This window comes from Pongo pygmaeus, chromosome 21 (assembly GCF_028885625.2).
Source record: "Pongo pygmaeus isolate AG05252 chromosome 21, NHGRI_mPonPyg2-v2.0_pri, whole genome shotgun sequence".
Lineage (NCBI taxonomy): Eukaryota > Metazoa > Chordata > Mammalia > Primates > Hominidae > Pongo > Pongo pygmaeus.
Genome location: NC_072394.2, coordinates 31,147,260 through 31,291,438, shown reverse-complemented (window position 1 = coordinate 31,291,438; position 144,179 = coordinate 31,147,260). Strand labels below are relative to the sequence as shown.

Sequence of the window (144,179 nt, the reverse complement as noted above, 5' to 3'; positions counted from 1 at the left end):
AAAAAAAAAAAAAAAAAAAATTCCCTGTTTGTAGAGCTCATCACTGTGGACCCAGCACCAGGCTACGTACCTGATGAATAGGGAGACATTTATCCTGGTGGAAGCCCATTGCCCTAGCATGTTTATTAATGGCTTCTCCTTTCACTCTCAGAATTTCCTGGTTTAAATGATGCATTTTATCACTACCCTATGTATAATTACTACCTCATTTATTCCTCCTCAAAACCCTAGACAAAAGATACTGTTATTGCCTTTCCAGAGAAGGAAATCAGATCCTCAGATCCACGGCCACATAGCCAACAAGTAGATGACTCAGGACGGCATGAATTAGCAGAGCACAGGAATGGCAGCTAGGAGGTCTTGTGTAAATACTAATGATGATACCACTCACGTTTCCTGAGAACCTAGTATGTGCCTGGTACCAGTCTAAATACTCTATGTGAATTATTTCACTTAATCCTCCCAACATGAGGAGGCGGGTATGATCATCACCCTCATTATCACCAGAAGACTGAGTTTCAGAGCTCACTCACTTGCCACACAGCCAACAAGGGGCAAAGCCTGCGTGTGAGCTCAAGTGTGTGCGTCCGAAATCAGGATCCTAGTTGCTGTGCAGAGTGAAAGGAAGCACTGAGAAGACGATAAGAGGGAGAAGGGGAGGAGAGCAGTCAAGCTATGAGGCTTGGGGTAACAGGCAGGTGGAGGGAGCACTCTTACCACATCCTTTCCCTGTGCCTGGAATGTACAGCCTCAGCCCTGGGGTTGGTGAGCCTTTAGCCCTGGGCTGGGAGCTCATCCTGCATATCCCAAGGGTGAAGGCCCCCGGGGCTGAAAACAGGCTGCCCATTCTGTCCTCAGGGCCTTGGGTTCACTGTCAACTGGAGCAGTCTCCGAGCAGATGCTGCCTCTCCCATCCCCTCCATTGGGCAGTGGGTGAGCTACCTCTCAGAGGTGTGGCAAGCTGGGACCATAATTAAGTATTCACCAAGAATTCAGCCAAGGGAATTTGTGCCTGGGCAGGAAGTTGTGAGGGAGATGGTCTCTGAGATTCAAGGATAATGATGATAATGGCAGTTCTGACTCATCCCACCTCCTCTTGCCTGTCTGTGTTAAGGATGCAGATGCCTCAGAGGGTGATGGGAGCTGCTTTGGTCTGTGGCAGGGAAGAGGGAAAACCAGTGCGGGAAAACCATGTCCTAGAGGCTATGTGACAGTCTTCACATCAGCACACTCTTGGCCGGGGAGGGGGAAGGTGTTGAGGTGGGGGTTGTCTTGTAGGGAGGAGGGCTGAGAGGAGTCCTTGGAGGTAATCAGAGGCACTTGCTTCAGCAAACCACAGACTATCCAAACCATAAGAGTCCTTCTGGGTCATTTTACAGAGAAGAAAACAGACCCAGAGAGGCAGTGGGTGGGTGTGGGTGGTCAGTGGCCAGTCTGCCTGCCCATGTCAGAGGCCTCACACACCCTCCTCTTTCTCACTCTGTGGAAGGAAAGAAGTTAAGAAGGAAAGGCAGGCTTGGGAATGTGACAGCTTGAGAGAGGGATTATGGGGTGGGTGGGGTGTGGACCATTGGAGCGTGAGCAGCTGACAGGGTGTGGGTGCTGATCCTTGAGGGCGGGCCCAAGGACGCTGCAGAGCATCAGCTCCCCCTTCCATACCCCAGCCAAGGGATGGGGAAGGAGATTCATTCATTCATCCAACCAACATTCACTGAGCACCTAATATGCCCTGGGCCCTTAACCAGTTTCTAGCAACCCAGAGAGGAGGAGACTCAGCCTTCGCCTTCATGGAGCTCTCAGTCCAGTGAGGGAGAGACATATGTAAGCAAACAACTATAACACAGCATCCCTGATCACAGATAAGGGACAGAAGCCTCCGTCTTAACAGAATTTGAGCTGAGCACATGGAAGGGGTGATACTGGGTTTATTTTGACAAGGGGCCTGGAAACCATCCCAAGTGCACATCTGTCTCCTTGCCTTGGGCTGCCGTATACCTAGGAGCCTCTCCCCATGCCCGTCAGTCTCACTGTCCCCATGAGGACTAGGAAGGACACTGGCTAGGACAGAACTTATCTGTAATCACCAGTTCCTTCTGCAGAATCTTGGACCCCAGCCCTGGCCATTACCCCACAAATGGCAGGTCATGGAGGTGTGATGCTAGTGGGTGTGGTCAACTTAGATCACCAAAGCAGCAGCTCCAGGGACAGATTCCACAGGGATCAGAACAGTGACCTCCTGGGTTATGGGGCGAGTGTAGAGTTGGGCAGGGGAGGTGCCGGGGGCTGGCAGATTGGGATTTCTAGGTAGTTTCTGCAAAACCCCAACAAGGAGCAAAGGAAGAAGTGTGTTCTATGGGGGTAATGGGGAGCAAAATAGGGACAAATGGGAGAAGCTGCAAGAAGAAAGAGCTTGGCTCAGCAGAAGGAGGGGCTTTCTAACACTGGGCGGTGAGTGAGCTACCTCTCAGAGGTATGGCAAGCTGGGACCATGGTCAAGTATCCACCAAGAATTCGGCCAAGGGAATTTGCGCCTGGGCAGGAAGTTGTGAGAGAGATGGTCTCTGAGATTCCAGGACAGTGATGATAATGGCAGTTCTGACTCATCCCACCACCTCCTCTTGCCCGTCTGTGATAAGGATGCAGATGCCTCAGAGGGTGATGGGAGCTGCTTTGGGCTGTGGCAGGGAAGGGGGAAAACCAGTGCAGGATCGATGGGGCTTGAACCCATGACTCAGGGTCCAGCAGCCCTCATCCAATCCCAAACTCCCCTTGTATCCAGCCCTGGGGCATACCAGGGCTGAGATAATTACCATCCAGCAAACTCGTCGCCTGCTTCTGACTCATCCACTGAAAAAATAGCATCCTGTTCTGGCCTGTCCCTACACACATTGCTTGGGAAGTAGCAACATGAATTGTGGGCTACAAATCCATTGTGTCCTCAGGCAAGAAGTCCCTTTCTTCCCATTTCTGGGTCTCAGTTTATATGTCAGTAAATGGAGACCTGAACTCCTAATGGCTCTTCCGGCTCTGCTGATATTAGACTTGACAATTCTATGTACAAGGTACCTGGTTGGGGGAGAGGATCCTGCTTGTTTTTTCTGACTAAACCAAGGTCATCTGAGCTCAAAGTTTTGGAGTTTCAGAGGTTTGTGCCTGCCCTAGAATGACTGGGGCTAACTTGATGTGAAAGCTTTAGTTCTACTTTCTGTTGTGAGAATTGGCAAGGGTAATGGGACAGCCCCCTGGCACTGTTGTTCCAGCTCATGCCACATGGGGTCACTGTTGAACACTGGTCCTGCACAGTCTATGCTCACTCACCACAGCAGGGGCTGTAGGAGCTCCCTATCCTGGGACACATGTGTCAGCCATGTGAGTTCCTACCCACATGTTCAGTCATTATCCCCATATCATGATGCCAGCAGGGGTTTCTGGCCTAGGCTAAGCTAAAACTAGTCTTTTCCATGAATCTCAAGCCTGATTATTGAGACCACAGCACCAGCCCAGACAGCTCACAGGTGGAGAGCAGTTGGGAGGCTGTTGTGGTCTAGACAAGAATCTTGACTCCATGTTTCAGTTATCAATTCCTGTATAGCAAACTGCCCCAGAACTTAGGGGTTTCAGACAACAATCATTCTCCTGCTTAGGAACCTGCAATATGGGCAGAGCTCGGCAGGGACAGCTTGCGTCTGCATCAGCTGGAGCAGATTGCCTGGGGGCTGAAGGACCCACTTGCCAGATGGCTCAGTCCCATGGCTTCCAAATAGTTCTGTCTGTCAGCTGGGAGCTCAGTGGGCTGTGGGTTGGAAGCCTTGGTTCCTCTCCAGGTGAGCTTCTCCATGGGCCATTTGGGTTTCTTCATTGCATGGTGGCTGGGTTCTAAGAGCAAGCAACCTAAGGGAACCAGAAAGAAGCTGTATTAACTTTTATAATCTAGCCTTAGAAGTCACAATATGTCACTCTGTCTTAGCCACAAGTCTTCCAGGTCCAGAGCGTTCCAGAGGGTGGGAATATATGCTCTACTTCTCAATGAGAGGAGTATCAACATCATATTGAAAGAAGAGTATGTGGGATGGGAGATATTATTGCAACCACTTTTGGAAAATCAATCTGCCACATGCTGTTAACTAAAAGATTGTACAAAGATGCTGGAATCTTTAAAAAGTCAAACATTTTGACCAGCCCTGTCCAGACACTTGCCAACACAAGCCACTGATCTGATGCCTGTGGTGAAGCTCATGTTGAATTTTACAGTCTGGAACTTCTAGGCTGTGACTCCTATGGGGTCAAAGATAAAGGCACCATAGCCTGGGGATAGACAAGCCACCAACTCAGGAGGCAGATTCCCAGCTCCATCACTTAGAAGGCTGTGTAACTCTGGGTCATGTGCAGTGGCTCATGCCTGTAATCCCAGCATTTTGTGAGGCTGAGATGGGAGGATTGCTTGAGGCCAGGAGTTGGAGACCAGCCTGGTCAACATAGCAAGACCTTATCTCAAATTAAAAAAAAAACAAAAACAAAAAAAAACAGGCTGTGTAACTCTGTACCTCAGTTTTATCATCTGTGACATTGAGTTAACAATAGTACCTCCCTCATATGGTTTATTAACATTAAATGAGCTAATATTTATAAAATATTTGGAAAAGCACTTGGTTTATAGGAAGATTTGTTAAATAAAACCTATCCAGTGGTCTAGCCAACAATTACTGAACATTTCTTGTATGCTTGGCATCAAATAAGATACAGCCAAGAGTTGCATGACAAGTGTCCTTGGGTGGGGAGTACTTGGTGATATAACTTCAGTGGTTCTCAACTGTGGCAGATTATATTTCACAGGGTGGTCATATCAGTATACATCTCAGCTCAGTGTTCTTTTTACAATGGGACATGACATTGGTACATTTTCAGCAAGAGATGGGGCATGTTCCTTCTCTTTGAACCTACGTAGGCCTTTGTAACTGCCTTGATCCATAGGATAAGGTGGAGGTGACATTGTGTAACTTCTGAGGTTAGGTCATAAAAAGCATTGCATCTTCCACCATAGTCTCTCAGGTCACTTGCTCAGGGGAAACCAAGCACCATGCCAGGAGGACACTCAAGCATTCCCATGGAGAGATCCACATGGAAAGGAACCAAGGTGCTTCAACCTGTATTCAGCACCAATTTGCCAACCATGTAAGTTAGTCACCTTTAAAGTGGATCCTCCAGCCTCAGTCAAGCCTTCAGATGAGTATGGCCCCAGCTAATGTCTGATTGCAACCGCATAAGAAACTCCAATTAAGAGCTGGCCAGTGGAGCTCTGCCCAAATTCCTGACCCACAGAAACCATGAAAGATAACATATGATTATCATTTTTCCAAGCTAAACTCTGGGTTAAACAGATTGGTAAAGAAGCAATAGATGAGTAAAACATCAACTCTTTTGTCCCTAATACCCTCCCTCTCAATATAACAAATATTTAATAGTGTCCCTTCACCAACCTGAAATTGAATTTCAGGTTCCTTACCTACCTCTATACACCACTTTTTTAAAAATTGTATCCTAACTATAATATAAATAGTAAATAAGAGGAAATCAATTTTTCACTAAACATACTTAAGTATGTAAATGCTTATTGAAACTTTACCAGAAGACATGATGAAGTGATCAGATGCCATCCTGTGACTGTAGTGAATTAAGACAAAAACAAGACGACTCCGTAATCATGAGTGAACACAGACAAAAACATGAACATTGTCTAATCCATTCACTGGTCTCCATTTACTGGTCTCGATTTACTGACATATTAGCCCTATAGTTGGGCTAATATGAATAACAGCTGCTTCTTTACCACTTATGACACTAGCCTCGATTCATTCTTCCCACCTTCTACATAAGGACTATTAAGATACTCAGACATAGACTTGCCTCATTCCCAGAGCAGCCTCCTATCCTGAGCAAAGCCCTGCTTCTTTGAACTCTCCCCAAAACCACCCAACACAAGTCACAATCCTGTAAGTCCTCTCTAATATCCTCTTCCGGAGATGTTCCGTGGTTCTTTGTGGTGAGCATTCTTTCTCATTGCCATGAGCGATGAGCCCTTCCTGTTCATTGTACTGATGTGTTCCTGGTGGTCTTTGGCTAGAGAGCTTTGACAGAAAAAGAAAATAAATTTCAGTATTCATCGTTCATAATAAGGGGAAATAGTAATGAAACTTTTATTTCAGTTTTTATCTGTGCATGTATATATGTTTGCAGGCATATGGAGTATGGAACATTTAAAACTGTTTCTTATGTCAACCACAATAAAACTAGTATACCCACTGACCCAGTGGTCAACAGCTGGAAGCCAGATGCCCACAGACTCCACTCAAGCCCTTGCTTGTTTGTGTGCCCTTTGGCAAGTTATTTCACTTCTCTTGCCCTCAGTTTCTTCATTCATTCATTAATACATTTAAGAAATATTTGTTGAGCACCTTCCATGTATCAGGCACTGAAGAGTCATCAATGAACACAACAGACACAGCTCCTTGCCCTTATGGAGTTGATATTCTTGAAAGGGAAGGTAGGCAATTAAAATAAAGAAATGAAATATATTGTAAGATGTCAGTAAGTGCCATGGAGGAAAATAGTGGAGAAAGAGGGTAGGGGTGATTTGCAATTTATAAAGGAGTGGTCAGTGAAGATCCCACTGAAAATGGGGATTTTCAGTGAAAATAAGCATTTTCAGTGAAAAAAAAATTCACTGAATTTCACTGAAATTAACAAAGCATTTCAGTGAAGGTCCACTGAAAAGTCTTGAGTAAAGACTTGAAGAAGGAGGCAAGGGAGCAGGTTCTGCAGGAATCTGAAAGGACAGCGATCCACATAGAGGGAACAGCAGGTGCAAAGGCCCTGAAGAGGGAGCCTGTCTGCAGGTTCAAAGAGAAATAAGGAGATCAGTGTGGCTTAAAGGGATGAGAGAGAGGAAGAGAAACAGAAGGCCCAAAAAGATATCAAAGTGCTCAATCTTGAAGGGCTTGCGGGTCATTGTCAGGACTTCAACTCTGCTGAGAGAGACAGGAGCCAATGGAGAGCTTGAGAACAACAAAGTGATCTTAGATTTTAACAGGATCCTTCTGGCTTCCATGTTGAGAATGAGCCCTGAGGATATGTGGGGGTGGGGACACAAGGGAGGTGAAATAGGGTACCCAGTGAACACGACGGCATCTAGAAAACGAAAGGGGTCACAGTACCTCACTTAGGTGTATGTTAGGAGGCATAAGCACTTGAATACATACAAAGATTTTATTATTGTTGTTTGTATTATCCCAGATCTAATAGCTGATTGGACAAAGGAGAGATGAACTCTGGTGGCAGGGCCGAGGCAGGAACATCTCAGAGGATAATCACAGGCACCCCAACCAGGAGGGGCCTTAGGAAAAGCACAAGGCAGGAAAGAGATATGTGCGACGTCGGGGCAGGAGGTTGTAGAGGTAGAGTCTGATGCAGCCAGTGCAAAAAGTAACTGAGCTGTGAGGGGGTGGGGGGTGAGCTGAAGGAGTGGAAAGCAATGGGATCCTGCCTAGTTCCTTGTCCAAGATGAAGGAGCTTGGACAGATCATAACAGACAATGGGGCATCCAGTGGAGGTTTGGGAGCAGATGTTTGACAAGATGAAACAGCAGTTTCTTGGAACATCCCTTTGCTTACTAAAGCATCTCACCAGATATCTAATTAATCTTCTACATGGCACCAGAATGATCTTTCCAAGGTGCAAATCTGATTACATCACAGCTTTGCTTAAAACAATATTTGGCTGACTACGGTCCTTAGGATAAAAGGCAGACTCCTCATCCCACTCCAAGCATTGGTGGTCTGCCGACTATGGGCCCCTCCAACCTCATTGCCTTCCCCACACATCTGCTTTCTCTCAAATTTTAGAAGTCACCGTGCTCCCTCCTGTCTCTCTGCCTAGCACCATAGCTGCTGGCTAGAATTCAAGGCTGCACACATCCTGGAGTTTTAAGCTGTTGCTTATAGTACTCTGACGAATAGTTTTGTTAATCTAACTACTTGAGTTTAGGTGTTCTGTGCTCCTGGGACTCCCAATGCCTCTCCCTTAGGGTTCATCTCAAAGCTTGACCCTAAATGTTTGAGGTCTATCTGCTTAATGCCAGTCTTCTCCACTGGGCTATCAATTGCATGATGTCAGGGCCAGTGCGTATTTGATGGACTGTTGGGTCTGTAGCATCCAGCACAATGCCCAGCACTTGAATGAATGAACCCTGAATAGGGGAAGAGGATGCTTGGACTGAGACTAGATCCATCACTCAACTCTTTCCTGGAGACACTCATCCTATTTAAGACTCAGCCTTAATTCCACCTTCTTGAGGAAGCCTTGCTTGTGCCCCTTCAGACTAGGCCAAGCCCTCTGTTACTGTTCTTTCAGCTCCCATCCTTCTCCCTGATAGCATGTATCAAAGCAAGAATTAGTTATGTGGACTCACCTACTTAGGTGTCACCCCTGGAACATAATAAGTAACAATTATTGAGCTCTCATGTTACGAGGACTCTAAATGACAGAGGCCATTATCCTCACAATCACACCACAGGCATTATTCCCATTCTGCAGAGCGAGGAACTGAGATGCAAAGAGGTCAAGAAGGCGGGCTGGGAACAGTGGTCACGCCTGTAATCCCAGCACTTTGGGAGGCCAAGGCGGACAGATTGCTTGAGCTCAGGAGTTCGGGGCAACATGGCGAAACCTGGTCTCTACCAAAAATACAAAAAATTAGCTGAGTATGGTGGCATGTGCCTGCAGTCCCAGCTACTTGGGAGGCTGAGATGAGAAGATCACTTGAGCCTCGGAGGCGGAGATTGCAGTGAGCCGAGATCGCGCTACTGCACTCCAGCCTGGGTGACAGAGAGACACTCTGTTTCAAAAAAAGTAAGGTGGTTCAGCCAGTAGATGGCCAAGTCAGAATCTGAACCCATGTAAGCTGCCCCCAGAGGACCTCCTCATAACCATTGAGCCATACAGTCTCACCGCACCATGCATTGAGGGCAAACCCACATCTGTATCCTCAGCACCAGACACCAGCCTGGCATACAGATTATACAGTCAATCCTCAACACTTGTGGATTCTGTATAGGCACATTGCTAATATTTATTTTTAAATCCGAAATCTATACTCTGCACTTTCTTGGCCATTCACAGACATGCACAGAGTGCAGAAAAATTGTCACCTGACCTGACATGCATATTCCCAGCTGAAGCTGAACAGGCAATATTCTGCCTTCTTGTTTCAGCTGTCATACTATAAACAAAAAACCTTTCTCTGTTCATTTAAAACGAGGGTTTTTTTGCATTTTTGTGCTTTTTTTGTTGATGATTTCTCTGTTTAAAATGGCCGCTGAGCATAGGACTGAAGTGCTGTCTCATGTTACTAGGAGCAGGAAAGCTGCGATGTGCCTTACACGAAAAATATGTGTTAGGTGAACATTCAGGCATGAACTATAGCGCTGCTGGTCACAGGTTCAATATTAATGAATCAACAATATATATTAAATTATGTTTTTTTGTTTTGAGAGGGAGAGTCTCGCTCTGTGGCCCAGGCTAGAGTGCAGTGGTGCAATCTGAGCTCACTGCAACTTCCACCTCCCGGGTTCAGGCGATTCTCCTGCTTGAGTGGCTGGGATTACAGGCACCTGCCACCACGCCCGGCTCATTTTTTGTATTATAGTAGAGACAAGGTTTCACCATGTTGGCCCCAGGCTGGTCTCGAGCTCCTGAGCTCAGGCAATCCGCCCACCTCGGCCTCCCAAAGTGCTAGGATTACAGGCATGAGCCACCACGCCCATCCTCAATAATGTATCTTTAAACAGAAACGCACATATAATAAGGTTATATACTGATCAATTGATGAATAAGTTGGGACCAGAGGCTCACTGGAACTTAAACCTGTATTTATTTTCCCTAAGGGCAATGGGTCAGTTCCCATTAATTCAACCTTTGCAGTGATTTTACAGAACTTAATGACTAACAGGCTGGGCAAGGTGTCTCACACCTGTAATCCCAGCACTGTGGGAGGCCAAGGCAGGCAGATCACCTGAGGTCAGGAGTCCGAGACCAGCTTGACCAACATGGCAAAACCCCATCTCTCCAAAAATATACAAAGAAATTACCCAGGTGTGGTGATGTGCACCTGTAGTTCCAGCTACTCGGGAGGCTGAGGCACAAGAATTGCTTGAACCTAGGAGGCAGAGGTTGCAGTGAACAGAGATCACGCCACTGCACTCCAGCCTGTGTGATAGAGTGAGACCCTGTCTCAAAACAAACAAACAAACAAACAAACAGAGAATCGCCGGTATATGATAAATAGCAGCTGGATGAACAAATGACTGGCCGGGAGTGAATGGGAGGACAAGCTCAGAGTGGGTGAGAAACAGGAGGCCATGACCTCATCTCCCTGTCCTCTCCCCACCCAGGGATCAGAGTCACCAAGGTGGACTGGCAGCGGTCAAGGAATGGCACTGCCCACCACACCCAGGAGTACCCCTGCCCTGAGCTGGTGGTTCGCAGGGGCCAGTCGTTCAGCCTTACGCTGGAGCTGAGCAGAGCCCTGGACTGTGAGGAGACCCTCATCTTCACGGTGGAGACAGGTAACTGGGCTCGCCAGCGTCCCCTTCTCGTCTGCAGCTGGAGGGACCTGTCTTATGACCCAGTAACCTGAGACCTTGCAGTCAGCAGCTCAGGCTCTGGGGGAAGCAAGTCCCTGTAGGTAGACAGAGCCTTGAACCCTGGAGGCTTCTGGTGGCAGCTTTCTGGGGGTGATTGGGAGGTGCTGCCAGCAGACAGTGGGATGGATGGGATGACCTCTCTGGAACCCTGTGTGTACCAGACACCCAGGGCTCTGGAAAGGTACGAAAACCCATGAGGCACTTTGAAGCCCAAGCTTTCCTTTCCTTTCCTGGCCCGACATAGGCAGACTTTGGTTTCAAAGGATGCTGTCACTTTCTCCTTGGCCTAGAAGTGGCTGGGATGTCAGGGCAGCTGAGGTGGACCCTCACTCGGCCACTGGCCTTCTTGCTCTTGGTCAGGTCCTCCCAAAGCCTCCCAGCAGTTCAGGGGGTGAAGGTAGGGCTTCCAGGCCTGTAGCTTTTTTCACTTCTCTAAAGCTGGGTTTCCCAGGGGCAGGGTCTCCTGATTCCCTCTCCTCTCCTCCAGGACCCCAGGCTTCTGAGGCCCTCCACACCAAAGCTGTGTTCCAGACATCGGAGCTGGAGCAGGGTGAGGGCTGGACAGCAGCAAAGGAGGCTCAGATGGAGAACACTCTGACCGTCAGCCTCGCCAGCCCTCCCAATGCTGTCATTGGCCGCTACCTGCTGAGCATCAGGCTTTCCTCTCACCGCAAACACAGCAACCGGAGGCTGGGCGAGTTTGTTCTCCTTTTCAACCCATGGTGTGCAGGTAGGAGTGGCCAAGTCCAAGGTAGAGGTTTTCCAAAAGACATCCTCAGAGGAGAGCCTGCCCTTGGAGGGGGCCTGGGAGGTGGGTTAAAGGACAAGAAGCTGAAGGCCAAGAACTGGGCAAGAACTTAGCCTAGGCAGAGGTAGGCAATGGTCAGAGAAACCTGGTAGCAGGTGCTTCAAAGCCTGTAGAGGACCCAGTGGGCAGGAGAGGCCCAGGGGTGGGTAAGAGCCAGGACTTGGGAATCAGACTGCCTTGGTTTAGTCCCAGCTCTGCTGAGCTGCTCCCCTCTACCTGTCTCCATTTCCTCATCTGTAATATGGGAAAAATAACAGTGCCTACCTCTTAGGACTATGGTGAAAATCCATAGGGCTAATACTTGTAATGTATGAGATACATCATAAGACCTTTGTAAGGGGTGGCCAGGATGAGTATTATTATTAATATTTAAGAAATATGGCCGGGTGCAGTGGCTCACACCTGTAACTCCAGCACTTTGGGAGGCCGAGGCAGGTGGATTACCTGAGGTCGGGAGTTCAAGACCAGCCTGACCAACATGGAGAAACTCTGTCTCTACTAAAAATACAAAATTAGCCAGCTGTGGTGGCTCATGCCTGTAATCCCAGCTACTCAGGAGGCTGAGGTAGGAGAATCACTTGAACCCAGGAGGTGGAGGTTGCGCTGAGCTGAGATCGCGCCATTGCACTCCAGCCTGGGCAATAAGAGCAAAACTCTGTCAAAAAAAAAAAAGAAAGAAAGAAAAAAAGAAATATGAGAAATATGAAGCTACTACTGACATCAAGGAGGGCCACCCAAAGGTGTCAGATCCCATAAAACTCTTCAGTCTTGGGCTGTTTTGGGATTGGTCCCTGCTTGGATAAAGACTTGCCAGGAGGGATGGAGTTTGGCAGGGAGGCAGCACGGGAGCTCGCAAGCCCCCTCTTGACCTCTCCTGCCCCAGTCAGCCTCCGGGCGCTGTCCTGCTGCTGATCCCTGATGCAGCCCCTTCCCCAGGCCAGCAAGGCCAGAGCCCCAGTCCACACCAGGCCTGATGACTGCTTTTCAGAGGACGATGTGTTTCTGGCCTCAGAGGAGGAGAGACAGGAGTACGTGCTCAACGACAGCGGCATCATCTTCCGAGGCGTGGAGAAGCATATACGAGCCCAGGGCTGGAACTACGGGCAGGTCTCCAGGGGCACAGGCCAGACAGGGATGTGGGCTGGGGCATGGGGAGGTTGGTGGGACTGGAGTCCTTCTGTCTGCTCACTCTTCTCAGGAGGGACAAGGGGGGCTCACTCCTAGAGAAAACCCACTCGTTCATTCATTTGTCTACTATTCACTGGGCCAGGGCCTGCGCTGGGTCCTGGGGAAGGGGAGGTGCTTTGGACACGGTTTGGACACAGAACAGGTCAGTATGGTTGTGGAAAAGTGAATAGCTCTGATCAGTGGTTTTCAAACACGAGCATACATCAGAATCCCAGGAGGGATGGCGTGCTGGACCCCACCCCCAGAGCTGCCGACTGAGTAGGTCTTGGGCAGGGCCTGAGAATGTGCATTTCTAACCAGTTCCCAGGTGATGCTGATGCTGCTGGCCTGAGACCACACTTTGAGAGCCACTGGCTTAGATAAGTAGTTCCAATACCAGGTGCAATAGGGGAAGGAAAAAGTGAGAATGATAGGGATGGAAGCAAAGGGAGTCCAGAAAAGGGTGAAAGGAACCTCCACCTCGGCCATTGTGGAGGCTTACATGATATTGTGGTTGGGTCTCTACAGTGAGGCAGGATCTGCCCAGGCGGAGGGAAGAGCAGACAGAGCTGCATGGAGGTGGGAGGTAGGGAGTCCTGAGTCTGCTAGAGGAGTTCTGTCTGCCGGAGCTCTGGGTGCCCAGTGGAAGAAAGATTGGACTTGACTGTCAGGCTGAGGAGTCGCACACTGTCCTGCAGGCCAGGGGTTTAAAGCATTTGGGATTCGGGTGCTGGGCAGGGAAGACATAGTGAAGAGTTTAGGATCCACCTAAGGCGTAGCCACTACTCAGCACCCATTTTTTGTTGCCAGACCTTCCAAATTATCAGAGACCAGAAACCTAAATGTGTATGCAAAAATTCCGCAATTTTTAAATGTTGTTAACTAATTCAAATGTGTTTGAAAACATCATGTAGACCAAATGAGCATATCAGCGAGGTGGATGTGGCTCGAGAGCCACCAATTTTAGCTCAGACTTTACTGTGGGTAGTCAGGAGCCACGGGAGATTGTTGAGCAGGGGAGAGGCATGATTAAGGCTGAGGTTCTGATTCCCCAGGTGACTCTTTGAGGAAGGGTTTCCAAGACTAGGGGGTGCTCTGTGATGCCCCTGGTGGTTGGAGGGGGCAGCAAACTGCCCTGCACAGATGGGGTGACTGACCGGGTGAGGGCTGTGGGAGGGCCTGGAATATGAGTGACTGAGCACAGCCTCTAAGCACAGCCTCTCTGGGGAGCAGTTTGAGGAGGACATCTTGAACATCTGCCTCTCCATCCTGGATCAAAGCCCCGGTCACCAAAACAACCCAGCCACAGACGTGTCCTGCCGCCACGACCCCATCTATGTCACCAGGGTCATCAGTGCCATGGTGAGAAGCCCCTCCATCCCTGCACGTGTACTTCCTCAAGGATCCCCCAGCCAACCCCGGGGCCACACCCTGTGATTCTTCCCATCACCCCTTGTTTTAATTCGCTGTTGTTGCATAACCAACCACCCCAAAACCCAGTGGTGTAAAACAACCCTTTATTATGCTTACAGTTTTTTAGGCTAGGAATTTGGGCAGGGCACCATGAGAATGGTTTGTCTCTGCTCCAAGATGCTTCTTCTGGGGATATCTTAATGGCTGCATATGTCTGGGATGGTTTGACAGGACCTCTGTCTGGGGCTTTGGTTCTGGTGGTTGGCAGTTCCTAAGTTGCCGTCCATGTCATGTCTCCTGGAACTGGAATGTCCAGGATGGCTTCCCCACCCTCGTGTCAGGCCCTGGGCTGGGGTGGCTGGAGCAGCTGGGACCCACCAGTCATCACTCTTTCTACACAACCTTTCCATGTGGCTAGCTTGGGCTTCCCCACAATATGGCAGTTTCATGCATAGCAATAGCTCCCCCACCCCCACCTCCCTGCCCCAAGCAATTCTTCCAAGAAGGAGGAAGTGGAAGCTCCCAGTCTTATCAGGCCTAGGCCTGGAAACTGGCACAGCATCACTTCCACCATAGTCAGTGGTCAAAGTAGTCACAGGCCAGCCCAGACTCAAGAGGAAACCTCCTCTTGAGTGGGACATAGACCCACCTCTCCATGGGAGGCATGACAACTTTAACCTATCACAGGCCTCAGGCTATGGTGTTTCCTCCCAAAAGGTGTCTGCAGGGCCCACCAGCTCCCTCTACCACATGCAGGTATTAAGGTCAGTGGGTGGGTATCTGAGATTCCAAAATTGCACAAAGCTATATTTCTCCTATTTGATACTCTCACTTCCTCAAGACCTCAGAGAGCAGTTGGAGCACAGAGAATTAACATGAGTGACAATCCCAAACAGCAGAGCATCACAGCCCTGAGGACAGTGAAAGTCCTGAACTCAAGCCTCCCAAGTCCAAGTCCTAGACTCATGGATCACCACTCGGACTAACTTGCTGTGTGATTTGGGCAGGTCTCTGAATGCTTCTGAAGCTCAGTTTTTGCATCTGAAAAAAAAAAAAAAGGAGAATAATGAAACCTACATTGTAAACTTCAACAGCTTAATATAGTGTGCACAAAATTCTTGGCATAGTGGTGTCTGGCACACAATAAGCATTTAATAAATGTTAGCTGTCCCTATAATGATTATGCCAACAGTCCCCCAAAACAGATCATTTAACATAGGAAATGCTCTAAAGTTGTAATGATTTTTACAACACAGTATCCAAATGGAAGATAATTGAAAATGACAAGTGCTACCAGGAAGTAGGTATTTTAAGGCAACAGATGCCCCTAATTTTCAGACAGTTAAAAAGCAAGAGTGACCCCGATTGACCTGGTGGTCCAAAGTTGGAGAGGATTTTACCACGATGTGGTTCTTGAGGTAGGAAGCCCGGCCTGGTGGTGGAACCGTGCCCTCCTCTGCCCAGGTGAACAGCAACAATGACCGAGGTGTGGTGCAAGGACAGTGGCAGGGCAAGTACAGCGGTGGCACCAGCCCGCTGCACTGGCGAGGCAGCGTGGCCATTCTGCAGAAGTGGCTCAAGGGCAAGTACAAGCCAGTCAAGTACGGCCAGTGCTGGGTCTTCGCGGGAGTCATGTGCACAGGTACCCTGGGAGAGAAGGGCCCCTCCCCCAGCCTCCTCTATCTATATGTATTTACATATATTTGCATATGCTGCAACCCATCTTCATTGATGGATTCATTGATGGGGAGGACAAAGTCTGGCTAATGAAGAGAGAAGCCAGAAAATTTATTTCCTTCACATCTGATCTTTTATTTTGAAGGAGTCCTAGCTCCCTCTGTCTCTCATTCATTGAGTGCCTTGGGTGAGCCCTGTGGCTCCCCTGGCCTCCAGTCCCCTCAGGAAGATGAGGGCTCTATTAGATGGCTTCCAAGTTCCTGCCAGCCTCAAAGCCTGTCTATTCACATGAGGTGGCAACAGCATCTCCTGAAGTCCTTGAGAGAATGTGCAGGAGATGGTGGCATTTCTGAGAGTGGAGATGGGAGTCTCAGCCCCACAACCTGACGAAGTAGACACACAGAAAAAGATGGGGTGGCAGAGGGCTTTGGCCACAAATGAGCCAGGGCGCCTGCTGTGGAAGCCAGGCCCCTCTCTTAGGGGCCGGGGTCCCGCCTGCTCCGAGCCTCCCAGTCTCTGCTCTGCAGTCCTCAGGTGCTTGGGGATAGCCACACGGGTCGTGTCCAACTTCAACTCAGCCCACGACACAGACCAGAACCTGAGTGTGGACAAATACGTGGACTCCTTCGGGCGGACCCTGGAGGACCTGACAGAAGACAGCATGTGGTGGGTCCTGCCCCCAGCCTAGGCCCAAGGGCTCTGGAAGCCCAGCAGGTGGAGCAAGGCATCATCTTCCATAACACCACCGGGAGCGGCAGGCCCAGAGCCCAGCTCTCCTGAGTCTCAGCCGACTCTGGAGGGAGTGAGACGCGCCCTGCGGATAGAGTGGTACCTCTTCCAAGATGTAAGGTCTGAGGTCAAGAGATGTAGACTCAGAGTTCAGGAGGGGCCTCAAGATTTGATTGCCTTGAACACCTGGTTCTACTCTCTCTGGGAATCTGTGGCTTCCTGGGGTGGGGTGGGAACTCCATTCACACAGGTACCTCTGGATCAGGCCCCTGCTTCCATATCAGCTGCGGTTCTCCGTGCTGTGTGTCTCAGGTGGGAAAGACTCCTTCCTCAGTTAAAACAAAATTCGTCACATAAAGCTTTAAAAAATTCATTCTAGGCCGGGCACGGTGGCTCACACCTGTAATCCCAGCTACTCAGGAGGATAAAGCAGGAGAATTGCTTGAACCCAGGAGGCAGAGGTTGCAGTGAGCTGAGATCACACCATTGCACTCCACCCTGGTCAACATAGTGAAACCCCATCCCTACTAAAAACACAAAAATTAGCCAGGCGTCGTGGCAGGCGCCTGTCATCCCAGCTACTCTGGAGGCTGAGGCAGGAGAATCACTTGAACCTGGAAGGCAGAGGTTGCCTCTGTGAGCCAAGATCATGCCACTGCACTCCAGCCTGGGCAACAGAGTGAGACTCCATCTCAAAAAAAAAAAATTCATTCTAACTTACTTAATTTTCTGAAATAGGAAAAACATTCATGTGGTTTAATATCCAAAAGGTACAAAATGGGTTGCAGTGATGTCTCCCTCCCGCCCAGTTCCCCAGCCTCCCCATCCTCCTCCTGGAGGCAACACTATCACTGTCTCCTACATCTCCTGTCAGGGAGATGCTCTGTAGACACAAGCACATACGTACCTACAGTGCCTCCCCGCCTTTTCCCCGCTTAAACAGTATTGGCAGCTTTATGTGATACTGTTCTTGCTAGAACATTTAACAATTCCACATAAATACACAAAGAGTCTTCCTTATTTTCCATAATGTTTTAAGTAATAACGTAACACTCACCAAGCACCTAGTCTGTGCCAGGTCCAGTTCTAAGTGCTGTATATAGATTAACTCATGTATTTCTTCAAACAACCTGTGAATAAGTTAAGATCATTGATTCTATTTTGCAGATGAGGAAATTGAAGCAGAGAGGTTAAGTAACTCATCCAAGGCCACACAGCTAGTGAGTGGAAGCATAAGGGTGTGAACCCAGTCTGCCTCTCAATTGCATGAAAAAGCCATTGTTCATCTAACCATCCCATATGGATGGACATTTCAGTTGCCTCAGTTAAAAACAAGTTTGCCTTTACAAACAAGGCTTCAGTCAATAACCTTGTTCAAACGTCTGTTCACACATGTGCAAGTCTGCCACTCAAAGCCAACTTTCTAAAGATTAGGAGAGATGGCCGGGCGTGGTGGCTCGCACCTGTAATCCCAACACTTTGGGAGGCTGAGGCTGGCAAATCACTTGAGGTCAGGAGTTCGAGACCAGCCTGGCCAACATGGTGAAACTCCATCTCTACTAAAAATAAAAAAAAGTAAAAAAATTAGCCGGGTGTGGTGACACACACCTATAATCCCAGCTACTGGGGAGGCTGAGGCATGAGAATCACTTGAACCTGGGAAGCGGAGGTTGCAGTAAGCCAAGATTGCACCATTGCACTCCAGCCTAGGTGACAGAGCAAGACTGTATCTCAAAATAAATAAATAAATAAAAATTAAAAAATAAAGATTAGGAGAGACAGTGAAGAGAACACAACACAGAGACACAGAGAGCCTTGTATCCTTGTTCCCCAGGGGAGCGTGCCAGGAGCCCTTCCCGAGCTGGCCTCCAGCTCAGACCATCTCTTTGCTCCCCTTGGCCTCTCCTCTTTTTTGGTTCTCTTCATTCCCTTGCCCTGGAAGCACAAAATACTCGCGTTCTTCTCTTTCCTTCATGCAGAAAGCACAGACACTTCATTTTGATGTTGGGGACTCTGTCACCACCCAGGTTATCAGGGTCCCACCTTTAATCCCCAAATGCTAATCAAGATACTTTCCCCAACAAAGACAGTTGCCTGCCGAAGAGGAGTTCTGAGGCCGGCTGTAAAGATGCCAAGTCAGGCAAACCGGGAATCAGGTTTCTGTCTGCTCCTTTCTTTCTGCAAGACCTTGAGCAGGTGATGTCATGTTTCCTACTCATATTCTCATCTTTAACACAGGGAATTAAAAATAAGGCTGAAATTACCAGACTCTATAGTGCTCTGCATAATCGGAACCCTACCTACCCCCTCTGCTGGCCATATCCCAGAGATACTTAAATACTTTCTGCTCCCTGAACACACAAGGCCTTTTTTTGTCTCACTTAGGACCTTTGCACATGCTGTTCCTTCTGCCTGGAATATTGTTCCCTTCACTCTTCCTATAGCTTATTCTTTCTCACTTAAGTCTCACCTTCAATGTCATTTACCTAGAGTAGGTCTATGGGGGTTGTTCTCTAGCTTAAGCCCCTCTTTTTCTTCCTAACATTTATTGTCACTTGCATTTGTTTGATTTATCTGCTGACTTAGCTTTGTCTGTCTCCTTTGTTAGAATGTAAGCAGCATGAGAGTAAAGATCTTCTTTCTTAGTTGCAGTACCTTGAACAACAGGTTGTTGATAAATATACACGCATATCTATATACACACATACACATATGTATACAAACATAAATAAATGCTGTGTGCTCATTAGTATGGTTGAATGAGTGATTCACAACATGCAGCCACAGTTCTTGTGCAGAGTAGGGAGCCCAGGGCCTGCCTCTCAGTAGGATCTTCCCTTCCTATGCCCTCACTCTAGGCAGCTTCACCCATCCTCTCTCTGTGGCAGGAATTTCCATGTCTGGAATGAGAGCTGGTTTGCCCGGCAGGACCTAGGCCCCTCTTACAATGGCTGGCAGGTTCTGGATGCCACCCCCCAGGAGGAGAGTGAAGGTACGCTCAACTGGGTGGGGTAAGTTCCAGACCCCTGCTTTTCCTTACCCGTGCTGCTCATGCCCACCCCTCCTGCCCAGGTGTGTTCCGGTGCGGCCCAGCCTCAGTCACTGCCATCCGCGAGGGTGATGTGCACCTGGCCCACGATGGCCCCTTCGTGTTTGCGGAGGTCAACGCCGACTACATCACCTGGCTGTGGCACGAGGATGAGAGCCGGGAGCGTGTATACTCAAACACGAAGAAGATTGGGAGATGCATCAGCACCAAGGCAGTGGGCAGTGACTCCCGCGTGGACATCACCGACCTCTACAAGTATCCGGAAGGTAAGGGCCACATGGCGGCCTTTATTACCTTCCCCAGGATGGCCCATCAGCTGCAGAGGGCCCACTGCAGGTGGCCTGGAGCCAGGCCTCACCCCATGTATATGATGCTGACAGCAGCTTCCATTCACATTGTCTCTGTGCTCTGAGCCAAGTGCCTTTATTTAGGCTACATTAATAGCTTCCTCTGTTTGCTAAGCACCTCTTCTGCCTTAGAAGATTCCCCATTTGTAATAATAATAGCTACATTTCCTTGAACACTTGCCATATACCAGGCACTGCATTAGGTATGTTCACATACAATAATAATCACTGCTAGTAATAATAATGATGATAGTAGCAGGTATTATTTATTGAACACCTAGGACAAACGCATGGCACAGGCCCAATTCACACTAATAATAATAGCATCTCCTGTTTAGCATCTGCCAGGGCCTGTGCCGTGATACCAATTTGTGGCCACTGGTTCATTGAAGAGCCCCTACTTGTTAGGCTACAAAAGCAAAACAGTTGTATTTTTTCTTATAGCTGCTTCCAACTATATACTTTAAAAATCTCCCTTTCCCACTGTGTAACAGGTTCCTTAGCAATGTTGTGATCTGATTAACATATTTTCAACAATTTCCACTTGTTAAAATCATGTCACCAAGTAATTATGACTTCAAGCTCAAACGTGAATTAGACCCTTTCTCCTCCTGCCCCCGAGCACAAGCTAGAGCAGTGACCCTGAAAGGTTGCTAGAGAGGAGACACAGTCTGCTCTGAACATCTCCTCACCTCCCTTTTCTGCTCTCTAGCTTCATATTTTACAGCTCTGGTTGCACTTTTTTTTTCCTTTGAGACGGAGTCTCACTCTTGTTGCCCAGACTGGAGTGCAATGATGTGATCTTGGCTCACTGCAACCTCCGCCTCCTGGATTCAAGTGATTCTCCTGCCTCATCCTCCCAAGTGGCTGGGATTACAGGTGCCCGCCACCATGCCTGGCTAATTTTTGGATTTTTACTAGAGATGGGGTTTCACCATGTTGGCCAGGCTGCCCTTGAACTCCTGACCTCAGGTGATCCACCCACCTCAGCCTCCCAAAGTGCTGGGATTACAGGCGTGAGCCACTGCACCTGGCCCCTGGTTGCACATTTGAATTATCCAGGGAGCTGTTTCAGTTATATATCTTAAACAATAATTACTTATTTGGTCAATTCTGTGGGTCAGCAATTTGGGCTGTGCTCAGCTGGGATGGTTCATCTTCTCCAGGTGGTGTTGGCTGTCACATGGGACTGCTGAGATGGCTGGGTCTGTGTTCCCACTTGGCCTCTCATGTCCCAACAAGCCAGCCCGTGCTTTTCTGAATAGCAGCAACATTCCCAGAAGGTGAGAGATGAAGCTGTGAGGTTTCTAGAGGCCTGGCTCAGAATGTGCACCATGTCATTTCTGCCACATTCTATTGGTCAAAGCAATTCATGAGCCCAATCCAGATTCAAGGGGTGGGAAGTTGCAAGGCATTATGGCCCCACAGCAGGCCAGATTCCACCCCTGACTAACTGAATCATAGTCTCTACAGGATGTGGTTCTGGCACTGGGATTTTTAAAGCTCCCAGGTGGTCTGTAGTGTGCAACCAATGCTGAGAGCACTGTTAGGCTAAGGGGGTGGAAAAGAGGAGAGAAGAGAGCAGATGCCTTTATCTTAACTGGGTGAGGATTCAGTGCTGGCTAAGTGGGCGGGCGCTGCTGCCCTAGTTTCCTATCTATGCTTGCTGAGGACAGATGGTGGCTCCATCACAACCTGCTGCCATCCAGACTAATTCCTGTGCTGTTCCTCTAGACACTGCTGATTTCTTGTGTTATTTGGGCCCTTTCAACATGGCTTCTTTCTGATGCATGGTGATTTTTGTCCCCAAGTTCTGCAGAGGTTTTACGAGGCTGTGGCCCCCAACCCTAACCTCCACTGTGTCCCACTCCAAGGCTGGGAACTGAAACCTGACACTTGTGGGTAGGAGGAGCAGTCTTGACTGGCTGTCTCCCACCTGCTGTCTCCCTTCAGTTCTCTTCTCCCTGCTCAGGTAGTACAAGGCTTAGTAAGTAAGACAGGATAAACAGACCTCCCACAGGGAGGGGAATACCAACTTCCCTTTCTGTAGGCACCCCCAATCTTGATCAGCTAGTCATTTCTTGCTGAAGATACCCCCAAACCTTTACACTGATTCTTTTAAACACCTACACACACCCCCAACTCACACTTTAGCTCCTACCTCCAGGAACATGACACTTTCTTGACTGTCAAAGACATTTTCCACTTTAGCCGTCTTCTTACTGTCTTGGGGATGGGCTATGGATGAGGGGACTATATGGTAAGGCCTCTTCTGAGCTGCCACCTCTCTGATAAGACCTGCAGATTGATTGCTGGGTCCCTTCTGCTGGGAGCTTCTGGAACTTAGAACATGGGGTCTAGCTTGGGCAACATGGCAAAACCCCATCTCTACAAAAAATACAAAAGAATTAGCCAGGCATGGTGGCATATGCCTGTAGTCCTAGCTACTCAGGAGGCTCCAGTGGGAGGAACGCTTGATTCTGGAAAGCGGAGGTTGCAGTGAGACAAGATTGTGCCACTGCACTCCAGCCTGGGCAACACAGTGACACCCTGTCTCAAAAAAAAAAAAAGAACATGAGATCTGTGGGTCTTTTGTCCTAAGATTTAACCATGACTAGCAGGGCACGGTGGCTCACACCTGTAATCCCAGCACTCTGGGAGGCCGAGGCAGGCAGATCACCTGAGGTCAAGAGATCAAGACCAGCCTGGCCAACATGGCAAAACCCCATCTCTACTAAAAATACAAAATTAGCTGGGCATGGTGGCCCGTGCCTGTAATCCCAGCTACTTGGGAGGCTGAGGCAGGAGAATTGCTTGAACCTGGGAGGCGGAGGTTGCAGTGAGCCAGGATCGCACACTGCACTCCACCCTCAGCAATAAGAGCGAAACTCTTTCTCAAAAAAACAAAAACAAAAACAAGAAAACCATGGCCACGGGAGAAATTAACATCCTGTTACATGACGACAGTGATGGCAATCACTGTTACTGAGCGCCTGCTGTGGGCTGGCCATTTTCACATGTTATGTAGTTATTTTATTTAACAAATGTTTACAAAGCCCTTACCATGAGCTTTTAAGTGAGATGCTAGTACAACGTTTATTTTACAGAGGAGAAGACAGAGGTACAGAGAGGCAAGTTGACCCAGCCAGGGAACATAGCTAGTAAGGGAGAACTCTCCTGCAGAACCCAGAGCCTATGCTCCTCACTCTGCACTGCACTGCCACTATTTAATTATAATATTGTCTACTATTTATTGACTGCCTACTGTGGGCAATGTGATTTCACATCTAGGTTAACAAAAATAATAATATCAGTATCTAGAACTTGCTAAGCACAATGGTAAGCAATGTCCATGCATTATTTCATTTAATATTTATTTTAAAATCATTTGATGAGCCAGACATGGTGGCTCACACCTGCAATCCCAGCACTTTGGGAGGCCAAGGTGGGCAGATCATCTGAGGTCAGGAGTTCAAGACTAGCCTGGCCAACATGGCAAAACCCCATCTCTACTAAAAATACAAAAATTAGCAGGGCGTGGTGGCGGTTGCTTGTAGTCCCAGCTGTTCAGGAGGCTGAAGCAAGATAATTGCTTGATCTCAGGAGGCGGAGGTTGCAGTGAGCCGAGATTATGTCATCACACTCCAGCCTACAGAGCGAGACTCTGTCTCAAAATATAAAATCATTTTATGGATAATCAAACTGAGGCACAGGGGGGTTAAGTAACTTCTCCAAGTTTTCAAAGCCCAGAAGAGCTGGAATTCTAACGAGGCAGTCTACTCTCAGGGCCTCTGCCCTCCCTGTTGTGCTAGACTGCGCGTCTTCGCTGAGTGGCCTTGGTGTGCCATACACCATGCTAGGCTTTTTCATGTGCTCTCAAAGTAGAGACCCTCCTGAGTGCCAGGCATGATTCAGAGGCAAGGGGACAAAGAGAAGTCCCCAGAAAACTCACCACATGATGAGCTGACAGCACAGAACAATTCAGAGTGACTGGCGCTACACTGGGGCGTCCAGAGGCTAAAGGAACAGAATGGAGGAGTCTCTAACTCCGCCAGGGCAGAAGGTATCAGGAAAAGCAGCTTATGGGAGGGAATGCTGAAGGGAGTAAGATTTAGCCAGGAGATGAAAGGTTGAGAAGGCATTCCAAGAAGGCAGGGTCCAGTGGGATTCCAGACTTATGCTGGGCAATACTGCTCATGGAAGCCAAGACATCCTTGACTTGCTTGAGCAGTATTCTACAGATGAAATGACAGGGGCTTGTGCCTCTCTGAGTCATGAGCCCTTGCTCTGTCTGTGGAACCAGGACACATGCTAGAGCAAAAAGATTCAGAGCCCCTGGGTATGACGTGCTTTGCCCATACTCCTAAGACAGCCTGGAGACTAAGCAAACAGAGAATGAAGCTTCCAAACAAAGAAAATATAAAGCCAAGATCTTAGTTGGTGAGGCTGGTACCAGCAGCCAGCAGAGAAGCAAGGCTGGTGCACCTGTCCAGCCATCAGCTTCTGGGCCTGTGTATTAGTTTCCTGGGCCTGCCATAATAAATTACCACAAACTTGTTGGCTTAAAACATCAGAAATTTATTCTCTCACACACAGTCTGGAGGCCAGAAGTCCAAAATCAAGGTGCTGGCTGAGCCATGCTCCATCCAAAGGCTCTAGGGGAGATTCTTTCCTTGACTCTTCTAACTTCTGGTGGCTCAGGCATTCCTCGGCTTGTAGTCACATCATTCCAATCTCTGCCTCCATCTTCTCATGGCCTTCTTCCCTCCTATGTGTTTCAAATTCCTATCTCCTTTCTCTTACGAGGACGAAAGTCATTGGATTTAGAGCCTACTCTAAATCCAGGATGATCTTATCCCAAGATCTTGAACTATATCTTCAAAGATCCTATTCACAGGTTATATTCACAGGTACCAGGGGTTAGGACTTGGACATATTGTTGAGGGGGACTTTGTTCAACCCACTGCAGCCTGTGTGGGAAGACCAAGCACCTACTGCCCAGGGCCTGGCTGGCCAAGAAAACAGGAAACAGTGAGTGCAGTGGCTGTGGGGCTACAGCTGCTGAGAGGTTGATGCAGAGACCCTGTGACCAGCCCAGAACACTCTCCTTCCACACTCCCTCTCTCCCAGCCATTCTGCTCTCTGTCTTTCTACTGTACCTTTCTCTCTCCCTCCCTCCCTCTTGCATTTAGTGGGTACCCCCAAGTACCAGGTGGGAGAGTGGACAGGAAGCACAGGAGACAACCCCAATGCAGTGTGATGAGGTCAGGCTGCCAAGGTACAGAATGATCAGGGAACAGCAGCAGGGAGGGCAGTACTTTTTTAGATAACAGCAAGAGGGAAAGGTCATTAGCAGCTCTTTTATACCTAAAGGACTTGGCACAAGATGCTTTCTCTGCCTGGGAAGGACCTGCTGACTTCACCCCAAACTTTTGCCTGGCCAGGGGTCTCAGCACCCTGTTGACTTCCTTCTAAGCACATATCGCAACTTGATATTTGCTTGAATCTTTATTGTCTCCCTAGAATGCTCCTAGACTGAGAGTTCTAAGATGGCAGGGAGCCTGACTGTTTTGTTCACTGCCGTATCCCCAACTCCTACAGCAGCATCAACTGCATAGTAGGTGCTCAGTACAGATTCAAGGAATGAATGAATTGGGGCCAACAGCATATGAAGGGCTTTTAATGCCATAAGGAGTTTGAGCTGTATCAAGAAGGGCCTTGCTTTGTTGATTGCAGGACTGGCTTATGTGAAGCTACAGGACATATAAGCCACATTTTCACATTTTTTTCGATTGGCACGTGTTATTGAGCGTTTACTAAGTGCCAGGCAACCAGTGAGCAAAATGCATATGATCTTTATCTTAAAGGATGAAGGAGCTGACATTCTAGTGGGGCAGGTAAAAGTAAACAAATAAGTAAAATAACTAGTATTTCAGATACTGATAAGTATTCTGGGGAAAAATAAAGAAGGGAAAGAGTTTAGGGACTGGTTGAGAGGAAGCGAACATTTGTCATTTAAAATCAGGTGGACTCTAACAGATGCTTATAGAAGACTCCACATTATAGCAGCAACATATACACATTCTTGGAAAGTACAACGGTAGCATTATCCAGAATTGACCATATACTCAGCCATAAAATAAGCCTCCATAAACTTAAGAGGATTGAAATCATACAAAGTGTATAATCTTATTCCAATAGAATTAAATTAGAAATCAGTATCAGAAGAGAATTCGATACATTTATAATATGTGAAAATTAAAACAGTACATACATCTAAATATCCAATGAGCCAAAGGAAAGATCACAAGTCAAATTAGAAAATACTCTGCAGTGAAAGAAAATGAAAACACAATATGCCAAAATTTATAAGATGCAGCTAAAGCAGTACACAGAGGGAAATTTATAACCGTAAAACCTATATTAAAGAAGAAAGATTTCAAATCAATAGCCTAATCTTTTACCTTAAGAACCTAGAAAAATGGCTGGATGTGGTGGCTCACCCCTATAACCCCAGCATTTTGAGAGGCCGAAGTGTGAGGATCACCTGAGTTCAGGAGTTTGAGACCAGCCTGGCCAACACTGGGAAACCCTGTCTCTACTAAAAATACAAAAATTAATTGGGTGTGGAGGCAGGCACCTATAGTCCCAGCTACTTGGGAGGCTGAGGCAGGAGAATCACCTGAATCCAGGAGGCAGAGGTTGCAGTGAGCCAAGATTAGGCCACTGCACTCCAGCCTGGTTCACAAACCGAGACTGTCTCAAAAAAAAAAACCTAGAAAAAGAAGAGCAAACTAAACACCTAAAAAAGCAGAAAGAGGAAACAAGAAAGATTAAAGTGGAAATAAATGTAAATGAAATAAAGAGCAGAAAAATCATAAAAGAAAATCAACAAAACCAGTTTGAAGAGATTGACAAAATTGATAAACCTTTAGCTAGACTAAGAGAAGAATCAAATTACTAAAATTAGAGAGGACGTCACTACCAACCCTACAAAAATGAAAAGAACTATAAAGAGTGTGGTTTTTAAAGAAAAGTATTTGGTGATCATCCCCAGTTTCTGGCACACAGCTCCTAAAACCCTTGGAGTCTTCAGAATGAGAAGAGCATCCGCTATAGCACGTTAGTGAGATGACTAGGTGCACCCAGATCACTTTCAGCATGGGGGCTGGTTGCCTGAAAAATCAAGACATGATTAGGGATTGGGGACTTTAAACCCCATCTCTGACCTCCAGGGAGGGGAGAGAGGCTGAAGATTGAGTTAATCACCAAAGGCCTATGATTTAATCAGTCATGCCTATGTAATGAAACTCTGTAAAAACTGCTAAACAATGGAGTTTGGAGAGGTTCCAGGTTGGGGACGACACTGAGGTGCTGAGAGGGTGGCATGCTTAGAGAGGAGATGGAAACCCCACACCACCCCTGCCCCCTGCCATACCTTGCCCTGTGTATGTCTCCCACTTGGCTCTTCCTGAGTTATATCCTTCATAACAAACCAGAAATGGTAAGTAAACTGTTTTTCTGAGTTCTGTGAACCACTCTAGCAAATTATGAAACCTAAGGCTGGGGGCAGTTATGAGAACCCCAAATCTGTAGCAAAGTTGGACAGAAGTGTGAGTAACCCTGAGTAACCAATACTTGTGACTGGAGTCTGAAGTCTCAGTCTTGTGGGACTGAGCCCTTAAACCTGTGGAGTCTGATGCTAACTCCAGGTAGTTAGTGTTTGAATTGAATTGAATTGAATTGAATTGTAGGAGACCCAGTTGGTGTCCAGAGAGTTGGAGAATTGGTTGGTATGAAAAACCCCCACACATTTGGAGTCAGAATTGCTATAATTAATGACAGTTTATTAGGGGATACTATGAGCAACTGTATGACAACATATTAGGTAACTTTAGATTAAATGGGTAAATTTTTAGAAAGACACAAGTAACCAAAACTATCTCAAAAAGAAATAGAAAATCTGAATAGATTCACAACAAGTAAAGAACTAGTAATAGTTCATATTGAACTAGTAATATGAAAACTTCCCACAAAGAAATAATCAGGCCCAGATTATGTCACTGGTGAATTCTACCAAATATTAAAAGAACAAATATCAGTTATTCACGAATTATTCCAAAAAGTAGAAGACGAGGGAATACTTCTCAACTCATTCTATGAAGTCAGTATTATCCTGATACCAAAACCAGATGACATCAGAAGAAAAGAAAACTACATATCTATCTCCCTTATGAATGTGAAAGCAAAAATCAACAATGAAAGCAAAAATTCATGAATATGAAATGAATTCAGTTTACTGATAAACTGAATTCAGCAACATATAAAAAAGATTATATGCCATGAGCAAGTGGGATTTATTCCAGTAATACAAGATGGGTTTAACATTGAAAATCAGCTAACATAATACACCGTATCAATAGAAAAAAGGACAAAACAGCATAATCATCTCAATAGATGCAGAAAAGGCATTTGACAAAATCTCATATCCCTTTATGATAAAAAAAAAACACTCAACAAATTAAGAATAGAAGTAAACTTCCTCAGTCTGATAAGTCACCTATAAAAAAGCCACAGCTAAAATGATACTTAATAGTGAAACGTTGAACATTTACACCCCAAAATCAGGGACAAGACCAAGATGTCCTTTTTTGCCACATTGATTCATCATTTTTATGGAAGTACTAGTTAAGGAAATTAAGCAAGAAAAAGAAATACATATCTTTTTAAAAATTGTATTGGGAAAACTGGATATCTATGTGCAAAAGACTGAAGTTAGACTCTTACATTATATAGAAAACTTAACTGAAAATGGATCAAAGGTCTGAATGTGTGAGCTAAAATTATAAAACTCTTAGAAAAAAACATAGGAGAAAAGTTTCATGATGTTGGATTTGCCACTAATGTCTTGAATATGTTGCCAAAATATTTAATAAAAATATTAAAAATAGAATTATCATACAATCCAGCAATTCAACTTCTAGGTATATGCCCAAAAGAATTGGAAGCAGGACCTCGAAGAGATATTTGTACACCCATGTTCAGAGCAGCATTATTCAAAATAGCCAAAACATCTACAGCCATACCACCCTGAATGCGCCCAATCTCATCAAAATGGCCAAAAGGTAAAAGCAACCCAAGTGTCCATCACTGAATGAATGAATGAACAAAATGTGGTATATACATACAATGGAATATTATTTAGCCTTAAAAAGAAAGAAAATACCAACAAATGCTGGATGAAACTTGAGGACATTATGCCAAGTGAAATAAGCCAGACATGAAAGAACAAATATTCTATGATGCCGCTTATATCTATGAAGTACCTAGAGTAGCCAAACTCATAGAGACAGAAAGTAGAATGGTGATTGCCAGGGGCTAAGATCTGGGGAGAATGGGCATTATTGTTTAATAGGCACAGAGTTTCAATCAAGATGAAAAGAGCTCTGGATAGATGGTAGTGATGGTTTCACAACAATATGAATGTACTTAATGACACTGAAGTGTACACTTAAAAATGGTTAAGATGGTAAATTTTATGTTATATGTATTTTATCACAATTTTTAAAATAAAAAGAAAGAAGACAAAAGAAGAGAGGGAGGAAGAGAGGGAGGGAGAAATGGAAATAGAGAAATTTCCAAATTGGAAAGAAATTTGCACAAGACATAATTTTGTATATGTAAAATCCTAAGGAATCCATTAAAAAGCTATTAGAAATGATAAACAAGTTCAGCAAGTTTGCAGAACACAAGATCAATACACAAAAATTAATCATATTTCTAGATACTAGCAATGAATAATCCAAAAATGAAATTAAGAAAATAAATCTGTTTACAATAGCATCAAAAAGAATAAAATACTTAGGAATAAATTCAACAAAAGAAGAGCAAGATTTGTATGTTAAAACTACAGAACATTGTTGAAAGAAATTAATGATCTAAATAAATGAAAAGGCATCCCATTTTCATGGATCGAAAGGGTTTATATCGTTAAAATTGCAACACTCTCAAAATTGACCTACAGACTCAACAAAATCCTATCAAAGTTACAGCTGAGTTATTTTTCCCAAAATTAGCAACCTGATCATAAAATTCATTTGGAAATGCAAGGGAACCCCAAATAGCCCAAACAATCTTGAAAAAGAAGTTGGAGGGCTCATACTTCCCAAATTCAAAACTTACAGCCAGGCATGGTGGCTTATGTCTGTGATCCCAGCACTTCAGAAAGCCAAGTCAGGAGACTCCCTTCAGTTCAGGAAATCTCCCTTCAGGCCAGCTGGGCAACATGGACGACTTCATCTCTACAAAAAATTTTAAAAATTAGCTGAGTGTGGTGGCATGGCTACCAGCTACTCAGGAGGCTGAGGTGGGAGGATTGCTTGAGCCTGGGAGGTTGAGGTTGCAGTGAGCCTGTACTCCAGCCTGGTTGACAGAGTGAGATTCTGTCTCAAAAATAAACAGACAGACAAAAATTACAACAGATGTACAGTAACCCAGACTGTGTGATACTGGCATGAGAATGGACATATACATAGAAGAAATTGAACTGAGAGTCAAAAAATAAACCCTTAAAATTATGTTCAATTGATTCTACAATGCTTGATTCTACAAGCGTGTCAATGGAGAAAGAATAAGAATAGTCTTTTAACAAATGGTGTTGGGACCACTGTATATCTCCACATGCAAAAGAATGAAGTTGTTACACCCCACTGGTTACATGAAAAATTAAAAAAAAGGAAAATAAAAAGAATGAAGTTGGCCCCCTATCTCACACGATACACAAAAATTTCTCAAAATGGTTTATAGACTTACATGTGAGAGCTAAAACTATAAAACTTTTGGAAGAAAACATAGGAGTAAATCTTCATGATCTTGGGTTACACCAAGCCTTTTCAGAAACGACATCAAAAGCACAAGTAACAAAGGAAAAAATTGGACTTTATCAAAGTTAAAAACTTGTCCTGCAAACAGTACCATCAGGAAAGTGGAAAGATAGCCCATGGAACAGGAGGGAATATTTGCAAATCATGTATTGAATGGATAAAGCACTCTCATCTAGAATATATGTGTATGTAACTCTTACAACTCAACCATAAAAAAAATAATTTTTTTTGAGAGCACCTGAAAGTCCAAGTGCTCCTCCCGCCTTGGCTTCTCAAGGTGCTAGGATTACAGGCACGAGCCACCATGCTTGGCCCATCCTAGCACCTTGAGAGGCCATGGCGGGAGGAGTACTTGAGGCTAGGAGTTCAAGACCAGCCTGGGCAACATAGCAAGACTCCATCTCTACAAAATAAAGAAATAAATAAATAATCCAATTTTAAAATGGCAAAGGATGTGAATGAACATTTCCCCAAGGACCATATACAAATGGCCAATAAGCACATAAAAAGATGCTTAACGTCATTAAGTCATTAGGAAAATGCATGTCAAAACCACAATGAGATAGCACTTCACATCCACTAGAACTACTGTCATCAAAAAGACAGACAATTAGTGTTGGTGAAGATGTGGAGAAATTGAAACACTCATACATTGCTGGTGGAAATTTACAATTGTGCAGCCACTTTGGAAAACACTTTGACAGTTTCTCAAAATGTTAAACATAGTGTTATCATGACCCGGCAATTGCACTCCCAGCTACATTTCCAAGAGAATGAAAACAAACACCCACACAAAAACTTTACATGAATATTTATAGAAACGTTATTTAAAATAGATAAAAAGTAGAAACAGCTCAAATACCCATCAATAGATAAATAAAATGTATATCCATCCGGTGGAATACTAGTCAGAAATAAAAAGGAACGCGGTACTGATACATGCTACCTACAACGTGAACGAACCTTGAAAACATGATGTTAAGCGGAAAAATTTCACAAAAGACCACATGTTGTATGATTCCCTTTATATGAAATGTCCAGAATAGGCAAATTATGAATTATATTAGTGGTTGCCTAGGGCTGGGGTTGGAGTGGGGAGGAATGGGAAGTGACTCCTGATGGTTACAGAATTTTTGGGAGGGGGTGACAAAAAGTTCTAAAATTAGATTGTGATGATGGGGTGCACAGTTCTGTGAACTACTAAGAAACATTGAATTGCACTCTTAAAATGGGTGAATTGTGTGTTATGGAATTATATCTCAATAAAGCTGTTAAAAAAATCAGGTGGTCAGAGAAGACCTCATGAGAAGGTGGCGTTACATTCTTTGGCAGGGAAATGAAACATTTTCATAGTAAAAATATATTGTACAGTAGCAGAACTCACATACATTTTAATAATAAAACATGGAATGTTAAAGAACCTTGGTGTTCACAGCAACACCAAGTGATCAGACCAGGGTCACACAGTATCAGGGTACCTTCAGGGGAGAGTGGTGTGAAGACCACATGCCACAGGTTTCAAATAGGGAAGGGGAACCATCAGAATTGGATTTTGGAATCATCAGAGTGGAAACAGAACTGGAATGGGATGGATCCTACATTCCCAGGAAGGGAGGGGACGTTCTTGATTATCGTGCTCAGTGCTTTGCTTGTGGGCCTCTTGTCCCCACTTTACAGATAGGAAAACTGAAGCTTGCAGGGACAGAGTAATGAAAACAGTAATAAAAGTTCACACACTGACCTCATGGTGAGGCGGTTTGTATGGTGGTCTGATGGGGGAAGAGAGATGAGAGAAGAGGACAGATTCCAGAGCCTAAGGAGGATGCTCAGCAGGACCTGGTGAGGGCTCTGTTGTGAGTGATAAAGGTGAGAGAAGAGTCAAGAACACCCCCAGGCTTCTGGCTTGTACACCTGGGCTCATGGCTGCACCACTGCCTGGGATGAGGAATGCTGCTGGGCAGTTGGTGGATTTGGTTGGATTTGAGGCACCTGTGAGACACCTGGGGGGTGCTGTCCAGTTCCTTGTATTGTTCTGGAGCTCAAAAGAGAGGTCTGTGCTAGCAGTGGGGAAAGTGGTGTATCAGGGGCCCTAAACTCTCAAGTCTACAGAAGCCCCACCGACAGAACCCCATGAGTGAGAATTACAGGGTGAGGATCATGGACAACCAGAGAGTGCATTCCCTCTAGGGGGGATGCTATTGCTCAACTCTAGACTGATATAGGACATGCAGGCTTAGCCCAGGAGGGTTCCTGGCATCACCCAGGAAAGAATTTAAGGATGAGCCAGTGGTGTTAGCAACTTTTCTTAAAGCAGCAGTGTGCAGCAACAGCAAAGGTGCTGCTCCTTGTGGGCCAGGGCTACCCCATAGGCAGTATGCCCAGCATAGCAGCTCTGGGTGACAGAGTGAGATCCTGTCTCAAAAACAAACAGACAAACAAAAAGTACTACAAATATACAGAAACCCCGACAGTGTGATATTGGCATAAGAAGGGACATAGACATCAAAGAAATTGAACTGAGAGTCCAAAAAGAAGCCCTTAAAATTATGTTCAATTGGTTTCTACATGGGTGTCAAGAAAATTCAACGGAGAAAGAACAAAAATAGTCTTGTCAACAAATGGTGTTGGGACTGCTGTATATCCACATGCAAAAGAATGAAGTTGTTATACCCTACAGTTTTGTAATCATATTTATACTCAGTTTTAATTACATGCAAATTAAAGGGCAGATTATGCAGAAATTTTTAGGAAAAGGGTGGTAACTTCCAGGTGATTGCCTTGAAAAGGGGTAGTAAGTTCTGGGTGTTACGATAGCACTGGTGGGCATGTCTTATAGAGAAGCGCTTTTGCCTCCTCCCTGTTTCCATTTGTCTTTAATCTAGTCCTGAGTTTGAGCCCCAACTCCGGAGTCAAGTCCCGCTTCCTGCAAGACCATTATTGCCATGTAGACAGTGGTAAGGGAGCATAAATGGAATTTGGAGCTTTACTGCCTGTTCAAGTCCCAGCTCCCTCACTTACCACATAAGCTGTGTGATTGAGGAGTTACTTTACTTCTCTGTGTCTCGGCTTCCTTGTCTGTTAAATGTGGGTGATGACAATACCTCTGTAGTACCTCCTAGAGAAAAAAAATATAGCACCAAGTGCTATAGTACACATAGCAAATCTGCAAAAGTGCTAGCTATCATTATTATATGAGGCTTTTGACCCAGCTGTCAGAGAAGCTGGAAATTTGCATTTTTATGTGAAATTTCCTGGCAACTGATTTAAAATTTTATTTACATAGAGAATCAAACACAAGGCATGTGGCGCCGGTGTGCGTATGGCTCTTGAACTGCCAGTTTGACTTCCACGAGCCATGGTAAATTAAAGGAGCAAGCGGGTGCCTGCCGCTGACGTTGTGTGATGCCCTGCAGGGTCCCGGAAAGAGAGGCAGGTGTACAGCAAGGCGGTGAAGAGGCTGTTCGGCGTGGAAGCCTCTGGAAGGAGAATCCGGATCCGCAGGGCTGGGGGGCACTGTCTCTGGCGTGACAACCTCCTGGAGCCCGCCACCAAGCCCAGCATCGCTGGCAAGTTCAAGGTGCTAGAGCCTCCCATGCTGGGCCACGACCTGAGACTGGCCCTGTGCTTGGCCAACCTCACCTCCCGGGCCCAGCGGGTGAGGGTCAACCTGAGCGGTGCCACCATCCTCTACACCCGCAAGCCAGTGGCAGAGATCCTGCATGAATCCCACGCCTTGAGGCTGGGGCCACAAGAAGGTAAGTGTACCCTGGCTTGGTGGAATCAGGCCAAGCCACCTCCTTTTTCAGGAGGGTTGCAGAGGTCAGGGGGATTTCCCAGGACTGCATTCATCCCCAGGAAGGAAGGGGACATTCTTGAGCATTGTGCTCAGTGCCTTGCCTCTTGTCCCGACTTTACAGATGAGAAAACTGAGACTCGGAGGGGCAAAACAATAATAACAGTAATGCAAGTCCACATGCATCTGGTGGCAATCTGATGAAGATGTGATTTATAGTTTCTATTTTTTTAATTAGAATGAATTTTTACACACCAAATAAATACAGGCTGGGGGTATTTCAGCATATATGGAATATGCCATGCATTACTTTTCTAAAATCCAAAAAAAATCTGGAGCCCATTTGGCTCCAGGTGTTCTGTGGGAGAGGGCTGGACTGGTAACAGATGGTTTTCTTTGTTTTGGTTTTCGGGTTTTTTTGAGACAGTGTCTCGCTCTGTCACCCAGGCTGGAGTGAAGTGGTGTGATCTTAGCTCACTGCAACCTCCACCTCCCGGGTTCAAGGGATTCTCTTGCCTCAGCCTCCTGAGTAGCTGGGACTACAGGCATGCACCACCACACCCAGATAATTTTTGTATTTTTAGTAGAGAAGGGGTTTCACGATGTTGCCCAGGCTAGACTCAAGTGATCTGCCCGCCTTGGCCTCCCAAAGTGCTGGGATGACAGGCTTGAGCCACGGCACCGGGCCAGAGATGTTTATTAAGTGCTCAAATGTGTCAAGCCCTGTCCCAAGAATTCTGCATGTGACAGCATAATCCCTCCAGCCACCTTGTGTGTGGTACTAGTGCTAGCTCCATCTTTGAAAGGAGAAAACTCACACCAAGAAAGGTGAAGTCACGAGTTCAGAGTCACACAGTCAGTGTGCATAGTTGCAGGACCCAAATCCAGGCAGTCTGGCATGAGAGACACACTCCTGACCAAGACCAGGAAGGGGCAAAGCCAGGGTTCAAGGCTAGGAACGTTGACCACAGTGCACATTTACTCAGCTGATGCAATTGCTTGACTTCAGGTTATGGAGTGGTCAGGTCAGCCCACACCAAATATGCTCAACACACCTAATGGTACATTTGCCTAAAATTGATCCTTAGTATTTCATAGCAGAAGAGAGTGGCTTCAGTCTTTTTAAAGGTTTTTGTATTTTTTTAACTGACCTTATTCCAACTGTTTCTTAAAAAATATATTGAGGCCAGGCACGGTGGCTCACGCCTGTAATCCTAGCATTTTGGGAGGCCAAGGCAGGCGGATCACGAGGTCAGGAGATCGAAATCATCCTGGCTAACACGGTGAAACCCCATCTCTACTAAAAATACAAAAAAATTAGCCGGGCATGGTGGCACACGCCTGTAGTCCCAGCTACTCGAGAGGCTGAGGCAGGAGACTCACTTGAACCCGGGAGGCTAAAGTTAAAGGATTTTTTTCGTGATCCTTGAACACATAGCACTTCATGGATGATTAATTAAATGTATCCTCTTTGATTATTCTTACACTTTTTTCCTAGTCTGTCTGTCTTTTTGCCCATATCTCCCTCTCCATCTGTCTCTCCTTCCCTGTCTTTCTGTCTCTTTCCCTTTGGCTTTTTCATCTATCTCTCTATCTCTCCTCTCTCTCTCTCTCTCAGTCTATCTCTGTATTTCTATCTCTCCTTTGCCTCTCTCTCCTTTCACATACTTTCTGAATTCTAAGGATTTAATTAAACAAAGAAATTGTTGCTCTGGGCCAGTTTCTGGTAAGTGAAGCTTGTGGATTTTCACAGGGTGTGAAAATGTATGAAGGAGGTGTCACACTTTTTTAGCTTTTTTTGTCATTTATTTTTCACAAAGTCTAAATCACAAAATAACACTTCATCATAAAATTTTAATTAACATACACTTCCCTCTGGCTTTTAGCAATTTTTTTCATATTAAAAGTAATACATATTCATAAAAATTTGGAAAGCAAAAGAGAAAAATCACCTATGATTCTACCATCCACCTGCAAACTGTTGATGTATTTTACTTCCAAATCTTTAATGCCTGTTTGCTTTCTGAAAGACAGTTCTGCTTAAATATTACAAATACTCATTAATGCCCTGCTCTTTTCATATTACATTGTATTTTAAATATTTTTATAAGCTCCTCACAAACATCATTTTAATAGAGGTTTAAATAAATAGAATTTAATAGATTTTTAATAAATATATGGTGACCTATCTTTTCTTTTAGGTAGTTATCAGCTTATTGCTATTAAAAATAACACTAAACTTTTGTTTAATTTATCTACAGAGTGTCAGGCAAGCAAGTGAACATTCTGAGGCAAAAAGAAATCATTTTTTTTCCTCTGGATTTTGCACTTTTGTTAGACTATATCACAAAAGTGAAATTCTTGGGCCAGGCTCAGTGGCTCACGCCTGTAATCCCAGCACTTTGGGAGGCCAAGGCAGGTGGATCACAAGGTCAGGAGATCGAGACCATCCTGGCTAACACAGTGAAACCCCGTCTCTACTAAAAATACAAAAAAATTAGCCGGGCGTGGCGGCGTGCACCTGTAGTCCCAGCTACTCAGGAGGCTGAAGCAGGAGAATGGCGTGAACCCGGGAGGCAGAGCTTGCAGTGAGCCGAGATCGCACCACTGCACTCCAGCCTGGGCGACAGAGCGAGACTCTTGTCTAAAAAAACAAAAAAAAAGTGAAATTCTTTGGCCAAATGATAGACTATTAAAACATATAATTTATTAAATTATTAGGTTTTTAAGTAGTTTTAGGTTTTCAGAAAACTTTGAGTGGGAAGTACAGAGAGTTCCCAGATCCCTGCCTACACCACGCCTCTCCCCCTGTTATTAACATCTTGCTTTAGTGCGGTACATTCGTTACAATTAATGAGCCAACATTCACACAGTATTATTAACTAAAATTCGTAGTTAATATTAGGGTTCACTCTGTGTTGTGCATTCTATGGCTTTTGACAAATGTATAATGGCATGTATCTAACATTCCACTATCACACAGAATAGTTTCACCCCCCCAGTATCCCCATGTTCCACCTATGTGCCCCACCTATTCATCCCTCCCTCCCTTGCCTGAACCCCCAGTGACCACTGATCTTTTTACTGTCTCCATACTTTTGCCTGTTTCATGGTGTCATCTAGTTGAAATCATACGGTATAATTAAGCTTTTTCAGATTGGTTTCTTTCACTTAGCAATATGCATTTAAGGATCCCTTATGGTTTTTGTGTCTTGATAGATCATTTCTTCCTATTGCAAAATATTTTTTGCAATACATTCCATTATATGGATGTACACAGTTTATCCATTCACCTACTGAAGGACATCTTGGTTGATTCCAAGTTTTGGCAATTATGAATAAAGCTGCTGTAAACATCCTTATGCAGGTTTTTGTGTGGGCTTGAGTTTTTATTTTTATTTATTTATTTATTCATTTTGAGACAGAGTCTCTCTCTGTCACCAGGCTAGAGTGCAGTGGTGCGATTTTGGCTCACTGCAACCTCCACCTCCCGAGTTCAAGTGATTCTCCTGCCTCAGCCTCCCGAGTAGCTGGGATTACGGGCACACACGACCACACCTAGCTAATTTTTGTATTTTTAGTAAAGACAGGGTTTCACCATGTTGGCCAGGATGGTCTTGATCTCCTGACCTCGTGATCCACCTGCCTCGGCCTCCCAAAGTGCTGGGATTACAGGCGTGAGCCACCACGCCTGGCCCGAATTTTAAATTCTTTAGATAAATACCAAGGAGCACACTTGCTGGATCTTATGGTAAGAGTATGTTTTGGTAAGAAACTGACAAACTGTCTTCCAAAGTGGCTGTATCATTTTGAATTCCCACCAGGAATATATGAGAATTCCTGTTGTTTCCTATTCTATCCAGCAGATGGTATTGTGTGTTTTGGATTATTGACATTGTAATAGGTGTGTAAAAGTATATCAGCGTTTACTGTTCACTAATGACATATGACATTGAGTATCTTTCCATATACTTATTTGACATCTGTATCTCTTCTTTGGTGAGGTGTCCAGATCTTTTGCCCCTATTTTAATTGGGTTGTTCATTTTCTCATTGCTGGTTTTTAAAAGGTCTTTGTGTATTTTGGATAACAGTCTTTTATTGGATGTCTTTTGCAAACATTTTCTCCCAGTCTGTGTCCTCTCTTCTCAGTCTCTTCACAGTATTTTTTGCAGAGCAGAGTTTTTAGTTATAATAAAGTCCAACTTATCAATTTTTTCTTTCATGGATCATGCCTTTGGTATTGTATCAAAAAAAAATAGCGGCTGGATGTGGTGGCTCATGGCGGTAATCCCAGCACTTTGGGAGGCTGAAGCAGGTGGATCACTTGAGATCAGGAGTTTGAGACCAGCCTGGCCAACATGGTGAAACCCCATCTCTACTAAAAATACAAAAAGTAGCTGGGTGTGGTGGTGGGTGCCTGTAATCCCAGCTACTCGGGAGGCTGAGGCAGGAGAATCGCTTGAACCCGGGAGGCGGAGGTTGCAGTGAGCCAAAATCACGCCACTGCACTCCAGCCTAGGTAATAGAGCAAGACTCCATCTCAAAAAAAAAAAAAAAATTACCAATCTCAGGTCATCTAGATTTTCTCCCATGTTATCTTTAAGAGTTCCGTAGTTTTGCATTTTACATTTAGGTCAATGATTCAGTTTAGTAAATTTTGTAAAGAATGTAAGTCCTGTGTCTAGATTGTTTTTCCCCGTGTGGATATCCAGTTGCTTCAGCACCACTTGTTGACTATCTTTTCTCCATTGTTATTTCCTTTGCTACTTTGTCAAAGATCAACTGACTATATTTGTGCAGGTCTATTTCTGAACTCTCTTCTATTCCATTGATCTAGAGGCATACCCCAGAGATATTGCAGGTTTGGTTCCAGACCACCACAATAATAGGAATATTGCAATAAAGCAAGTCACACAAATGTTTTGGCTTCCCAGTGCATATAAAAGTTATGTTTACATTATACTGTAGTCTATAAAGTGTGCAATAGCATTATTTCTTTTAAAAAATATGCATCTTAATTTTAAAATACTTTATGGCTATAAAATGCTAACAATCGGGGCCAGACACAGGTGGTGCATACCTGTAATCCCAGCACTTTGGGAGGCTGAGGCAGAAGGATCACTTGAGCTCAAGAGCTCAAGACCAACCTGGGCAACATGGTGAAACTCCATCTCTACAAAAAAAAAAAAAAGAAAGAAAGAAAACAAAAAAATTAGCCAGGTATGGTGGTACACACCTGTTGTCTCAGCTACTCAGAAGCGAGGTGGGAGGATCACTTGAGCCCGGGAGGTCAAGGCTGCAGTGAGCTGAGATCCTGCCACTGCACTCCAGCCTGGGTAACAAAGGGGGACTCTTTCTCAAAAAAAAAAAAAGTTAACAATCTGAACCTTCACTGAGTCATAATCTTTTTGCTGGTGGAAGGTCTTGCCTCAATGTTGATGGCTGCTACCTTAGTTTATAAAGCAGTGGCAGGGTTTGAGAGGATTGACTCCAAGTTTGAAAGAAGTTCTACAGTGAGTAAAATGCTATCAAACACCATCACAACACTACTACCTGATCAGGGTAGTGGTTGCCAAAGGTTGGGGTGGTTGTGGCAATTTCTTAAAATAAGACAACAATGAAATTTGCCACATTGAATGACTTTCTTCCTTTCACGAAGGATTTCTCTGTAGTATGCGATGGTGTTTGATAGCATTTTACTCACAGTAGAACTTCTTTCAAACTTGGAGTCAATCCTCTTAAACCCTGCCACTGCTTTATCAACTAAGTTTATGTAATATTCAAAATCTTTTGTTGCCATTTCAACAATGTTTAGAGCATCTTCACCAGGAGTAGATTCCATCTTTGAAAAACACTTTATTTGCTCACACATAAGAAGCAACTCTTCATCTGTTCAAGTTTTACCATCAGATGGAGCAATTCAGTCACATCTTTAGGCTGCACTCTAATTCTCTTGCTGTTTCCACCACATCATCAGTGACTTCCTGCACTGAAATCTTGAATCCCTCAAAGTCATCCATAAGAGTTGGAATCAACTTCTTTCCAACTCCTATTAATGTTGATATTTTTACCTCCTCCCATGAATCATGAATAACTAAATGGTGTCTAGAATGGTGAATCTTTTCCAGGAGGTTTTCAATTGGCTTTGCCCAGATTCATTAGAGGAATCATTATCTACGGCAGCTATGGCTTTATGAAATGTATTTCTTAAATAAAAAGACTTGAAAGTTAAAATTACTCCTTGATTCATGGTCTGCAGAATGGATGTTAACAGGCTTGAAAATAACATTAATCTCATTGTACACGTCCATCAGAGTTCTTGAGTGACTAGGTGCATTGTCAATGAGCAGTAATACTTTGACAGGAATCTTCTTTTCTGATCAGTAGGTCTCAACTGTTGGCCTAAAATATTCAGTAAACCATGCTATAAACAGATGTGCTATCGTCCTGGCTTCATTGTTCCTTTATGGACCACAGGCAAAGTAGATTTAGCATAATTCTTAAGGGCCCTAGGATTTAGAAATGGTAAATGGGCATTGGCTTCAACTTAAAGTCACCAGCTGCATTAACTCCTTAATGCACAGTGTCAGCCTGTCCTTTGAAGCTTTGAAGCCAGGCATTGACTTCTGTCCAGCTATGAAAGTCCTAGATGGCATCTTCTTCCAATATAAAGCTATTTTTTCTACATTAAAAAATCTGTTGTTTTATGTAGCCATCTTCACCAGTGATCTTAGCTAGAGTCTCTGCATAACTTGCTGTTGCTTCTACATCAGCACTTGTTGCTTCAGCTTGCACTTTTATGTTATAGAGATGGCTTCTTTCCTTAAACCTTATGAACCAACCTGTGCTAGCTTCAAACTTGTCTTCTGTAGCTTCCTAATGTCTCTCAATCCTTATAGAATTGAAGAGAATCAGGACCTTGCTCTGGATTAGGCTTTGGCTTAATGTAATGTTATGGCTGCTGTGATCTTATATGGAGATGACTAAAACTTTCTCCATATTAGCAATAAGGCTATTTTGCTTTCTTATCATTCCTATGTCACTTTTAGTTTCCTTCAAGAGTAGCACTTTTAATTTCCTTCAAGAACTTTCCCTTTGCATTCAAAACCTTGCTATTTGGCACAAGAACCCTAGCTTCTGGCCCATCTTGGCTTTCTATGTGCCTTCCTCACTAAGCTATCATTTCTAGCTTTTGATTTAAAGTGAAAGACATATAACTCTCATTAACTTGAACACCTAGAGGGCATTGTAGGTTTATTAATTGGCCTAATTTCAATATTGTTGTGTATCCAGGAATAGGGAGGCCTGAGGGAAGGGAGAGAGATGGGGAAATGGCCAGTGAGTGGAGCAGTCAGAACTCACACAACATTTATCAATTAAGTTCAACATCTTACAGGGCATGGTTTGTGGTGCCAGCAAACAGTTACAATAATAGCATCAAAGATCACTGATCAAGGGCTGGGCACAGGGGCTCACATATGTAATCCCAATCCCAATCACTTTTGGAGGCCAAAGTGAGAGAATTGCTTGAACCTAGGAGTTTGAGACCAGCTTGGGCAACACAGCAAAACCCCGTATTTACAAAAAATTAAAATAAAAAATATATGCTGGGTGTGGTGGCATGCTTCTATAGTCCTAGCTACTTGGAGTCTGAGGCAGGAGGATTGCTTGAGCCCAAGAGTTGGAAGTTTGCAGTGAGCTATGATCACACCACTGCACCTACAGCCTGGGTGACAGGGCAAGACCTTGTCTTAAAGAAAAAAAAAAAAGATCACTGATCATAGAAGCAAACACACGCTCTTGGAAAAAATGGCTCTTATAGACTTGCCTGACTCAGGGTTGCCACAAACCTTCAATTTGTAAAAAATGCAATATCTGCAAAGTACAATAAAATGAAGCACAATAAAATAGGGTATGCCTGTCTTTGTCCATTTTTTCACTAATACCACACTGTCTTGATTATTGTACCTTTATAGTAAATCTTGAAGTCAGGTAGTGCTAGTCCTCTAACTTTGTTCCTCTCCTTCAATATTGTACAATTGTACAATTGTATTGACTACTCTGGGTCTTTTGCCTCTTGACATAAACTTTTTTATGTCATGGCTCTTTAAAAAAATCTTAACTGATATATCATAATAGTACATATTTTGTGGGTACACGTATTTTGATACATGTATAGAATGTGTAACAATGAAATCAGGGTAACTGGGATATCTATCACCTTATACATTTATCTGTATCTTTTCTTTGTGTTCAAAACAATACAATTTATTTATTCTAACTATTTAGAAACATACCATAAATCACTATTAATATAATTTCCCTACTGTATTATGAAATATTAGAACTTATTCTTTCTAACTATCTTGTACCCATTATCCGACTTCTCTTCATTCCTGCCTCCCACCCACACATAAAGTTTGGAATCAGTTTGTCAATATCCACAAAATAACTTCTTCAGATTGCATTGAATCTATAGATCAAATTAGGAAAAATTGACATTTTGACAATATTGAGCCTTTCTATCCATGAACATGGAATATCTCTCCGTTTATTTAGTTCTTTGATTTCTTTCATCACAGTTTTACAGTTCTTCTTGTGTAGATCTTGTAAGTATTTTGTTAAATTAATGCCTAAGAATTCCATTTTTGGTGGTGCTAACATAAATGGTATTATGTTTTTAATTTTAATTTCCAATTGTTCATTGCTGGTATATACGAAAGTGATTGACTTCTGTATATTAGTAATCTTATACCCTGTATCCTTGCTATTACCACTCATTATTTCCAGGATTTTTTGTTTGTTGTTGTTGACAATTCTTTTGGATTTTCTACATAAACAATTATATCATATGTCAACAAAGACTGTTTTATTTCTTCCTTCCCAATCTGTATACATTTTATTCCCTTGTTTTGTCTTATTGCATTAGCTAGGACTTCCAATATGATGTTGAAAAGGAATAGTAAGAGGGGACATCCTTGCCTTGTTGCTAATCGTCACCATCAAGGACAATGTTTGCTGTAGGTTTTTTGTAGATGTTCTTTATCAAGTTGAGTAAATTCTTCCTGTATTCCTAGTTTGCTGAGAGCTTTATCAGGAATGGGTGTTGGATTTTATCAAATTCTTTTTCTGTATCTATTGATATGATCATGTTATTTTTTCCTGTTGATTTGATGGACTATATTAATTGACCTTTAATATTGACCCAGCCTTACATGCCTAGAATAAATCCCACTTGATCATAGCATGTAATTTTTTATACATTGTTGATTCAATTTATCAATATTTTGTGGAGAATTTTTGCATCTATGTTCATATTGGTCTGTAGTTTTCTTTTTCTTGCAATGTCTTTGTCTGGTTTTTGGCATTAAGGTAATGCTGGCCTCACAGAATTAATTAGATAGTATTTCTCTGCTTCCATTTTCTGGAAGAGATTGTAGAGATTTGCTATAATTTTTTTTCTTAAATGCTTGGTATAATTCACCAGTGAACCCATCTGGGATTAATGTGTTCTGGTTTGGAAGGTTATTAAGTACTGATTCCATTTTTTAGTAGATATAGGCCTATTCATGTTGTCTGTTTCTTCTTATGTGAGTTTTAGCAGATTTTTTCTTTCAGGAACTGGTCCCTTTCATCTAGGTTATCAAACCTGTGGGCATAAAGTTGTTCATAATATTCCTTTACTATCTGTTTTTTTCTAACTCTTCAAAGTTGTTACCTTTACTATCCTTTTAACGTCCATGGGATCTGTAGAGATGTCCTCTCTTGCATTTATCATATTAGTAACTTGTGCCTTCTCTCTTTTTTTTCTAAGTTAGCCTTGCTAGAGGCTTATTGGCTTTACTGATCTTTTCAAAGAACCAGCTTTTGGTTTTGCTGATTTTCTCTATTGATCTCTGATTTTCAATTTTACTGATTTCTGCTCTAATTTTTATCATTTCTTTTCTTCTGCTTAAGATGAATTTAACGTGGTCTCCTTTTTATAGTTTCCTAAAGCAGAAGTTTAGATTATTGGTTTTAGATCCTTCTTCTTTTCTATCATATGTATTGAATACTATAGACTTCTCTCTAAGCACTGCTTTTGCTGCATCCTACAAGTTTGTGTGTTGGGGGAGGGGTGTTTGTTTGTTTGTTTTGTTTTGCTTTTCAGACAGAGTCTCATTCCGTCACCCAGGCTGGAGTGCAGTGGCACAATCATGGCTCACTGTAGCCTCAACTTCCCGGGCTCAGGTGATTCTCCCTCCTCAGCCTCCCAAGTAGCTGGGACTACAGGCATGCGCCCACAAATTTTGATAAGTTGTAGTTTCATTTTCATTTACTTCGAAATACTTTTAAATTTCTCTTGAGACTTCTTCTTTGTCTCATGTGTTCTTCTTTAAGTGTGTTGTTTAATCTCTAGATATTTTAGATTTTCAGCTCTCTTTCTGTCATTGATTTCCAGTTTGATTTCATTGTGTTCTGGGGGCATATATTGCATAATTTATATTATTTTAAACTTGTTAATTTGTCATTTATGCCACAGAATGTGATCAATTTTGGTGAATGCTCCGTGTGAGATTGAGAAGAATGTGTATCCTGCTGTTGTTGGATGCAATATTCTACAGATGTCAGTTACGCCCAGCTGAGTGACGGTGCTATTGAGAACCATTGTTCTAGGGAAAGGGGTCTTAGCTTTTATTAGATTGTTAGTGGAGTCTATGAGTCAGAGAACTTCAAAAAGCCCTGATGCAAACATTTTAAAGGGCTCCTTTTCTCCTCCTTTCTCCCAGGGTCTGAGCTGATGCCCAAAGCTCTGCTCATGTGTATCATATGGTGGCATATGATGGTTCTCATGCTGGAGACTGAGAATTTACATTTCTAACAAGTTCCCAGGTGACACTGATGCTGCCAGTCCTAGGACCACACTTGGAGAACCGTGGTCTATCACCATGCAAGGAGTAAATGATATAATGTGTATAAAGTATTTGGCATCATTCCTACTACCTAATGAACATTCAATTTATGATGTTTATTATCAGTGTTTTTGATATTATTATCAATAATAACACATTATCAATAAAATAATAAATCAATAAATCAATAAAATAAAAATAATAATACCCGCACATGGAATTGTTGTAAGGATTAAATAAGTCAATCTGTGAAAGCGCTTCCAAGTGCAGTACACTTTAATCCCTTAGTAAAAGTTAGCTTTTATAATTGTAATTATTATTGTTATTGTTATTGTTATTTTGAGATAGAGTCTCTCTCTGTCGCTCAGGCTGGAGTGCAGTGGTGCAATCTCAGCTCACTGCAACCTCCACCTCCTGGGTTCAAGCAATTCTCCTGCCTCAGCCTCCCAAGTAGCTGGGATTACAGGCACACATCACCAAGCCCTGCTAATTTTGTAAATTTTTTTAGTAGAGACAGAGTTTCAACATGTTGGTCAGGCTGGTCTCGAACTCCTGACCTCAGGTGATCCACCCGCCTTCGCCTCCCAAAGTGCTGGGATTACAGGCGTAAGCCACTGCACCCGGCCTATACTTATTATTTATTACTGTTATTGTAACAAAGTTTCTTCCAATAATGACCTACTGAACTAAGGGAGCCCATGAAACAAAATCATACTTTAACATGTGAATCGGCATACTGGCATTCAGGAGAATCTACGATATTCAAAGCCCTGGGGTAGCAGAGCACATGAGCCAAGTTGAGCCCTTTAAGGACTTTTCCATGAGTTAAAAACTCAGATGACTTCAGAGTCAGGAAGAAAATAGAAATAAAAGAAACAGTGGGAGTAGAACAATAGGGAATGAGAGGGCCTGGGAGCAAACCAGAAAGAGCACATTGAACCTAAAAGAAAGAATATATAGTAGTCAGAAAAAAAAAATATATGGTCCGGGCACGATGGCTCACACCTGTAATCCCAGCACTTTGGGAGGCCAAGGCAAGCGGATCATGAGGTCAAGAGATCGAGACCATCCTGGCGAACATGGTGAAACCCCATCTCTACTAAGAATACAAAAATTAGTTGGGCGTGGTGGCATGTGCCTGTAGTCCCAGCCACTCAGGAGGCTGAGGCAGGAGAATTGCTTGAACCCAGGAGGTGGAGGTTGCAGTGAGCTGAGATCATGCCACTGCACTGCAACAGAGAGAGACTCCATCTCCAAAAAAAAAAAAGACTGAGGTTTGTGGTGATCCATGCTTACAAGAAAAGAATACCTAAGTAGGATGTTTGTGACTGGTGAGAGGGAGACAGAGATGGCCAGGACCACAGGAGCTCAGAGAGCATGAGAGCACCGGGAGGAGGTGTCAGTGAAGACTTCCCTCAGTTGGTGGGGCTGACCAGGACTGGGCCTTCATGTAGGTGGCCGTTTGGAAAAGTTGTCGAGAAATTGGCCTTACGGGATTGGAAGATTGAGGCATGCCTTTGGTCTTCCTCTTCTCTGCACCTAGCACATAGTAGGTGCTGAATAAACAGTGAAGGATGGGATGAATGGTTGATGGGCTGAGAGATTTCCATCTTGAATAAGTAGGGAAAGCTTGGAAACATCTCTGGGGGCTCTTGGAGAAATAATCTGGTATTGTGGTAGCTCCCTGACCTAAATTTGACTCCCACCTCATCTTAATTTCTTGGTTTACTTCCTATATGAGTTTGAACAGGAAAATACCCGCCCTGGGCCTTAGGTTTCTTCATTTGAGAAATGTGGAGAATAAAGTCTGTCTCAGAATGGTTGCAAGGACCAGAGAGAAAGGAGCTGTTAGTTGGGCATTCCCTTCCTTCTTCCCAGTGCTGTTGAAGAAAGACATCAAGCCCCAACTCCCACTTCTGCTTTCCCTTCCAGAGAAGAGAATCCCAATTACAATATCTTACTCTAAGTATAAAGAAGACCTGACAGAAGACAAGAAGATCCTGTTGGCTGCCATGTGCCTTGTCACCAAAGGAGAGAAGCTTCTGGTGGAGAAGGACATTACTCTAGAGGACTTCATCACCATCAAGGTGACCTCAGCCTGCATCTACCATGCTGTTCCTAGTGGCACCCACTCCCCAGAGCTGGGGGAGGGCGTCAGAAGCTGGGGGGTTTGTGCCTTTAACTCCAGCTTTAGCTCTCCAGGGTGGGAGGAGTGGGTTGGACATAAGGGGATGGGTGCAATAGTGGCATTCAGCAATGGGGTATATGGAGGCAGGGGTGGACATGACTAATGATCCATCCTCTAACTCAGCCAGGACCATCAGTTTCCTAGAGGGAGGAGGGGTAGGCGCAATTGCTCATGGGTGTTGTCCCCTTCAGGTTCTGGGCCCAGCCGTGGTGGGAGTGGCAGTTACAGTAGAAGTGACAGTAGTCAACCCCCTCTTAGAGAGAGTGAAGGACTGTGCGCTGATGGTGGAGGGCAGCGGCCTTCTCCAGGAACAGCTCAGCATCGAGTAAGTGCCAGCCTGGGGGACTGGCAGGGAATGGGGCTCCCTTCCTTATGGATGAGCCAGAGAGAAGTTGCCAGGGATGGGGGTTGTGGGAGATTCTGGACACCCCAGGAACCAGCCCACAGCCTATACATATCAGCCTTCATTCACTTATTTATTCCTTCATTCATTCAATCATTCATTTACTCAAATCATATAACTCATTCACTCAGTCATTCACTCATATCATTCATCCATACTTTCACTTATTTATCCATTTATTCACTCACTTTCATTAATTTGCTCTCTTCCACTCATTCATTCATGCATTCTTCAATTTGCTTACTCATTTATTCACTCACTTGCTCATTTTTTCATTCACTTATTCCTACATTTATGCTTCACTCATTCATTCACACATGTTCCCATTAGTTCATGGATTTGTTTATTTACTTATTCATTGTCAACCATTAATTCACTCCTTCATTATTCTATTCATCCACTTGCTACTCATGTGGTCCTTGATTATACTGACCTGTGCTCTCGCCCATGTGTAATTGTTAGGAACTAAGATGTACAGAAGGCGTTTTGCCTGGAGAAGGGCTCTCAGATACAGATGGCCCTTCACATAAGGACAGTGTGATTTGTGAAAAAGATCTTGTCCAAGGTCTGAGGTAGCAAAAGCAGCCCTTAAGTGAGAGTGGGGCCAGGAAGAAGTTCCAGTGGAGCTGGTGTTTGAGCTGAGCCTTAAATGATGAATTTAAGCAGGATTAACTGAGGACTCCTGGTTCCCATGTGGAAGAGACAAAGAATGGGCAGGAGGAGGACAGGAGATTTTCAGGTATCATGAAGGAAGGATGGTTTGCCAGGCAAAGGTCTTGGTGTTGACACCTGATGGCTGGTGTTGTCAGGGAAGTTCTCCTGGAAGAAGACAACTTGATTTGGGCCTTGGGTGGATTGGAATAAGAAAGGCATCCTAGGTGGGAGGAACAGAGCAGATGAAAGCCCAGAGGAGGGAAGTTCAGGGCACAGACAGAAAACTAGCCTGGCTGGATAGGAGGAGTGCGGCTGGTAGAAGAGAAAATTAAATTGGAAACATGTTTTTTTGGTTGTTGTTTCTGTTTGTTTGTTTGTTTGTTTTTTAGACAGAGTCTCACTCTGTTGCCCAGGCTGGAGTGCAGTGGTGCAATCTTGGCTCACTGCAACCTCCCCCTCCCAGGTTCAAGCGATTCTCCCATCTCAGCTTCCTGAGTAGCTGGGATTACAGGTGTGCACCACCGTGCCCGGCTAATTTTTGTATTTTAGTAGAGGTGAGGTTTCACCATGTTGGCCAGGCTGGTCTCGAACTCCTGACCTCAGGTGATCCACCTGCCTCGGCCTCCCAGTGTGCTGGGATTACAGGAGTGAGCCAACGCACCTGGCCTGGAAACATGTTGATAAGGCTTGAATGTCAAGCCACAAGGTGAACTTGATCCTGAGGAGTCTGGGGAGCCGTGGATTGGCAGGCCAGACTCAGAATGGCAAGAGGACTGACAGTCTGCCTTTCTCCCCTCCTTTTCCTCCAGTGTGCCCACCCTGGAGCCTCAGGAGAGGGCCTCAGTCCAGTTTGACATCACCCCCTCCAAGAGTGGCCCAAGGCAGCTGCAGGTGGACCTTGTAAGCCCTCACTTCCCAGACATCAAGGGCTTTGTGATCGTCCATGTGGCCACTGCCAAGTGATGGATCATGAGGGACTGAGAGGGGTGGATTCGGCCCCTGTCCTCCTCCTGCCCATTCTTTGTCTCTTCCACATGGGAACCAGGAGGCCTCAGTTAATCCTGCTTCAACCTCTCCCCTACTTTGAAAACTTAGGCAAGTTCCTTCTCCTCCTGGGCCTCAGTTTACTCTTCTGTAAAATGAAGTGTTGCACTCAGCAATCCTTAAACTTTTGGACAACCATGGATGATGTAAGAACCTAGGGAGCCTCTCCAACCTTCATCTCTCACCGCCATGGCTGGGAGGCTGACAGACCCGAGCATCAGAGAAACCCTGGCCCACTCAGCTCTGCCATCTTCCGCCCTGCCAGCTCGCTGTCACCCTGGCTGACCCTTGGACTCTCCTTGCTTTTCAAATGCCCTGGCCACATCAAGAGCCAAGGATCCTCCCCACAGTCCTGACAGAGAACCCAAAAGTATCAGAGCTGGAACCTAACCATCCCTCAACACTCCCATTACAGAGAAGAAGGAAACTTACAGAGGCCACAGGGTGAGCTAGAGGCAGAGTTGAGGCCCGTGTGTGTGCCATTTATACCTCCTAAGTCCCGATCCTAAAAAGCATTAGATTTTAAGCAAAGGGAGATTTTCCCTCAGTGAAGACACAGGCCCAGGATCTGAGGGGCGACTGCTGCCTGGGATAATCTAAGAAGATAAAGGAAGGGCCCAAACTGGATTGCATTTCCCTAAAATCTGCAGCCCCAAATCTGAAGAGGGCCAGTGACTAACAGCACAAACAACAGCCAACACCTCACAGGGCTCAACTTACACAATTCTGACTGAACAATTAAAGTTGAGAAAATGTTTCATTCAGTGGGTGCCAAAACTGTTGTCCCCAGATCAGCTGCAAACAAGAGCAGAGCTTTCCGTGGAAATTGTAAACAAAGGATCAAGATCCTGAAGCATTTCTTCAAAGAATTGTAACAGGATGGAACATGACTTTACCAATGCAGTCCTAAAGACAAAGCACAATCGAAGCAATGGCTACCAAGAGGGGGAAGTGGTTCAGTCAAAGCAACAGTGGGCCGGCCAGCCAGGCGCAGTGGCTCACACCTGTAATCCCAGCACTTTGGGAGGTCAAGGTGGGTGGATCACTTGAGGTCAGGAGATCGAGACCTGCCTGGCCAGGTGAACCCCATCTCTACTAAAAATACAAAAATTAGCCAGGTGTTGTGGTGTGTGCCTGTAATCCCAGCTACTTGGAAGACTAAGGCAGGAGAATCACTTGAACCCAGGAGGTGAAGGTTGCAGTGAACCGAGATTGCACCACTGCACTTCAGCCTGGGCAACAGAGCAAGACTCTGTCTCAAAAAAAAAAAAGTGGACTGGTCAGGTGCAAAGCTTGTGGAAACTTTTTTGAGATGCTCAAGACATTTTGCTTGTCGGCTTTCTGCAGAACCAAAGAGTAACAACACCTGCTTATTATGAGTGTTTTGATAAAGTTAGCTGAAGCTTTCAGAAAAAGCCCCAGGAAAGCTTCACCAGAGAGTCCGTCTCCACCACAATAATGCTCCTGCTCATCCCTCTCATCAAAAAAAGGCAATTTTGTGAGACTGTTGACTAGAATTCATTAAGCATCCACCATACTGTCCTGATTTGGCTCCATCTGACTTCTTTTTATTTCCTAATCTTTTTTTTTTTTTTTTTTGAGACAGTCTTGCTCTGTCACCCAGGCTGGAGTGCAGTGGCGCAATCTCGGCTCACTGCAAGCTCTGCCTCCTGAGTTCAAGCGATTCTCCCGCCTCAGCCTCCTGAGTAGCTGGGATTACAAGTGTGTGCCACCACGCCCAGCTAATTTTTGCATTTTTAGTAGAGATGAGGTTTCACCATGTTGGTCAGGCTGGTCTCAAACTCCTGACCTCAAGTGATCCTCCTGCCTCGGCCTCCCAAAGTGTTGGGATTACAGGCATGAGCCACTGTGCCCGGCCTGTTTCCTAATCTTAAAAACAAAATCTTTAAAGGGTGCCCATTTTTCTTCGGTTGTGTTGAAAAAAAAAAAAAAAAAAAAAGACTGTGTTGACATGCTTAAATCCCCTGGACCCTCAGTTCTTTAGGGATGGACTAAATGGCAGGTATTATTGTTTACAAAAATATCTTGAAGTTGACAGAGCTCATGTTGAGAAATAAAGTTTCTACTTTTTATGTTTATATTTTAATTTTACTTTTCCATGAACCTTTTGAAGTCCCCTTGTAGGTGTTTAGGGAGGGGAACGTAGCTGAAGGTGGTGAGGGCCACCTGCCATGTAGCTCTGTTTCCAGTACAATGCTCTTGCCCTTGGCGCCTTCCAGTAGGACTTTAATGGGACAAAACTGGCCTCACTGGTTATTCCAGCCCCGGTGGAAAGCAGAAGCCACCTCAACAGCCAATGAGAAAGCCCTGCTTCTGAGTGGGAGAGTTGGAGAAATTGACAGAAGACAGCTTAGAAGTCCAAGGGAGAGTGTGAGTGGGAATGTGGTTTTGGAAATTACAAAGAAAAATGTGCAGGTAGGGAATTCCTTTCAGCTGGTAGGGCAACACCCCGACCATGCCCTTAACACAGGAAGGGCAGAACAGGTAGTTCAAGACTGAGAAAAGCCTCAGAGTTGGCTGGCCATGGGGCAGTCAGAAGGACACCAGCAACAGGGCTTTATTGAGCCTCAGGACTCCTGCTTCCATTGAGTCCCCCTGTCTCTTAAACACTATCTGAAACTTCATGAAGGCCCTTGACACCAAGTTAGGTCAGGGATCTGGACTTTCACATACCAGAGAGGCCTCCAAACCTTTAGAACAGAGGTTGGCAAACTTTTCTGCCAATGACCAGATAGTAAATATTTCAGGCTGTGCAGGCCATAGACTCTCTGTTACAACTACTCAACTCTGCTGCTATAGCATGAAAACTGCCATACTTAGTGCATAAACAAATGAGCCTGTATGAGTTGCAATAAAGTTTTATTTACAAAAACAGGTGGCAGGCCAAGTTTGGCCCACAGGTTGTAGTTGGCTGACCTTACTGTAGAACAACTCATTGCTTCAAATCTTGCTCCAGGACTGAGCTCTGACACCAGGCTACACCCTGCCCTAGGATCAAGCCCAAACCTGAACCAAGGCCAAGACCTTAACAAGCCCTGGACTGAAACTAGGATGAGGCTCCAGCTTGTGCTTGTGACCCCAAAGACAGCCGTGACTCAGAGGCTAACTAGGTCATGACCCTGATGCCAGATGTGCACTGGACCTTGGCCTCACACTAAGCCGTGGATCCTACCATAGCTAAATCCTGACTTGACTCTGGCTCTAGACAGAGCTCTGGCTCCACATGGAACCCTGGTCCCAGACAGTCCTGACCCCAGACTGACCTCTCATGCCAACCTCAGACTAAGTCCTGACCCCAGACTGAGCTCCAATCCTGACGAAGTGAACCCTGACCCCAGACTAAGCCCTAACCTCAAACAGAGCTCTGATCCAAGACTGAGCTCTGAGCCTACAATGAGCCCTGATCCAGGATCTGGCTGACCCCTGACCTCACTCAGATCCCAGATGGATCTGGCCTTAGCTTTGGATTTCCATTCTGATCTGAGTTCCCCATATCCCTGGTCACTGGGTGAAGACAGCCTGTCCCTGAGCCAGGGATCTGCACTCACCTTCCTTTCCCTTTGAGATACTTGGGTAGAAATATTTGAGAAGCATGGTGACCCCCTGGATCTTTTAGCTCTGTCACGCTGTGAGAATCTGCATTCATGGCCCAATCCTTATGGAGCGACTGACCAGGGACCCCTGCTCTCATCATGCGGGTTCCTTTCTCCTATTATGCATCTGCCACAAGTGAAAGGAAGCCTGTAAGCATCTTCCCTGGAACATGAGGCCATCTGCCACTCCATGTATAAAGATGCTCCTTCCCGCAGGGAGGCTCCATGTGTCCCAGATCCATTTCCCCTTGTGATGGCTCCAGACACATCCTTCCAGCAAATGCCAGCTATCTGTATGCCTCGAGCTTGGCTGTTGCAGGCTGAGTTCCTAGGAAGCTGATTGTGAGGTAGTTTAGGATGCAGGATGTTGATCAAAGAGTGATCTAGGGTTCAACACCCATGGAAGGGAGTAGGGGAGCATGAGTGCGCAGAGGGAGGAATCGAACCATGGTGCAGGCCCAGAGACAGCCTGTCCTGAACCCAGGCAGTTCTGGAGCTAGAATGGCCTATCTGAGTTATCCAGTTTGGGCCAAGATGGCTGGGCCTTCCTATGCCTGCCTCTGTTAACGATTCACCCAGGAAGGGACATGACTTTGGGTGAGACAGCTCTCTACAGCAAGGGCCAGCCCTGGAGCAGCTGACAGCTAAGGGTCTTCTGCCTGCAGCACTCACAGCAGCTTGAGGAATGAGCCCTCCATTGAGGGGGCTCTAAGCCATGTGTCTCCATGTCCCCCACCTACATTCTGTCCAACCCCAAGAACAGAGCAGTGACATGACAGGTTGCCTAGGCTCATGCTCACAGGGATTATCCTCTAGCTGGTGGAGACAGGTGTTCAATCACATTTGAAAAGACATGAAAAGACAGTAACCAAAACAGCATGGTACTGGTACCAAAATAGAGATATAGATCAATGGAACAGAACAGAGCCCTCAGAAATAACGCCGCATATCTACAACTATCTGATCTTTCACACACCTAAGAAAAACAAGCAATAGGGAAAGGATTCCCTATTTAATAAATGGTGCTGGGAAAACTGGCTAGCCATATGTAGAAAGCTGAAACTGGATCCCTTCCTTACACCTTATACAAAAATTCATTCAAGATGGATTAAAGACTTAAACGTTAGACCTAAACCCATAAAAACCCTAGAAGAAAACCTAGGCATTACCATTCAGGACATAGGCATGGGCAAGGACTTCATGTCTAAAACACCAAAAGCAATGGCAACAAAAGCCAAAATTGACAAATGGGATCTAATTAAACTCAAGAGCTTTTGCACAGCAAAAGAAACTACCATCAGAGTGAACAGGCAACCTACAAAATGGGAGAAAATTTTCGCAACCTACTCATCTGACAAAGGGCTAATATCCAGAATCTACAATGAACTCAAACAAATTTACAAGAAAAAAAAACCCCATCAAAAAGTGGGCAAAGGATATGAACAGACACTTCTAAAAAGAAGACATTTATGCAGCCAAAAGACACATGAAAAAATGCTCATCATCACTAGCCATCAGAGAAATGCAAATCAAAACCACAATGAGATACCATCTCACACCAGTTAGAATGGCAATCATTCAAAAGTCAGGAAACAACAGGTGCTGGAGAGGATGTGGAGAAATAGGAACACTTTTACACTGTTGGTGGGACTGTAAACTAGTTCAACCATTGTGGAAGTCAGTGTGGCGATTCCTCAGGGATCTAGAACTAGAAATACCATTTGACCCAGCCATCCCATTACTGGGTATATACCCAAAGGACTATAAATCATGCTGCTATAAAGACACATGCACACATACATTTATTGCGGCACTATTCACAATAGCAAAGACTTGGAACCAACCCAAATGTCCAACAATGATAGACTGGATTAAGAAAATGTGGCACATATACACCATGGAATACTATGCAGCCATAAAAAATGATGAGTTCATGTCCTTTGTAGGGACATGGATGAAATTGGAAATCATCATTCTCAGTAAACTATCGCAAGGACAAAAAACCAAACACCGCATGTTCTCACTCATAGATGGGAATTGAACAATGATAACACATGGACACAGGAAGGGGAACATCACACTCTGGGGACTGTTGTGCGGTGGGGGGAGGGGGGAGGGATAGCATTAGGGGATATACCTAATGCTAAATGACAAGTTAATGGGTGCGGCACACCAGCATGGCACATGTATACATATGTAACTAACCTGCACATTGTGCACATGTACCCTAAAACTTAAAGTATAATAATAATAAAAAATAATAATAATAATAATAAAATTTAAAAAAAAAGAAAAGTACAGTGAGAAATAAAAGTAAACAAGTAGACAAATTCGTGAATAAATAAGCTAATTAAATTTAGTGAATAAGTGCCAAAAAGAAAATAAAAGTGACAGCCACCTCTCCCTGAGTGGTGGAGTTAAGATAGCCCTATAGCCTTACTTTATTTATTTATTTATTTATTTATTTATTTATTTTAGACAGAATCTTGCTCTGCTGCCCAGGCTGGAGTGCAGTGGTGAAATCTTGTTTCATTGCAACCTCCACCTCCCGGGTTCAAGCAATTCTCCTGCCTCAGCCTCCCGAATAGCTAGGAGTACAGGCACACACCACCACACCTGGCTAGTTTTTGTTTGTTTGTTTGTTTTTCTTTTTTTCTTTTAGTACAGACAGGGTTTCACTGCATAGCCAGGCTGGTCTCGAGCTCCTGACCTCAGATGATCTGCCTGCCTCGGCCTCCCAAAGTGCTGGGATTACAGGCCTGAGCCACTGCACCCAGCTGACATAGCCCTACTTTGGATGGAGGTACCAGAGAAAGACTCTGAGGAAGTGATGTTTGAGCTGAAATGTTAATGATTACAATAAAAATAACGATTAAAATTTAACTTAATTAGTGTGCTTCCTACCTGCCAGGAACTGTTTCAGGTGCCTTACACATATTTATTTAATTTTCATAGTAACATAAGAAAGTAGGTGCTATTATTCTTTCCTCTTTCCAAATGAGGAAACTGAGGCACAGAGAAATGAAGCCACTTTATACACAATTGCACAGCACATAAGATGCAGACCTGATATTTGAACTCAGGCCAGCAGAGACTGTACTCTCAGCTGCTATGCTTTACTGCACGTGAAGAGTCAGCTGTGCAAGGACGTAGAGAACTGTGTTCCAGGCAGAGGCCACATGCATCAGTTTGAGGCCTTTCCAATAACACTTACGGGGAATCACTTTTCCCACACAGTCTTGCAGGGAGGGTAAACCTTGGCTCCCATCTCCCACTGCCCCTTTCTTTTTCTTCCTTAGGCTGAGGAAGACAGATCTTTCTGCAGCCTGCCCTCAGTACAGCCCACAGTGGGTGCCTTGACTCAGATGGTGCATATGCTCCATCCTGGAACTTGGATCTTAAGAGATCAGAACGGAGAGAAGCTTCAGAAGGCACTAAAGGTGGTGGTGGTGGTAGAGCCCTAGGCAGTGTTCTAACCAGGTGATTTCTGCTGATACAGTTGCTGTATTCCAGTTACCAATTGCTGGGTAACAAGCAAATGATCACTTAAGGCTTAAAATAATGACAGTTATTGGCCAGGCATGGTGGCTCATGCCTGTAATCCCAGCACTTTGGGATGCCGAGGCGGGCGGATCACCTGAGGTTGGGAGTTCCAGACCAGCCTGACCAACATGGGAAAACCCCGTCTCTACTAAAAATACAAAATTAGCCAGGCATGGTGGTGCATGCCTGTAATCCCAGCTACTCGGGAGGCTGAGGCAGGAGAATCACTTGAATGCGGGAGGCGGAGGTTGTGGTGAGCTGAGATCGCACCATTGCACTCCAGCCTAGGCAACAAGAACGAAACTCCGTCTCAAAAAATAAATAAATAAAATAAATAATAATAATAATAATGACAGTTATTTTGTTCTTGAATCTGCAATTTGGGTGGGGCTTGGTGGGGACAGGTCATCTCTGGTCAACTCAACAACAGCTAGGGTGGCTCAAAGACTGAAGGCTGGAATCATCTGAAAGCTCATTTACTTACCTTGCTGGTGGTTGACGCTGGCTGTTGGCTGAGCCTTAAGCTGCGGCTGTCAGCTAGAACACCTACCCATGACCCCTCCACATGGCCTGGGCTTCCTCACAACATGGTAGCTGGGTTGCAAGGCCAAGCATATCCAGAGAGAAGGAGCACCAGAGGAAAGCCATCTTGCCTTTATGGCCTTGTGTTGGAAGTCACCTAGTGTTGCTTCTGCCACATTCTATTCATCGAGGCAGCTCCTCCCAGTTCCAGTAGACTCCAACTCATCATAAGAGGTGGAAAGATTCTGGAAGAGCTTATGCTGTAGCTATTTTTGGAAGTATACAATCTGCCATGCTGTTTCTTGCTGCCTGCTTCTTGACCCTCTGGAAATTAATGGGATCCAGTATTCCCTAGGTCTAGTCTGTCTCTTAGCAACCTCTCCAATGTGTGCTTAATTTCCACTCACCATCCCCTTTTGCTTAAGCCATCAAGAGTCAGTTTCTTTTCCTTGTAACAAAGAACGCTGACCCATACAGGTACTGACGTAGAGATGAGCCGGATGCATCTAAGGAACAGAGTGAAGCCTATGTGCCCGAAGTGTCCTGCAGCTTATCACCCTCTTCTTGACACTGGTCAGTTGCCCTGACCTTCAATCCCTAGATGGTAACCAAAGAAGGAGATTCAGAGGCCAATACCTTGATTCTAACCACTCCAACATCTTCTCATTCAAGTCATTTTTGTAGTTTCTTCAGGCCTAAAGGGATGTCCTTCAGAAAGATCCCTGGCCTCTTATTCATTGGTCAGCCAAAGGAGGTTATGACTGTTTCTTATGTTGAATTCTTTCAACATGTGGACAGAAGAGATTGATTACAAGGAACCGGCTCACAGAATTATGAAGGCTAACAAGTCCCAAGATCTGCAGTTGGCAAGTTGGAGACCCAGGAGAGCTGGTGGTGTAGGCTCAATCTGAGTCTGAAAGCCTGAGAACCAGGAGAGTCAATGGTGTAGTTTTAGTTGAAAGGCCAGCAGGCTTGAGATCCAGGAAGAGCCAGCGTTTCAGTTCAAGCCCAAAGGCAGGGGAAAGCCGAGTTTGAAGGCAGTGAGGCAGGAGGAATTCCCTCTTACACAGAGGAAAGTCAGCCTATTGTCCCATTCAGGCCTTCAACTGATTGGATTACGCCCACCCACATCAGGGAGGGCAATCTGCTTTACTCAAAGTCTACCAATTTAAATGTTAATCTCATCCAAGAAACCCTCATAGAAGTGTCCAGAATAATGTTTGATCAAATGCCTGGGCACCCCATGGACCAGTCAAACTGACACATTATAAATGACCATCACAGTGCTGAATGAAGATGGCCATTGAATAAACCTTAGAAAGCAGTGGCAGTCTAGGTTGGCTATTGCTATTTGTAAAATTGGTTTGCATCAAACATAGGCATGGGAGGCAGGGAGTTAATATTGTCTAATAACAACAATATTTAGTGACAGCTTATCATGTGCCAATTTGATAGATAGTATTGTTATTTCTATTTTACAGAGAAGGAAGCTGAGTCCCTGAGATGTTGAGTAGCTTCTCAGAGATTAATAAGTTGGTAATGGCGAAGCAGACAGTGAATTCAGGCAGTCTAGCTCCAGAGCCCATGTACACAACCACCAAAAAGGACATTTCTTTTCTTTGTCTAGGACATTTCCCCACTGTCTTTCTGAAATGAGAAAAGGGCAGTTCAGTGAACATGCCATACAGTGTATGTTTATGCATGTATGTGCATGTGTGTTGCTGGTATTATAGCGACTGTTTGACACTTGCACACTATGTAACACTGACTTCATTTCTTCCCTCTTTCAAAGGCATTTGCATTTTTAGAGAAGTATCTGGAGAAGGCAATACTTAATACAGATTACAGGATTAAGTATTACTGTCTTGGGGGAATTTAAAGTATTAGCAAGGGAACTTATCTGGATTACAGGACTCCCCAATAATCTCTCAAATTTTAGGTTGCCTCCAGAACTGGGTGAGGTTCCAGAATCCTGTCTCACTAGACCAGGTCAAGTGACACAGCCCAGCCTAGAAATTTGCCCCTCTTTACTCCCCCTTCTCTCCAGAATTGTCATCAACCAAGATGCCAACAGGGAATGGGTTGAGCTCCTGAGCTGTGTGAGCCCAAGGAGGTTATGCTTGGGGGAGACTGAGGCCTTTTTAATCTCCAGACAAGGGCTAAACCCCATTTCCATAACCTCAGAGTTGACCTGGATAGATGAGAGAGTGATATGGTGATGCACTTGCATTTACATTTCTTCTTCTTCGTTTTTTTTTTTTTTTTTTTTTGAGACAGGGTCTCACTCTGTTGCCCAGGTCTGGAGTGCAGTCATGCGATCTCGGCTCACTGCAACCTCCACCTCCTGGGTTCAAGTGATTCTCCCATCTCAGCCTTCTGAGTAACTGGGACTATAGGCATGCACTACCACGCCCAGCTAATTTTTTTATTTTTTGGTAGAGATGGGTTTTCACCATGTTGGCCAGGCTGGTCTCAAACTCATGACCTCAAGTGATCCACCCACCTCAGCCTCTCAAAGTGCTGGGATTACAGGCATGAGCCACCGTGCCCGGCCAGCACTTAACATTTCTTGAGTACGAAGAGGCAGGAAGTGGGAGTGGTGATTGGGAATGATAAAAAGATGTTCATTATTACTACTTCCATTTGGCAATGTACTGGAGCTTCCAGTGTAATAAAGTAAGAAACAGAAATTAAAAGAGTAAGGATTGAAAAAGAAGAACTAAAATTGTCTTTATTCACAGTCGATATGATTATGTACAATTATAGAAAAATCCAAAAGTATCTAAGGATAGTTAGTAGGATTAATAAGTGAATTTAGTAAAATTACTGGATATAAGGTTAATATAAAAGAGTAATCATATTTCTATATACCAGCAACAAAAAATTTTTAAAATAAATTTAAAAGATACCATTACAACAGCATCAAAAGTCATTAAATACTTGGAAAAAAGAATATAACAAAAGATGTGTAAGGCCTCTACCCAGAAAACTATAAAATATTAATGAGAAAAATGAAAGAGCTATATAGTTGAAGAAATATATCAGGTTCATGAATTGGAAGACTACAAATTGATCTATGGGTGCAGTAAAATTGCAATAAAAATTACTATCTATCCATCTATCCTAAAATGTATATGGAAATGCAAAAACCCAAAAGTAGCCAAGAGCATTTTAAAAAAGAACAAAATGAAAAGACTTTCCCTACTAGATATCAAGGTTCATTATAAAGCTATATTGATTAATATGATGAGGTGTGACAGGAGGAAGATAAGGCCAATGGAACAAAATGGAGGCCAGAAATAGACCCATGGATGGATATTTGATTTATAATAAAGGTATAATTAAGGTTTTTTTAAATGAATGATGTTGGGTCAGTTGAATATCCACAGAAAAAATTAAAATCCGGCTGGGCACAGTGGCTCACGCCTGTAATCCCAGCACTTTGGGAGGCCAAGGTGGACGGATCACCTGGGGCGACGAGTTCGAGACCAGCCTGGCCAACGTGGTGAAACCCCGTCTCTACAAAAATACAAAAATTAGCAGGCATGATGGCAGGTGCCCGTAATCCAAGCTGGGGAGGCTGAAGCAGGAGAATCGCTTGAACCCTAGAGGCAGAGGTTACAGTGAGCAGAGATTGTGCCACTACACTCCAGCCTAGGTGACAGAGCAAGACTCCGTCTCAAAAAAAAAAGAAAGAAAAAAATTAAAATCCAACCGTACCTGTGAAGAAAAACGTGACTCCATCTTGGATGCTAATACACCATGTTGACTTCTGATTAACCCCAGTGCCATGAATGCCTCCTGATTCCTATTTTATTTACTGTCCTTAGTGTGAGAACATGTACTCACTATAAATCCTGCCTTTAAATCAAAGCAACTTTGATGTTATCATACAAATTATAGGCTATGACACACACAGCATTCTCGCCTGTTCTGTAGGGTTGCCTTTGTCTTTATAGAACACATACACTATTTCCGTATGGTATATAAGCTCTGATTTTAGGGAGTAACAGTGGGGAAATCTACCTGTCTCGCTGCCGCCTAAGACTAGGCTTCTGTACATAAGCTCTCTAATAAACCATCCCTTACTCACCAACGAGATTTGTCTGCCTCATTCCTAGGTTTATTGGCTCCTTTTGCATTTGTGGGTCACTTTGCATATCTAGCCCTTTCACAGAACAATTGGGTCACTTTACTTATACAGTCCTTTCGTGGAACACTACCCCACAGCATTCACAAAAATAAATTCCAGGTGGATGGCATATCTAAGTGTGAAGAGTAAGACAATAAAGGTAACATAAAAAAAACACTGCTGCCTTAGAATAGGAAAGATTAAATGACGCACACAAAAAAGCATTAACCATAAAGGAAAACATTAATAAATTGAACTACATTAAAATTTAAGACATTGTGTTAATCAAAAAACACCACTAAGAAAGTAAAAGGGCAAACTATAAAATGAAAGAAAATATATGTGACATAAAATCGATGGAAGTTTATATCCAATAGATGTCTATAAAGAACACACAGATAACTCAATTAAAAATGGGTTAGACACTTAAAAATGCACTGTGAACAAAACTTCTTAGGAAAAGAATTTGGAGGAAAGATACTTATTCCAGTGAAAAGTTTGCAAACTGGGAAAACACACCCTGCATGTAAAATGAAGATGCTTTCCAGAGAACAAAAGGAAAGCCCAGGTTTTATAGCAAAACTTCCCACCCCAGTTCCCAATTAGGTCCATTTATGCAAATGAAGGATTCAAACTTGCTTTGTTCTGATTGGGTAATACAGTTGAGCCCTGATTGGTCAAGGCAGGTGACCTCTGATTGGTTGGTTCAGGTGAGGGCTGTAAGTCCCAAAGTTAAAAAGGTGGGAGCACTCTGGGAATGCAGAGTACACGTATAACCTGTAGTCAGCAAATAGCTGCTTCACCCCGCCCCACCCTGCCCCGCCCCGCCCCGCCCCGCCCCGCCCCGCCCTGCCCTGCCCATTTTATTTTATGATGGAATCTCACTCCGTTCCCCAGGCTGGAGTACAGTGGCGCAATCTCAGCTCACTGCAACCTCTGCCGCCTGGGTTCAAGCGATTCTCCTGCCTCAGCCTCCCCAGTAGCTGGGATTACAGGTGCCTGCCACTGCGCCCGGAAAAGAGCAGGAAAGGGGGACATCAAAATGTCCGCATTCCCAGGATGTCATCAGGAATGGCAGAGTACTAACCTCCAAATTCCTCTCCTCCATTAAAGCAATAAGAACATTGACAAAAATTGTCAAAAACAACATGTTCAGAACTCTGTAAATTAACCAAAGGCTTCCAACAATCTGAGGATTGCTTATTCAATTAAAAAAAACATGAATATTAGTTAGAATGGTAAGAGCTTTGTAGTGGGTTTTTTCTTGTTTGTTTGTTTTCTGGGAGGGAGTCTCACTCTGTCACCTAGGCTGGAGTGCAGTGGCCCAATCTCAGCTCACTGCAACCTCCACCTCCTGGGCTCAAGAGATCCTCCCACCAGCCTTTTGGGAAGCTGGTACTATAGGCACATGCCATCATGCCCAGCTAACTTTTGTACTTTTTGTAGAGACAGGGTACCACCATGTTGCCAAGGGTGGTCTCAAACTCCTGGGCTCAAGAGATCCACCTGCCTCAGCCTCCCAGTGTGCTGGGATTACAGGTATGGGCCTCCCTGCTCAGCCTCTTTGTAGTGTTTTAACTTCCCATCTCCTTGTTTGTCTTGAAAACCAGCATCCCTGCAATTATAGTGAAAATCAGTAGCTTGGCAGACACTGGAAGGGAAGAACAGGTTTTGAGCTCCTCCAAAACATCATTCTCAGTGGATGATTATTATTTGACCTCTCTGGTGGTTCCCTAAAATCTTAACTTGTGGGGTTTCTTTTTATTTGAGCAGACTCAGGGCTTGCTCAGTACAAATAGACTCTTTCCCCTAGGAGTATGTTGAAAACAAGCAGTGGAAATTGTTTAACATCAAAACTGCCTAAAGTTGGGGCATCAAAGCTACCTAAAATAGGGTAAACAAAAAGCTGACCAAAAATATTAAAAGATGAGAAATGAGATGTCCACAGGGGACTTTAAAAAGCTCCAAAATACGTTTGGAAATCTAGGAGGCCATTTGCGTGCATAGGACTGTACACCTTCCCAGGGCTTCATAAGTTATTCCTATGCACCTGCCTAGGAATAACTTAAGATGACCTAAATTTTCACCTCTGGCTGACCACAGGCACTACACAAGAAGGAAGTGGAGGATAAGGAATAGCTGTAAACTTCCTGCCTGAGAATTGAAGGTATGTCCTAACATACACAAGGAGCTCCTCATCAAAGGCTGGGGAGCTTATTGTTTCAAGACATTTAAGGGAATCTGTGTTCAATAATTAGCTGACTACCAAGCTAATTGAGCAGAGACTCCAGTGGCAATACACAACTTTAAAGAATTAATACAAGAAAGTCACTGAATGAACAACAAAAATAACAACAGGCCCTTGGGGAGCAGTGAACTTTGGCTTCCAGAGTTTCCACATTATTTTCAATATCCAGTTTTCAAAAAATATACGAGACATACAATGAACTAAGAAAATATAGCCTATACCCAAGAAAATTTTAAAACTCAATGATAACTGTTCCTGAGGAAGCCCAGATATTGGATTTACTAGACGGTTTAAATAGCTGTTTTAAATATGTTCAAATAACTAAAAAAAAAAAAAAAGCTATGTGTAAAAAAACGTTTTTAAGTATGAGGAAATGGCTCACCAAATAAAGCATATCAATAATGGATAGAAACCATACCAAAGAATTAAACAGAACTTCTGGAGTTGAAAAGTATAATAATTAAAATAAAAATTTTATTAGAGGGGCTCAAGAACAGATTTGAGCTGACAAAAGAAAGAATAAACAAACTTGAAAACATTAATTTGAGGTTAGAGACCAGCAGGACTTGTTTTCTAGTCACAACCCTGCTGAACAAAATAGTATCTGATCCAGATAGGATGAAGTAAAGAAACTGGCTGAAACCAGCAGATGATGACAAAAGTAATCCTTAGTTGCCCTCATTGCTCATTAGCATAAATCACTTCCACCAGTGCCATGACAGTTTACAAATGGCATGGCAACGAAGCAGAAGTTACTGCCCCTTTCCATGGCAACAATTCAGAAGTTACCACCCCTTTCCTACAAAGTTCTAAGTAGCCCACACCCTCAGTTTGCATCAACCTGCCCCTTAATTTGCATGTAATTGTAAGTGGGTAAAATACAGTTGCCAACACCTTGCCGACTCTGGGTGCACTGCCTATGAGTTAGCCCTGCTCCACAAGGAGCAGCACCATTCAATAAAAGATTGCCATCTGGCAGGGCACAGTGGCTCACGCCTGTAATCCCAGCACTTTAGGAGGCCAAAATGGGCAGATCACTTGAGGTCAGGAGTTCAAGACCAACCTGGCCAACACGGTGAAACCTCGTCTCTACTAAAAGTACAAAAATTAGCCGGGCGTGGTGGTGCACACCTGTAATCCCAGCTATTCAGCAGGCTAATGCAAGAAAATCACCTGAACCCAGCAGGTGGAAGTTGCAGTGAGCCACCGCACTCCAGCCCAGGTGATGGAGCAAGTGAGACTCCATCTAAAAAAATAATAATTATACACACACACACACACACACACACACACGGTTTTTTATGGAACGTACAATCTACATTAATCAGTTGGAAACTGAACAACACATTTCCAAGTAATTCATGGATCAAAAGGGAAGTCTCAAGGAAAATTAAAAGATGCGCTGAATTGAATTAAAATGAAGATACCACATATCAGAATTTGTGGGACACAACTAAAACAGTACTGAGGGGAAAATTCATAGAATAGTTACATCAGAAAAAAATGAAAAGCCTCAAGTCAACAATCTAAACTCCCACCTGAAGAACATAGAAAAAGGGCTGGGCGCAGTGGCTCATGCCTGTAATCCCAGCACTTTGGGAGGGCGAGGTGGGCGGATCACCTGAGGTTGGGAGTTCCAGACCAGCCTGACCAACATGAAGAAATCCCGTCTCGACCAAAAATACAAAATTAGCCGGGCGTGGTGGCGCATGCCTGTAATCCCAGCTACTCAGGAGGCTGAGCCAGGAGAATCACTTGAACCCAGGAGGTGGAGGTTGCAGTGAGCCGAGATTGTGCCATTGCATTCCAGCCTGGGAAACAAGAGCAAGACACTGTCTCAAAAAAAAAGAGTCTAGAAAAAGAAGAGCAAATTAAACTCAAAGGAAGCATAAGAAAGGAAATAATCATCAAAATCAACAAAATAAGAAACGGAAAAACAGGCTGAGTGCGGTAGCTCATGCCTATAATCCCAGCACTTTGGGAGGCCGAGGCAAGCAGATAACTTGAGGTCAAGGGTTCAAGACCAGCCTGGCCAACATGGTGAAACTATGTTTCCACAAAAAATACAAAAATTAGCCGGGCATTGTGGTGGGCGCCTGCAATGCCAGCTACTTGGGAGGCTGAGGAAGGAGAATTACTTGAACTCAAGAGATCGCACCACTGCACTGCAGCCTCGGTGGCAGGGTAAGTGAGACTCTGTCTCAAAAAAGAAAGAAAGAAAGAAACAGAAAAACAATAGAGAAAATTAATGAAATGAAACAAAGAGTTATTTTTTGAAAAGATCAATAAAGTTGATAAACTTCTAGCAAGACTGATCCTCCAAAATTGAGAGAACACATAAATTACCAATATCAGGAATGAAACAGGATATCACTATAGACCCTGAAGACATCAAAATAATAAAAAGAGAAAATTCTACAACTTAGAAGAAATGGACCAATTTCTTGAAAAATATGCTGTTGCAAGTCACTCAATATGAAATAGATCATTAAAATAGCCCTATTATTATTAAGGTTTTAATTTGTAATTTTCTAACTCTCAAAAAAACCCTCCAGGACCAGATTATTTCATTAGAAAATTCTACCAAATATTAAAGAAGAATTGACACCAATTCTACACAATCCCCTCCAGAAAATAGAGGGGGGTGGTATTCCCATCCCATTTTATGAAGTTAATATTACCCTTATACGAAAGTCAGTCAAAGACAGCACAAAAAAGAAAACTATAAACCAATAACCCTCACTGATACAGATGCAAAAGTCCTTAACAAAATGAAGGAATAGAAGCTGAGGGTAAAGCAATGAATAAAGGTTCCAATATTCCATTAACACATCGAAAGAGGCTCAGAGCAAGAGGTGACAGTAAAAAACAATCTAATTAAGAAAATGGCCAGGCCCATTGGCTCACACTTGTAATCCTAGCACTTTGCAAGGCTGAGGCAGGCGAATCACTTGAGGTCAGGAGTTCAAGACCAGCCTGGCTAACATGGTAAAACCACATCTCTACTAAAAATACAAAAACTCGCCGGAAATCACTTGAACCCGGGAGGCGGAGGTTGCAGTGAGCCGAGATCACACCACTGCACTTCAGCTTGGGCGACAGAGCGAGACTCCGTCTCAGAAAAAAAAAAGAAAAGAAGAAGAAAATGGCCAAAAGACATAAAGTTTTCACTGAATAGAATGTGCAGATGGCAAATAAGCCATCTGCCATGAAAAGATGTTCAATATTATTAGTCATTAGGAAAATGCAAATTAAAACCACAATGAAATGTCACTATATAAGAACAGAATGGCAAAAAAAAAAAAAAAATTGTGACAACACCTTCCTTCCTGGCGAGAATGCAAAGAAACTCGGTTACTCATCTATTGCTGATGTGAATGTAAAATGTTACAGCCACTCTGAAAAATAGTTTGGCGTTTTCTTAAAACAACTAAACCCGCAACTAACATATAACCCAGCAATTGCACTCCTGTTCATTCATCCCAGGGAAATGAAATTTGTGTTCCCACAAAAACCTGTACATGAATGTTTATAGCAGCTTTATTCACAATAGCAATAAATGAAACAACTTGGATGTCATTCAACCTGTGAGTAGTTAACCTGTGGTACATCCATACCATAGAATACTACTCAGTGATAGAAAGGAATAAATTACTGGCACCTGCAACATCTGGAGGAACTTCTATATAAGTATGCTGAGTGAAAAAAGTCAATCCTAAAAGGTTACATACTGTATGATTCCATTTATATGACATTCTTGAAACAACAAAATTATAGATCTAAAGAAGAGATTAGTGGTTGCCTGAGGTTAAGGAGGGTGTGGGAGTGAGAATGAGTGGGCGAGGTTATAAAAAGACAACACAATCACACAAAGAACTTTGTTATGATGCAAATGTTCTCTATCTTGACTGTATCAATGTGAATATCCCGGTTGTGATATATCCTGGTTGTGTTGATTTGCTATAGTTTTGCAAGATGTTACCATTGGGACAAATTGGGTAATATAAAAGTATGTCTGTCTATTGTTTCTTACAAAGGCATGTGAATTGATAGTTACCTCAAAATAAAAAATTTCATTAAAAAAATTACAGGCCAGGTGCAGTGGCTCACACCTATAATCCCAACATTTTGGGAGGCCAAGGCAGGAGGATCACTTGAGCTCAGGAGTTCAAGACTAGCCTGGCCAATATAGCAAGACCCCATCTCTAAAAAAAAAAAAATGTTCAACTTGAGGCAGCTGATTGAAAAATAAAAATATGACTATAACAAAATTAATTGAGATTTGGTGTATTACCTAGCATGTGTATTCTTGAGAATGTTCAATGGGTGCTCGAGAAGAGTGTATTCTGCTGTTGCTGGGAGTTGGGGAATGTCTATAGATTTGTTAAGCCAAAATATTTATAATAGCTGCTGTGAACCCTGTGTCTGCTAAGTCTAACATCTGGGTGCCCTCAGAGATTTTGTGTATTGACTGCTTTTTTCTGTGTATGAGTCATACTTTCCTGGTGTGTGTGCGCATGTGTGTGTGTGTGTGTGAGAGAGAGAGAGAGAAGAGAGAGGGTTGCATGCCTCTTAATTTTTTGTGGAAGACTGGACATGTTACATAATATATTGTTGCAACTCTGAATTCTGATTCCCCCAGGAGGGGTGGTTGTTACTGCTGTTATTTGGCTTTTTGTTTCCTGTATTTGGCTGGATTAATTCTGTGGAACCTATTTCCCTAGCCCTGGGTGAGGGCTGATGTCTCTGTGTGTTGTTTTTTTGTTTGTTTGTTTTTAATTCTTGTTTTTATTATTGTCTGACTTCCTAGAAGTCACCCCTGAATCAGCATATGATTAGTCAGAGGTTGTGCTTAATCACCTTGAGCAAATAAGCCTTCCATCCTTTGGTAGATTTTCTTAAATTAATGTTCCTCGATTTGTTGTGTGTAATTTAATAAATCCAAAATGGAATTCCTGATTCTTGTCCCCTTTCACTGTCGATGAAAACTCTATCATTTTAGCTTTTTAGGTCCAAACCCTTGAATTATTCTTTATCCCTATTTTTCTCCCTCACCTCATTAAATCCAACTTCAAATCCTGCCAGTTTGACCTTCAAGAGGTACCCAGAATCCATCTGTCTCTCAACACCACCACCAACCCCAGCCTGATCCAAGCCCCCATCATCTGTTGTTTGCAATATGACCATAGCCTCCTCACTGGTCTCACTGCTTCTGCTCCTACCTCACTTTTTGTCCCTTCTTCTCCTTTTAAGCAGGCTCAGGGAGCTTCTGAAAAAATCTAAGTCACATCATGTCATTCCTTTGCTCAAATCCTCTCCATGGATGACCCCTTTCACTCAGTGAAAGCAAATGTCCTCCAGGAACCCTGACTCCTCTCTGACTTCATCTCCTACCCTTTATTCTCTTGTTCTTTTAATGCCAGAGTGACTGTATCAGTCACGGTCTACTAAGATAGAAACCATACAGTAATTTGTGGGAGGGAAATTTAATATAGAGAATTATTTACCGTAACAGGGGGTTGGAGGAGTTGGAAGGTGTTGAGGTCAAAATAAAAATACAGAGATGAATCTCTACACTTAAAACATTTTATTTGGAAAGCAAGAATTGCAACTCAGGACACACACATAGACCAGGATATCTTCAGTATGTCCGAAGAACAAAGAGAAGGTTGGGAATTTAACTGGAAAAAGTAATGTTATGTATCGTTTTGAAAGAAAGTTCATTGGCATTGGAGATTTGGGAGCTGGCAAGCTCTGACTGGTGAGTGGCAGCTGTGGGTAAAACCAGTCTTAGAGGCGTGGCATGTTGTTTCAGCAGCTTCTAGGTAACACTGGTCTTAGGGTTACAACAGGACATTTAGCAGCTGGGTGTGTGGAAAATTTAATTATTGGAGCAGGTGCTATGTGCCCAGAGTGACTTTTTCCCTTGGCCCCTCTCAACTCTGATTTAGTTGGCTATGACGAGAATGGCCTCAATTTGTATAGTCAATTTTCACAGGGGTGAGCTAGTAAGAAATAAAGAGAATGCCAAAGGATGCAGGAATTGCAGAATTAAGGAACATCTACTATCCCTAGAGTGCCCAAGGAAGAGCACGCTCCCCTCACCCCAACAAGGTTGAGGGCCAGGCTTCGTTGGACAGGGCATGCTGTGGTTCAGTGTTCAGAGAAGTCACTGTGGTGCCTCACTGGTGGAACTTGCTGGAAATATGCCCAGTGGGATGGCAGGGAAAGCCATTCATGGTGAGCCATCTCCCCAGAGGCACTCTGTTACAAAATCATCCCAGGAGGTGCCAAAAGCAGCTGCTGGTTGCTGGGTGCTGATGGCCACCATGCATTGTAAAAGCCATCTTCCTTACAGAAGCCTGGTGCTGGAGAAATCACTGACGCTGTGAGCCAGGCTCTAGGGAAGCAGGGCAGGCTGCAGAACTGCTAAGACCTGGAACTCCAGACTCCAGAACCTGGAAAGCAAGCCTGTCTTCCTCCAATGTCTCTCCAGCACCTTCTACCGGCCAACCTTAACATTGTGCCAGCTAACAAAAACTATTAAGAGTCTAATCTATTCTACAGAGCAGGCGCTGAAGGGTGGATTTGGAGCTGAGATGCAATAAATTGGTAACTGGCATTGTGACCTTCCTGATATTCTTTGAAAAATAAAGCTAGTTCCCACCTCAATGCCTTTGCCATTGCTCTACCCTCTACCTGGAATTCTTTTTCTCAATTCCCAACCATATCTGCATGGCTTTTTCCCTTATTTCCTACAGGTTTCTGCTCAAGTTGCTCTTTATCACTAGAGCCTTTCCTGACAACCCTAATGAAATAGATCCGTGTTGACAGGACTCTCCCTGTTTACTTTTCTCCATAGCAATTATTACCATTTGACATCGTTTATTTACATGTTTATTCTTTACTATCCATCTCCCCTTTCTAGAATGTAAACTATCAAGACAGGGAATTCTTCTATTTTGTTCCCTCTTATACCCAGGAGAGTTGAACAGAACAGTACCTAGCACATAGTAGGCATTTCAATATGCTTTGGATTAATGAGTGCATTATAGTAAACTGGAAGCATACAGGAAGAGAAGGGAAAACCCCAGCCATAGTCTTATCACCTAGACACAACCACAGCTAACAAGATGGCAAATTTTCCTGTATGTTTTTCTCCATTAAGGAATTTTGCTTTTCTTTTTTTAAGACTAGTCAAGATCAGTAGTGAGAAGGGGGGGAAAAGTAGACCAAAGAATTCAATCTTTGACTGCGAACAATCAACGGAGATATATCACTACCTTCAGACTAGTCTATTTTTGCTTTCTTTTGTTTTTTAATTTTTATGGGGCTTGACATATACATTGAAATATATTTATATCAAAAATGTGCAGCTCACTGAATTTTTTCCACAAACTGAACCCACCCGGGGAACCAGCCCTCAGATCAAGAAATAGAACATTATCAGCACCCTGGAAGCTCCATTTGTGCCCCTTCCAGGGTAACCATTATCCTAAATTGTAGAAGCAAAGATGAGTTTTTGTACTTTATATAAGTGGAATGACATAGTACATACACTTTTGTGTTTGGCCTTTGGCTTCTGTCATTGACATTTTGTATAGTATATTCATTCATATCGCTGTGTGTTATTGTGGATCTTTTGTGCTCTTTGATGTGTAATATTCCATTTTTGGAAACACTATAATTTGTCCATTATACAATGCTGTTTGGGCAGTTCCCAGTTTGGAGCTATTATGAATAGAGTTGCTACACATATTCTTGTACCTGTTTTTTCGTGAACACATGTCAGTATTTCTGTTGGGTATGTATCTAGGAATGGAATTGCTGGATCACAGGATATGCATATGTTCAGCTTTACCAACCAATCCTTCCCCCAAGGATATAATCTTTCCTTCATGTCAACTAGTATTTGCTGACATAACCTACATGAAGCATTGTGTGTGGGCTTCAATACGAGGCATCACTCCCTCAAACCCTTTTGGACCTGCTAGGGAGCCTGCCCTGCTGTTCCCAGACAGCCTCATGATGTCAGTCTTTTCATGCCTCTTGGTACATGTGTAGAATCCTCCGTGGCAGATGACCAACCACAGTTGGATGGAGAGGGAGGGTCAATGCCACCCTCCGGTGAGGCAACTACAAGACACACCCCCATTCTATCGCTGAGGAAACTGGAGCTCAGAAAAGTTATTTATCATTCATTCATTCATTCATTCATTCAACAATATGTATTGTGGGCACGGAGCAGTAGGAACAACATAGACAAATTCCCTGCCCTCATTAGAGTAGGGGAAGTAGTTCACAGAAAAATACTGCTTTTTAACTACATAAAAACATAATTAGCCTCCTTTATAACTAAACATATACAATTAAAACAAGGAGTTTTTTAATCAGATTGAACAAGATCTAGCAAAATAACAATACACTGTATTGGCAAGTATGTTGGGAACAGGCATCGGTATACACTGTTATTAATAGCATAGAATAATACAACTAGAGGGCTATCTGTTTGGCATATCTACCAATACTTATTGTATTTTATTTATTTATTTAGAGATGGACTCTTACTCTGCTCTGTCACCCAGGCTGGAGTGCAGTGGCACAATCTCAGCTCACTGCAACCTCCGCCTCCTGGGTTCAAGTGATTCTCCTGCCTCAGCCTCCTGGGTAGTTGAGATTACAGGCATGTGCCACCATGCCTGGCTAATTTTTGTGTTTTTAGTAGAGATGGGGTTTTGCCATTTTGGCCAGGCTGGTCTCGACCTCAAGTGATCCGCCCACCTCAGCCTCCCAAAGTGCGGGGATTACAGGTGTGAGCCACTGCACCAGACCCTCTACCAATACTTTAAATGTAACCCCAGTGCCCTCGCTCCTCAGAATTCTACTTTTACCAATTTAAATACAAAGGTATGGCTACACGGCTAAAGAGGGACAGGGCCTGACACTTCCTTCTCTCCTTAAATAAAATGTATTTTATTTCTATATAGGTCTCAGTAGAAAATGGGGACAATACAGAAAATGAGAAAAAAATGTAAGTCACGATCCCAGCACCCATGCTAAGGCTGAGCCCACGCATTTGCGGCTCCCTTCCTCCCTGTAAAGCAATGCTGCCCCCTTGTGGATTTGATGGGTTTTTTTAAAAAACACATTATTTCACACATTTTTTTAATGCAAATAATTTTAACTAGGTAAGGCACTTAATGGTTCAATATTTATTTATTTATTTATTTTGAGATGGAATTTCGCGGTCTCGGCTCACTGCAACCTCCGCCTCCCGGGTTCAAGCAATTATCCTGCCTCAGCCTCCTGAGTAGATGGGATTGCAGGCATGCGCCACCACACCCAGCTAATTTAGTATTTTTAGTAGAGACAGGGTTTCTCCATGTTGGTCAGGCTGGTCTCGAACTCCCGACCTCAGGTGATCCGCCCGCCTCGGCCTCCCAAAGTGCTGGGATTACAGGCGTGAGCCACCTGCACCAGGCTTAATATTTGAAAGGTTCTAAATGATATTCAGTGAAAATTCTCCCTTCCTTTTCTATCCCTCTCAAACCAGGTTCCTTTCCTCACAGGCAACCAAACTGGCCAATTCGTTATATACAGACTTCCAGAGATAGGTCAAGCACACACCTCGGTTCAATAAATGACAGTTTCCTTCTTTCCAGCCCCTGCCTTTGAATCGTGATTGTTGCTCCTAAAAACTTAGAAACGCCAAATAAAAAATACTTTTATGCAAATTATGCAGCACTGCCTGATTTACAGTTATGAAAAATCAAAAACAATATGAATTCCCAAAATAAGAGCAATGCCCAAGTTAGATTACACCCACTAGTAATCATTAAGACTTGTGTAACAACATGAAAAATGTCTATCACAAGTTTTTTGTTTTTTTTTTAAAGACAACATACAAAACAGGACATAGGTAATTTAAAAGTAAAAACAAGCCTGGGCAATAAAGTGAGACCCTGTGTCTACCAAAAAAAAAGAAAAAAAAAAAAGAGAAAGGAAAGAAAAGGGAAGGGAAGGGAAAAGGGAAAAGAAGAGGAGGGGAGGAAGGGAAGGGGAGAGGAGAGAGAGGAAAGAAAAGGAAAGGGGAAAGGAAGGAAGGATGGAAGGAAGGAGTCGGGGAGGGAGTTAGGAAGGATTAGCTGGGCATTGGTGGAGTGTGCCTGTAGTCCCAGCTACTCTGGAGGCTGAGGCAGGAGAATGGCTTAAGCCCAGTAGTTCAAGGCTGCAATGAGCTAAGATTGCACCACTGCACTACAGCCTGGGTGACAGAGTGAGAGACTCTGTCTCTTTAAAAAAAAAAAAAAAAAAAAAAAGTCAAAACTTTTCCTTAAAAAGAATGTAACAATATAACAACGATGTACCATTTTTCAGCTGTCAAACTAGAAAAGTGTGTTTCTTAATGAGAATCATTAATTCTGAGGAGCATGTTGTAAAAAGTGTAGTTGTGACCGATTTGTAACAGGGCAAACTGACTCAAGCTTTTATTATAGCCTTTGACTCAGAAATTCCATTTTTAATTATTTAAAAATAGAACAATCTTTACAAAAATATGGTCATTACATTATTTGTTGGTGAAAAAAACTAAGCTAAATGTTCAACTACAGAGGATTGGTTAAGTGTTTCATTTAATGAGATACTAAAATCATAATGTTTGCAAAGATTGAGGATATGTTTTTGATGTTTTGATGTTAAGAGAAATAGATAGTTGAGCATATAGTAAGATGATGAAACCCAACAAATAGACAAAAAGCTAGCATTGAATATTTGGGGGGCTGGGACACAGTATTTTATTTCTACAATCATTCTTTAATGAGCATGTTTAAGTACATTTTTTTAAAAAAACAGAATACATGAACTATGGAATAGCATGCCTGTGGGCCTGACCAAGCAGAATACAATTTTTTTTTAATAGTCTTGCTCTGTCACCCAGGCTGGAGTGCACTGACACGATCTTGGCTCACTGCAACCCTCCCTCCCAGGTTCAAGCGATTCTCGTGCCTCAGCCTTCTGAGTAGCTGGGATTACAGGTCTGTACCATCATGCCTGGCTAATTTTTGTATTTTTAGTACAGACAGGGTTTCACCATGTTGGCCAGGCTGGTCTCAAACTCCTGGCCTCAAGTGATCCACCCACCTCAGCCTCCCAAAGTGCTGAGATTACAGGCGTGGCCACCGTTCCTGGCCAGAATACAAATTTAAGTTCAACAGCAAACCTAGTTCCTTTACTCTCTTACTTAGCCCTCGCAGCCACAGACCAATTTACTGACGTGAACTGAGGTTATAGATGCTTACTATGAAAACTGGAATACAGTCCACATAGGTGAGAGCATATTCAAATTCTCCATCCAAACTTCTTTCACCACCAGAGACTTGGGAGCTACCTTAATGATACAATGGTCAGAATACCCAGATGTCTGATTACAGACTTTTCCTTTTGTTCTTTCTCTTTGTCAGTGATTCTCAAAAGCCAGAGTGCCTAAGATTTTTCTATGAAGGGTTGTATACACAGAACCATATATGCTGTACTTCAAGACAGTTTGAGTAGATTTTCAAGAGTAGTTTTGAGGATACAGAATTTTTACTGTGCTAACCATTAGCCAACGTGTGACTATATTTTTTTTCCTTTGTGTGATTATCCTTACTATTCACATAATAAAAATAAGAGTACTGCCCGGGCGCAGTGGCTCACACCTGCAATCCCAGCATTTTGGGAGGCCGAGGCAGGCGGACCACCTGAGGTCAGGAGTTTGAGGCCAGCCTGGCCAACATGGCGAAACCCTGTCTCTACTAAAAATATAAAAATTAGTCAGGCGTTGCAGTGCATGCCTGTAGTCCCAGCTATTCGGGAGGCTGAGGCAGGAAGCCGAGGTTGCAGTGAGCCGAGATCACGCCACTGCACTCCAGCCTGGGCGACAGAGCGAGACTCTGTCTCAAAAAAAGGAAAAAAAAAAAAGACTACTGCCTTTTAGCTCAGGCTGGGAGTATAAAACCCTTTTGGATCACACCTGTCAGGGAAGTGGGCAGCTAGCTGGCTTTGCAGTTTGTGCTGCTCAGGGTACCTGTGACACTGAGCCAACCACTGGCTCTACCAAAAGCTGACACCAAACTCACCTCCCTGATGTCCTTATTCTAATAAACCTGGAACAACTTCATCTTTGCTCAGCCTTTTCCTCCACTGGGAATATCCTTTCCACAACAAAAAGCCTTAGTAAACTTTTTCTGTGAAGAAATTTTTTTTTTTTGAGATGAAATTCACATAGCAACAATTAACCATTTTAATTTAACAATTACAACTCAATAACTTTAGTGTATTCACAAGGTTGTGAAACCACCAGCTCTCACCCTATAAAAGTATCCTATTCCCATTAAGTAGGCACTCCATTTTCTGCTGCTCCCACCCCTGGAAACCTCTAATCTGCTGTCTCTACAGATTTGTCTATTATGGGTAGCAAATATCCATATAAAAGCAATTATATAATAGGTGATCTTTCGTGTCTGGCTTTTTTCACACTACACAATGTTTTCAAGGTTTATCTACATGGTAACATGTATCAATATTTCTTTCTTTTCAGCTCTATTATATTCCACTGTATGTATTGTGAAAGTTGTCAGAACCAAAATGGAGTCACTTGTACTCTTTTAAAAAATCCTGACAAAGCCCAAAAAGGCTACGAAGGGAAGATTCTGATGCATAAATGATAACAAAAACTATTACAAAAGACTGTAAAAACACAACCTTGCACAAAGGCCATTGCAACCTTATATACACACAAAAATATTTCTGCAAGGACTTCTGCCCAGCCACTGCTTGTCCAACCTCAGACTAGTGCCACCAGGACTTATTATTAATCCTTGGAGATAAGGAGTTATCCCAAGACAATTACATAATCCTTGTTTTTCCTTTTAATCTGTCTTCCTTTACCTCCCTGAATACGCATAGTATGGCACATGGACTCCCACTGCAATGCCCTATTCATGAATAGATATCATTCTTTTACAGCCTCTGTTTATTTAGGTTGACAGTATATACCACAATTTGTTTATCCATTATATGTTGAATATTTTGGGTTGTTTCCACCTTTGGGCTGTTATGAATAATTCTGCTATAAACACTTGTATACAAGTTTCTGTGTATCAAACTACCTTTGCAAAAGTGACAGTAAGAGAAATCTGACATGGCTGACTCCATCTTGCTTTTGAACTCACAGGCCTACATCTTGGTAGAATTCAGGCCCCTCTCATCCTCCTAACTTGAGGGCCTTTCACTAGTTTTAAAAGGGCAGTTTAGCTTTTGGGAAGAGCTCATCAAATCTCATTGTTGATGAGTTTTTATACAGCTTTATCTCCAGCCACCTCTACTCCAGGAGTCTGGTGGGTGGGAGTGAAAGTTCCAACCCTCTCATCACTTGGTCTTTCTGGTGGCTGGCCCCATCCTGAGGCTAGCTAGGGGTCCCATTCTAAGTCATGAACTCACGTATTATCCCATTACACAGGAAATTCCAAGTGTTTTTTAGGTGCTGTGATAGGAACCAGGAAAAAAGGCTAAATATATTTCATATTATTACCACAGATAAATATACCTAGGAGTGGAATTGCCATATGGTAATTCTGTTTAGCTTTCAGGAACTGCCACTGTTTTCCATAGGGGCTACACCATTTTACTTTCTCACCAGCAATGCAGGAGGGTTCCTGTTTCTCCACATCCTCACCAAGAGTTATTTTTTTTCATAAATGAGCCATCCTTGTGGTTATGAACCGGCATCTCATTGTAGTTTTGATTTGCATTTCTTTAATAACCAATGATGTTGAACCAGTTTTCATGTGCTTTTTGGCCATTTGTGTATCTTCTTTGGGTAAATATCTGTTCAATTCCTTTTTTGAAAAGGATTATCTTTTTTATTAAGAATTCTTTTTATAGTTCAAATAGCAAACTATAGGTATCAAACTATCACATCGTTTGCAAAAATATTCTCCCCCTCTCTAAGTTGTTTTTTCATTCTTCACCATTCTTGGATGTACAAGTTTTTAATTTTGATGAAGTCCCATTTACATATTTTTTCTTCTGTTGCTTGTTTTCAATGTCCAATCCAATAATCCATTGCCAAATTCAAGATGATGAGGACTTACTCATTTTCTTCTAATAGATCTAGCTCTTACAGATTGTTTATCAGGTAATTTTGAGTTAATGAGTGATAAATGAAGGCATATGAGGTAGAGTTCCAACTTCATTCTTTTACATGTGGTTATCCAGTTGTCCCAGCACCATCTGAAAAGACTACTCTTTTCCCAATAGATGGTTTTGGTACCACTGCAGAAAATCAATTGACCATTTATGTAAGGGTTTATTTCTGTACTCTCATCTATCCATTGTCTATCTTTATGCCAGATGCAGTTTTGATTACAATTTTGTAAGTTTTGTGAGACTTCTAATGTGATCAAGATTGTTTTGGCTATTTGGGGCCTTTTGTAGCTTCATATATATGAGGATTAGCTTCTCCATTTCTGCAATGACCACTGGAATTATTATAGGGATTACGTTGAATGTTTGGAGACTATTATTTGCTACTACAATAGTAAGTCTGGATCCATGAACATGTTGTCTTTCCTCATCTACTTAGTTTTCTTTCAGGATTTGTAGTTTTCACCTTGGTTTGATTGATTGCTAGGTATTCTGGTATTGCTTGCTTTGACTCTTAGGTATTCTTTTGGTTGCTATCCTAACTGGAATTCTTTTCCATTTCCTTTTCAGATTGTTTGTTGGTGGTGCATGGAATAGTTTTTATGTGATCTTGTACCCTAAAACGTTGCTGAATTCATTCATTAGCTCTAGTAGCTATCTTGTTGATGGGGTTTTCTATATACAGGATATCTTCTACAGAGATAGTTTTACCTCTTCCTTTCCAATTCCAATTCTTCTTTTTCTTGCCTAATCATTCTGGCTAGAACTTCCAGTACAATGTTGCAAGTGGCCAAAGTGGGAACCCTTGTCTTGTTCCTAATCATAAGGGTAAAGCTTTCAGTCTTTCACTATTATGTTAGCTGTGTTTCGTAAATCCCTTAATCTTGTTTAAAAATTGCCTTCTGAGCTGGGTGCAGTGACTCATGCCTGCAATCCCAGGCAGAGGCAGGATACCTTGAGGCCAGAAGTTTTGAGACCAGCCTGGGTAACACAGTGAGACCCCACCATCTCTTTAAAAAAAAAAAAAAAAATTCCCTTCTATTCCTAATTTGCTGGGTGTATTTATCATCAAAGGTTGTTGAAATCTTCTCGAATGTTTTTTCTGCATCTGTTGAGAAGATCCTATGGCTTTTCTTTTTCTTCCATTAATGTGGTAAGTGCCGCTGATTGCATTCATGATTATCTTCCCCCTACACAGTAACTTTAGAACAGTGTTCACCTTATTTTTGTACGCTTAGAGCTTGATGCACTAAGTACTAGAGTGCTGCTCAGTGAACACAGGCTTTGGGTGGAAGAAATCATGAAGATACCACAACTCAAAAGTTACATTAGGTTATATGTTATGTGTGTGACCCTGGCAGAAAGTTATGCCAAAATTGTTCCTATCCCAGCAGAATTTTCATTTTTAGCATTTGCTTCATGGAGGAGCTATCTAGGTAAGTGCCTTCCCAAGAGGATATTATGGGTACTGATTTCAACAAAACTGATCTTTGAATTTGATAAGTGAAAATGTTCAACTTTGTAATTATCTTAGTGTATGAGGGTGTACAGATGCAAACGGGTAGTAAAATATTTTATAGGGAAGAAGCTAAGATCAGGGTTTTTTCCAAGGCAACCCTTCTTGACTCTTTCAAGCACCCAATATATCAAAGATTTTTCTAAAAATAAAGATACATAGGTGCAATTATAATGTTCTCTTAAGAGTTTATTATAAACCAGTTTCACAGGCCACAAGGAAATAAAAGGACTATGTACAGCCTTACGGGAAACAGGCAGGGAGCTGAGGAGGGCCAAGATGAGTCTAGGGCCTTGGTGGGCGCATTCCCGGGGGAGGGGGCCCTGTAAGGGAAACCAGACAATCCCATGAGACTCCGCGAACAACAGCATAAGAAACAAACAGGTCTGTGGTAACGTGGCCCTGAGGAATCGAGCCCACGCCTCTGCGGAGCTACTTCCATACTCTGTGGCCAAGGGTCAAAGAAGGCCTGAAGTAAGAGTAAGAAGTTTAGTCAGTGCCTGATCTGCAACTTGAATCCCCAACCCTGCCCCAGCCTCCCACGCCCTGCAGTAATCGAGTGAGGAGAGGGGTATACATGGCATATGTGCTAACTAGGGACTACTCTGAGGCTGACTGGGTTCCTATGTCTATAAAAACCCATAGAGGAATAACCCAGACTAGAGAAACAGGGGTCACCAAGTTTGCCCATGGGTTATCTTATGCGGAAAGAACACTGGGCTTGGAGTCCAAACTCTCTGGGGGCCTATTTTCTCATCCATGTGGGGACTGATCTCAGAACTTCTCCAACTGAAGTTAAAGAGAAATCCATAATAGTATAGCAAAGCCCAGAGCCCCCTCTTAATTACTAGGCACTGTCAAACCAAAGAGCATAAGACAATCTCGTAACTTTTGTTAGGGATCCTCAGAATGCATTATTTCATAGTGTCCTGAGGCCGCTGCCTTAGATACTGAGAAACACCCTGGGTGCAGGACTGTTCTAACTGTTCTAAGAGGGAAGGTAAGCCCAAATTAAGAAATGTTCCCTTTTCTCTTTCCTTTCTGGATTTCCCTAGATTTAAGGCTTGAAAGCCCATGGGATATGGTCTAAATGCAATCTTCCCTCCATTTCCTGTCCCACTAGGCTCTAGGGAAAGAAGCCAAAGTCACCACTGCAGGCACTTACCTCGCATCCCAGGGGGAGGAGGCCGCATTCCCGGAGGGGGCATGCCCATTGGAGTCCCTCTTCCAGGGGGGATCCCCATTGGGGGACCCATAGGAGGCCTCATACCAGGAGGTGGGCCCATCATGCCTGCAAGAGAAAAGCCCCAAGAATATAGCTCAAGTGTCTATCTTGAAAAGGTAGCAAAAAAAACCACAAAGCTTTCCACCAAGTTCTGAGATAGATGGACCATTCCACCCTCTCAGCAGCTCCCAGAAAACTGACATTTGAGCCTAACACCTAGGGCTCCCAATGGCTCTTGTCCACCTAGTCTCATCAGTCAGCCACACTGGATCTCAGAGTAATCCTGCTTAATTATACAAACTCATTATCAGTTTCAGTCAAGGTTATATCTCATCATTAATCCAGCTAAGGCATCTTCTATCAATTAGCACTGGTCTCCTTATGGGCTCCTCACCTGGAGGGGGTGCTCCTCGGCCCATAGGTGGGGGAGGGCCCCCACGGCCAGGTGGGTACTGGGTTGGGGCCCCGGCAATACTGGCTGTGGCAGCAGCTGCAGCGGCTGCAACAGTACCTCTTCCTTGTGGGGTCATCACCTAAGAGGACATAAGAAGAAAGAGTTAGAAGAGTACAGTACAATGCAGCTCCCCACTCTCCTCTCCAACTTGGGGAAGGACAGCGGGAAATAAGACACCAAATCCCTTAATGCTATAACTCTCAGCACCAGACTTCCTATCCAAAACCACGTCGGGAAAGATCAAGCTTGAATGCCCACCTCCCATCTTCTAGACCTGAATGTAAGCATGTGCAATCCAAGTGAGAGAAGGCAACTGCATTTTCAAATATGACTCATGATTTCAATTGCTGTCATGGAAATATTTTCCTTAAATACAGTTGGCTAATTCGTCCATCTCTTTAATAGCATCAACATAATTTACAATGGCAAATTATCCTTTTCACTTGATTCTAGGGCCATGTATAAACCACAGTGAAACACTGATATTCTGACAACCATAGGTTGGTCACTCTGGACCCTTTTGAAACTATGGGCCCTCCACTTCATCCTTTATTTTAGCCACCAGGAGGTGGTACCCTTTCCCCAACTCCTCACCTGTTGGGATGGCCCGCCAACCCCACGGACTGGCCCAGCAAGTCCTGCAGGAGCCTGGGGCATGGGAACCCCAGCTGGGATTCCTCTGCCAGCAGCCCTGCCGATCCCTGGGCCCCCGGCAGCTCCAGCAAGTGGAACTCGAGCAATACCAGTCTGAAAAATAAACAAATATGCTCTGATGCCCAATGGCCTGAAGATCAGGTATACTTTAGAATATTATTGCCAAGAGAGCCCCTCAGATTTAGAGGGCATCGAAATAGCTTATAAATACTACCTCTCCATGTGTGCCAACACCATTCTTCCTCCATCCAAGACTATGAGTTATCCCTGAAGCAGGGTACAACTTAAGAGTAAGTCTAGAGAAACATGCCACAACTCAACCACCTATATGCACTCCTGTGAAAGTTAAACTAAGAGCAAAGGGCCAGGGTTCCACTCAGGGTTCAGCAGGCAAGGCATTAAAGGGACATGAGATCCATTCCCAGCTGATTCTAATCCGCTAGGTGACAATGGGCAAATAATCCCACAATCCCAGGCTGAGTTGTCTTATCTGCAAATGACATGGTTATGGTACAACTGGTTGTGATCACAAAGGTTTACGATGGGTTATGTTAGACCAGCCAATTCTACTGGAAGTAGGTACTAAGAGATTTGAATATGTACATGGACTTTGAACCAAGATATGCTAACATCCCTTGCAGACATTTTTAACTGGAAAAGGCAGAAACATAAAAATCTCCAAAAAAGAAAATGACTAGAATAAACTACTCTGTACTCACTTGAGAAAATCTTTCAGTCATTAACTTGACTTTAAAAGTGTAGAGCAACTAGAAAAATGTTAACATTAAGTAAAAACACAGAATAACATAATATATGCCTACTATGTGTTAAGTACAAAAAAATCCAAATATATGTGGATTTTTAAAAAGTTAAAAGGATTATTCTCTTTTGATTAAAATAATGTCTTGGCAGGGCATGGTGGCTCATGCCTGTAATCCCAGCATTTTGGGAGGCCAAGGTGGGCAGGTTACGAGGTCAAGAGATCAAGACCATCCTGGTATATGGTCTAACCTGGTAAAACCCTGTCTCTACTAAAAATACAAAGATTAGCTGGGTGTGGTGACTCACACCTGTAATCCCAGCTACTCGGGAGGCTGAGGCAGGAGAATCGCTTGAACCCGGGAGGCAGAGGTTGCAGTGAGCCAAGATCGTGCCACTGCACTCCAGCCTGGCGAGAGAGCAAGACTCCGTCTAAAAATCTAAAAAAAAAAAACCTTTCAAATGAAAAAGGGAAAGGGAAAACAAATTTGACTAGGTCTCTAAAGCCTGCTCTATTTCTATGTGTAGCTTGGTGTTTACAGAATCAAGATTGTCTGAGATCAAATGTCAGTTTCACCACTTAGTAGCTATGGCACCTTGGGCAAGTTACTAAGCCCTGGTTTATTCTATTTATAAGATGAGAATTTATCTCTAAAGAGATCTAAAGGATCAAATAAAATACTCAAGTGGTTGGTGCAAGGCATATTCTCAGTAACTATGAACTATAATTGTACAAAACAAAATACACACATATCCTATTGTTTCGGAGTTACAACTTTTTAAGGTCCACCTAGGCTTTGTCGTCACATTAAGAACTGACCCAGATGGCTTCAGGTGCTTCCTCCACTGACTCATTATGTACGTCAACTGAGAAACAGGTAGAGCTTTAAAGTCAGAGATACCCAAATTCTAGTTCCCCTTTTCCACTTCTTTCTTGCAGGGTAACCTCTTTAAGATTTCATTTATTATCTGAAAAAGGGGGCAAAATCCAGAGGATGCCTGTGAGAACTGCAATGAAACAGAATCTAACACAGAGCCTGGCTCACAGTAGGGCCTCCCTTCCTCCACAAGGCTTCCTGCTCTGACTTACATCTTTGGGAGGAGGTCCCTCTACTGTCATTGAGACCAGATTCTCCCCTCGCAGCAGCACCAGACCGAGGACTCGCTTCTCTTCCCTTTCTGCTTGTTTGGAGTTCTTTGGCCTAAAGAGAGGTTTAGAAGGAACAAAAAAAGTGTTAGAGGTGGGTAAAGTTCACCTGCCTAGTGGCCTCCAAGATTTGCTTATACTGCATCTCCTAACAAACAGTACACAAACTTTCCCAAGATAGCCCTCCTGGATAGTCTCTGCAGGCTGAACACATAACCTCTTAGGTGGCTATCTACCTGTTTCCTACCATGCCAAGAGGACACACTGACAAAGAGATAGGACAAGGTCACCAAAGCCCAGCCCGGGCCCAAATGCTATTCCACAGCAACTGTGAAGGCCCTTCCCTCAGCCAAGTCTTCTTTCTTAGGACACTATTCCCTCCCTTCAGCTTGAGGTCTTGCCAACATCAGGAGGCTGCCTAAACAATTCCAGTCAAATGACTCCCATCCACCTCACTTACGTGCAGTGTCCTTCTAATATCAATTCAACCTCACAGGCCTATAATTCTGCCCCTCATCTTACATCAGAAATAGGAGAAGGCATAGAAGGAAAAGGTTAAGAGAAATTTCACATACACAGAAATTGAAATTTCATATCTGTTCCTCAAAAGCACAAAAACAGAAACCCCCAAAAAGCAACAACCAGAAAAAGATGAACAAAATACAAATGTGAAGTAGGAAAAATAACTGCAACAGGATAGGAAAGTGGGGAAAAAAGCTAAAGCTAGATCCTAAAAATAAAGGGGAAAAAATAGCCTGATTTAAAAAAAGAACTCAAAAGATTTTGTTTCGGTATTTTACAGTATATTAACTGGTTGTCTGTGGATGGAGAGTTTTTCCCTTTTTCGGCTCACATTTTCTTATTTTTTAAAATAATAACCATGTATTGTCCTTTCATAATTAGAAAAAAAACGCTTCTGGGTATTTTAGTTTCTATTCATAGACTTCTTTGTATTTTCAAAAATATTTTCCAATAAACATTTTTTATTATCAGGAGGGAACTTTGGAGTAGCTCCACGCTCATCTGTTGGCCCCTCTCTAATATGTACCTGGCACCCAGGCATCCCTACCACATTTTTAAACTATACTTCTTGACCTTGGGTCACAGAAGAAATCAGCCCCAAGGAGAATCAAAGGGAATTCAAAGTGAGTGACAGAATAATATGGACACTGCATATGACAAAAGAGCTGATGACCATGGAAGTCACATCATCTTTTTGTGCCTCAAGTAGCCTTGAATGCAAAACATGACGGGAAGCTAGATCATATCTTTTAATGGGCCAAAAAAGCTTAAGATCTGTGAGACTCAAGGCAAGGGAGTTAGCCAATAACTTATGGAATTGTAGCAAAGTAGAAAATATCTCCAATTGTTTGTATAAATGCCAACAAAAATCACTGGCCCCAAACCCACATGGGGAGCTGAGCACTTACCCTGAAGAGGGTCAGAGGCTTCTTAAAGCAGTTTCAGACCAGGCTGCATTGGGAGAGCCCTTTAGGCTACAGCTTTACAAATAGGCAATGAGGCCAGAAACTCAAGCTCTCCCCCCTCACACACCTGTGGGGAGAACATGAGAGCCCTTTACCCCAGTACCCAGGGGCACACAAAGTCAGAGAAACAAAAAGCCTAGCAGCCCTTCACAACTTGTACTTTGCTAGACCTAGACAGCAAGGCTTGCTGGACTGAAAAAGATTTCTTAGTGTTCAATGTCCCCATTTAAGTCTGCCCTCTAAAACTGGAGAATAAACAGAGAAGAACCAACTAGCTACATCACCACCTCTATTGCTTGGCCCACCCACTCAATCCATTCCCATCCTCCAGTCTCTGTCCCCCACAGTCCACTCCTCACTTGATCTTTCTGAACTCATCACAATCACAGAGGATCAAATTCATGTGCTTGTCAAAAGCTTTGAAGGTGCCAATGAAGATCCGGCCGTCCTGCAGGATGCACCTCATCCTGTAGTCAATATGCTGCAGCATCTTGCTGCTCTTGCCCACCGTCTGCAAGGAGAAATGGACAGGGATGAGACTCTGCTCTTTTGGACCCAAGCACCTCTGGCCCTCCCCAAAACTTCCCATGGCCTTCTTGTCCATGTGTCCAACTTTCTCAACAGATTCTTAGCTCAGTCTTCCACCCACAGCCCTTTCCTAGGAATTCTCCCATGCCACCCTGTTTTAGCCCTGACCTCTACCCAGTAATCTGCTATTCTCTCTTCCCTTAAAATCGGTCTTTCTCATATTATAATTGCTTTTCTCTATGTCATGTCAGTTGCAGGGATGAGAGTATAGGGTGTCCCCAAAATAATCCAATGCATACACACTAAAGCCATCTACCACTGTGCAGATTATAGGTATGTGACTCAAGTGCTATGGAATATTCAAATCTCATTAAAAAGACTGAGTAAAGGAAGAGCTAGAATAGGGCTGAAACTAAAAATCTAATCAACAAGAAACTTGTTATCAGGAAGGAGATCAGCTTCAAGGTGAAAAATGAAATCTACAAATCAAGAATTTGTTAGTGTGCCTCCAAGACTATATTTGGCAGAGGGAAACTTCTGATGGTTAGGGTACTAACCAGTTTGGACATATAATGGTCTTTAACCCAACAAACATTTCTGCTTTTGTAACCTGGGTTCCAATGTGCTAAAATAAAGAAGTGACTATATAGGTATCACTTTGTGAACTGTCAGGTACCCTAAGCAGTTGTATTTCTCTATAAACAAATCACCTGGCATGTGATCTGTATATCATCCTCCCATCAGTCTGACTGCTATACCCAAGTCCTAACCCACCAAGTGCCTTCTATGGACCTCTGTTCATCTCTGTGAGCTCAGACAACAAAGTTCTTTCTGAACCTGCAAATATGCAGATCAAAACCTTGACTCCATGGCCGGGCTCAGTGGCTCACTCCTGTAATCCCGGCGTTTTAGGAGGCCGAGGTGGGCAGAACACCTGAGGTCAGGAGTTCAAGACCAGCCTGGCTAACATGGCGAAGCCCCGTCTCTACTAAAATTACAAAAATTAGCCACATGTGGTAGCAGGCACCTGTAATCCCAGCTACTCGGGAGACTGAGGTGGAGGCTGCAGTGAGCTGAGATCATGCCACTGCACTCCAGCCTGGGTGATAGGGAAAGAACTCCATCTCAAAAAAACAAAAACAAAACTTGACTCCACACAAAGATACTGCAAGCCACCCTCAGGTTAGGTGGTTCAGTTTCCATTCAATGACCATTTTAACCAGCTTCTAACCACAAGGGATCTGAACCTTTAGGGCAACATTCACTGGTTCAACTGAACTAATGTTTACTGGGTGCTGTGTATCTGGCACTGTGATAAGCACAGTACATCTCATTTAATCCCCAAAATTGGGCCCATTATTATCCCTATTTTACAGATGAGGTCACTGAGGCTGGGACAGGTTAAGTAACTTGCCCAGTTTCACAACTGGGAAACTGTGTTGGAACCTAGACAAAATGAATCCAGCGCCTATTCCATCCTGGTAGGATATTCCAAACAATATCCTACCAGGTTTCCTGGTTTCCAGTCCCATCGAATATACATGCCAGAGCTAGAGCAATCTTTCTAAACACCACTAAGCTTATGTCATTTTGCTGGTTAAAATCCTTCAGTGGGCAGGGCGTGGTGGCTCATGGCTGTAATCCCAGCACTTTGGGAGGCCAAGGTGGGTGGATTAACTGAGGTCAGGAGTTTGAAACCAGCCTGGCCAACATGGTGAAACCCCGTCTCTACTAAAAATACAAAAAATTAGCCAAGTGTGGTGGCGGGTGCCTATAATCCCAGCTACTTGGGAGGCTGAGACAGGATAATTGCTTGAACCCGGGAGGCAGAGTTTGTAGTGAACCCTGATCGAGCCACTGCACTCCAGCCTGGGCAACAGAAGCAAAACTCCGTCTCAAAAAAATAAAAATAAATTAAATTAAATCCTTCAATGACATGCCTCACCACCACTGAGGTAAAATAACATGCAAGGCCTTTAGTAACTAGCCTCCTGCCAATCCTTCCCGTCTTCCCTACTTTCTTCCTTTCTCCTCCAGCAACTTTTTCTCAGTCAACAAACGCAGTAAAATCCAGTAACTTTTTAAATCTTGTTACCCTTCAGCCTTTGTTCCTTCAGTTCTCTGGGTCTGTAATATTCCCCCCATTTTCGCCGGGAACATTCTTGTTAATCTTTTAGGAATCTGCTCAGGAACCATCTGTTTGAGAAAACATTCTTACCCCGCCCTGCTGCCGTTACTTTTACCGAATGACCACACTGAATTATATTATGTCCCCAACTACCTCTGTGAAGGAAGCAAACATATTCCAGAGAGTAGCCCCAGCGCCTGAGAAGTCAGGCACAGGCAAACACAGAAACATGATGAACAACTGAGTGGAACTCTTCCTCCAAACATTCTCTATCACCCTCCTCCGCCCTCCTCTCCATCCAGTAGACCTAGCAAGACTCTAGCGTGGTCCACAAGCCCCTTCCACCCACTTCCGCAACTCTTTCTCAGACTCATAAACTTCCACAAGTCTGAGCCTTTTACCGGGTCCCCTTGCGGCTCCAGTGCCTGCTCCGAAGCCCGGGACATGTATTTATTCGGCAAAAGTTAACTTGGTGCCTACTGGGTCCCAGGAATTATGGCTACAGCGGTGTCGAAAGCCGTGGTTCTACCCTCGCCCCTGCCGCGCGACCTCGGCCTCTGTCCCCGGATCCAACCTTTTCCTCGACCCCATGCCTAGCCGAACCGCCAAGGTCCTGGTCTTTCCCGCCCAGACCGGGCGGCCTCGGCCCAGGCCTTCACCGCCGTTAAGTGGCTCCAACCCACGACTTCCTCCCCGACCAGTCGCGGTTCCCACTCCACAACAGACTCGGAAGCTCCCGCGCCGCCAGTCTGTGCCCTCCTTACCATGGTGGCGGTTCTGATGGCTCTGATCCCCGCCGGATTCGCCTCCTCAGAGGCCTAGCCTCTTTCCCTCAGCCGATTTCCCGCCGCCGCTACCGGAAATGCAGCAGCACGTAAAATGCGGTCCGGTAGAAATCTACTTCCGGTCCAGCTCAGTAGCCCTAGAGTTCCGGCCCCGGAGCGGAGCTTGTGCTGAGCAGAGGCGGGGCCTGGGGACTGGGCGTTAACATCCCGCTTTGAAGTAAGGAGAGCCTTAAGTTCCTGTTTGGACACCTTCCTAGCTTAAATCTGTACTCAGGGCTGCTCTGTGTCACACTCGTCTCTCTTCACCCCGCCTTTCCCATTACCTTCTCGGTCCTCATTTCCCATCACCCTCCCCGGCTCTCTCCTCTACAGTCACTATTCTTGCTTTTCCCTCCACTGGCTGGACGGGCTCCTTTTCAGCCCCTCTGCATTTGCTTTTGCCTCTGCCCGGAATGCTAGTCCCCAAGGTATACCAGAAGGCTGCTGCCCTCACCTCTTTCAAGACTTAAGCTTAAATAACATTTTTCCAGTGAGGATTTCCCTAGCCATCCTGTAACCTTCCCACCCACCTCATCCTCATCTCTCCTGTATTTCTCTCTTGCTATCTAACACGCGGTATATTTTTGTTAGTTATTTTATTATCCCCTCCCCATTAGAATGTAAGATCCATAAGGGTGTGAATTTTTCTCTTTGTGTATTACTCATTGCTGTAGTGCCTAGAACACTTTAGCACAAAATAAGGGTTCTATCCATATTGCTGATGATCGCATCCAGTCGTATGACATTTTTTTTCTATGACTTCTTTTTTTCTTTTGAGACATAGTCTCAGTCTGTCACCAAGGCTGGAGTGCAGTGGCACAATCTCGGCTCACTGCAACCTCTGCCTCCCCGGTTCAAGCGATTCTCCTGCCTCAGCCTCCCGAGTAGCTGGGAATACAGGCCTGTGCCACCACACTCGGCTAATTTTTGTATTTTTAGTAGAGACGGGGTTTTGCCATGTTGGCCAGGCTGGTCTCGAACTCCGGACTTCAACTCCTGGTCTCGAACTCCTGATCCACCCACCTTGGCCTCCCAAAGTCCTGGAATTACAGGCGTGAACCATCACACTGGGCCCTTCCTATGACTTTAAAATACAACATACACGCCCAAGGCTTTCAAGTTTGTTCCTCTAACCTTGGCCTCTTCATTTAACTCTTGGCCCTTTATATCCAGCTGCCAGTGTGATGTGAATGTCTAATAGGTATACCAAATTTATCATGTTGAAAACTGAATTCTTGATTCTATTCACTCTTTCTAAAACCACTTCATCAGTGTTCCCCATCCCCAAAGTTTCTTGGATTAAAAAAGAAAAGAAAATGAGAAATTTGAAGCATATTTCATTCTTGTCTTTCTCTGCCATCGAATAATCAAATTCATCAGCAAATCCTGTGGCCCCCACCTTCAAATTATCTTGAATATGATTGTTGTCACCCACTCCATTGCTTCCACTCTAGTCATAGCCACCATCATCTCTGTCTTGGATCATTGAACAAGCCCATAACTTGTCTCTTTGCTTCCTTTCTTGTTCTCACAGCAGCCAGAGGGATCCTTCTAAACGTACTGGGATATCAGATGATGTCATGCCCTGGTCTCCACTTACCAAAAACTTCCCAGCACACATGGAATAAAATCTAGCTCTGCACTCCTCTCCAACCTCACTCATCTCCTTCAACATTCCCCTCATTCATCATTCTCCAGTCACACTAATCTCCTTGCTGTTCCTCAAACCCAGCAAAGAAAGCTTCCACCTTGGTGCTTCGTAATCTTCACACCATCTCTAAAAGGTATGTTCTGTTGTCCCGTTTCTGTCACCTGTAGATGAAGAGGTGAAGCCTCATAGAAATGAATTATGTTGCCCAAAGTGGCGGAGTCAGAGTGGGAATATAGGTCCTTCTGGCTCCTCAGCTGTTCATTTGCCCCCCACCTTACCCAGCTGCCTAACACATCATTCATGCATGTGTTTAAAATAATTTTTATTTAGCATCTACTAAGGCCATGCACCGTTATTGGGATAGAGTCCTTTCCCTCATGGAGCTTTACATCCTACTGAGAAAGACATAGTAAACCAAATAAATAAGTATACAATGTAACATTAGAGTGATATGAAAAAAATAAAGGCAGAGAACTGAGAGGGATGGGGTACAATTTTGGCTAGGTGGTCAGGGGAAACTTCTCTGAGGAGTGGTATGTGAGCAGAGACCTGAACCTACACTCAGGTCTATCAGAAGGATGAATATTATGAAGGACATTCTAGAAAATGTATATAAAGGGAATCATATAATAACATGTGGTCTTTTGTGACTACCTTGTTTCACTTAGCACAATGTTTTTAAGGCTCATCCATGTCATGACACGTATCAATACTCCATTCCTTTTTATGGCCAAATAATATTCCATCGTATGGATGTACAGTAGTCCCCCCATATCCATCTTTCACTTTCTGTGGTTTCAGTTACCCACAATCAACTGCAGTATAAAAATAGGTGAGTACAGTACAAGATATTTTGAGACCACATTCATGTAACTTTTATTACAGTATATTTTTATAACTGTCCTATTAGTATTGTTAATCTCTTACTGTACCTAATTTATAAATTAAACTTTATCATAGCTATGTATGCATAGGAGAAAATAGTATACATAGGGTTTGGTAGTATCTGCCGTTCCACGAATCCACTGGAGATCTTGGAATATAACCTCCTCAGATAAGGAGGGGACTACCATATTTTATCAGTTCATCAAATGATGAACATTTGGATTGTTTCCACCTTTTGGCTATTATAAATAATGCTGCTGTAAACATTCGTGTACAAGTTTTCATGTGGACATGCTTTCATTCCTCTTTGGTATCCAGCCAGGAGTGGAATTTCTGAGTCATATGATAATTCTGATTAATCATTTGAGGAACTGCCAGACTGTTTTCCAAAGTGGCTTCACTGTTATACATTCCCACAAGTGGTGTATGAGGGTTCTGATTTCTCCATATCTTCACCCATATTTGTTATTATCTGACTTTCTGATTCAAGCCATCTTAATGTGAAGTGCTATCAATTTCATCGTGGTTTTGATTTGCATTTCCCTCATGACTAATGATGTTGAACACCTTTTCATGTGCTTGTTGGTCATTTATATATCATCCTTGGAGAAATGCCCATTCAGATCCTTTGCTCGTTTTTTAATTGAACCATTTGACTTTTATTGAGTTGTAAGAATTCTTTCTACATTACAGATACAAGTTCCTTGTCAGATATATGATTTATACAGGTTTTCTCCCATTCTATGAGTTATCTTTTTTTTTTTTGAGACAGAGTCTCACCCCATCACCCAGGCTGGAGTGCAGTGGTGCGATCACAGCTCACTGAAGCCTGACCTCCAATGCTCAAGCGATTCTCCCACCTCAGCCTTCCAAGTAGCTGGGACTACAGATGCATGCCACCACGGTGGCTAATTTTTGTATTTTTTTTGTAGAGACAGGGTTTCACCACGTTGCCCAAGCTGGGTTCAAGCAATCCACCCACTTCAGCCTCCCAAACTGCTGGGATTACAGGCATGAGCTACCATGCCTGGCCTTTTCACTTTCTTGATAATATCCTGTACAAAAGTTTTTAATTTGGATGAAGTCTAATTTATCTTTTTGTTGTTGTTGTTGCTCATGTTTTTGGTGCAGTAAGAAAAATCTTTTTTGCCAAATCTAAGATTATGAAGATTTACCCCTTTGTTTTCTTCTAACAGTTTTATAGTTTTAGCTCTTACATTTAGATTTTTGATACATTTTTAGTTCATATTTTATATATGGTATAAGGTAGGGTCAAACTGTATTCTTTTCTAAGTTGATATACAGTTGTCTCAGCATCATTTGTTAAAAAGACTCTTCTTTACCCCACTGAATAATCTTGGCACCCTAGTGGAAAATCATTTGACCATTGACACGTTTTATTTCTGGACTTCCAATTCTATTCCTTTGATCTATATAGCTGTCCTTATGCCAGTACTATACTATCCTGATTACCATTTGCTTTATAGTAAGTTCTGAAGTCAGAAAGTGTGAATGCTCCTCCTTTTTCTTTTTCAGGGTTGTTTTGGCTATTCTAGATGCCTTGCAACTCAATTAGTTTGCCAATCTACAGATAAAAGGGGTCATGAATTCAGAGCCGGGGATTAAACAGGCAATTCATTTGGTCTTTACTTGATAAAATGGTCCCAAGTTTCAGTCTAGATCAGGGGCGGGCAAACTTTTTAAAAATATGTATAAAACTGGTTAGTTTCCAATAAATTTTTTGTTGGAAGGGCCAGAGAGCATTTTAGGGTTGGTGAGCCATTTGGTCTCTGTTGCAATTACTCAGCTTTACCATGTAGCATGGAAGCAGCTATACTCAATACCTAGCAAATGAGTGTGGCTGGGTTCCAATAAAATTTTATTTATGGATACAAATAGATGTCACAAAACATTATTATCCTTTAAATTCTGTGCAACTATTTAAAATGTAAAGACCATTCTTAGCTCAAGGCCACACAAAAACATGTGATCAGCAGGGATTGGCATTTAGGCTGCAGTTTGCCAACCTCTGATGTAGACCATTAGATTTCTGTGTCTAGATTCAGGGTCACAACCCCAGCTGAGTATTCATAATTAATAGTTTTGACTTGCATTATTTCTTTGGCTTATCTCTGGGCTCACTAAATATATGCAGTCAAAATTCATGTCTTTTCCCTCATTTTAAAAACACACACATATACGTTCACACTTGTATCAATCTGCGTTCAACAGGGAGACAGAAACCATACAGTAATTTAAATTAAAGAATTATTTTGCCAGGGATGGTGGCTCATGCCTTTAATCCCAGCACTTTGGGAGGCTGAGGCAGGCAGATCACCTGAGGTCAGGAGTTCGAGACCAGGCTGGCAACATGGTGAAACTCCATCTCTAAAAATACAAAAATTAGCTGGGTGTGGTGGCGGGTGCCTATAATCCCAGCGACTCGGGAGGCTGAGGCAGGGAGAAATGCTTGAACCAGGGAGGTGGAGGTTGCAGTGAGCTGAGATCACGCCATTATACTCCAGCCTGGGCAACAAAGCAAGACTCCATCCCAAAAAAAAAAATTATTTTGCAAGGATAAATAGAAATACAAAAAGAAAATCCTACAGCTGAGGGGGATTACCCAAGGATAAACTTGGAAGGCGGGTTCCCTCCCCAAGGCTAGGGTTCAGTCCTTCTTGGAGTTGTGGTTGCAGACTACTGGATAGCAGAAAAGTTTGAGGGGGAAGGTTGTGCAGGCCAGAGTTGGTCCACAGTCACTAGGCAAGCAGAAATAACCCTCTGGGGCACAAGCAAGCCAAAGCTGGCAAATAGTACACAGAGGGAATTGGGAATACAGAGAGAGCTGGGGTGTTGATGTTGACACAAGGCCTGGATCACATGGTGTCTGTGTGGGGAAGGCCTAAGGAAACAACAGGAGCCAAGGTTAATGGGTGGATGAGCGGAAGCAGCCAAGGCACTGCTGTGGGCACTGCTGGAAATGGAGACTGGAGAGCTGCAAGAACCTAGTACACTTCTGTGCACAGCTTGGGCTGGGACAGCCAAAGGTGGCTACTGGGGCCCTGGTGTGCATGCACTAGAGCTGGGGAGAGGGTCAATATGGGCTGGGGAGGCTCAAGCCTCTGCACAGGAGGAGGTCAGGTGGTCTGCTTGCTAGACAGCCAGTCCCATGGGGCCCCCAGCATTTGTACCAGTGGGGCTGCAGAGAGGGTATAGCAGTGGCCTGGGCTGGGGCACAGGCCTGTGTTGTTTAGGCTCCCAACTGAGCCACCAGTGCCTGAGTGGAAAGCTGGAGAAAACGTACTCCTATGGTGGCCAATTGGTAGAAAAAGCTGTGTCCTGCAGGCATTTAGCATGGGAGAAAACTTCACTGGCCATGGAGTGGAGTAAAAATGGGTACTCTCGCAGAGGTTGCAGTGAGCCGAGATCACGCCATTGCACTCCAGCCTGAGCAACAAGAGCGAAACTCTATCTTAAAAAAAAAAAAAAGAAAAGAAAAAAACAGGTACTCTCCAGGGACCTGGTGAAAGAGCCACCTGACCCAAGAAAGAGGACCCTTCCCCCTGCAGTGTTGCTCTGGTACCCTCTACTGATAAACTTTATGCCAGCTGGCAAAGGAAACACATAAAGGGCCTAGGTCCATTTTCACAGACCAGGCAACAAAAGGAGAATTTGAAGCTCAAACAATAAATTGATAATTGGCACAATTCCACATACACACACAGACGTACTCTACCACATAGAGAGGCACAATCCTGGATGCAGATGGGAAAAAGAGGATACCCAGTTTGACTTACCCTCTAGAGAAGAAACTATTCTTATGGTAAACAGAGATAAGAGGAGTGTTGACTTTCTGGAGTGGTGAGAACTTTTTCTCTTTTGCAAATGTGTCTACTGTTCGAAAGCTGGGTTTGTGAGAGTCCTCTTTCACATTCTTGCCTGTCTTCTACATTCAGGCAATCACCAAGTGCTTTGGAGACAAACCCTATGAAGTCTGTCTTCTCTTTCAGTCCACTCTGCTGTTGCCATAGCTTGTTATAAATTTTGCCTGGACAACTGCAATACTTCTGACTTCCCAAATTTTTACTGGTCTCAGTGCTGTTTATCACACTTCTTTCATTCTCTTAAGTTTCCCCTCAGATTCTCTGCAATATCTCTTCTAGATCTCCAGCCCCATATGAAATTCCTTTGCCAATATATTCAGCAGAAAATCTGATTGGAAATGTTTTCATATTCTTACTAGCTATGTCAAGTGTACCTCCGATACTGCACAATTTATTTATCCTAAGATTTTTACAGGTTGAGCCTTTCTCTCAAGACAGGTGACTAGATGCAGTGGCTCATGCCCGTAATCCTAACACTTCAGAATGCCAAGGTGGGAGAATTGCTTGAGCCCAGGAGTTCAAGACCACCTGGGTAACATAGTAAAACCTTGTCTCTATTTAAAAAAAAAAAAAAAAAAAGACAAGCCTCTTAGTGGCCGTGACTTAGGAGAAGGTACAGGCCCTTCTTCTTTAACCTAGGTTACAGGTTACTAGAACAGACACAGAAGAGAGGAAGCTAAGACAAAAACGATTTTAAGTAGCATTAAAATTCACAAAACTCAGCTCTCTTTCTCCCAGCCAAAAAATTGCTTTCTAGTTCCCAAAGGAATTGGAAAGCAGGGAAAAGGTAAGAACTGGTGGCTGGCAGCAGTAAGGGCGCTGCTGAGCCAACTGCTCTGCCTGAGAGCGGGCCGAGCTGGGGAAGCTGGACTTGGCCTTGGGGTCTGCATCAGTAGCAGATAAGAGCATCACCTATACTCATGTGTAACCTGGCTTTGTGAGATTTTTCTAGTCGTCAACTATTGCCCCATAACTCACAGAAGGAATGCTTTTACCCTTCAAGAACACTAGTTAGGTAGAACTCTAGGAATCTTGTTGCACTATTTTTTTTTTTTTAGGATTCTAGAATGTCGTGCTTCAACCAGTCCCAAATTTCTCTTTAATCAAAGAGCAGCTGAGTGTTTGGCTATTCTGCAAAATGATTTCTAGTTTAAAATTAATGAATAAGATATGGGGCTAGATAAAAATAATCTTTCCACAATGAGAACGTAGATTTTATCCCTTACACATTTCATGCATATTAGAGAAAATAAAAAAGCATAACATGATATTTACTCATGGAAAAAGATTATGCAATGAGAGAATCTCATGTCTGTCAAGAATCCTCTACCACTTGCTCTCTTTTAGAAAAAAAGATTTAAAAAATTACATGTGCTTACTTTGTTTTTGTTTGAAATGGAGTCTCACTCTGTCGTCCAGGCTGCAGTGCAATGGCATGATCTTGGCTCACTGCAACCTCCATCTCCCAGGTTCAAGCAATTCTCCTGCCTCAGCCTCCCAAGCAGCTGGGATTACAGGCATGTGCCACCACACCTGGCTAATTTTTGTATTTTTAGTAGAGACAGGGTTCCACCATGTTAGCCAGGCTGGTCTCGAATGCCTGACCTCAGGTGATCCACCTGCCTCAGCCTCCCAAAGTGCTGGGATTGAGCCCAGCACTTTGGGAGTTTTGGATTTGAGCCCAGCACCAGGTGTAAGCCACCGCGCCCAGCCAACTTACTTTGGATATATGAGAAATATATGCACAGATATTTTGAAATTAGGTTAGAGCTTGCATGTATAAATTATTTCACCTTAAATCTGAATCACTTTACCTAATTTCACAACCAGATGCTGTCAGATTGCCTGCCATCTTGAAAGTCCCTTCAACCCAAATCCTTTCTGTGGACTCATCACACAAGGCACCACCTTATGACTACTCTAGGTAGTCATATCTCTGTAAGTTTTTTGGTCAGATTTTGTTGTTTCTTCTCATTGCAATTACTAGGTCAAATGTTTCCAAACTAAAATTGATTTTTTTTTCCCCAAAGAGACAAGGTCTGACTGTTTTGCCCAGGCTGGTCTCAAAGTCCTGGGCTCAAGTGATCCTCCCAAAATGGCCTCTCAAAATGCTGGGATTACAGGCATGAGCTACCATGCCTGGCAATCCACTACCAGTTTTTCAGAAAACTCAGCAAAAATCAATATTAAAAAAAATTCTAAAACTAAAAGTGAGGCAGAATGATGGTGGGTTCTGAATTCAAGATCATGGTTTGAAGAAATGGGTAGGACATTTGGATAGCTAAATTAAAAGGCCAGAAAGAGGTGGAGCTCAAGACTTCTTGGAGTGAGGCTTAGATGGTGAGGCCAGGAAGGATGCAGTAGCAATTTGACTTTAGTTTGAGTCCCCCAGTTCTCTAAAGTACCCCCCACCCCACCCAATCTGGTCCCCTCATTAATAGGACTTGTTTGGATGCGGCAGGCATTTGAACACCCATCTCATGTTGGAAATAAGCTCATACACAAAAACTGAATTCTTCCTTCTTAGGTACCAAAGCCATAGTCCTGGAGTGGAAAATTTGCACATCTCTTTCTTCTGAGAGAAACGCTAGTACATTTCAATTCCGTTTCCTTCTGGGATGGAGTAGAAAGGTCCTGATAGTGACCCTTCCTAGAAACAAAGGAGGGGAGTGAGCATAGCCTGGGGAAGCCCCTTCCAGGGCTGGAAAGATGACATCTTTGCCCCTCTCCCTCTGCTGGGCTAGGGCAGGCAGTCCTTTCCCTGGGCCATGTCTGAGGTCGCTACAGGTTATGGGGGATTTCAGTAAAAAACAATAATTCTGCATCATTTTTTTTCTTTCCACTCCTTTTTTCAAAAGTAAGAGCTGGTTTTCTTGTTTGCTTTTTTCTTTCCCAATGGTAGGAGGAGTGTTGGGACTGTCTGGAATGGGGAGGGCCTAACCCTTCCCTCTTCAAAACCCTAGAGATTATATGCCTGCATATACTTTTCCCTCAGTGGCCTCCAATTCTGATCAGAAGTTGGTGTTATAGGGGTAGTTCTGGCAAAGGGTGGGGGCCCACACTCCCAGACATGCACATCCTTTTCCCGCATCAGACCTGACTCTAAGGAGCCACTGGATAATTGATGCTATGGTGTGAATGTCCCCTCCAAAATTCATGTTGAAATTCAATTGCCATTATAATGAGATTTATGGGTGGGACCTTTAAGAGATGATTAGGTTATGAGGGCTGAGCCCTCACGAACAGATTAATGCCAATATCACAGGAGTGGATTAGTTATACTGGAGTGGGTTCCTGATAAAAAGGGTAATTCCAGCCCCCTTTTTCTCTCTGTCTCACATATTCGCTTGCTCTACTGTCCTCACCATGGGATGATGCAGCATAAAGGCCCCCACCAGATGCTGGCACCATGCTCTTGGACTTCCCATCCTCTAGAACCATGAGCCAAATAAATTTTTGTACATTATAAATCACTCAGTCTGTGACATTCTATTATAATAGCAGAAAACAGATTAAGACAGCTAACTTCATGCCTGGGGGAGGCAAGTGGGGAGAGGCCTTGGAGCCAGTAACGCTTTCTTTTTTCATCCTCTCCTTGAATGAGGTGTCCAAAACACTTCATGCTTCTTCTGATTTTCCAAGCCTGATATGCATTTTATGGATCTTGCAAACTCCAACTGGGCAAACAAATTTGCTGGAGCCTAGGAAGACCCTCTCCAGTGAATAGTTATTGGCCCAAGACAGAGAATCAGAGCCAGGGCATGTGGAGTTTATTCAAAAGTCTGGGCAATTTGGGCTCTGAGGGAGGAAGATTTTAAAAGGGTGTGGCTAAAGGGCAGATCCTTGGCCTGAAAAACAATGGACAGAGTATGGCTAGGTTGTCTCAGACCAGTTATTAGAGGGATGATGTGTGGGTATCATTAGCAGGACTGGGCCCTAGAATTGGAGGGCCAAGGGGCATGGTATCAGAGCTATGTTTAGGGGTCTTTACATCTATTATTGTTGATCTGACATGGGGAGTAGCTAAGAGGCCCAAAGCAATGACTCATGACTACAGAACAGTTTGGGCATGGTTAAAGGACCTGCCTCTGCAATCTGGAAGGCTGTAGAGGGGATGTGGTTAAAGGGTCCCTGGAACTGGAGGACATGAGCAGATCATTAAGGACTGCAAAACTTCAGTGGAGTAGAGAAGTATTCAGCAAAGACACCTGCAGAAAGAAAAAGAGAAGGCGAGGTGGGGAGAGAAAGAGAAAGACACAAAGAGAGAGAGAGAATACCTAGGGAAGGAAGCTTTCACAGAAGCTGAAGAAAGTGATCAGTCTGGAGAAGAGGCAGCCCAGCCCTGGAGACCTGGAAAATCCCCTCCCTGCAACTGGCCTGTCTCTAGAACCTAATCACTCCTCCACATGAAAAGGATCAGATTCTCCAAAAAATCTATTAGATTGATTCTCAAGGGTTGAATTCATGCAGGAAACCCTGACTGTGAATTTGAATTCCTTGTACCTTTCTAGTCAGATGAGTAGCCAAGCCACATAGCCTGAATTTATTGAAGAAATTTTGAACTAAAACAAAGGGATAAGAAAACACGAGAAAGAACTGGTATATGAAAATAAAACGAGTTCATCATTTTTTGATTACTTAAATAAAGCCTACTTTTTTATTTCATCTGATTCCAAGAAGTAGAAAAGAATGCTGCCATCTTCGCTCACATACAGAGTACATGGAGGAGTCAAGACATTTCCTGAAAACCCCTCAGAGGTGAGTGAGGTAGTGACTTGGGGTAGGAAGACTGTCCTCCTAAGTCAGTTGAGGAGTGACATCGGGATGAAGCTCCACCCACAAGCCCTACCCACAGAGGTCTTCTCCCTGAGTGTGTCCTCCTTTAGTACAAGATGAGGTTTAACTTATTGCTAATGTGTTTCACATTTTCCCTCCCCACCCATGTAAAGCTTGTCCCAAAAAAGTTGTTCTTTGATGAGTACTTTTTCCTAAGTCCTTGTCCATTCTCATGCAGAATTTCTATTCTGTATACTCTGGGGCTTATTAAAGGGTGACTCATGGCTGAAGCCTTATATACACTCCTTATATACCTAACATGTCTTAGAATCAATTATCTGGAGAGACAATGAGATGGAAAATTGAGGATTCATTGGGGAGTGAGGGCAGGACTGGGCAGAGGAAGAGGCTGACCTGCAATGTGTCTGAAACCCAGTGATCCTCCAGTTCAATGGGTATCTCTGGATCTGGAATGACCTTCTGGAGTTGTCCCCGTTGAGTCAAGGGTTGGGGCCAGAAGCTACCCCTGCAAAGGTGCATTGCCCATGTGGTGTGTGCAGCTCCCTGTGGCTGAGAGCGAGTTGCAGAGCAGAGTGCATCTCTGGAATGCATCTCTGCCAGCAGCAACACTGTTGTCTCAAGCAGCTGGGGTGTTACCCCTGAAAAGATCATCTGGGCAGAGCTCCACAGTGTCCCCACATGCAGATTCTCCCTGTGGTGTGTGATCACAAAAGCTTTTCCCATACATCCTGCAAACCAAGACCTCCTTCCCGAGGGCCACTTTGTGCCTGACTGTCCATTCTTTTACTGATGTTCACCGACACTCCCCAGACAAGGGTGCTTTCCCCTGAGGATGTCATTGGATGTTTGGTAAATGTTGATTATTGCTAAAGCCTTCCCACAGTCCCTACACATAAAATTCTCTCCTAAGTGTGTCCTTTTGTGCATGCTCAAGGCTGACTGATGGCTACAGTTGCCCATACTCTATAGTCATAAGGCTCCTCTCCTGAACGTGTCCCTCCCATGCCTGATAAGGGTTGACATATCTCTGGAACTTCACTCACAATATGCATACACAGGGTCTACTCCCTGTGTGTCTCTCTGGGGTAACATGAGGCTTGACTGGTCACTCAGGTCTTGTTCATGACCCCTGCATACACAGGTTTCTCCCGTCAGTGTGTCCTCTGGTGTCTGATGAGATTTGACTTATGACTGAAGCCTCGCCCACACTCCCTACAAACATAATGCTTCTCCCCTGAGTGTGTCCTCTGGTGGACAGGGAGGAGTGATTTCCGGCTAAAGCCTCGGCCACACTCACTGCACACGTAAGGCTTCTCTCCTGAGTGTGTCCTCTCATGTACAATGAGGGTTGACTTGTCACAAAAGCCTCGCCCACATTCCCTGCAAATAAAAGGCTTCTCATTTGAGTGTGTCCTCTGGTGTCTGATGAGATTTGACTTCTGGCTAAAACCTCGCCTACACTCCCTGCAGACATAATGCTTCTCCCCTGAGTGTGTCCTCTGGTGGACGGGGAGGAGTGATTTCCGACTAAAGCCTCGGCCACACTCACCACACACATAAGGCTTCTCTCCAGAGTGCGTCCGCTCGTGTATGATGAGGGTTGACTTGTCACAAAAGCCTCGCCCACACTCCCCGCAAACATAAGGCTTCTCATCCAAGTGTGTCCTCTGGTGTTTGATGAGATCTGAGTTCTGGCTAAAGCCTCGCCCACACTCCTTGCAAACATAAGGCTTCTCCCCTGAGTGTATCCTCTGGTGTTTTCTGAGGGTTGACTTATCACAAAAGCCTCGTCCACACTCCAGGCACACATAGGGTTTCTCACCGGAGTGTGTCCTCTGGTGTCTGATGAAGGATGACTTCTCGCTAAAGCCTCGCTCACACTCGCTGCAAACATAGGGCTTCTCCTCTGAGTGAGTCCACTGATGTCTATTGAGGATGGACTTACTTCTAAAGCTTTGCCCACACTCCCTGCACAAATAAGGCTTCTCTTCTGAATGTGTTCTCTGGTGTCTGCTGAGGTTGGACTTCTGGCTAAAACCTCGCCCGCACTCACTGCACACATAAGGCTTCTCCATCGAGTGTATACGATGGTGTCTGATGAGGGCTGATCTATCTTTAAAGCTTCGCCCACAGTCACTGCAAATGTAGGGCTTCTTCCCTAAGAGGGTCCTCGGGTTTGTAATAAAGTTTGATTCCAGGTTATGGTCCGGTTCACACTCTCTACAGTTGATTGCTCCAAATCTCAAGGTTTCTAATTCCTTCAAGCCTTTGTCTAGCTGCACAGGGTTTGGTCTTTGGGCTGAGCTGGGCTCTATTTCTACTACCATGTTGCCTTTTCTAGGACTTGCTGACTGTCTTTGGAGTGGGCTGGGGAATGCCCTTGAGGTTTCTCTCTCCTCTGTCCTTGCAGACCAGGGTTTGGAGCCACCTCCTCTCTCCTGACCTTCTGCATTTTCATACCAACAGCTTAGATGGGAATACTGCTGCCCCTGCTGTTTCCAATGCCCTGGGCTAGAATTCCCTGGATGGAAGTGATTTTCTGCACATAAGCCCAGGAAGATCTGAAGTACATGTTGACTGAGGAACTGCTGACAGGAGAAGGCCAGAAGGCAGGAGGAACAAGTGTAGATTTCTGGCTTTGGTTCTGCTGAAGAATGAAAGTTTTCAGTTAGAGTAGTCATAAGTAGGGCTGCTGAGTTGTTCTGCCTTGTCTTAGGACAGAGAAGGTTTTACTGCCATGCCTGTAATTGATAATATAAGTACAACACAATTTGCTTCTGAACAATGATTCCTTTACATTCCATCACATTTTCTATTGCAATCCAGAAAATCCATACCAAAAATATCTTGAGAAACCAGGAACCTCTCAAGTGAGTATTCTGCTCTGTAAACAACTTCAATTATAGTTAGCCTTCTCCTAAGCCATAGACATTCACATTGGTATATACTGTCCACAACTCTTTGTTCTGCTTGGAGATAGTGGTCTCTATGACACATGTGGAAATCTCCTTCATGACTTTTCTTATTATATAAAAAAGGGTCTGATAGACATAAAAAGTCCCTCATTCTGGAGGGCTTCCAAATGTAGGAGAAAGTGTATGGAATACTGGTTAAAGAAATTATTGTATATAAAACAAACATAAATTTCAGGCTGCCCACCTGTAAACAAAGACTTATTAGAAAATGTCAAAGTACTAGGTTCTCTACTAAGTATTATGAATTCAGTAATGAACAAGAAAGACATGGTCCATGATTTTAGGATTCTGGCACCAAGCCAAAACAACAAAATCTGCCTTTCTTTCCACTTTTCATAAATCAGTGCCTTGTCAAAGCAACCAAAGGGAAAACACATTGTCAAAAACTAAAACAAAGACCACAAAAGGTCAAAAAATCAAATGGCACAAATCATTTACTTAACAGGAAAGGAGACACAGTGAAGAAATTCACTATATAGTTTGGCAAAGGGGAAAAAACTGTTCATTTACAGCAGCACCTGCCTACAAAATATCAAAACTAGATGTTGCATTTCATCATAACATGATCTATCCAATTGATGCTGAGAAATGACCACGTACTTGGCCCCAGACCCTACTGGACCTAATTGAAGACTTCTGCCTAACTAATGAACACTGGAATCTCTATAATCAACTGTATCTGTCCTTAAAAACTCATCCTATCCTATCCGGAATGCTAGTTTTCAAACCTTAATTAGCATAACCATCATGAAACTGCTCCCTAACAGTAAAACCTTTTATTTTTCCCCCTTGCCAAACTATACAGTGAATTTCTTCACTGCTGTGTCTCCTTTCCTGTTAAGTAAATGATTTGTGCCATTTGATTTTTTGACCTTTTGTGGTCTTTGTTTTAGTTTTTGACAGTGTGTTTTCCTTTTGGTTGCTTTGACAAGGCACTGACCAGTGCTGGAACTGCTGGACTGCCAGAGGAACACAGCTGTGTGTAGACTGAGCCGTATGTGCTCAAAGCTGCTTGTCTGGCAGCCTTGCCATGGGTGAGGCTCTGCTTGCTGTCACTGAGCTCTCCCTGAATTTATTTGCTTTACTTGGGTTCTCAAAGTAACTCATTATTTGTTTCTATTTCTGACCAGTCATCTCTTATAAGACTTGTGGTCATTCTGGTATTTTGTGACATGAACTTTTTGTCTTGATATTTTGACGGTGATTCGCTGCCATCTTTTTGGCTTATCTAGAAGCATACCAAGTCATTCAGACTGCAGTCTGAATATATATATGGCAGTGATGTAACACCCTACATCACTGAGAAGTATTTCAGTAGGAGAAGAAATCTCATTTGTGTCTATTTTGTGTTAAACACTGGAACCAAAAGCTCCTTACACTTAACACCCTGTTAAAGGGACCCCATGTATACTCATTATGATTCTAATCCCTATGCCTTACTAGGAAAGTGTCATCATTTCACTAAAGATAATTTAGATTTACTGAGGCCATTTTGAGGAACTCTTGTTTTCTATCATGCCCCTTTGCTATATAATAATTCAGTAAATATTTCTAAAGAACTATATAGTTGAGAGATCTGTCTTGCATCATCAATGTATTTACTCATTTGCCTAATCTTAAAATGCAAGGAATAAGGCCGGGTGCAGTGGCTCATGCCAGTACTTTGGGAGGCTGAGGCAGGTGGATCACCTGAGGTCGGGAGTTCCAGACCAGCCTGACCAATGTGGAGAAACCCCATCTCTACTAAAAATACAAAATTAGCCAGGCATGGTGGCACATGCCTGTAATCCCAGCTACGCGAGAGGCTGTGGCAGGAGAATTGCTTGAACCCAGGAGGCAAAGGTTGTGGTGAGCCGAGATTGCACCATTGCACTCTAGCCTGGGCAACAAGAGCGAAACTCCATCTTAAAAAAAAATGCAAGGAATATAGTTTCAGAATTGTGGACCCACATCCTTACAAAACACAAATATACAAAATATAGTCCGTATAGTTCATGCACTTCTTTGTCAATACAGAAGGAGTTGGCAAATTTTTTCTGTAAAGAACCAGAGTAAATATTTTAGGCTTTGTAGGTGACATGGTCTCTATCACGACTGCTTAACTCTGCCATTGTATAACAAAAGCAGCCATAAATAATTCATTGTTCCAAAAAAACTTTATTTACAAAAACAGGCAGTGAGACAGATTTGGCCTGTAGGCCCTAGTTTGCCAACCCTCATTTTACTATGGAGTATGGTCAAAGCTCTCCGTTAACGGGGTTGTTTTCCCCTGTTACCTGTGGTTGTGTTATTATTTTGAAACATAGTTAGGTAGATTTGTTTCTCTTGTATTCGATTGTAGGGATTTTCCCTCTCTTTGTTGATTTAATTCCTTTCTTTGAGTATTTAAACACTAATACGCTCCAAAAGTGCAAAACTATTCAGAAAGGGCATGCCTCTCCTTTCCATAGCCTTCCAGCCAAATTCCACATATAACCTCACAGCTAACCAATCTCATTAGTTTCTGGTTTATTAACCCTGTATTACTTTGTGGGGAAAAAAAAAAAAAAAAAAGATGAAACAGATATGCATATGCTCATAATTTCTCACTTTTAAAAATACTCTTTACACTTGGCTCTTTTCACTTAATATATCCAAGAATTTACTCCCTATCAGTTCAGAGGCGCTCTTCCCCATTTTGGAAGTTATGTATCATAAGTTCTTCAACCAATTTACTACATAAGGGCAATTAGGTTACTCTGATCTTTTATATAGAAACAATGCTATAATGAATAACTTTGTACAAGTGTAATATCTTTGGAGATGAATCTTCAGGGTAAATTCCTATAGGTAGGATTGCCAGGTCAAAGCATACGCATATATAGTTTTGTTACATGTTGCCAAATTTTCCTCCATAATGGCTGCAGCATTTCTGCATTGCCATCTGCAGTGTATAATGTTGCCTGTATCCCTCAGCTTCGCCAAGTGTTCTGTCAACCTTTTTAAATGCTGCCAATGGTATGTTAAGAATGGTGTGTAGTTTTAATTTGCATTTATCTAATTAGAAGTGAAGTTGAACACCTTTTCAAACATTTAAGGGACAATGTTATATTTTATTTTGTGAATTGTCTATTTAGGCATTTTGCCTATTTTCTTCCTACCTGGTTTTAGGGTTCTTCTCTTTGAATTTTAAGATTCATTCTATGTTATGGAAAATAACTCTTTATATGTGATACACTGTATGTGGCAAATATTTCCTGGAAATTAGTCCTTTCTTTTGACTTTGCTTACAGTGTCAAACTTATCACTTTTCTCTTCTAGGCATCTGGATTTTTAGCCAAATTTAGAAAACCTTTTCCTATGTCCAGGTGATAGAATATTTACCCCCATCCTATCCTAGTGTGTTTACAGTTTAATTTTTTACATTTAGATCTCTAGTCATTTGGGATTTTTCTTGTGTATGGTGTGTGGTATATGGTCCAATGTTATGTTTTTCCAAATGGATATCTAGTTGCCCAACACCATTTATTAAAATGTCCATCTTTACTCCAGGAATTTGAGATGCCACCTTCATCACATACCAAAGTTCCATAAGTACTTGGGTTGACTTCTTGACTTGCTCCCTGATTCCACTGATCTATTTGTCTAGTCATGGGCCAGCACCACAATGTTTTCTTTCCTTATTTTCTCCTTGCAGCTTCAACTCAAAGGACACATTTTAATTCTAAAGGTTTTGTGGCATATTTTAGTGTCTGTTAAGGATAGTACCCTGTTATAGCTTTTATTTTTCAGTGTATTCTTGCCTATTTTTCCACCTTTATTTTTCCATGTGAATTTCACAAAAGAATTTCACTGTTCTATTGGGACATGTTAACTTTATGAATTACCTTAGGGATAAGTGACAACCTGATTTTAATCTATAAAAATATTTTTTGAGGCCGTGCATTGTGGCTCACACCTGTAATCCCAGCATTTTGGGACGCCCATGCAGGTGGATCACTTTAGACCAGGAGCTTGAGACCAGCCTGGGCAACATGGCAAAACCCTGCCTCTACTAAAAATACAAACAATTAGCTGGCATGGTGGCATGCACCTGTAGTCCCAGCTACTAGGAAGGTTGAGGTGGGAGAATCACCTGAGCCCAGGAAGTCGAGGCTGCAGTGAGCTATGATCATGCCACTGCACTCCAGCCTGGATGACAGATGTGAGACCCTGTCTCAAAATATATATAAATTTTTTTAAAATCCAAGAAATTTTAACACAGATTTTGTATTAGATACCATTAACTTCGTTGAACGTAGTAATGGTATTGTGGTTATGTAAGAATCCATTCTCACTTTTTAGAGAAATGTGGTATATTTAAGGGTGTAGTGATATTTAGAATTAACTTTGAAATAATTTGGCCAGAAAGGGAGAAGTGAATGATAATGCAAGCGGGTAATGTGTTAATAACTATTAAGTCTAGATAATTCATGTTCCTCCTTGACCTATCAGCCCTACGAACACTTATTTCTAAGATTCAACCTAAGCTACCCTCTTGTAGCAAACTGTATTTTGCTCACAATATCTGCTGTTCCTCCCCACTGAGCCCATCTCTGAAGAAGGATTATCTTTCCCACCACGATGACATCAGACTTAGCTGTGGGATTTGCTTTGGGCAATGAAGGTTAGTGGGAAGTTAATGCAATTTCAAACAAGTTTTAAGAGCCAGGATGTGGTCCCATCATTGCTCTTTTTCCCTGTACCTTGAGAACCCCATGATCCAGACAGAAACTGCTCCTTTTGCTTGGATCCCAGAACCAAAATAGTTGAACCACACCTGAGGTAACCAAGAGGTAATGTGAGAAATGAACATTTGCTATTATAAGCCACTAAAGTATTGGGGTTGTTTATCACAGTATTATCTGGCCTAAGCTTATTAAATTGTCTCCCCTGTGAAGGCTTTAAAGATTATTTCAGAAAGAATTGGACCATTTATTTCTAACAATGCCCTTGAAGAAAAGACATTAACATGAATATGTGAAGAAAGAGAGAAAAAGAGACTCAGGCCGGGCCATGGCTCACACCTGCAATCCCAGCACTCTGGGAGGCTGGGGTGGGTGGATTGCTTAAGCCCAAGATTTCCAGACCAGCCTGGGCAACATGGCAAAACCCTGTCTGAAAAAAAAGAAATAAAATAAAAGAAGGAAAGAAAAGGAAAGGGGAAAGGGGAAAAAGGGAAAAAAGGGGAAAATGGAAAGAGGAAAGAAAAAGAGAGACTGGTTTAGGAGGAAAAATAGTATGCTCTCAAGTTTTTATAACTTTGAGAATAAACTTGTGGTTGCAGGCAAGGAGAAAGATGGGGATGAAGCACAGGTGAGACAGCGATAGATAATGGCTTCATTATAATGTGTGATGGGGAAAATCATTACAGTTCACAAATTGTTAAAGGGTGTGAATATAAACACAGAAAAAGAGTATGTGACACTAACTCCTATGGACCCCTGCAGTCCAAAGAAAAGAAAAAGAAGGAAGAGAATAGCCCAAAAGAGAGACGTAAGAGGCTGGAGACTGCGGAACATTATGGTTTCAAGCAAGACAAAGGAAACAATTTCAAGGAGTGCAATTGGGATCCAGGTTTTCAATATCAAGATTCATTTGAACTAGGTCATTTGTTTGTTTGTTTGTTTGCTGTTTTATGGGGTTTTTTTGGTTTGGTTTTTTGTTTGTTTTTTTTGAGATGGAGTTTTGCTCTTGTTCCTCAGGCTGGAGTGCAATGGCATGATCTCGGCTCACTGCAACCTCCGCCTCCTGGGTTCAAGTGAATCTCCTGCCTCAGCCTCCTGAGTAGCTGGGATTACAGGTGCCCGCCACCACACTTGGCTATGAACCAGGTCATTTTTAACATTTTCTTCTGAATCAGTTATATGTATTAACAGTGGAAGAGAAAACAGTATGACCAGAGAAAAATAAAAACAAAACCTAGTTGGACCAACTAGCTAAGGCCAAATCAAAACACACAAAACCATTTACAAAAATTATAAATCATTTTTTAAAAGGAAAAACACACACAGAACCAGTCCGAAATGGATGAATCTACACTGATTTAGATGGAGCCAGGTCAGATGGGAGCTAGTTCAAACCAGAGGGAATCAGATCAAAACACATCAAAGAAGATGAAAATGGAATAAAGTAAATCTGATTAAATCATATCAGGGAAACAGCCATGCCATTTGGAGCAAACTCCCAAAGAAACTCCTCCCTGAAACTGGTTTGTGTCTCCAAAAATGTGATTCTTCTCTACATGTTTTATCTAGAAATACAGGAATATCTAGAACAGTACTATCTAGTATAGCAGCCACTGGCCATGTGTTTATTGAGCACTTGAAACATGGCTAATCTGAACTAAGATGTGCTCTAAGTGTAAAATACAACCAGGTTTTGAAGACAGTACAAAAAAATAAGTAAAATACCTAATTAATAAGTTTTATGTTAATTTCATGTTAAAGTGATATTTTAATATATTGGATTAAATAATATATATATTCTTAAAGTTGATTTCACCTGTAGTTATACTTGTAAAAATGTGGTTACTAGGAAATTTAAACTTACCTATGTGGCTCACATTATATTTCTACTAGACAGCACTGATCTAGAACAAGGAGTGGAAAATGACTACCCACAAGCTAAATCCAGTCCTCTGTTTTTCTATCACCTACAAGCTAAGAATGGTTTTTACATTTTTAAATGGCTAGAAAAAAGTAAAAAGAGTAGTAATATTTCATGATACATAAACATTATATTAAATTCAAATTTCAGTGTCTATAAAGAAAGTTTTATTGGAACATATCAATGCTCATCTGTTCACGTATTGTTTATGGCTGCAACTCAATGGCAAGTTAAGGGTTGTTACAGAGGCCTTATCACCTGCAAAAACAGTTATTGTTTGGCCCTTTACAGAAAAAGTTGGCCAACCCCTGATCTAGAGTTATGTTGCAATTGATAACATTTATCAACCCAGATTTAAATTTTATTTTTTTATTTTTTATTTATTTTTATTTTTTCAGACTGAGTTTCACTCTGTCACCAGGCTGGAGTGCAATGGCACAATCTCGGCTCACTGCAACCTCTGACTCCCTGGTTCAAGTGATTCTCCTGCCTCAGCCTCCCAAGTAGCTGAGATTACAGGCACACGCCACCATGCTCAGCTAATTTTTGTATTTTTAGTAGAGACGGGATTTCACTATGTTGGCCAGGATGGTCTCGATCTCCTGACCTCGTTTAGGTTTGTAAACAAATGAAAAAGAAAAAGACATGGTTTATGAAACCCCCAAACCACAATAAACTTGACTCTTAATTTTAACTTATGTCACAGAGCTGCATCTCTCCCTACTCTCCCCCTTGCAAACCATGCCCCCAGCCTCACTTGCCTCCTTGCAGCTTCATATACTGGGCAGGTACATCCCTTCATTAAGGTCTTCGTGTCAATAATTCCCTTCACCTGAAATGCTCTTACACTAGATACCTACAGTTCTAACCTCCTCACCACATTATGTCGTTAGACAAATATTACTTCTTCACTGATTTCAAATACCCAGTTTTAAAATTCAGCCAGCCACCCTATCACAGCCAATACCCCTTTATCCTGCCTTATTTCATTATTTTTTACTATGTTGCACTTATCACCTTTTAACATACCATATTATAATATCCCTGTATATGAGGCTTTTTGTTTGTTGTCTGTCTCCTTACACTAGAAAGTAAGCCCCATGGAGGCAGGGATTACGATTTTGTTTACTAATGTGTTGTAAGTATCTAGAACATTTTTTTGTCATACATATTAGGTGATCAATAAATCTCTACTGAATTAATGAAGGAAAGGAAAGAACACAGCCTCACCCAATGAGAGAAGATTCCTGTAATTCTCCAGCATCACTTCTTTGTATAGATTCCTCTGCTCTGGACTCAGTCTCTTCCATTCTGCTTCTGTGAAGATCACAGTCACATCCCTGAATGTAACTGGTACCTACAAACAACCAGTAAATTAATGTATAGCAAGCCACCATCAATCTTCCCTGTGTGTGGAGCACAGCTGGTGACCCTGGAGAGCCTGGATATACAAGTTGATGTAATTCGTCAGAATATATAGTTCTCCATATGAAGTTCTTCTGAGCACTACTGTGTGCCTGGCTTTCTGTTAAAACCTGTGAGGAGCATAACTGAGCACAGAACACATTCTAGGCCCTTGACATATATGATTTCACCAGAGAAATGATTTGTGAATTAATTTGTAAACCTCAGGCTGTGTTTAAGACAGTGACCTTGAGGATTCATAATGAAGGAATTCAGAGATGAAACAGCAGAGAATGGGCTGCAGAAGGAACAAAAGCATCATGGACTTGGGGCTTGTGCTGGGCAGTAGGGAGTGGTAAAGATTTAGAGGAGAGAATGGAAGAAAACTTGGATTACAGAGAAAAATGGGAGTGAACAGATGGGGTCTGGAATGAGCATTTTTTAAAAGCTCAGGTTACTAAATGGGATCTGTAAAATCCCTATCTTTGCTATGTGCTTTAACAACTTTTTTCAAGAAAGCCTAATGCTTCACTCATCTACCCAGATGTTGACCACCTTTTCCCTTCCCAAGAAAGAGAATATATGTCTATTCTCTGGGAAATGAGCCAGCGCTTCAGGAAAAAAAAAAATGTAACCCCAACTCACCACTATTTGGGCCTTTCCCTCCTTTTTCTGGGGCCAGTCAGTATCATTAGAAGGCAAGCCTAGGGAAAGAAAAAGAAGCTATGAGAAACCAGACCACCTACCCCCCACCATGACGCTCCCTGAGCAGCTCTTCTGAGCCTTAGGATGAAGGAAGTAGTCACTTTACCCAGAGGTGACCTCTGAAGCATTTTCAGGTGAACCTGGAGCCTTGGCTCCCTCTTCATCTCTCCGGCTTCCTCAACAATTCTCACCTTTCGCTTTATGATTTTGGGTCAATTTCTTCATAGTCTCTACATTTTCCCTATTCTTTGAAAGCAAAATCTCTTCCCAGTATTGATCTCCCAGTGCTGAAGGATAAGACAACATCATGGCCCCAGAGTCAGCCCAGTGGGTGCCTTGAAATTCTGCCAGAGGTCCAGGTAGATGTTATTTCATCTCAAGATGGAGTTCTGCTGCCTGTGGTGACTTCTTCCAACCTTAATTGTAAAAAGCCCATCTTGTTTCCATGCAGCCAGGACCTGTGGGATGAAGAAGCAATTTGCTATTGCTGGGGCTTTTATTGTGGGCCCTAGGCCTATGCCTCTTCAGCAGGGATCCTGTCCTCTCACACCCTCCTCATTCAACAAACACCGAGTCTCCATCTACATGGGTACCCTGGATTTTCTACCTTCATTCACTCTACCTTCATTTCTAGGCCCTCCTGCTTGTGTTCTGCCACTCTCCCTTAGCTCTCAAACTTTACTTCTTCTGCCTCTGCACCTCAGATTCAAACTCTGTTTTGGATCAGTCTCTGCTACTACCTGAAGCCTGAGTCAGACAGAAGACAGAATATAGCATAATGCCTGTGGAGAAAGAGCCTCTGACTGTTTCCTGTAGACCAATCGGGGTGTGCAGAACTCAGCTTCTGATTCCCCTGCCCCAACCCAAGATTCCATCTATATTCAGTTCCTTATGTCTTGGATGGGCACAGTGGCTCACACCTGTAATCTCAGTACTTTGGGAGGCCAAGGCAAGCTAATCGCTCAAGCTCAGGGGCTCAAGACCAGTCTGGGCAACATAGTGAAATGCCGTCTCTCTGAAAAATACAAAATTTAGCTGGGCATGGTGGTGTGTGCCTGTAGTCCCAGCTACTCAGCAGGCTGAGGTGGAAGGATCACCTGAGCTCAGGAAGTCGAGGCTGCAGTGAGTTGAGATCGTGCCATTGCACTCTAGCCTGGACGGCAGGAGTAAGACCTTGTCTCAAGAAAAAAAAAAAAATTCCTATGTCCCTGTATTGTGAGGAGTTTAGGAGATCAAAACTCAGTCCTTCTTAGTTAAGGGAGAGCTCCAGTTCTCACAGTTACTTTGAAGAGATAACCTCCTAGCTTCCATTGCTATGCATGTCTACCACATGACCTTACCAGAGATGTGCATTTGTGTATCCTGATGGGCCCAAGTCAAAGTCCTACACTGATGTGGTCCCAAAGAAGGCAGGTGGTATTAGGAGCTATGCCACCTTCAGAAGCTCCTCAGACGCTGTTCAGGATTTCAGCCCAAATGACTACAGGCCTATTGTTGCCTAGTACCCTTCTGAGACTAGCTGGGGTCTCTAAGCAGTTCTTGTAATTCATCCCTCAACACCATAGGTAGAGATGACCACTCCCTCTTCTGTCCAACCTGGACATCATACCATATTGCAATTTCTCTATTTACATGACCGTCTTTACTAAACTGTGAAGCTTCTTGTAAGGTGAAATGCTTCTCAGTCTTTTTGCTAATCTAATTCTAGTGATTAGGACAAAAGAGGCCTTTGTGGTAGATTTTATCATCGTTCCCAATTATTTGTTGCCCTATAAAAGGATGGTACTTCCCTGTCCCAGACATCAGGCTTGACCTTGTAACTTGCCTTGGAAAATTAATGTGAGTGAAAGCGACGATGCCATTTCTAAGCATTGCATAATTCCACCATTTCTCTTGTTCTGAGAACAGCATGTCCCCAAAGGGACTGTGGTTCTACTGTAAAAAGTCATGGTACAAAGCTAAAGCCAACCTATAGTACCTGCAGTACAACGTAGCTGAAGCTGACAAAGCCTTTCTCCTAGTAACACTAGTATCTTTAGCTAACATTTATAAAGCAAGATCTGTACTAAGTGCAGAATTTTTTTCTCTTTCTTTTTTTTTTTTTTTTTGAGACAGAGTCTCACCCTGTTGCCCAGGCTGGAGTACAGTGGTGCGATCTTGGCTCACTGCAACCTCTGCCTCCCAGGTTCAAGTGATTCTTTTGCCTCAACCTCCCAAGTACCTGGGATTACAGGAACCTGCCACCACATCCGGCTAATTGTTTGAATTTTTAGTAGAGATGGGGTTTCACCATGTTGGCCAGGCTGGTCTCGAACTCCTGACCTTGTGATCCGCCTGCCTTGGCCTCCCAAAGCGCTGGGATTATAGGTGTGAGCCACCATGCCCAGCTACTAAGTGCAGATTTCCAACATTTAGGACACTGCCGCAAATGCAACAGAAAAAATACCAGCACTCATGTAGCTGCCATTTTAGTGGGGTAGGGGCAAGGAGATGGACAAAAAAATATATATACCTCAGAAAAGACACAAGATGTCAGATGGTGATAAGTACTGAGGGCATCAGAAGGATCCAGTGGCAGATACTGGAGGAGTTGCAATTTTAAATCGAGTATTTAAGGAAAGCCTTTTAAGGGTGATTACTTGAGATTTGAACAATGTGGGGGAGTGATTCATGTGGGCAACTGTGTCAGCAGAACTATAAGGAAAGAAAACAGCCCATTGAAGGTCCTAGGGCAGGAGTGAGCCCTGCTCTTTCAGAAATAACAAGTTCACTGTGGCAGGAGGGTGTAAGTGAAACACAGTGGTGGCAGTTAAGAGCAGTCAATGACAGCAATACCAGGGCACAGGTCATGTGCAGCCTTGAGCATGCTGGTTTTGATGTGGAGGGAAATGAGAAGCCATTGGAGGATTTGGAGCAGAGGAATAACAAGCTTGGATTTACATTTTAAAAGATGTCTCTGGCTGGTAGACTAGGAACAGACAAAGGGGACAGGGAACAAGGAGAGAAGCAAGGAAATCCTGTAAAGGCTGTTGAAATAATTCAGGTGGGAGATAATGGTGGTTTGGACGAAAGTGGACACAGCAGAGGTGGTGAACAGCAATCACATCCTGAATTTCCTTATTGTATGTGAGTTGTGAGATGAAAAAAAAATCAAAGACAATTCTAATATTTTTGCCTGGAGCAGTTGGAAGGATAAGACTTACCATCAGCCAGGCACGGTGGCTCATGCCTTTAATCCCAGCACTTTGGAAGGCCGAGGCGGGCGGATCACCAGAGGTCGGGAGTTTGAGACCAGCCTGACCAACATGGAGAAAGCCCATCTCTACTAAAAATACAAAATTAGCCGGGCATGGTGGCGCATGCCTGTAATCCCAGCTATTCGGGAGGCTGAGGCAGGAGAATCGCTTGAACCTGAGAGACAAAGGTTGCGGTGAGCCGAGATCGCACCACTGCACTCCAGCCTGGGCAACAAGAGCAAAACTGTCTTAAAAAAAAAAAGAAGATTTACCATCAACAGTGAGGAAAGCTATAACTGGAGCAAATTTTGGGGGAGAAGAACAAAGTTTGATGTTTGAGACTAGGTTTGAGATGCTAAATACAGAATCCAAGTGGAGATTACAAGTAGGCAATTAGTCATCCAACACTGGAGGGGAAGGAAGAGGTCTACGCTAGAGTCATATAGATGGATTTAAAGTCCTCAGAGTGGAGGAGATCACTAAGGCAGAGGAGGAAGATGGAGGAATCGTCAAGGACTAAGCTCTGGAGGACTCCACAGTTAGGAGGCCAGGGAAAAAAGAACCATCAAGGAAGACAGAGAAGTAGCCTGTGAGGGAGGGAAGAAAAGGAGAGGTACATACAGTACTGGAGCCAAGTGACAAGGCGTGTCGAGGAGGAAGAAGAGATCGACCACAGGAATTGCTGCCAAGAAGACTGGAAAATAAAGACTGGAAATTCATTCCTGGGTTTGGCACAGTAGTGGCTGCTGGTGACCTTGACAAGAACAGTTTCTGGAGGGTGAGCTACAAAAGGATTTAAAACAGAATGGAAAAATAGAACTGGAGGCAACAAGTATAGACCATTCTTTTGGGGAGTTTTGCAGTAAAGGAAAGCAGAGAAATGGGGTAATAGCTGAAGGGAGAGATCACACTCAAAAGTAGCTCAAAACCTTCAAGTGGTTCCCTGATGGCCACAGAGTGAGTCCAACTCACTAACTTGGTATCCTGGCCTTTCTTAATAATGGCCCAACCTACTTCTCAATTTGAACTCCCCTGCACCCGCCCGCCCCGGCTCCTTCATATGGCTCCTCCATGTGGCTCCTCCATAGCCAGGAAGCAGGGCTGCTCAGATGCTCACAAAGACTTATTTAGTCCTTCTAGTTGTTAGGCACTGTGTCAGTGACCCAAAATGAGCAAGAGGTCCCTGATCCTTAAAGAGCCACTTCATGGTCCAGTGAGAGAAAGTACTCATATATAAAGTGCTTTAGGCCAGGCGTGGTGGCTCACGCCTGTAATTCCAGCATTTTGGGAGGCTGAGGCAGGTGGATCACCTAAGGTCAGGAGTTCAAGACCAGCCTGACCAACACGGAGAAGCCCTGTCTCCTCTAAAAATACAAAATTAGCCAGGCGTGGTGGCGCATGCCTGTAATCCCAGTTACTTGGGAGGCTGAGAAAGGAGACTGAACCGAGACGGAGGTTGTGGTAAGCCGAGATGGTGCCATTGCACTCCAGCCTGTGCAACAAGAGCGAAACTCCCTCTCCAAAAAAATAAAAAGTGCTTTGGGGCTAAAGAAGAGGCTGAGGACAACTTTCCCTGAGAAAATCAAGGCATGCTTTGCAATGGAGTAAATGTGTGACTAAATCAATAGGAGTTCAATTGCCAAGTAGAAAACCAGAGGAATAAAACAGCACAGAATGGAATCTATTCCCACACAGCTACGAGGGCACTACAACAAAGGGAGTAAGTGGTAGGGACAAGACTGAAAAGGTGGCTTGAGAGATAATTCAGATATTAATCAGATATCAATATTAACAATCCCAGTCCATATTTAGTAAGCATATACCTTGTACCAGGCACTACCTTATAGGAATTATCTGCCAGGCCTTATAGGAATTACCACATTTCTAACTCACAACTCCCTGAGATGGGCACTATTATTTTCTCCATTATACAGATGAGAAGTAGAAGGCACAGAGAGTGAAATAATGTCTCCAAGGTTACACAGCTAATGTGCGGTGAAGACAGGCTTTGAATCTAGGTAATCCGTCTCCAGAGCCCACACCCAGGCTGGAGCGCAGTGGTGCGATCTCAGCTTACTGCAACCTCCACTTTCCAGGCTTAAGCCATCCTCCCATCTCAGCCTCCTGAGTAGCTGGGACCACAGGTGTGCACCACCATGCCCGGCTAATTTTTCTATTTTTAGTAGAGACCGGGTTTTGTCATGTTGCCCAGGCTGAGTTCAAGTGATCCATCCCTTCAGCCTCCCAAAGTGCTGGGATTACAGGCGTGAGCCACTGCACGTGGCCTCACACTCTAATTATTGAGTTTGGACAGAGTTGGAGGTAGGTAATAAGAAATGGCCCTCTTGAGTAGGTGAGTGGCATGATCCTTATTTTTCCTTCAGAGGAGCAACTTAAAAGGCAGGGTGGAAGGTGAACTAGAATGTGCAGAAGAGATGAAAATTTGGGTAGCACAACAGTGAGATGAGGGGAAAATAATAAAGGGGTATTCCAAGGTAGAATTGAGAGGACTCCATCACTAATTAGAAGGATGAGAATTTCAGGAAGAACAAGGTGGCAAGAAAGACTCAGAGCTCCCGCTGGTGACCAGGGATGGAAGACACAGTCATTAACAGAAATCAGCAACAGGTAAAGAGAAAAGGGAGCGGGAGAATTGGCCTTGCTGAATTTCAGATACTTCTCCCTCTTATAGTTCTTACCTGAATTGTTAAGTGTGTACAGTTTGAACTAAGCAATAGCACTTTTTTAGAAGAAATGGGCAGATTTTAAAACAATCTAGAATTAAGACATTAAGGAATTACTGTCGATTTTGTTGAATGTGGTAATATTATGGTTACATTTTTAACAAATAGTCCTTCTCTGTTGGAAATGCATATGATAGTATGTATAGGTAAAATTATGTGATGTCTGGGATTTCCTTCCAAATACTCCAGCAGCAAAAACAAGAAAATGAGGGGGTGGGGGGCTCAATGAAACAGGGATTATAGAATGTTGATAACTGAAGAAGCTCTAAATCCTAATTCTACCCAACCCGGTCATATTACACAAGTAAATTTATTGACCTCTTAACATGCCACTTCTTATTCTATCAATTCAGAGTTTTGATTCCTAACTTTCAAATTGTTGAGAGTTTAAAATATTGTGGAGACTATAAACCCAGTTGCCTGGCACAGAACAACGGCCCGATAAATGGTAATTACCATCATTTTTTATTTCACAATAGCTGACAAATCCCTGGGAATGCAGCAGCCAGGATGAAATATGGCTGGGGCAAGGACGGTGGTAACCTGAATGAGAGTACCAGTCTCGGGTAATATCCCTGTGGAGATCCTTGCCCTTAAAATCACCCCAGTATTGTAGAAAAACAAGCAAGGCCTTGAGCCTCAACTGGGACACTTCAGGATACAAGATGTCAGATGGGCAAAGGAAATAAGCCATGGTTTTGAGCAGAAAAGACACTATAGGAATGTGAAAGGTAAGTGGTACCTACCTGATAGGAGGTTCTCAGGAACACAGAAGTCTTTCCTTTCTCAAGAGATTGTCCTCTCCCAGCAGGCAGGGAATGAAGAAGGTGGGCCTGAGGATGAAACAGGCAGTGTGAGCTTCAGGATTGTCTCCTAGCACCCAGATATGGAGGCTAGAAATCCCCAAGTTTAAAATGAGACAAGCCAAGATGGCCAAATAGGAACAGCTCCAGTCTACAGCTCCCAGCGTGAGCGACGCAGAAGACAGGTGATTTCTGCATTTCCAACTGAGGTACCGGGTTTATCTCACTGGGGAGTGTCAGAAAGTGGGTGCAGGACAGTGGGTGCAGCGCACCGAGCATTAGCCGAAGCAGGGCGAGGCATTGCCTCACCCGGGAAGTGCAAGGGGTCAGGAAATTCCCTTTCCTAGTCAAAGAAAGGGGTGACAGACGGCACCTGGAAAATCGGGTCACTCCCACCCTAATACTGCGCTTTTCCAAAGGTCTTAGCAAAAGGCACACCAGGAGATTATATCCTGCGCCTGGCTCAGAGGGTCCTTTGCCCACGGAGCCTCGCTCATTGCTAGCACAGCAGTCTGAGATCAAACTGCAAGGCAGCAGCGAGGCTGGGGGAGGGGCGCCCGCCATTGCTGAGGCTTGAGTAGGTAAACAAAGCAGCCGGGAAGCTCGAACTGGGTGGAGCCCACTGCAGCTCAAGGAGGCCTGCCTGCCTGCCTGCCTCTGTAGACTCCACCTCTGGCGTCAGGGCGTTGCCAAACAAAAGGCAGCAGAATCCTCTGCAGACTTAAATGTCCCTGTCTGACAGCTTTGAAGAGAGTAGTGGTTCTCCCAGCACGCAGCTGGAGATCTGAGAACAGACAGACTGCCTCCTCAAGTGGGTCCCTGACCCCTGAGTAGCCTAACTGGGAGGCACCCCCCAGTAGGGGTAGACTGACACCTCTCAAGGCCGGGTACTCCTCTGAGACAAAACTTCCAGAGGAACAATCAGGCAGCAACATTTACTGTTCACCAATATCCGCTGTTCTGCAGCCTCCGCTGCTGATACCCAGGCAAACAGGCTCTGGAGTGGACCTCCAGCACACTCCAACAGACCTGCAGCTGAGGGTCCTGACTGTTAGAAGGAAAACTAACAAACAGAAAGGACATCCACACCAAAAACCCATCTGTACGTCACCATCATCAAAGACCAAAGGTAGAAAAAACCACAAAGATGGGGAAAAAAACAGCAGAAAAACTGGAAACTCTAAAAATCAGAGTGCCTCTCTTCCTCCAAAGGAATGCAGCTCCTCACCAGCAACGGAACAAAGCTGGATGGAGAATGACTTTGACGAGTTGAGAGAAGAAGGCTTCAGACAATCAAACTACTCCGAGCTAAAGGAGGAAGTTCGAACCCATGGCAAAGAAGTTAAAAACCTTGAAAAAAAATTAGACAAATGCCTAACTAGAATAACCAATGCAGGGAAGTCCTTAAAGGACCTGATGGAGCTGAAAACCAAGGCACGAGAACTACGTGACGGATGCACAAACCTCAGTAGCCAATTTGATCAACTGGAAGAAAGGGTACCAGTGATGGAAGATCAAATGAATGAAATGAAGCGAGAAGAGAAGTTTAGAGAAAAAAGAATAAAAAGAAATGAACGAAGCCTCCAAGAAATACGGGACTATGTGAAAAGACCAAATCTACGTCTGATTGGTGTATCTGAAAGTGAGAATGGAACCAAGTTGGAAAACACTGCAGGATATTATCCAGGAGAACTTCCCCAATCTAGCAAGGCAGGCCAACATTCAAATTCAGGAAATACAGAGAACGCCACAAAGATACTCCTCAAGAAGAGCAACTCCAAGACACATAATTGTCAGATTCACCAAAGTTGAAATGAAGGAAAAAATGTTAAGGGCAGCCAGAGAGAAAGGTCGGGTTACCCACAAAGGGAAGCCCATCAGACTAACAGCTGATCTCTCGGCAGAAACTCTACAAGCCAGAAGAGAGTGGGGGCCAATATTCAACATTCTTAAAGAAAAGAATTTTCAACCCAGAATTTCATATCCAGCCAAACTAGACTTCATAAGTGAAGGAGAAATAAAATACTTTACAGACAAGCAAATGCTGAGAGATTTTGTCACCACCAGGCCTGCCCTAAAAGAGCTCCTGAAGGAAGCACTAAACATGGAAAGGAACAACCGGTACCAGCCACTGCAAAAACATGCCAAATTGTAAAGACCATTGAGGCTAGGAAGAAACTGCATCAACTAATGAGCAAAATAACCAGCTAACATCATAATGACAGGATCAGATTCACACATAACAATATTAACCTTAAATGTAAATGGGCTAAATGCTCCAATTAAAAGACACAGACTGGCAAATTGGATAAAGAGTCAAGACCCATCAGTGTGCTGTATTCAGGAAACCCATCTCACGTGCAGAGACATACATAGGCTCAAAATAAAGGGATGGAGGAAGATCTACCAAGCTAATGGAAAACAAAAAAAGGCAGGTGTTGCAATCCTAGTCTCTGATAAAACAGACTTTAAACCAACAAAGACCAAAAGAGACAAAGAAGGCCATTACATAATGGTAAAGGGATCAATTCAACAAGAAGAACTAACTATCCTAAATATATGTGCACCCAAGACAGGAGCACCCAGATTCATAAAGCAAGTCCTTAGAGACCTAGAAAGAGACTTAGACTCCTACACAATAATAATGGGAGACTTTAACACCCCACTGTAAACATTAGACAGATCAACGAGACAGAAAGTTAACAAGGATATCCAGGAATTGAACTCAGCTCTGCACCAAGCGGACCTAATAGACATCTACAGAACTCACCACCCCAAATCAACAGAATATACATTCTTCTCAGCACCACACCGCACTTATTCCAAAATTGACCACATAGTTGGAAGTAAAGCACTCCTCAGCAAATGTAAAAGAACAGAAATTATAACAAACTGTCTCTCAGACCACAGTGCAATCAAACTAGAACTCAGGATTAAGAAACTCACTCAAAACCGCTCAACTACATGGAAACTGAACAACCTGCTCCTGAATGACTACTGGGTACATAAAGAAATGAAGGCAGAAATAAAGATGTTCTTTGAAACCAACGAGAACAAAGACACAACATACCAGAATCTCTGGGACACATTCAAAGCAGTGTATAGAGGGAAATTTATAGCACTAAATGCCCACAAGAGAAAGCAGGAAAGATCTAAAATTGGCACCCTAACATCACAATTAAAAGAACTAGAGAAGCAAGAGCAAGCACATTCAAAAGCTAGCAGAAGGCAAGAAATAATTAAGATCAGAGCAGAACTGAAGGAAATAGAGACACAAAAAAACCCTTCAAAACATCAGTGAATCCAGGAGCTGGTTTTTTGAAAAGATCAACAAAATTGATAGACCGCTAGCAAGACTAATAAAGAAGAAAAGAGAGAAAAATCAAATAGACGCAATAAAAAATGATAAAGGGGATATCACCACCGATCCCACAGAAATACAAACTACCATCAGAGAATACTATAAACACCTCTACGCAAATAAACTAGAAAATCTAGAAGAAATGGATAAATTCCTGGACACATACACCCTCCCAAGACTAAACCAGGAAGAAGTTGAATCTCTGAATAGACCAGTAACAGGCTCTGAAATTGAGGGAATAATTAATAGCTTACCAACCAAAAAGAGTCCAGGACCAGATGGATTCACAGCCGAATTCTACCAGAGGTACAAGGAGGAGCTGGTTACATTCCTTCTGAAACTATTCCAAGCAATACAAAAAGAGGGAATCCTCCCTAACTCATTTTATGAGGCCAGCATCATCCTGATACCAAAGCCTGGCAGAGACACAAGAAAAAAAAATGTTAGACCAATATCCCTGATGAACATCGACGCAAAAATCCTCAATAAAATACTGGCAAACCCAATCCAGCAGCACATCAAAAAGCTTATCCACCATGATCAAGTGGGCTTCATCCCTGGGATGCAAGGCTGGTTCAACATACGCAAATCAATAAACATAATCCAGCATATAAACAGAACCAATGACAAAAACCATACGATTATCTCAATAGATGCAGAAAAGGCCTTTGACAAAATTCAACAACACTTCATGCTAAAAACTCTCAATAAATTAGGTATTGATGGGACGTATCTCAAAATAATAAAAGCTATCTATGACAAACCCACAACCAATATCATACTGAATGGGCAAAAACTGGAAGCATTCCCTTTGAAAACTGGCACAAGACAGGGATGCCCTCTTCTCACCACTCCTATTCAACATAGTGTTGGAAATTCTGGACAGGGCAATCAGGCAGGAGAAGGAAATAAAGGGTATTCAATTAGGAAAAGAGGAAGTCAAATTGTCCCCGTTTGCAGATGACATGATCGTATATCTAGAAAACCCCATTGTCTCAGCCCAAAATCTCCTTAAGCTGATAGGCTACTTCAGCAAAGTCTCAGGATACAAAATCAATGTGCAAAAATCACAAGCATTCTTATACACCAATAACAGACAAACAGAGAGCCAAATCATGAGTGAACTCCCATTCACAATTGCTTCAAAGAGAATAAAATACCTAGGAATCCAACTTACAAGGGACGTGAAGGACCTCTTCAAGGAGAACTACAAACCACTGCTCAATGAAATAAAAGAGGATACAAACAAATGGAAGAACATTCCATGCTCACGGGTAGGAAGAATCAATATCGTGAAAATGGCCATATTGCACAAGGTAATTTATAGATTCAATGCCATTCCCATCAATCTACCAACAACTTTCTTCACAGAATTGGAAAAAACTACTTTAAAGTTCATATGGAACCAAAAAACAGCCCGCATTGCCAAGTCAATCCTAAGCCAAAAGAACAAAGCTGGAGGCATCACGCTACCTGACTTCAAACTATACTACAAGGCTACAGTAACCAAAACAGCATGGTACTGGTACCAAAACAGAGATATAGACCAATGGAACAGAACAGAGCCCTCAGAAATAATACCACATATCTACAACCATCTGATCTCTGACAAACCTGACAAAAACAAGAAATGGGGAAAGGGTTCCCTATTTAATAAATGGTGCTGGGAAAACTGGCTAGCCACATGTAGAAAGCTGAAACTGGATCCCTTCCTTACACCTTATACAAAAATTAATTCAAGATGGATTAAAGAACTTAAATGTTAGATCTAAAACCATAAAAACCCTAGAAGAAAACCTAGGCAATACCATTCAGGACATAGGCATGGGCAAGGACTTCATGTCTAAAACACCAAAAGCAATGGCAACAAAAGCCAAAATTGACAAATGGGATCTAATTAAACTAAAGAGCTTCTGCACAGCAAAAGAAATTACCATCAGATTGAACAGGCAACCTACAGAATGGGAGAAAATTTTTGCTATCTACTCATCTGACAAAGGGCTAATATCCAGAATCTACAATGAACTCCAACAAATTTACAAGAAAAAACAAACAACCCCATCAAAAAGTGGGTGAACGATATGAACAGACACTTCTTAAAAGAAGACATTTATGCAGCCAAAAGACACGTGAAAAAATGCTCATCACTGGCCATCAGAGAAATGCAAATCAAAACCACAATGAGATACCATCTCACACCAGTTAGAATGGTGATCATTCAAAAGTCAGGAAACAACAGGTGCTGGAGAGGATGCGGAGAAACAGGAACACTTTTACACTGTTGGTGGAACTTTAAACTAGTTCAACCATTGTGGAAGTGAGTGTGGCGATTCCTCAGGGATCTAGAACTAGAAATACCACTTGACCCAGCAATCCCATTACTGGGTATATACTCAAAGGATTATAAATCATGCTGCTATAAAGACACATGCACACGTATGTTTATTGCGGCACTATTCACAATAGCAAAGACTTGCAACCAACCCAAATGTCCAACAATGATAGACTGGATTAAGAAAATGTGGCACATATACACCATGGAATACTATGCAGCCATAAAAAATGATGAGTTCATGTCCTTTGTAGGGACATGGATGAAGCTGGAAACCATCATTCTCAGCAAACTATCGCAAGGACAAAAAACCAAACACCGCATGTTCTCACTCATAGGTGGGAATTGAACAATGAGGACACATGGACACAGGAAGGGGAACATCACACACCAGGGCCTGTTGTGGGGTGGGGGGAGGGGGGAGGGATAGCATTTGGAGATATACCTAATGTTAAATGACGAGTTACTGGGTACAGCACACCAACATGGCACATGTATACATATGTAACTAACCTGCACGTTGTGTACATGTACCCTAAAACTTAAAATATAGTAAAAAAATAAAAAAATAAAATGAGTGGGCCGGCCGGGAGCGGCGGCTCATGCCTGTAATCCCAGCACTTTGGGAGGCCTGGGGCGGGCGGATCACCTGAGGTCAGGAGTTGGAGACCAGCCTGACCAACATGGAGAAACCCCGTGTCTACTAAAAATACAAAATTAGCCAGGCATGGTGGCGCACGCCTGTAATCCCAGCTACTCAGAAGGCTGAGGCAGGAGAATCGCTGGAACCAGGGAGTCGGAGGTTGCGGTGAGCCGAGATCTTGAGCCTGGGCAACAAGAGTGAAACTGTGTCTCAAAAAAAAAAAAAAAAAGAGCAGGCCTCCTTTTCCTTTAACAAGAAAGCCTCAGATCTGTCAGAGAAGAGAATAATGTAAACAGCTTCTAGGGGACAGAGCCACGTGGGGACATCACATCAGAATACAGGCTGCCCTGACAAGCTGCTATTACATATTTATCCCTTTAATGCCTATGGGCCTCAAGTTGTAATACTATTAGTAATAGTTAACACTAAACTCTTACTGTATACCAGAGACAATTCCAGACACCATACAAGTTTTACCTCCCCAAAGCTCCATGAGTTATATACCTTCCTCAAATTGACAATGCTAGAAAGTGCCTAGATTTGAAGTCTAGCTGTGGAGCGCCACACCCTTAGCCAGTTGGGCCAGTAATGATGTCAGCAGTGACCAGTCCCTGTGGGGTCTGACAATTCTCAAAGTGTATCCCCACATAGGGTTGAGGGGATGTAGATGAAACAAAATTGTCCATGAGTTAACAAATGTGGAATCTGGTGACAGGTCCGTGGCAGTTCACTGAATGGCTCTACTGAGTAGGTTTAAAATTTGTCCCTACGAAAAAATTAAAAATAAAATTAAACGCCTGATATCCAGAACTCACCATATGCCAGAAGTGATTTGGACTGTTGACTAGAAGCCGTCAGAGTTCCCTACCATAGCTAACCCTTCACAGCCCCAAACCAGATGTTTGGCCCTAACATGTGAGGGAAAAGCAGTCCAGAAAAGGAGTCAGCCAAACGGGCCACCCAGATGACGACCAAACCCACGATCTTTGCCACAAAGCACAGGGGGCACCTCCCACATGACACACCTTGAGACAACAGGTCCCAGAGAAAACGCCTGCCCCCATTCAAAAAAGCTGCCTAGATGCATGTCAGAGTGATACTGCCCACCATTATCAGAGGACAAAACCTCCCTCACCTCCCTAAAAACCCCAGGGACTCCTGACCCAAGACACTCGCCCAGACCCTCTCAGGATATTTTGACCACGTCAAGCTCACCTCCACTTCCACCCCCACAACCCCTAATAAACCAAGGCCCATCAAGCATCAAGGCCTGAAATGGCCTCCCCCTAACCACTCAGGTCACCACTTCGGACATATCCAGCCCCACCCAAAAAACAGAAAAACTCGGTGATGCAGGACTCAAAACGCTCCCCAGCCAAAAGCCACCCAGGGATGTGCGGACCTAGCCACGTCCCCACCCCAGCCGCGGGGATGTTGGTCCATTTGGCCCTGGCAGAACTCATCCCCACAGCCCAAATAAACCCCAGGACGCACGACTGGGGCCGCCCTCCCTATTCAAAAACTGGTTGAGCCAGAATAATCCCGCCTGGTTCAAGACAGACATTAGAGTTCTAGGTCACTCTCGTTTCCCCGGGGGGAAAAACGGTCCGCGGAGGTCCCGGCAAGCAGGGGCTCACCCCATCGCCCCGCCCCAATGAGCACCGGGAGCCGCGCCCCCACCTCCAAAAACCAAATATCTCCAACCCGCACTCCCCATCGGCCACACTCTACCCCGCGACCTAACCTACGCCCGGCCTTTCCCGACCCTCCTTTCCCCACGAGAGACGGCATCCTGGAGCCAAGGAGCCGCGGAGGCCGCGCTCACCAGAACCAGCGGGCCCAGGACCTCGGCCGCCTACCGACGCCAGAACTACAGTTCCCAACATCCTCGCAGGCTTCGGCTCCCATTGGCCGCCACAGAGCTGCTTCTGGTCTGTGCAATGGTTACTTTTCCAGGACAGTGGCTACTGCAGTGACAGCCTTTCCGTCTCTGCTTAAAATGCGCATGCTGAAAACACGTTCTGGCTACCGAGTGAAGTCTCTAGCCCATCGGCCCGTTCTGCAAATAAAAGAGTACACTCCCCACAACCCTCTGCGGCAGCTTCCGCAGGCGCTTCCGGAAGCTGGGGGTCAACGAGGGAAGTCATTTCCGATTGGCGAATCTAGCGGGAGCAGTTCGCTGGCTGTCAGGCGTGCGTTGGATAGAGTTTCCTGCACCGGACCAGCTGAATTCCCTGGGCTGAGGCTCCATAGCACGCGAACTACCTTACGTGAGCACTATGTAGATTCGACTTCGTGCTGCCTGTGAGACACAGGCAGAGCAAAGCCGCCTCCCAGCGTCTCAGTTGAACCCTTACCCTCAACACCAGTGCACTCCTGTGGGTGGCCTGTAGTCACCTTCCTCTTGTCGAAGTCCTCAAAGTTAGTGACAGACTCTCATCCAGTTTCTGGAGGATGGAATCCTCACTCAGGCTGGAGTCTGGCTCTCTGGCCTCTTATCTAAGATCCGGATTCAGATCTGGGCTACTAGAGCCGGGCGTGGTGGCGCGTGCCTGGGATTCCTGTAACCCCGAGGGAGGCTGAGGCTGGAGGATGACTTGAGCCCAGGAATTAAGTGTATATATTTTAAAAGTAATAATATTTTTTAAACTGGGCTACGCTGGTACCTTCTGCAACACGGCAATTAGGGGTTTGCAGATCAGACCTTCAGCTCATAGGAGGAGCGTTTAAATCTTAATGGCAAATACAAATTGAATTAAATTTTACTTGTTACTGAAGGGGAAATAAACCTGACCTCACGCCCTTAGAGTATTTCCATGAGAAATCTATGTATAAGTGCTCCTTTGATACGTACCTGATACTTTTGAAAGTCTGAATAAGCACCTGCCAACTTTACAAAATAGGAATGTTTCCCCCAAAGGCCTGATGAGCCATCTCTTTGAAATGTAAACAATGAAGAAGATAGTACCCTCATCTCCCTGTCACCTTGGGAGTTTAGCTTAGGTGCCTAGCTCCAAACTGGTAACCGCCCACTTGTCATAGATAAAAGTTTTATTTTTTTCTTTTTGATAAAGGCAATTAACTAGTGTAGATGGCTACTCCAATTACCAGGTGAATTTAGAATGAATTATGAAAAATTGTACAGCAAACAATGTCAAATCCTCTTACAAGGGGGCAAATTACCATTAATTTTGAGGACATGTTTGTAATAGATTGTATCTGCCCAACTAGATAAAAAGTAAGATCTCTGTCTGGCTGGCATCTGATTAGCAGATTGTCTATGATGTGCTTCCCAGTCCAGTTCAATATTATTTGGTAATAAAACTGTTCTCCTTCTTTTCTACGTTTGTGAAGGGGATTTTCTGGGTTAGCAGGAGATTTTGTTTTTATTTTCTCCAACACCTCCTTCCATCCTCTTATTTCTTTTCACCTTCCCAATATCAGCCTTCTGAGACTTCTCTGTTCTCCAGTACTCAGGAGATAGAGAACATGGCCCCAAGGCCATTGTGAGCCAGGAGACAGACAAACATTTCTTGATATTCTGTCCTGCCTTTCACAGAAAGGACCAATTCCCTTCTCTTGTCTTGGAGGCTGCCATGTTAGTACTGGGCAGAATCTGTTACTGAAACACCAGGGGTTGGGTCTAGGTCCTGCTGGTTGCCAGTCAGAAAGCCAATCACTGAGACAACGAGTATTGCAAGGAAAGAAGGCTTTAATTGAGTGCTGCAGCCAAGAAGATGGGAGATCAGTCACACATCCATCTCCCTGACTGACCAAAATCAGGGGTTTGTATAGCAGGGAAGAAATGTAACTATGTGTGGGAAAACAGAAATTAGGGAGAGGTAAGTTGGAACAGGAAGGAGGTGATTGGTTAGGCAATCATGATTGATGAGGAGTGTGGGTTCTCATTGTCCATATGCAATGATTTGGTAAGTTGCAGCTCCTTGGTACTATCTGGGAGGCCTGATGGTTGGTTTTCCTGAGAAAGGAACTCAGGACAAATGTGACCTTCTCAAGTTTTAAGACTGGGGGAATCCATTTCTTTTCTTTCCTTTTCCTTTTCTTTTCTTTTTTTTTTTTTTTTTTTTTTTTTTTGACAGAGTCTTGCTCTGTCACCCAGGCTAGAGTGCAGTGGCATGATCACCGCTCATGTAGCCTCAACCTCCTGGGCTCAAGTGAGTCTTCCACCTCAGCCCCGAGTAGTTGGGACTACAGGCATATGCCACCACACCTAGCAAATTTTTTTTATTTTTTGTAGAGATGGGGTTTCACCATGTTGCCCAGGCTGATCTTAAATTCCTAGGCTCAGGTGATTCTCCCACCTCAGCTTCCCAAAGTGCTGGGATTACAGGCATGAGCCACCACACCTGGCCTGGAAGGACCAATTTCTGTTTATTCAAAGAAACCGTAAACATCAGTTCTGTGGGACAATTAGGACAGTTTCAAATCAAGCCCTTGATCTGGAGCCCTCCCTCAGCATCCCTCTGTGCTCCATGTGACTGTTATTCATCACGTGAATAAAATCTTTGAACAGTTGAATTAAAAATACAAGGACAGAGGTGACATCAATGGGAAATCTCTGTCCCTGCTGTTTAATTTTGCTGTGGACATAAAATTCCTCTAAAAATGAAGTCTATTCATAAAAGAGAAAATTAGGAAAATTTTGCAATGTTTTACTTGCCCCTTGCCCTGCTTTCCTCCCTGGCTCTTCAGCAATCTCGAAGCCTACTTTCACAGCATGGAATACAATTATGACAGACCCACAGCTAACATCATACTCAATGGTGAAAACTGAAAGCTTTTCCCCTAAGGTCAGTGACAAGACAAGGATGCCTACTTTTGCCACTTCTATTCAACATTGTACTGGAAAGTCTATTTATAGCAATTAGACAAGAAAAAGAAAAGCCATCCAAATGGGAAAGGAAGAAGTAAAACTATCTGTATTCACAGATGATGTGCTCTTGTATACAGTAAACCCTACATTTGTATAACTAACAAATGATTTGAAAATAAGAAAATAGTTCCATTTGCAATAGCATCAAAAAGAATAAAATATTTAGGAATAACTTTAACCAGGAAGGCACAAGATTTGTACACTGAAAATTACAAATCATTGCTGAAAGAAATTGTATAAGCTCCAAATAAATGAAACTACATACTGTGTTCATGGGTTGGAAGGTTTAATATTGTTAAAATGGTATTACTCCTCAAAGCAATCTACAGATTCAATGCTATCCTTGTCAAAATTCCAGTGGCCTTTTTGCAGAAATGGAAAAGTTGATCCTAAAGTCCATATGGAATTTTAAGGGACCCAGAATGGCCAAAACAATTTTGAAAAAGAACAAGGTTGGAGGACTCACTCTTCTTAATTTTAAAACTTAATACAAAGCTTCAGTAATTAAAACAGTGTGGTACTGCCGTAAGAGTAGACATAGACCAATGGATAGGATTGAAAGTCCAGAAATGAAACTATAGAGAAATGGTCAATTGCTTTTCAACGAGGATGCCGAGACCATTTAATGGGGAGAGAATAGCCTTTTCAATAAATCGTGCTGGAACAACTGGATAACCACAAGTAAAAGAATGAAGTTGGACCTCTGCCTCCCTCTGTATACAAAAATTAACTCAAAGACAATAAAGATCTAAATGTAGAAGCTAAGACTCTTAGAAGAAAGCATAAGGGTTAATTTCCATTACCTTGCATCTGAAAAATTGTTTCTTAGATGTGACACCAAAAGCAGGAGCAACAAATGGAAAAATAAATTGGGCCAGTTGCAGTGGCTCACCCCTGTAATCCCAGCACTTTGGGAGGCCAAGGCAGGAAGATCATTTGAGCTCAGGAGGTCAAGACCAGACTGGGCAACATAGACCACTTCTCTACCAAAAAAAAAAAAAAAAAAAAAATCCCTCCAAAAATAGCTGGGCGTGGTGGCAGGCACCTGTAGTCCCAGCTACTTGGGAGGATGAGATGGGAGGATAGCTTGAGCCTGGCAGTTCCAGGCTGCAGTGAGCCATGATTGTACCACTGCACTCCAGCCTGGATGACAGAGTGAGACCCTGTCTCAAAAAAGAAATTGGAATTTATCAAAATTTAAAACTTTGTGCACCAAAGGACACTACTGGAAGAGTGACAAGGCAACCCACAAGAATGAGAGAAAATATTTGCAAATCATATATCTAATAATGGTCTAGTGTCCATAATATATTAAGATGTCTATGACTCAATAACAAAAAGACTAACAACCCAATTTTAAAATGAGCAAAGGACTCAAATAAACATTTCAAAGAAATAACTGCATACAAAACAGCCAGCAAGAACACACCAAAAAAATGCTTACTGTCACTAATCATTAGAGAAACACAAACTAAAACCATAATAATATACCACTTCACACCCGCTAGAATGGCTATAATAAAAATACTTTTTTAATGGAAAATAACAACTGTTGGCAAAGATGTGGAGAAATTAGAACCCTTATACTGTACATTGCTGGTAAGAATGTAAAGTGTTCTATCTGTTGGAGAAATCCGTTTGGTGGTTCCTCAATAAGTTAAACATAGAATTAGCATTTGACCCAGCATTTCCATTCAAAGCTATATGCCCCAAAGAATTGAAAACAGGTGTTCAAACAAAAACTTATATAGAATGTTTACATCAGCGCTGTTCAGAATAGCTGAACGGTGGAAACAATCCGAATGTTCATCAGTTGATGAATGGATAAGCAAAATATGATAAATCCATACAATCAAATAGTATTCAGCCATAAAAGTATTGATAGATGGTATAACATGGATGAACCTTGAAAACATTATGCTAAGTGAAAGAAACCAGATACAAAAGACCATATACTGTATCATTCCACTTAAATGAATTTATGTGTCCAGAGTAGGCAGATCCATGGAGACAGAAAGTAGACTAGTAGCAGGGTCTAGTGGGAAGGTGAAATGCAAAATAACCACTTAATGGGCACAGGATTCCCTTTTGGGGTGATGAAAATGTTCTGGAATTGCCATAACAGGATGTCCTAATTGGAGAATCACATACAAGGTAAAAGAAATTTTAAAATGAGAAAATAAATAGAAAAAGAACAACAAAAAATGAAAATATTCTGGAATTAGATAATGGTGATTGTTGGGCAATATTGTGAATATACTAAATGCCTCTGTGTAACTTAAAATGGTTAAAATGATTAAATGTGAAATTTCTTCTATTAGAATGAATTGAGATAAATATCACCTTTATATGAGCTAAAAGCCAAGGAACACACACTTGCCTCAACTGCACTTTTCTTCTGCAAGTAAGACTAAATTAAATGTAGCTAGGGAGCATTTATGAAAATGAGCTTGAATCGCCTGTGTTCTCAAAAGAATCTTCAAAAGGATTCAAAAGTACTTAAGATGCTCAAAACTTCAAAGATCTTAGAATTTCTCTTATTGGGAGTTATAAGCAATTATAGTGAATCAAAGCAGTATTTGTGTAAATGAGCCCATAACCATACATGTTCTCAAAGAACCTTCTTGTTGCTAGTCAAATCAAAGTAAGATTAATCCAGTCAGTATTTGTGAAAATAAGCAGTCTAATTTAAAGCTCAATATTATATATATCTTTTTAAAATATTTTTTTAAGACTAATACTGTGTGTTTAATGAATTAGAAGCCAAAGCAGGCCAGGCATGGTGGCTCACGTCTGTAGTTCCAGCACTTTGGGAGGCCAAGGCAGGCAGATCACTTGAAGCCAGGAGTTCAAGACCAGCTTGGCTAATATGGCGAAACCCCATCTCTACTAAGAATATTAATACAAAAAATTAGCCAAATTTGGTGGCATGCACCTGTAGTCCCAGCTACTCAAGAGGCTGAGGCATGAGAATTGCTTGAACCCAGGAGGCAGAGGTTGCAGTGAGCCAAGTGAGCTGAGATTGGGCCACTGCACTGCACTCCAGCCTGGGTGACAGAGCAAGACATTGTATCAGAAAAAAAAAAAAAAAAGAAGAAGAAAGAAGAAGGAAGGAAGGAGAAGAAGGAAGAAGAAGAAGGAGAAGAAGAAGAAGCCAAATCAGAAAAAGAAAGGAAAAAAAAGACTAATACTGCAGTGTTAGTAAACCCAAGTTCAGACAGTCTACTCAATTTATTGCTGATTAGAATACATCGATATTAATGTAAACTTTAAACAAACCAGGTGAGAAACACACCTTCATCTTATTTATTATTTGTCATAGCTATTTATGATATTTGTGAAAATGAGTTCTGAATCCCATATTTTTTTTTCTTCTTTAGCCTCAATATATTACCACATTAAGAATCCCATATTGTTCTTAATAAATTTACAAATGTAGTCAAAAGTGTTCAAAATATGTATTGTTATATGGAGGAATTATAATGACTCAGCAGGATTTGTGAAATCAGCTCGGAATTGTTCTCCAAAGAATCTTAAAAAATATTCCAAAAAATATTCCAAAAGCATTCAAAAGTACTCCAACTCTAACTTCTTTTTTGAACTACGACTGCTAACTAGATAACTAGTGATAACTTGAGACACATGTATGTCCTGGAGCTTCTCTTTTACATACTCTAGTTATTCCAATTATGTCTAGTTACCTAGTTAGTCTGGGTTTTCTTGTTATGTCTACTTGTCAATAGTTCTCACTAGTTATATGAACAAGAAATAAGCTATAGTTAACAGAAATGTATGGTTGAGGGTCTTTGCTTAACCTTTACCCTTGACTTTGATCTTGGGCATGAACTTCAACCTTAGACTTCGAGGTTCAACATGAGGGTGAGAGACAGGCTCAGGTGATGGTACCAGAGTGAGCATCACACAGTCACGGCGATGATCCATATCTGCATCATCAGGAGGATTGGAGTAAGGGATTGCAGGAAGGAGTGTCAGGGTCAGTGGCTGTGAAAGGAGGAGGCGGAGTCAGACTCAGAGTGAGATTGAGGGTCAAGGTCAGAGTCAGAAAGGGGTGAATGTGAGGGTGAATGTCAGGGCCAGATTGAAAGTGAGAGTGATGGTCAGATTGAGGTGATGAAGTGAGAATGGGGGCTAGGGTGAGGGCGTGGTTGAGAATTAGGGTGATGATCAAGGTTGGGGTTTGGGAGAGAGCAGGCTGAGTGTTTGGTTTAGGTTAGAATCAAGGTGAGGATGAGAGTCAGGGTCACAGAGATGTTAAGGATGTGATTTAGAAGCCAAATGTCCTGGTGCATGCCTGTAATCCCAACTACTCAGGAGGCTGAGGATTGCTTGAGTCCAACAATCAGAGGCCAGCCTGGGCAATGTAGTGAGACCCTGTCTCAAAAAAGGGAGGGGATTGTGATTTAGGGTAAAGGTGGGGCCAGAGTGATGCTGTGAGGGTCAGAGTCACTGTTAATGTCAGGCTGAGGGTGAGGGTTAGTGTTTGATTTAGGATCAGAGTAGGTCCCAGTGAGGATTAAAGTCAGAGTAAGAGCAAGTGCACAGTGAGTGTGAGCATGGGCGTGAGAGTAAGACCAAGGTCAGTGTCAAGGTAAGAGTCCATCTGAGGAATAAACTCAGAGTGAGGATGAGTGAGCAGGGTAGGGTCAGGGCAACAGTGATGATGAGGGTCTGGTTTAGAGTCAACGGCAAGTGTCAAGATGAAGCTGAGGGTCAGGGTGAAGGTGAGAGTGAGGGAGAGTGAGGTCTAGCTGAGGATGAAAGGGAGATTGAGAAAGTGAGAGTCAAGTGCAATTCAGGTCCAGTGTATGAGGCTTAGGTCAGGTTTAAGGCAAGGGTCGGGATAAGGGTTATGATCACATTGAGAGTCAGGTTGAGGATAAAGGTCAGGCTCAAGGCCAGAGAGTGTTAGGGTAAAGGTGGGCGTGAGGTTCAGTGGCAAGGAGAAGATGAGAGTGAGTTGACATTGAGGATGTCCTTCATGATTAGTGTCACTGTCACGGTCATTACTTTTTGTGACTTACAACAAATTGGGATGAACCTATTCAATTTAAGTCAGAATCATACATTCATATCTAAGGTAACTTACTGTGGTGAATTCAATCAAACGTATATGAAACTAAGCAGAATAGTTGAAAACAGACAGCAAACCATGCTTCCAACTAAGGTTCAAGTCCAGGTTTGGGAATATTTCAAATGAAATGTTTCATTGTGCATTAGAGCATATTTAAATGAAACCAAGCTGTTTATGTCAAACGAGCTCAGAATCTATCATTCTTCCTGAATGAGACTGAGTGCTCCAGAGAAATAGAACCAACAGAATTTGTATGTGCTTATGTATTTGTATATGTATACACACACACAGGTATCTATACAAATATACGCACACATATATACACATTCAGCCAATGTATATGTGTATATGTATATATATACACATATATACATATACCAGGAGAGCCAATGGTGCAGTTCCAGTCCAAAGGGGCAGCCTGCTGAAGCATTCCCTCTGGTCTTTTTTTTTTTTTTTTTTTTCTTTTTTGAGATAGGGTCTTACTCTGCACTCTGTCACCCAGGCTAGAGTGCAGTGGCATGATCATGGCTCACTGCAGCCTCGACCTCCTGGGCTCAAGCAGTCCTCCCACCTCAGCCTTCCAAGTAACTGAGACTACAGGCACACACCACCATGCCTGGCTAGTTATTAATTTTTTTTTTTTTGTAGAGATGGGGTCCCCCTCTGTCACCCAGGCTGGTCTTGAACTCCTGGCCTCAAGTGATCCTCTCACCTCAGCCTCCCAAAGTGTTGGGATTAAAGGAGTGAGCCGTTGCCCTTGGCCTCAATTTTTTATTGCTTATTAGAATAAATTTACATGAAAGTAAGCTTTATCTAATAATAATAATAATAAAAGATGAGAAACACACCATCATCAAAACTGTACTTAGAGCTAAGACAAATGGAAACATTATATGTGAAAGACATCTCAAAATCACATATTGTCCTTAATAAAATTTTAGAAGTACTCAAAGATTTATTTCTTTTTTTTCCTTTTTTTTTTTTTTTTCGAGACAGAGTCTCACTCTGTTACCCAGGCTGGAGTGCAGTGGCTCGATTTCGGCTCACTGTAACCTCTGCCTCCCAGGCTCAAGCGACTCCCCTGCCTCAGCTTCCCGAGTAGCTAGGATTACAGGCACGTGCCACCACGTCCGGCTAGCTTTTTGTATTTTTTTAGTAGAGACGTAGTTTCGCCATGTTGACCAGGCTTGTCTTGAACTCCTGAACTCAGACAGTTTGCCCACCTTGGCCTCCCAAAGTGTTAGAATTACAGGCGTGAACCACCGCACCCAGCCTCAAAGATTTATTTCTATTTGGGAGAATTATAATGAATCAAAAGCAGTATTCGTGTAAATGAGCTCATTGTCACATTGCTCTTAAAAGATCCTTCTTATTGCCAGTTAGAGCAAATTAAGTAGAATCTAGAATTCTGAAGCCAACATAGAATCACTAACTGTTGTCAAATAATCTTTTGTACTCCAAAGTACTCCAAAATATACAAAAGTACTCAAAAGTGCCAAACTCTAACTTCTGATTTCTAAATAGCTACCCCTCCGGTTCCACACTCACTCACAACCTACAACCCTTCCTTACAGACACTACCTTCCAACACACCACATGCCCTCAGCCCCGTGTCCACTTCCCTACACCACTTGCTTCACATCCAGTCAATACCTATGCCCTGACGATCACCCACACACCACCTACCTCTCCCCTATAAACCACTCAGTGCCTGCCCTTGCAGCCCACACCCACTGATATGGTTTGGCTCTGTGTTCCTACCCAAATCTCATCTCGAATTGTAATCCCCACATGTCAGGGGAGGGACCTGGTGGAAGGCGATTGGCTCATGGGGGTGGTTTCATCCATGCTGTCCTCATGATAGTGAGTTCTCACAAGATCTGATGGTTTAAAAGTGTTTGGCAGTTCCCTGCCCCCCTCTCTCTTTCCTGCCATCATGTAAGACATGCCTTGCTTCCCCTTCACCTTCCACCATGATTGTCAGTTTCCTGAGGCCTACCCAGCCATGTGCAACTGTGAGTCAATTAAACCTCTTTCCTTTTTAAATTACCCAGTCTTGGGTAGTTCTTTATAGTAGTGTGAAAATGGACTAATCCACTCATTCACTACTTTCTGACCCATACTCATTCTCTACTTACTCCCTCAAATACCCCGTGACCTATCCCACATTACATACCAACTCACTACCCACACCCTGCCGCAAACTCCTTTACTACACTCTCGTAATGATTCTGACACTGACACCCTAATCCTGACTGTGACACTGACTCTCCCTCTGACCCTGTACCTCCAGCTCACTCTCACACTCACTCTGGTCCTAACCATGAACCTGACCTTCACACTCACACTGACTCTGGACTTCACCTTCAGATTCACCTCACCTCACTGAATAGAACAAAAAGACCAGCCTCCTTGAACAAGAGGAAATTCTTCAGCAGACTGCCTTTAGACTGGAACTGCACCATTGGCTCCCCTGGGGCTCCAGCCTGTCAGTCTCCATTAATTGTGTGAAGCAATTCCTTATACTAAATCTCCATATGTGTGTGTACATATGTGTGTGTATACGCATATCCATACACATTCTATTGGTTCTGTTTCTCTGGCGAACCCTGACTCATTCAGGAAAAATGATAGATTCTGAACTCGTTTGACATAAACAGCTTGGTTTCATCTAAATATGCTCTAACACACAATGGACATTTCATTTGAGATGTTCCTGAACCTGGACCTGAACCTTAGTTGAAAGTGTGATTTCCTGCCTGTTTTCAACTGTTCTGTTTAGTTTCACATATATTTAATTGAATTCACCATAGGGAGATGACTCTGATTTAAATTGCCTAGGTTCATCCTAATTTGTTGTAAGTCACAAAAAAATAAGGAAATTTAGAGAACAATGTGTGATTGTAAAGATTATTTTCTCTAATACTGCTTAGATTCAGGTAATTTGGCTCTAAGTTACTTTTATCTGCTCTATCTGACCATTTCACGCTTACTAAGAGGGGAAAGTCTGGTTCTTAGCTTGTTTACTGCTTGGTTGTACATAGTTTAATCTATAGTAACTCAACATAATAGAGTACTTAGGAGGATAATGACTGCTTCTGAGCTAGGTTTCACTAATATGCTTAGATTCACCTTCATTTAATGCACTTTAAGATTCTGTGTTTGTCCTGGACACAGGAAGGGGAACATCACACTCTGGGGACTGTTGTGGGGTGGGGGGAGGGGGGAGGGATAGCTTTGGGAAATATACCTAATGCTAGATGGCGGGTTAATGGGTGCAGCACACCAGCATGGCACATGTATACATATGTAACTAACCTGCACATTGTGCACATGTACCCTAAAACTTAAAGTATAATAATAAAAAAAAAGATTCTGTGTTTGTATTCTACATGCATTTTATGAGCTAGTTTGTATATACTATGAAGTTTACATATCATTTATTAAATGTATACATTTCATTTATAATGGATGAGTGATTTGGAACTTGACTTCATTTATATCACCTAATTTATGTGCTACTAGCCAGGCGTGGTACCTCACACCTGTAATCCCAGAACTTCGGGAGGCCAAGGTGGGAGGATCTCTTGAGCCCAGAAGTTAGAGATCAGCCTGGACAACATGGCAAAGCCCCGTCTCTATTAAAAATAAATAATTTTTTAAATTAAAATATGTGCTACATATGCTACATTTTAATTATTCCTAAGAGGTTACAATCACTTTTCAGAACAATGTCTGATTCTGAGCTTGTTCATTAATATGCTGCTTATTTTATTTTATTTTATTTTACTAGATAGGCTCTAACTCATCTTAAAAAGGAGAATCAGTGGGAAATGGGTCTGGGAAGATCACTGGTCAGCTCTGGTCCCAGAAACTTGGGCAGGCCCCCCCTGTAAAGCACCTGTGAACATGGGGACTTGTCTTCTACACCGAAAAGTGGTGACTCACAACATGGGCAAGTGGCAGATATTCAGCCTCTGGAAGAGAATACTGGGGACAGTTGCTGGCAGCACAGGTTGGCACTTGGACTCTGAAGCAAAAAATGGGGACTTCACTTCTGGAGGGAGAGGTGGGGACACAGCCCCAGGGCAAGGGGAGGGGACTTAGTATCTTGGGGGAGATGCAGGGAGGAAGCTTCTGGAGTGGGAAGTCTCTAATGAGTGACATGGATTTAGTCTGTAGAACTGAAACCAAAACTCATCTTCTAGAAGGGATAAGTGTAGACTTAGCCTTTGGGACAAGTGGTGAGGACATAGCGTCTGGAGGGAGAAGCAAGAATGTAGCCTCTGCTGAGGGAAATGAACATGTAATCTCTGGGGCAAAAGATAGGTACTTAACCTCTGGCATTGAAATCCAGACCCAGCCTCTGGAAGAAGAGTGGACTTACCCCCTGGGCAGATGGTGGAAACCTTGCTTATGGTACGAGCATTGGGAACTTAGCCACTGGAGTCAAAATCAGGGCAGGCATAGACTCTGGGGCAGAAAGTGGAAACTTCACCTCTGGGGTGAACAGTGGAGGCTTCTTCTCTGGAGTCAGATGGGGACTCAGCGTTGGGAAGAATACAGTGGACTTTTCATATTCTGGAGACAGAAGTAGCCTTTAGGGAGAGAGGTAGAGATAGCCTGTGGAGCCCAAATCCAGATGTAGCCTCTGGAGGGAGAAGTAGGGCCCTCACCTGTTGGGAGACCTCTGGGGACTCAGCTTCCAGCTCTACAAGCAGAGACCTAGACTCAGGTGTGGGTAGTGGGATGTAGTCTCTGAGGCAAGAGATGACTTTGGCAGTCAGAATTGGGGCTCAGCCTCCGGAGAGGGAGGTGTGGACCTAGCCAGTGGGTATATGGTGGAAACTTAGCCTTTGGATGAAGTAGGGTCTTAGTCTCTGGTGTGGGAAATGGGAATTTAGCTTCTGTGTGGGGAGTGGGGATTTAGCTTCTGAAATGGGAGATGGGGTCTTAGCCTCTGAAGCTGAAAATCTGAACTCAGCTTCTGGAGGAAAAAGCTGGGACATAGACGTGGGTGGTCTCGGTCAAAATCAATTTCTCAAAAGCGGCCTTTATGCCAGGCTGGAGGAGCTCCCCCTAGCGAGTGAGGGAAGCAGGACACTTTGAAACGAATGCGTTTCTCGGCTTGTTTGCATATGTAAAGTTACAAAGCACTTAAGCATGTAAGGTTTGTTTAAAATGAATAAGTTATTTTGAGCTTGATTTAACATAAACTCTTAGATATACTCTAAGTTACTCTAAGAAGGTCCTTTTGAGAATGCTTGAGTCTGCACTTGTTTTAATATCAACTGTTAGATATGAATTATCTCTAAGGAGCAATAAAAGTGCAGTGTAAAATGAATGAGTAATTTTGGGCTTGATTTCACCTAAAATGCTTAGTATTGACTACATTGAGTCTAATTCCACATATCAAGTTAGGTTAAGGACATATTCCTTAATACTGCTTAGATTTATCTAAATTGGTTCTAACTCATTTTATTTACTTTCTCACCATTAGAAGTTTCCTTAGAGGGGAATGTCTGATTCTTAGCTTGTTTGCAAACACTCTACTTGTTTGTAAACATACATTTTTGTTTCAACATAATAAGGTACTTTGGAGTTACCTTAGACATGATGCGACCTGTTTTTATTTAACCTACTTCATTTGTTCAAACTTACAAAAAGATTACTTAGTTGGAGATGAGTCTTTCTGAGCAGTTTGTTCGTCTGTGTTTCTGAGCTAACGTGCTGTAGTTCACAATAAGTCAATCTAGCTCAGTTTCAATTTTAACATAAGCTGCTTAATTACATTTATATTTACTCCGACTCATAATAGGAAGTTACTTTTAAGATCAAAGTGTGAGGTCAGTCATGGTGGCTCACGCCTGTAATCCTAATACTTTGGGAGGCCGAGGCAGGTGGATAGCTTGAGCTCAGGAGCTTGAGATCAGCCTGGGCAACATGGCAAAACCCTGTCTCTACAAAAGACACAAAAAAATTAGCCAGGTGTAGTAGCTTGTGCCTGTAGACCCAGCTACTTGGGAGGCTGAGGTGGGAGGATCGCTTGAGCATGGGAGGCAGAGGTTGTGGCAGTGGCATTTGATCCAGAGCAACTCCATCTTGAATAGGGGCTGGGTAAAATAAGGCTGAGACCTACTAGGCTGTATTCCCAGGAGGTTTGGCATTCTAAGTCATAGGATGAGATTGGAGGTCAGCACAAGATACAGGACACAAAGACCTTGCTGATAAAACGATGTGGTAAAGAAGCTGGCCAAAACCAAAATGGTGATGAAAATGACCTCTGGTCATCCTCACTGCTTATGATACACTAATTATAAATCATTAGCATGCTGAAAGATGCTCCCACCAGCGCCATGACAGTTTACAGATGCCATGGCAATGTCAGGAAGTTACCCTATATGGTCTAAAAAGGGGAGGAACCCTCAGTTCCGAGAATTGCCCACCCCTTTTCCAGAAAACTCATCAATAATCCACACCTTGTTTAGCATACAATCAAGAAATAACTATAAGTATAGTCAGTCCAGCAGCCCATGCCACTGCTATGCCTATGGAGTGGCCATTCTTTTATTCCTTTTTCTTTTAATACACTTACCTTCACTTTATGGACTCGCAGGGAATTCCTTCCTTTTTTTTTTTTAATTCAGAATTTTTATTTTAAAACAAAGAATCAGAGTAACATTAATAATAGAAAACCCATATGGAAATATTCACAATCTTCTCAGCGAAAAATCAGAAAACAACTTCCCTGCCTTACTGCCAGCCTACTGTTTGAGGAGCCAGAAATTGACTTGAAGTTGCAAGGTCACCTTTTCCAGCTAAACCCCACTCCATAGCTATGTGTACTTTTTTTTTTTTTTTTTTTTTTGATACACAATCTCGCACTGTGGCCCAGGCTAGGATGCACTGGTGCGATCTCGGCTCACTGCAACCTCTGCGTCCTGGGTTCACGTGATTCTCCTGCCTCAGCCTCCCCAGTAGCTGGGATTACAGGCGCCCGCCACCACACCCAGCTAGGAATTCTTTCTTTCTTACACACGATCCAAGAATCCTCTCTTGGAGTCTGGATGGGACACCTTTCCAGTAACAGTTGCAGTGAGCTGAGATCGTGCCACTGCACTCCAGCCTGGGTGACAGAGACCCCATCTCAAAAAAAAAAAAAATCGAAGTGTGATTCTGAGCCTCTTTTAAAATACTGCTTAGGATAGCCGGGGTGGCCCACTCCCATAATCCCAGCACTTTGGGAGGCCTAGGCAGGAGGATCCCTTGAGCTCAGGAGTTCGAGACTAGACTGGGCAACATAGTAAGACCCTGTCTCTCTACAAAATAAAATTAGCTGGGCATGGTAGCACACACCTGTGCTCCTAGCTACTTGGGAGGCTTAGGATCTGCTTGAGCTGGGGAGGTCGAGGCTGCAGTGAGGCATGATCATACCACTGCACTCCAGCCTGGGGGACAAAGGGAGACCCTGTCTCAGAGAGAGACAGGTAAATTATACTGCTTAAATTCATCTCAAGTCGCTCTAACTCACAACAAATGCTTACCCTAGCAGAGAACGTGTGATTTTGACGTTGCTTTCACACATACCTGCTAGTGTCCACTAAGTCTCCACTTCCTACCGTGAGGCTGGGTTTCGCGTTCTGGTTCCAGACTGTCCCCGCACTGCCTGCGCTTGCGGCGAATCGCAGGTTTTCCCGCAATGCCAAGTCCCAACTTGGCCAACAGGGGGCGCCCGGCCGAACCGCCAGGACAGAGACGCGCAAGCTTCCGGGCCCAATTCTTCAGGTTCGGCGCGGGCGAGGGCTGCGGGCCCCGCTGGGGGAGCCCAAGGGGCCTTCGCAGAGGGTCTGGAGGCCTTTCAGGAAGGAAGCCAGGTGCAGGGACGACCCGAAGCCCGGACCCCAGCCCCGGCGCTGCAACAAGCCCGCCCTCCCTGCCTTGGCCTTTCCCTCTTATTATTTTTATTTTGAGCGAGGGTCTCGCTCTGTCACCCAGGCTGGTCTCGAACTCCCCCTCCCAAAGTGCTGGGATGACAGGCGTGAGCCACCGCGCCCGCTGGCTCCCGATCTTCCGCGGGGCCCAGAGGCCAAGGTCCCGGCTCTCCATTCGAAAGCGGAGTCCCCCTCTCCGGAGTCGAATGGAATCCCCGCTTCCCGGCTTCCTGCTCCTGAGGCTTAGTCCGCGTCTGTCCCCAAGGGGCTCAGCTCAGCTGTTTCCTCCAGAGGCGGATCCCGCAGTTTTCACCCCAGTAAAGGAATTCAGCATTTTTGATCCTAGGTCTAACCCGGCCTTCCACTCCAAGACAAAGTGACGGTCTACGCCGCCGGCGGCCGAATCCCCACCCGCCCTACCAGAGGCTAAGCCCCCACCTCGCGCTTAGGGGAACGAGTCCCGAGTCCCGATTTGTCGCAGTAGTGCCGACCCAGGCTGCCAGCCGCCGAGTCCCCGTTCCCTCCCCACCCGCCACCCCGCGAAGGCTGACTCCCCGCTTGCCGCCCAAAAGCGAAGTCCCCATTTTTAGCTTCAGTGTCCTCAGAGACCTGACTTTTCCAAGCTTCCATAGGGACGTGAGGATGGAGAGCATCTGGCATCCGGAGCCCCTGTCCCTGGGCACAGCCCCGAGACCTCTGGGGGGGTCGGGGGAAAGGGTTCGGGGACCGCAGGGGCGATGAAGCCCCAAACCGTGAGCCATTCTCCGTGCTTCTGGCCTTAGAGGGACTTGCGCACACGTGGCTGAGAACATTAACCAGAAAGGGGTCCCGATCCAGATCCCAAGAGAGAGTTCTTGGACCTTGGGAAAAATTCCGGGCGATTCCATAGAGTAAAGTGAAAGCAAGTTTATTAAGAAAGCAAAGGAATAAATAATGGCTACTCCATAGGCAGAGCAGCGGCGTGGGCTGCTCAGCTGATTATAGTTACTTCCTGACTATATGCCAAACAAGGGGTGGATTATTCGGGAGTTTTCCGGGAAAGGGGTGGTCAGTTCCCGGAACTGAAGGTTCTTCCCCCTTTTTAGACCATACAGGGTAACTTCTGGACATTACCATGGCATTTGTAAACTGTCGTGGTGCTAAAAAAAAAAACAAAACAAACAAACAAACAAAAAAACACTTTTTCAGCATGCTAAAATATTATAATTAGCATATAATGAGCAGTGAGGATGACCCCAGGTCACTTTCCTGACCATCTTGGTTTTGGTGGTTTTGGGCAGGCTTCTTTATGGCATGCTGTTTTATCAGCAAGGTGTTTGGTCTTTTTGTTTGTTCGTTCTTTTCTTTTTTTCTTTCTTTTTTTTTTTTTTTTTTTGAGACAGAGCTGTCAACCAGGCTGGAGTGCAGTGGCGCGATCTTGTCCCACTGCAACCTCCGCCTCCCGAGTTCAAGCGATTCTCATGCCTCAGCCTCCCGAGTAGGTGGGGCTATAGGTGCACACCTC

The 144,179-nt window shown here is 43.6% G+C and overlaps 3 protein-coding genes and 1 long non-coding RNA gene across 30 annotated transcripts in view; 2 read left to right on the top strand and 2 right to left on the bottom strand.

Annotated features, from left to right (window-relative positions):
* Positions 1-49,775, top strand: part of TGM6 (transglutaminase 6) — a 53,293-nt gene extending 3,518 nt beyond the window's left edge. Inside the window, exons 2-13 of one of the 2 annotated variants that reach the window (XM_054466672.1) lie at positions 10,446-10,619; positions 11,185-11,427; positions 12,494-12,612; positions 13,906-14,034; positions 15,550-15,727; positions 16,290-16,428; positions 19,380-19,483; positions 19,564-19,806; positions 34,184-34,525; positions 47,390-47,544; positions 47,837-47,970; positions 49,512-49,775. In XM_054466672.1, coding sequence (XP_054322647.1) covers positions 10,446-10,619; positions 11,185-11,427; positions 12,494-12,612; positions 13,906-14,034; positions 15,550-15,727; positions 16,290-16,428; positions 19,380-19,483; positions 19,564-19,806; positions 34,184-34,525; positions 47,390-47,544; positions 47,837-47,970; positions 49,512-49,665 — 2,114 coding nt within the window. In that variant the 3' untranslated portion in view covers positions 49,666-49,775. The remainder of the gene's footprint in view (positions 1-10,445; positions 10,620-11,184; positions 11,428-12,493; positions 12,613-13,905; positions 14,035-15,549; positions 15,728-16,289; positions 16,429-19,379; positions 19,484-19,563; positions 19,807-34,183; positions 34,526-47,389; positions 47,545-47,836; positions 47,971-49,511) is intronic. The other variant, XM_054466673.1, reaches the window with a different exon arrangement.
* A 29,898-nt stretch (positions 49,776-79,673) lies between these two features.
* SNRPB (small nuclear ribonucleoprotein polypeptides B and B1) lies at positions 79,674-89,021 on the bottom strand. Of its 2 annotated transcripts, none has more exons than XM_054466671.2 (7): positions 88,652-89,021; positions 85,591-85,742; positions 83,688-83,799; positions 81,779-81,931; positions 81,125-81,263; positions 80,671-80,796; positions 79,674-79,974 (listed from the first exon to the last, which is right to left on the bottom strand). In XM_054466671.2, the coding sequence occupies exons 1-7, from the start codon at positions 88,652-88,654 to the stop codon at positions 79,964-79,966; spliced, it is 696 nt and encodes a 231-aa protein (XP_054322646.1). In that variant the 5' UTR covers positions 88,655-89,021; the 3' UTR covers positions 79,674-79,963. The 2 variants fall into 2 exon arrangements, with proteins under 2 accessions (XP_054322646.1, XP_054322645.1); XM_054466670.2 differs by having other exon boundaries at positions 79,674-79,828; positions 88,652-88,820.
* Positions 88,794-109,132, top strand: LOC129021376 (uncharacterized). Of its 2 annotated transcripts, XR_008496050.2 has the most exons (4): positions 88,794-88,889; positions 90,246-90,495; positions 96,962-97,069; positions 98,512-98,603. It is a non-coding gene; the product is annotated as an uncharacterized LOC129021376 (long non-coding RNA). The 2 variants fall into 2 exon arrangements; XR_010125218.1 differs by lacking the exons at positions 96,962-97,069; positions 98,512-98,603 and adding an exon at positions 108,627-109,132.
* On the bottom strand, positions 99,758-143,449 carry ZNF343 (zinc finger protein 343). 24 transcript variants are annotated; one of them, XM_054466654.2, is made up of 7 exons: positions 126,584-126,864; positions 122,038-122,199; positions 118,366-118,452; positions 111,831-112,097; positions 111,580-111,638; positions 110,761-110,887; positions 99,758-102,575 (listed from the first exon to the last, which is right to left on the bottom strand). In XM_054466654.2, the coding sequence occupies exons 4-7, from the start codon at positions 111,946-111,948 to the stop codon at positions 101,080-101,082; spliced, it is 1,800 nt and encodes a 599-aa protein (XP_054322629.1). In that variant the 5' UTR covers positions 111,949-112,097; positions 118,366-118,452; positions 122,038-122,199; positions 126,584-126,864; the 3' UTR covers positions 99,758-101,079. The 24 variants fall into 24 exon arrangements, with proteins under 24 accessions (XP_054322629.1, XP_054322641.1, XP_054322637.1 ...); XM_054466666.1 differs by having other exon boundaries at positions 111,746-112,097; positions 126,584-126,863; XM_054466662.2 differs by having other exon boundaries at positions 99,758-102,572; positions 126,584-126,841.
* Between the last annotated feature and the right edge of the window lie 730 nt (positions 143,450-144,179).

Excerpts from the sequence above, each read along its gene's own strand:
- SNRPB (XM_054466670.2), bottom strand. Across the intron at positions 81,932-83,687 it reads AGGGACCTCCTCCCAAAGAT|ACTGGTATTGCTCGAGTTCC; the intron begins GTAAGTCAGAGC and ends TTTATTTTTCAG. Across the intron at positions 80,797-81,124 it reads CCGAGGAGCACCCCCTCCAG|GCATGATGGGCCCACCTCCT; the intron begins GTGAGGAGCCCA and ends TTTCTCTTGCAG.
- ZNF343 (XM_063659551.1), bottom strand. The coding sequence starts at position 111,948 with ATGATGTTGTCTTATCCTTCAGCACTGGGAGATCAATACTGGGAAGAG. Across the intron at positions 110,888-111,579 it reads AGGGAAAGGCCCAAATAGTG|GTACCAGTTACATTCAGGGA; the intron begins GTGAGTTGGGGT and ends GGTTGTTTGTAG. Across the intron at positions 102,576-110,760 it reads CAGGAATCTTCTCTCATTGG|CAGAACCAAAGCCAGAAATC; the intron begins GTGAGGCTGTGT and ends TTCATTCTTCAG.